This window comes from Clytia hemisphaerica, unplaced genomic scaffold (assembly GCF_902728285.1).
Source record: "Clytia hemisphaerica strain Z4C2 unplaced genomic scaffold, Clytia hemisphaerica genome assembly, whole genome shotgun sequence".
Taxonomy (NCBI): Eukaryota; Metazoa; Cnidaria; class Hydrozoa; order Leptothecata; family Clytiidae; genus Clytia; species Clytia hemisphaerica.
In genome coordinates, this window is record NW_027104185.1 from 57,831 (window position 1) to 189,561 (window position 131,731).

General features: G+C 35.0%; 11 protein-coding genes and 1 long non-coding RNA gene across 12 annotated transcripts; 6 read left to right on the plus strand and 6 right to left on the minus strand.

Annotated features, from left to right (window-relative positions):
- The first annotated feature begins 10,689 nt into the window (after nucleotides 1-10,689).
- LOC136814840 (mitochondrial import inner membrane translocase subunit Tim13-like) lies at nucleotides 10,690-15,142 on the plus strand. The gene is made up of 3 exons (XM_067071268.1): nucleotides 10,690-10,888; nucleotides 11,459-11,527; nucleotides 14,664-15,142. The coding sequence occupies exons 1-3, from the start codon at nucleotides 10,718-10,720 to the stop codon at nucleotides 14,796-14,798; spliced, it is 375 nt and encodes a 124-aa protein (XP_066927369.1). The 5' UTR covers nucleotides 10,690-10,717; the 3' UTR covers nucleotides 14,799-15,142.
- Nucleotides 15,143-16,487: 1,345 nt separating this feature from the next.
- Nucleotides 16,488-23,720, plus strand: LOC136814841 (uncharacterized). The gene is made up of 3 exons (XM_067071269.1): nucleotides 16,488-16,798; nucleotides 21,930-22,646; nucleotides 22,883-23,720. The coding sequence occupies exons 1-3, from the start codon at nucleotides 16,498-16,500 to the stop codon at nucleotides 23,341-23,343; spliced, it is 1,479 nt and encodes a 492-aa protein (XP_066927370.1). The 5' UTR covers nucleotides 16,488-16,497; the 3' UTR covers nucleotides 23,344-23,720.
- An 8,755-nt stretch (nucleotides 23,721-32,475) lies between these two features.
- Nucleotides 32,476-49,809, minus strand: LOC136814869 (uncharacterized). The gene is made up of 9 exons (XM_067071294.1): nucleotides 49,660-49,809; nucleotides 48,344-48,935; nucleotides 47,429-47,622; nucleotides 46,981-47,085; nucleotides 37,092-37,241; nucleotides 35,686-36,445; nucleotides 35,198-35,439; nucleotides 34,423-34,610; nucleotides 32,476-33,935 (listed from the first exon to the last, which is right to left on the minus strand). Exons 2-9 carry the CDS (start codon nucleotides 48,915-48,917, stop codon nucleotides 32,696-32,698), a joined length of 3,453 nt encoding a protein of 1,150 aa, XP_066927395.1. The 5' UTR covers nucleotides 48,918-48,935; nucleotides 49,660-49,809; the 3' UTR covers nucleotides 32,476-32,695.
- On the minus strand, nucleotides 38,048-38,865 carry LOC136814832 (uncharacterized). Its single transcript, XM_067071260.1, has 2 exons — nucleotides 38,768-38,865; nucleotides 38,048-38,631 (listed from the first exon to the last, which is right to left on the minus strand). Exons 1-2 carry the CDS (start codon nucleotides 38,799-38,801, stop codon nucleotides 38,126-38,128), a joined length of 540 nt encoding a protein of 179 aa, XP_066927361.1. The 5' UTR covers nucleotides 38,802-38,865; the 3' UTR covers nucleotides 38,048-38,125.
- On the minus strand, nucleotides 42,562-43,559 carry LOC136814833 (uncharacterized). The gene is made up of 2 exons (XM_067071261.1): nucleotides 43,463-43,559; nucleotides 42,562-43,318 (listed from the first exon to the last, which is right to left on the minus strand). Exons 1-2 carry the CDS (start codon nucleotides 43,494-43,496, stop codon nucleotides 42,813-42,815), a joined length of 540 nt encoding a protein of 179 aa, XP_066927362.1. The 5' UTR covers nucleotides 43,497-43,559; the 3' UTR covers nucleotides 42,562-42,812.
- LOC136814870 (uncharacterized) lies at nucleotides 45,208-46,018 on the plus strand. Its single transcript, XM_067071295.1, has 2 exons — nucleotides 45,208-45,291; nucleotides 45,421-46,018. Exons 1-2 carry the CDS (start codon nucleotides 45,258-45,260, stop codon nucleotides 45,924-45,926), a joined length of 540 nt encoding a protein of 179 aa, XP_066927396.1. The 5' UTR covers nucleotides 45,208-45,257; the 3' UTR covers nucleotides 45,927-46,018.
- A 131-nt stretch (nucleotides 49,810-49,940) lies between the features above and the next one.
- Nucleotides 49,941-57,301, minus strand: LOC136814842 (uncharacterized). Its single transcript, XM_067071270.1, has 8 exons — nucleotides 56,746-57,301; nucleotides 56,278-56,465; nucleotides 55,782-55,886; nucleotides 55,483-55,632; nucleotides 54,553-55,291; nucleotides 53,877-54,118; nucleotides 53,233-53,411; nucleotides 49,941-52,614 (listed from the first exon to the last, which is right to left on the minus strand). Exons 1-8 carry the CDS (start codon nucleotides 57,248-57,250, stop codon nucleotides 50,376-50,378), a joined length of 4,347 nt encoding a protein of 1,448 aa, XP_066927371.1. The 5' UTR covers nucleotides 57,251-57,301; the 3' UTR covers nucleotides 49,941-50,375.
- Nucleotides 57,302-57,482: 181 nt separating this feature from the next.
- LOC136814843 (cytochrome c oxidase assembly protein ctaG-like) lies at nucleotides 57,483-58,413 on the minus strand. The gene has a single exon (XM_067071271.1). The coding sequence runs from the start codon at nucleotides 58,365-58,367 to the stop codon at nucleotides 57,561-57,563; it is 807 nt and encodes a 268-aa protein (XP_066927372.1). The 5' UTR covers nucleotides 58,368-58,413; the 3' UTR covers nucleotides 57,483-57,560.
- Nucleotides 58,414-84,910: 26,497 nt separating this feature from the next.
- On the plus strand, nucleotides 84,911-92,799 carry LOC136814847 (uncharacterized). The gene is made up of 9 exons (XM_067071276.1): nucleotides 84,911-85,257; nucleotides 85,729-85,904; nucleotides 86,271-86,330; nucleotides 86,634-86,813; nucleotides 86,975-87,377; nucleotides 87,869-88,465; nucleotides 88,974-89,197; nucleotides 89,823-90,001; nucleotides 90,306-92,799. Exons 1-9 carry the CDS (start codon nucleotides 84,999-85,001, stop codon nucleotides 92,728-92,730), a joined length of 4,503 nt encoding a protein of 1,500 aa, XP_066927377.1. The 5' UTR covers nucleotides 84,911-84,998; the 3' UTR covers nucleotides 92,731-92,799.
- A 4,842-nt stretch (nucleotides 92,800-97,641) lies between these two features.
- On the plus strand, nucleotides 97,642-121,719 carry LOC136814849 (uncharacterized). Its single transcript, XR_010847650.1, has 3 exons — nucleotides 97,642-97,808; nucleotides 108,752-108,824; nucleotides 121,653-121,719. It is a non-coding gene; the product is annotated as an uncharacterized lncRNA (long non-coding RNA).
- On the plus strand, nucleotides 106,340-108,026 carry LOC136814848 (putative transporter svop-1). The gene has a single exon (XM_067071277.1). It carries the CDS (start codon nucleotides 106,491-106,493, stop codon nucleotides 107,850-107,852), a length of 1,362 nt encoding a protein of 453 aa, XP_066927378.1. The 5' UTR covers nucleotides 106,340-106,490; the 3' UTR covers nucleotides 107,853-108,026.
- Nucleotides 109,886-113,834, minus strand: LOC136814844 (histamine H2 receptor-like). Its single transcript, XM_067071272.1, has 2 exons — nucleotides 113,263-113,834; nucleotides 109,886-110,958 (listed from the first exon to the last, which is right to left on the minus strand). The coding sequence occupies exons 1-2, from the start codon at nucleotides 113,594-113,596 to the stop codon at nucleotides 110,027-110,029; spliced, it is 1,266 nt and encodes a 421-aa protein (XP_066927373.1). The 5' UTR covers nucleotides 113,597-113,834; the 3' UTR covers nucleotides 109,886-110,026.
- Nucleotides 121,720-131,731: the final 10,012 nt, after the last annotated feature.

Below are 131,731 nucleotides of genomic sequence, written 5' to 3' on the forward strand. Positions count from 1 at the left end.
AATTACAATATTACTTGTGCAAATCAAAACAAACAAAATGGCAGACTGGTTATGATGATGAGCAATTCTTTGACTGGAAAAAGTGTTTTGTATGTCAAATTTTGTTTCTTGTCTTTGAAACTGAATACTAACTACTGTAATTTGTCAGAAGTTCATTTCAGCAATGATTTCAATTCTTTTTCCGAAATCTTTAAAGAAATTTGCTCAAGTTTTCAAATGTACATTAAATCCAAAAGTGGTTGAATGAATGTTGAATGTCAATCAATACAATGTAAACAAACTTTCTCTTTTGGTCTTCAAAATAGATTTACCTCACTTAGAGTTTTTTCACTTTTTTTTCAGTGTGGTAAATCTATTTCAAAAACCTGCAAAAATTTTGTTTACATTCGTTTAACTTTACATGCGCACATTCAACTTTTTCATGCAGTTGCGATAGCCTAAATAACTTACGCTCCAGTGGTTTGGTGAACTAGCTCCAATTCTGGCTTTCCCAAGTTAGGATGGACCTTCCCGAAGGCATTTAACGGTGGTTAGACTAGGTACACAGACAGTCATACAGAAACACCATAAAGTGAAGCTATATAGCTATAAACTCAAAAAGTCTAGCTTCCTGAAGGCACGTCTCTTCATTGTCTGCGCGATCATCCTAATGGCTTCAATCCATTCAGCTTGGCAGCTTGGTGAAAAGATTGCATCATGAAAAAGTACTATGCACTTGAAAAAAAATTTAGGCGCATTTCAACTTTTCTCTACTGTACGTCTGAATGGACCACAATGGCATTCCTTTATTTTTCTTTTGACCAATAAGATAGAAGATTTTGTTTGAGAAGTGCAATCACAGTGGAGGCCGGGCCTTAACTAGGATTGGTTTCTATTTCACCCTATTGAAGATGGCGAAGAACTTTTTGATAAATTTCATACGCAGTATCCTCTTGACTATTGTTTATTAGGCAAAGTTGCAATAGAGAATTGTTGAAATATAGCAGCCAATGAAAAAAACAAGCTATTTCTGATTGGTTACCTTGTTGATTTATTCACCACTATATATTTTGCCTACAATCTAATATGTCTGCGGCATCTTAGAAAAGGTCTATTTAGACGATAATAATCACGATATATATTGTTGTAAGAAAGAAACTAGGAGAAAAAAAACAAACAGGAGATGTGAAAACCTGTAAGCTAATGATACCATAATTTTTGAAATATATTTTTGAGAAGCTTTTCCAGCTTTTTCTTAAATTTTATCAAATTATCAAGCTGCGAATTCTTCAAGTATTTTGTTAATGGAATATAATTTTTTTTCAAGCAAATGCCTCAATCAATCAATAATTAAATCAATCAATTATTCCTAATTATTTTTTAATGTTTTAATTTTTAATGCATTAAAGCTTTATAAGTGCTTGACATGATCTTTATGTGGGGGCATTTAGTGAAAGCTATGACTAGTTTTAATCCCTACTGGCTAAAAAAATACTACCGGGCCTGTGAGAAGAGGTGTTCTGAGAACTCACGAAAGGTATGAGTATAAATAGTGCTACAGCCGCAAGTGTATCAAAAAGTTGTGCAAGTGACTCAAGGATACGAAATGGGATTTTGTAAGTAAAGTTATGTCGTTTTTTATATTTTTGGTAGCTATCCGATTATCCGGCTCGGGATCAACCCAACAAACTGAATTTAACAAAAAGTCGAAGCTTTTGAATTCTAATTAGCTTTTGATTACTACAAAATGACAAAATAAATAAAGGTTTGCAGAAATACCGTATTGTTTCGATTAAACGCACCGGGCGGTTATCAAATATTTTGGTTTTTAGGAGGCGCGTTTATTCCAAAGAGCATTTAAAAGAATGGGTATTTATCAAATAATTTGGTGACAGGAAACTTGACCCCCGTGACAATTGCCACCGGGGTAATCACCCCCCGGACAATTTCCTGGGGGTAATTATCTGGGGGTAGTTGTCCTGATGGCAATTGTCCATGGGTAATTATCACTGGGGTAATTGTCCTAGAATCAATAATTTTAGGCAGGGTCATTGGCTGCGGTTGTTTTGCTTAATAGAGGATGATTACTGAGACAGACAGGGATGCTTCCATTGTTAATAGAAAAATAAACAATTGTATGATAAAAAAGTAGTGTCCATGGTGTAATACTCACGTTACAAGTTGAGTTATCTTTGCATAATCCATTCATTTTTCCTTCAACTGTTTAAACGAAAAGAGAGAGAAAAGTGAGCCCTGGATAGATACCTACCCTAGGATAGGGAAATTACCACGCTTACCAGACACTGCTAACCCTGCGCTCGTGACGCGACAGAGTTATTGGTATAGACGACGATACTCGAATTACGCGGGAGGAGATATATCTTCGCAAGTGTTGAACCTATGAGTATCGTCACCATACCACGTGTAGCGCCTGACATAGTCCCCACATACTCTTTTATCAGAGTGATGGAACCCAGTTCCCCTGACAAAGCATGGAGTCGACCTAGGCGAAGGTACATTCACTTGCCAAGTGAATCATAGCACCGAGTGGAAATCGAACCCTAATCTCCCAGACGGGAATCAAGGTTGATAACCACTACACTACTACGGCTGTTGCTTAAAAGAAAAAGAGAGAAAAATGCGATTAGATTTAGTACTTTGTCGCCCTAAAGTCGGGGACCATATACCAAAAAAAGGTTGCTTCGATATGTTAGGTACCAGCGCTGTAAACTCGAACCCATAATTTTTGCAATGAATAGAAAGGGCATGCAACCATCTAAACTAAAGTGCTTAAATTTTTGTCACTTATAAAACCAACATTTAAAAAGTTGCAGTGGTTGCNCGCCGTGGATTATGTGGTGTGTTTAGGGCATTAAGGCTCTTACGACCCTGTCTCTATGCGGCTTTATTGGTCAGCCTAAGCTGAGCATTCAAATCCGTAAAATTCATTTCTTCCATCATCATCATCATAAGACGGCAAAAAAAAAATCCGATTTCCCGATCTCACTTTGATTTTTAAACTTTCTTCCGATCGGGTTAACTTTTTGGGTACTTTTAGCGTGCGTTGTTTTTACAGATCATAATGTGGTGTTTCAAGATGGCGGCTCAAGCGATAAGTCAGATGTGATAAGTCAGTGTTGTACCAAAGTATTTCCAGTGTAAATCTGTTGCAAGCTTCAATTTCTGTCATTTATTTTTTTAACTCGGCAAATCAAACACATGATTTTCATCAAGGGGATTCTTTTTCTACACCTTTTGAAGGTTTAAAGCCGTTTGCTCAAGTTTTTGTTTATGTTGAATTTTCTGACAGTCTGATACTTTTTATTGCTGCTTTTTATTAGTTTTTGCAATAAAAACATATTTTTCTTGTTTGCCTCTAGCTCTAGGTGGGATTGATGGTGTTATAATGTTATTGGAATTTGATAAAGTTTACAAAAGTACAGCTACTGTCTAAATTTGATAGAGACTGGATGCAATCGTGCTTTTTTGGACTTGGTTTGCTTGGACGTGTTTGATAAGGCGAATCGCAAAAAATTGTTTGGTTCCCGTCATTTCTACTTTAAAAAGTGGGGGTCAGTTTGTCGAAAATATTTTTCTTTCAAGAAGCAGCTATATACATCTTGTTGAAAGGGAATCTGTACCCGTGTGTGGACTGATCTGAATTAAGAAATTGAGAAACCGTGGATAAACCTGTGCAGAGGTCGACAGTGGAAATCCAGCAAAGCAGCGGAAAAGCTTTCCGACTCTCCAACTCTACCTGCTGACCGTAAATCAGGGGCGGTCAGATGACGGGAACCAAATGATGACATCACATCTCCTATTATTGGACTTGCAAAATTATGACAAATGGTCTTTGGAATTTGATCAATTATATTAATATTAATATATACAGTTCTTGTTGAAATTGATCAAACTATTTTTCACGCAGTTCCGGACGCAGATAGTGTTTTTCTAACCTTTTCTAACCTTGGCGCACGTTTTGACTGAATGATGGAATGGAATGAATGGCGATAACAGTTTATACATATCTCTTATCAGACTTGCAGAAAGCGGACTGCAGATGGTTTCTAGAATTTAATGAATTATACCGTCAAGTTACACAACATGCACACTCTCGTCACAACTTGCACAGTCATAACAAACAGATCCATCTGGTCTTCATTTAACATTGTTTTAAAGTTTAAAAACCACTACCAGTGCTTGGCACAGAAGAGAGGAATCCCAGTTGAAATTAATTGCTACTCCGCTGCCCTGTTGAATTTATTTATTACCTTAAAGGAAGAAATTTTGGCGGGAATTTAATTTGGCGGACGGCCAAAAAAGTTTTTTCAGAGGAAATTTAATTTGGCGGATGGACGATAAAACTAAATTTGGTGGGAATTTAATTTGGCGGTCGCTTAAAAATTTAACCTTAAGATGGCGTCAAAACAGCGAAAAAATAGCAAAAACACCTTGAAAGAGATCATATTTTCAAAATGTTTAATTTGGCGGGAATTTAATTTGGCGGATGGCGGAAAAAAGAAATTTTGGCGGGAACTTAATTTGGCGGATTTCAGTCAAATCCGCCAAATTTTCTTTCCGCCAGTGTTTATTCCGCCAAGGTGGTAAAGCGATCGCCCAAATTCATAGACCATTCAAAAGGGAGTTTAAGGCAAAATAGGTGGAAAATGAGCTTCCCTGCATAGTTATGAATTTTAAGTTTTGCTTTCGATTATCATTTGCGACCAGCAAAGTCTTCAAGATGGTTGTGTGCATGTTGTGTAACTTGACGGTACTAAACTACAAAGTTTATTTACGAAGACTGGATGTAAATTATGTTTTTCTGACCTTGCCAAATTTTGGCTTTCACTGAATAGCAGTCAGTTTTTACGTACCTCATTGGCCTTGCAGACAACTGACAAATGGTTTCTGTAATTTGACCAAGTCTACCAAAATACAGTTCCTGTTGAAATGTTATAAAAATGAACTACGTTTTGCAAAGATTTTGATGCAAATTGTGTTTTTCTGGAGTTTGCGCTTTGTGACTTAAAGTTTGTAGCTTGTTAGTTTAAAGTGTTATTGGAGTTTTATCAAGTAAAACAAAAAGTACAGTTTCTATGTATATTTGATGGATATCTTTATTTTGGTTCTGACGTTTTGGCAATTTTCTTATTTACTAGATAACACTTTGTATCTGACATATGGATATTGTCTCCATACTTTGATCTTCTCGTGGGGGGGGGGGGCTTGGAGGAGCTCTCAGGCTTGTTTTGAATAATTTTAAATCAAGTTATCAAATGTTTCACATTTTGTACATTATTCAACATTTTTAGTCTAATCTGTTTCAGTACATCTCTTACATCTGTTAACCCACTTATTAAAGCTATCTAGCTAAGCTCTATTGGCTGACCTTCCAGCCTCGGCTGGTTTATTATAATATTAATTAGAGGGATTTTTAGAGTGTCTCGTATTTTGCTAGCAACTTGCGAATTGAGGTGGAGTCTGGATCGCTTCGCAACCCTTATACAATACGGCTAGTATCGATTTTCAGCTAATTAGCTTATATAAAATAGTCTAAATAGCCTTTGATAGGCTAATCAGCCTATGATAGCCTAATTTGAAGGTGTTCTTGACTGTCTAACGGCAACATTAAAGCGGTAATTCCGCAATATTTTCTTGATTTGCTTGTCCGGAAATCAATAATGGTAGGCAAAGTGGCGTTAAAATAAAAAAATTCACGTGCACACTGCACTGCACACGCAAGACTTTTTTGTTGACCATTACTAATGAAATTTCATCTAACTGGTAACTGGTAGATCGATAGGTAGTATCTGTCTATTAAAGACTTTGACATGTTAGTTATTCAAATGTACATCAATGGACTCTTCCTTTAGGGATGAAAGAAAATAGAAGCCCGAAGGAAGAGGGCTACAAAACAAGAGTAGTCTAGAAGATAGAATGAACAAAGACAGGAGACTCGTCCTGCATTTTTATAATTTGATATACAGGACAGGTTTGAGCTGTGAGGCAGATTTATGTCTCAAACTAGCCGTATTGTATAAGGGTTGCGAAGCGATCCAGACTTCACCTCAATACACCGTTTAGGAGTCTCGTTATCTTCACTGCAGAGGCCCGGTAAAAATGGTAGGTAAAAATGCGCACTTTAGTACTGTGAAAGGTTAGAGGAATGTAAACATTGTGAATTTTTTTCTCTCCTTTAAAGAGAATGATTTAGATATTTGAACATGATATCAATGATAATTTTATAAGTCTCTCCTCCTGAAAATTTCACCAAAATTCATCAAGAGGAAAAGAAGTTATGATTAAAAGGAGTTCTTTACCTACCGTTTTTCTGCTATGTTTCCTTATGAGAACCAGATGTTTACCTACCATTTTTTTACGGAGGAGAGTGAATTTTCCGTGGTCGCTAAAATCAAGTCTGAGCCTTGATTTTCCAAGGAGTTCTTGTTCATTTTCAAAATTTTCCAAGGGGGTTATTAGAGGCTTCCAGGGGGTTCTCTCCTCCTAAACTGACATCAATAGTCATTTTCCAGGCCCTTTTTCACAAAAGGGGTGTCAACCCCTAATTTCTAGGGGATAGTTTGTTATCCAAAATTTCCAGGGGGGTTAGTGAAAAGAGTTTGTCGATACCTCTGTACAATTTTTTTTTGGAATAGCCCATTTAGTTTTCACATGATTAGCACAGCGAGCGCTATTGTAATTATATCTCAGATATCTTCTCCGGAACATTCCTGATATTTCTGGTGTTCCACAGCGGAGCGCCGGGGGAGATTCCTAAGGCAAGTTGGGGCAAAGTTTAAAATGGTACCAAGATTTAGCTCATGAAAGCCACTATTGGTAAATTTCTGTGACGTGGTATATACAAGCAGTTAGTCACACTAGGAAATCAAGCTTTCAGAAAAAATAACATCAGTCATCTACAGGATGTATTTGCAACAACAAGAATGAGAGTTGTACCTGAATTAAGTTCAAGATCCCAAGACAATCAATTAAAACTTGAAAACTTAAAATGAGACAAAATGACAGATTGCGAACGTGCAGCAGCCAAATATCAACCAACCAAATTTTTTCATTCAATTCCTGAGAAAGCACTTTAATTTTTAAGGCCTTGTTTAGGTATACACTAAAGTAAAAATAATTCCGCACATGTAAATGGATCATTGTTTGAGGTCCGGCAAAATTATCGGGAGACAGCCTATCCGGTGGTGCGCGGATCTAGGTGGGTTCCGCCTCCCCAGTAGATCTTTGTCTTTGGAAGTTGATCTTAAAATTAGTTTTCAAGGTTGGCTTGGCTCAAATATTTTCAGCTATGGCTCAAATTTTAGGCAATTTCTCAAAGTTTTTGAAAATGTTAATTTCATTAAAAAGCGCCGGGTTATTTTTTCATGAATCCCTTTAGAAGTTTTGCGGCGCATTTTTTTGCTTGAGAGTCAAGTAAACAATATACCGTAAGTTGGTCTAATCTCGAAATACGTCTTCCAATCTTGACATAGCTGTAGGCTGGTCTTCGAAATAAAAAATCAAACATAAACAAATACATACCAAAGTTATCAATCGATCACTAAATTGTACTCTCCCTATCACGTCACAGATTGTTAATATAATATGAAAAATGTGAACTGTTATTACTTATATTTGAAAAAAACACTTTAAACGATTTAGTAATCGCTAAAAAACTAATTAGCATGCTTTCAACGAAGATGCCCAAATCACAACAACATTTTGCACGCGAGGAATTTTTTAGTAAGGCCTTTTTACCGTGAACCAAAAAAAATTAAAAGAACCCGGTTTCTTTATGAATTTGAAAAGGGACCGGGTGTGCTAGGTGCTGCGCCTAGAAGTTTAACGCGGCCTCCTAGCGCCTAGAGCGTGTGCTTGCAATAAATAATAAGGAAATGGAAACCAGGTCGACTAAGCGCGTGAATTATTTTTATCACGTGACTTGAAGCGTAATAAAGTTGTAAAATTTTAATGATGGACATGAGAAAGTTACGAGGAAGTTTGCATGCGTTTCGTGTGTTGTGTAAAACTGCTTATAATTTGGCTGTTTTTTTAATTGAAAGGATTGCAATGTTTACTAAACTTCTAGTTTGATGGATGAACTTGTTCGATAAGAATGATACCTTGAATTTCATTCAAGGTTTGTTTTGATTATTTTACAGATCCGGTGTCGAGATTGGAAGACGTATGTCAAGATTAGACCAACTTACGGTAGCGCTTTCGCAGCATTAATTTTTGATACGCATTTTGACGGGACGCTAGTGTGACTTACTGACAAGTCTAGGCAATGCCAATAAAGAAGAATCAAACGCCAAATCAATTGAACACAATTGAATAATTGCAATTCACGCAATCGAATATTACCCAGGATTTGTTCCAATTACGTTCGATTGCATTCGATTATCTTGGATTACTTCGATTGGTTTGGATTTTATTTGCTTTTGTACGATACTTAAGCGCTCGGCTGCTCACACTTAAAAGATCTAGCGGAGTGATCCAATTTAATTTAATCGCAATCAAACTCACAGAAAACATAATCGTAATCTAACGAAATCGAAGATCAATCAAATGTAATTGACAATCAATCGAACCAATGGAACATACCGTCAACTGCTCTAACTTGGGACGATTGGTCGAAACATGGGACTGTTGCATATCTGGTCTGTATTTTCACTTTGTGTAAAATCGAAAGAGAAATCATGTATTTTTTAATACGCCGTTCCTTAACTCAAATTAAATGACTTTGGAAGTTCAGTGAAATGGTGGTCAAATTGCCGTCCCATGTTTTGTCAGATAGTCCCAAGTTAGAGCAGTTGACGGTAGTCAACTAATTAATGGAATCAATCTAACCTTTACTCGAACGCAAACGGACACAATCGAATATTACCCAGGAATCAGCCGTTCGATCGCGTTCAATTAAGTGCGATTGGTTCGATTGCAATTTTTTTTCGAAGTTGTTTGATTGACACTGTCTGGACAAGTATTTGCCAGAACCGTATCGGCGCTCCGGAAACTCGATTAATGCAATGAAAAATTAAACTTTTCTATGTTTCACTTTTTTGCACCTATTCTTCAAAATGAAAATATTTTTTAAGTTCTTCTTTTATTCAATGATTTCTTACATAAGAAATCATTTTGAATAATGATTGAATAATGGCACTTTGTTGACAATCTAACTCTTGCATCAAATTCCCGCTTTCTTCAGTAAATTTAAGATGAGAAAAAACCTAAGTCACGGATCACAGATTAAACAAATATATGAAGGGTGGGATTTTACAGCCGCCCGCCGTGCAAGGCACTGAGAGGCCACCGGTGCCAAAAAGAAGGGTTGTTTGAAATGCGACAACCTCATTGGTAGAAATTTGATAAACAGCTGCAAATGAGCGCTGAGAAGCGATCAGTAGAAGAGACCACTTTCGTTTTTTTCGTTTCAAAATAATGATAGAACAAACCTATTCAAACAAAATTAACAAGGTCAAAATAGTAAATAAAGGCACAACATTTTTATATAAAATTAGCTTCGAACTGCAACACATTTTACATTGAATAACCCTTACTTATTTGTGGAACAAAACTTTTAAAAGTGTCGAGGGTCTAGGGTCGAAAGCCCTGGGCTACCAAAAATTTCATGAATCATTGGGGGATCTTAAATCTCAGGGGGACCTTATTTTTGCCTGGGACCTAAACCCAGGCTAACACTATGTCTACTTCACTGGACTCAAAATCATCAAGAAGTAGAGTATAGTCTACATTAATCGTAGAAATTTTAGCGAGACTAATTTTAGGGTATATTAGTGAGTCAGGAAAATCTTGATTTTTTTTGGATTTATTTTAGCGACTCACGATTTCCAAAAATTTTGCGTGGATAAATTTTAGCGAATACTCGTATTACATTATTAATTGAATTTGTTTTCTAGCATTTCTTTGCACTGAAACCCTTCCTATTGATAAAAATGTATCAAGGCAATATAACCAGAAATTTTGTGCGGATAAATTTTAGCGATCAGCGATTCGGCGTGTTTTAGCGAGATTTATTTTAGCGAAATAGGGAAAACTTGCTAAAACGCTAAAATTAGTGTCGCTAAATTTTTACAACACCCAACTTAAGGCTAATCTGAGCCAAATTTCATTTTTGTGCTAACAGACCACACTACTCAAGTTTCTTTAAGTTTGACCTGGAATTTTTATATTTTCATGAGAAAGAAACAGTTGGGTCCTAATTTTTCAGGTGGTTTTTTGGTAAATATTTAAACCAATCATCATCAATTATGCTATTTATTTTACGTGAAGCTCGTATCGGTTGGTAAAATACAAGGGCGTCGTCTACTCTGTGCTTAATTGTAGGGTGTTGGTACTCTGGGAGAAAATCCATAAAATGTGGGGGGGGGTTAACTAATTGATCTAGGGGTGATTTCCTTAAAAACCCCTTGGAAAATGAAAGTTTTGGCACTTTTTTAAGAATATTTCATCGTATTTCATAAAATGAAAGGGGGGGGGGGGGTCATCATATAATGCTATTGGGCGATTTTTTCCTAAAAGTTGCAAAGTTAATCCCCCTACAATTAAGCACAGAAGAGTATTAAAATGGTCCCTATACGGCCAGTGTTTCATGCATGACTACATTACATCAGATTTATAATATGGTAGCTCCATCAATCAGCATTCATCTTGTTTATCAATCATCGTTTCTAATCTGTTCTAATCCAGGTAAAAAAAATAAAATAAAAAAATTGAAAACATGTCTGATTACAGCAGTTTCGGTTCATCCTCATTGGATTCGCTATCTTCTTCATCGGGTTTTGAATCATCATCAAGGTATGGATCAAGTGGTGGTCAACCCTCTTCCTCACAAATGATGGAAGCAGTCAAACAACAAATAGCTGTTGCTAATGCTCAAGAACTTCTATCTGTAAGTATTGCACCCAGTTAAATGTTTTTTTTTCACAAGGGTTGAGATATGCTTTGGAGGGGTGTTACTTTGCTCTTATGGATATTCTCTTGGCTTGAATCCAGGGGAGTCATCCTTATAATTACCTCCCTTCTGTCCTTTTCTTTTTTCTTTCATTTTTGCAACTTTTTCGGTGTGGTATTTATTACGAGTCTCCTCAAAAGCTGACCAGGTCACTAAGGCTCGATAGGTGTATTCTTTTACACGCTTTTTAATAAGAATGATTTTATAAGAACACGAGGCTGATATTTGACCAAACCTAAGAACAAATAAAGAACAATCTGACACTCAGATTTCAGAAATTACTAAAACAGTACTGAACTTAACAGATTTCAAACCTATTTTGAGTTTTTAGGTAAAGAAGCTGAGCGTATTAAAAACATTAGGAGAACATTTAAGCCAGAAAAATTAAAAACAGCCCAGTCTGATTAAAAATTGGCTGGTTCGTTTCACAATGATCAAAATTTTCTCACAATGTTTTCATTTTACAAACTATCTTCTTATTATTTATTGTTATCATTTTATTTTTAGAAAATGTCTGACAAGTGTTTCAAAAAGTGCATCACAAAACCTGGAGCCAACTTGGATAATTCAGAACAGGTAAAGTGAATTTAACATAATTTTCATTGATCACTGTAACGTGCTAAAGCATTGGGCTCAACTTAAGTATAGGTGTTAAAGTGGAAGGTCCAATTGTAAACACTTTTTTATAAACAGGGACACTTGAGAATAGAGAAGGCTCAATTGTTAATTTAGGATGATGGGTACTCAGAATAAAGGAGGGCCTTTGATTGTAAAGTTAGAACTATGAGTCATAGGGTACTCCGGATTAAGCTCAATTATAAAGCCCACGTGATGGGAGCTTGGGTTGTGTTGTTAACTTAGAGAATTTGTAAACCCAGGGAGATGAGGAAGAGAAGGCTCAGTTGTAAACCTAAGGTGATAGTGAAGTATTTGGTATTAGTGACTGAGTACAATGGTGGGTACACGGATTTTGAAAAGCCTAACTATAAACCCTTGTTGTTGGGCATTTGGGATTAGAGAAGAAACAATTGTAAACTCAATATTATTGTAAACTTGGAACTAAGAGAACGGGATTTTGAAAATCAATAAAAAACGATGTAATACTAAAAATGTCTTAAGTTTTAACTTAAGGAAGGTTGTGTGCCAAATTTCAGCTCCGTTAACCAATTATTCCGCTCTCTACGCTTGAGTCCCAGGTAGGATCGCAAAAACACCAAAATAGAAAAATCAGTCCATCGTAGGGTGTGTTGTGCGCAGATTTGTAATACTTGCGCAGATTTGTAATACCTGCGCAGATGTGTAATACTTTCTGCGCAGATTTGTAATACCTGCGCAGATTTGTAATAAACTTTGCGCAAATTTGTAATACTTGAGCTGCGCAGAAATGTAATACTTCTCTGCGCAGATTTGTAATTTGGAATTTAGATTTTTACTTTGAGGGCATATGTTTCCCACGAAGAAAAGTTTCGAAAAAAAGACTTAGAAAATAATCAGAAAATCACACAAAGGTTTGTATATCTTTAGTATGAACATTAACTTTATAAGAAACGAATCAATATATTTTAATGTAATGAAAATTGGCTTTTGGCAGTTGGTTCTTTCAATACAAACATGGGATTTTGAACAATTTCAATATTTTCATTTTTCTTATAAGCATCAACTTTATGAGAAACGAATCAATATATTTTAATCTAATGAAAATTGGCTTTTGACAGTTGGTTCTTTCAATACAAACATGGGATTGGGAATAATTTTAAGAATTTTCATTTTTCTTATAAGCATCAACTTTATAAGAAACGAATCAATATCTTTCAATCTAATGGAAATTGGCTTTTGGCAGTTGGTTCTTTCAATACAAACATGGATTGGGAATAATTTTAAGCATATTCATTTTTCTTATAAGCATCAACTTTATAAGAAACGCATCAATATATTTTAATGTAATGAAAATTGGCTTTTGGCAGTTGGTTCTTTCAATACAAACATGGGATTTTGAATACAATTTCAATATTTTCATTTTTCCTATAAACATCAACTTTATAAGAAACGAATCAATATATTTTAATCTAATGGAAATTGTTCCAATCATTTATTTTCATCTTTATGTATTTTTTCTATCTAACAACAATAAAAAACATACCGAAGCTTCAACCATCAAACTCTTTTTGAAAGAAAGTTAACTCAAAATAATTTCACTTGAGATATCATGCTGGAATGTAATGCAGGTGCTATGAAAGGTTATAAAAGAAATCCAGTCAGAGGGGACAGGTTTCCTAGCTAGGTAGAAGGTGGTTTTAGAGCAAATCAATATTTTCTTATCATATCATTTTACAAATTGTTCATCAATTTTGGTACTACCTCTTGAAATGATAAAATGTTGACAAAAATATTTTTATATCATTAATTGTTTTTTAATAACAAATTGCTTATAAAAATAAATATGTTCATGTTATTCTTCGTACCTTGTTTACTTCGAAATAAACAATTACCGACAAGAAATAATTTTTAATTTTACGAGTTATTGATTAGTTTCTTATAGAAGCAGTTCTTATAAAAAATGTACATGTTCATGTTATTCTTCGCACCTTGTTTACTTTGAAATAAACAGTTACCGACAAGAAATAATTTTTATTTTACGAGTTATTGGTTAGTTTCTCATAAAAGCAGTGCTTATAAAAAATAAATTTGTTCATGTTATTCTTTGTACCTTGTTCACTTCGAAATAAACAATTACCGACAAGAAATAATTTTTATTTTACGAGTTATTGGTTAGTTTCTTATAAAAGCAGTGGTTATAAAAAATAAATTTGTTCATGTTATTCTTTGTACCTTGTTCACTTCGAAATAAACAATTACCGACAAGAAATAATTTTTATTTTACGAGTTATTGATTAGTTTCTTATAAAAGCAGCTCTTATAAAAAAATATGTCCGCGCTATTCTCATAAAAATTTTTTATATTACCAGATAAGTTTCTCATAAAAGCACTGCTTAGAAAAGAAATATTAATTGATTATTTATTCGATGTGCTCAATAATCACAACTTTATTTGGGTATTATTTTCTAAGTCTTTTTTAATGCATTTTGTTCGCAGAATAGAATTTGGTTACCAATGAAAATATCAATTCCAAATTACAAATCTGTGCAGAGAAGTATTACAATTCTGCGCAGCTCAAGTATTACAAATTTGCGCAAAATTTATTACAAATCTGCGCAGAAAATATTACAAATCTGCGCAGGTATTACAAATCTGCGCAAGTATTACAAATCTGCGCACAACAGGGTGCCTTTTTTGGAAAATCTGGGGAAAATTTTGAAATTTCAGTCCCATTCAGGGTCACTTTTTTCGTAAATTTCGGCAGAATCTTTGGAAAACGAGTTCCTAGGGTCCATTTTTCGAACCTCAGTGGAGCAACCCCGTCGGTCGGCAAGGGTAGTCCCCCCCCGGAGTTACTCTAACTGCTTCACTTTGCGATCGTTCTTTAAAAAAATCTATTATCTAACCTAGTAACATATTCTTTGAACAAATAAGCAATGTTTACTTTGCTGAACGGGTGACGGCATGCCTTCCATCTTGTGACTGCAAATTTATTCATCGTTTTAAATACTTTGATTTTTTTCCTTTGTTGAAACGAAAATTATGTAACAAAATATCTAATTTCATATGCATATGATACACATGACAACAAAATATTTTTAAATCATTTTTATAGAAATGTCTTGCGATGTGTATGGACCGCTACATGGAAGCATGGAACCTGGTATCACAGACATACACCAATAGACTGAATAAAGAACACAGCATGCAAGGTGGTAGTGGTAGTGGTGTACCTAGTGGCCTCATGTAAACAAAAGAGAACGAATAGTTTAAATTACTGAACTCTTAAATAAAGACTGGAATAGCAGACATCTCATATGCTGTTAAAAATAAAAGTTAATCTTTGTCTCAAGTAGTACCCAAATGCATTGTACAGAATGTACCTTGTCTCAGAACAATAGCCAAGAGCTATGAAAATGCATTCTTTGCGCAAAACTATGGAGATAGATATGAATAATACATCCATTCTAATTCTAGTCCTTCTTTTCGAGCTAGGTAGCAATATGACTTTTTTTAGAAATAGAGATTAGAATTTATTTTCCTATTTTTGAGCAATAACGTGACTTGAAAATAAAGACCTAAACTAGACTACGATTTGCTGAGATAAACTAGACTTTTCTTTTTTGTACATTCCTTATATGAAGACTTGATTTTTAAGAGCGCATCCCTTTTTGGATTATGTTTGCCTTACCAAGAAATAATTACGTTTCCAAAAAAAATCGAAATTTTCTAATCGAATTATATAGTATAAATGTGACCGACCACTTATTAGAACTTCCAATTTTCATTTTCTATAAAATGTTTGTATAATCTCGTAAGTCTTATAAGATTTCTTTATCTTATCATAAGAAGGCTTTGTAAATTTTAGTAGTTAAATTTTCATAAAACATACTATATAATTTTTGCTAAAATTAAGCCGCCACCAGTTTTTATTTTTTTCATTAGGAATTATGAAATTAAGCGAATGCCATATAGAATGATTCTTTTGTTGCTTTTTACACCTGCATCTAAGATCGGAGGTCTCTAGTTAGTTTTACATGTTGGTAGAATTTTAATTCTAAATTAATTTTTTTAAACTCTTACGCTCCGTGATTACAGTATCTTTACACTTACAATCTTTAGTTTGTTCATTTGAAATCTTCCCGAGGTTACGAGGTTACGCGTCTTAGAGTGTTAAGAAACTAAGGAGCTAGTTTTCAAGACTATATTTTCCAATTATAATATACGACCAAATTTTTTCTCTGTTTTCAGTGTAAGCATGAACATATAAACGACTGGACATCCATCTCCTTTGTATTTTTTAAGATAACACAGCTAGCTTCGTTGCCGCCTCGTTAAAAACATAAAATGAAACAATAAATTTTGATAATATACCTCTTGGGAATACCTTGCTAACAACGTCAAAATTTCGACAAAAGTCTCTGTTGTTCAACTCTTTTCAAGTCTCTTATCTATATCATAAGAAATATAACAGAGGCAAAATCATCGTCAGCTTGTCAAAACTCCGACTAATATTTCTAAATTTTGACTTAAAAGTGTCGAATAATTTTAGAGAGTGTCACATTCAAATTTGATATTCTTATGACAGAGGCTCTCAACTTTGGCAAGCTATTTTTTTCAAGTCATCAAAAAAATTATTGGAGTGACAAAAGTGATTCAAAAGTATACACGCAGTTGAAATTCTGCATTTCAGAGGTGAAAGTGTTGATAAGATATATTGCAAACTTGTGAAAAAATCCGAGAATAATTTTTTTTGTGAATTGGGACTAATGTTCAAGCTCTATTAATCCTTTTACCTAAATAATTCAAAGAAATATAAAATTATGACGGAATATTGTCGGATTTTTCATATCAATTTTGAAATACAGGCGGCAACGAAGCTCGCTTCAAAGAGACAATAACAGATAGATGTCCAGTCGTTTATATGTTCATGGTGTAAGAGAAGTAAAATGGCTAATAAAAGAAAACAGAAGACATCAGCTGAGATGAAATCTATTGCAAGCAAAATTATTAAAATCGACGAGAGAAAAGAAAAATTAGTGCCATTTGATTTTGATGACAATGATTGCGATTTGATAATTATAACAAAGGAAAATGAGGTCTATCTGCCATCTGGTTTTGTTAAGATGTTATCGAATGGTGAAGATATTCAATTAAGGGATGGTAAAATGAATATTGACGTTTCTACTGAATGTTTGGTTCGTTGCTTATCGTTTTATGACTTGCGATTTTGGGATGAGACGCAAGTATGTAAGTCTTACATTTTTCGAATATTTAGTTTGCTACATTTTTATGAATCGAATGTGTGCAGTCACACCCTGTCTGGAGAGAGGTGTACTACCCTGCTGACAAGATGGATTAGCGCATCAAGTAGTCTTGATTTCCCAGATAATATAAAATGTTAATATTCATGAGAATGTACATTGAAGAGGAGGCTACGATCATGGAAATTGCAAAAACTTATTTATCACGTTGAAATAGCCGAAAATATCCCAAATCAAGCATCACGCCAAATAGGACAACACAAGAATGTCAATATGAACAATTATCAATGTCTTCAATAATTGATCCTAATATCATTTACTCGATACATTTGAAACCTCACTGGCTATGACGTAATAGACGATATCGGCTAAACGTGAAAACTCAGATTTGACCTCCGATAATTCCCCACAATGCTTTGTGCGGAAAAATTTCACCTTGAACTTTTTTCCGCGCAAAGCATTGTGGACAATTCTCGGAGGTCAAATCTGAGTTTTCACGTTACTCTTAGGTGCCAAATAAACGGGGGGGGGGGTTGGAAGATTTTCGAAATTTTAATAAACGGGAGGGACCTAATAGCCGGGGGGAGGTTGGAAATTGTACTTTTGAAAACCCAAAAATAAGGTAAAAATAGGCTAAAGTCAGACTTTTTGGATCAAAACGGGGGGGGGGCGTTTATTTGGCACCTAAGAGTAAGCCGATATCGTCTATTGTTTATCATTTTGTTTTATTCTTACTTACAGTTACAGTTCTATTATATTTGGCCCAGCGCTAGCGAAGGGGCCTTTCAAGAGGAACTTTCCGTGTGTCTGTCCTGTCCTGTCTGTCCGCAGTCCGTGCCGTGTTCTGTTTTTATGTCCTCTCTCACTCCTGTCCGTGCCATGGTTGCTCTTTTGGTGCGATTCAATCGGGGGCATTCGCATAAAATTTAATCGATTTGCTCGGGTCGTCTTAGGCTGCGTGCTGTAAACAATATCGATTCTACTGCGGCCGTGGGTTTATTTCCTCCGAACGGAATCCAAGATGGCGCTTGAGAATCGGCAGGTACAAAATGCATAAAACATAATGCATATTGCATAATGCATAATAGTATTGTGTAATTTACAGAACGATTTTATATTTTCTAAAACTCTCCTTTGTAGAGGCTAAAACCGCGAAAACCTTTTTAGGATAGAGTTTCTTAAGTAAATATTCCAGGGATTTCCCCAGACATGATATTTACTTTTCCAATCCGAACGAAAGTAAGAGAAAACATTCGAATCATAACAACAAAGGGTTTCCCCCTTCTTCTTTCTCAAAAAACACTGTAAACATTCGAATGTAAAAAGATTCGGAGTCTATTTTCTTTGATCTAGCTTTCGAATGAAGCTCTTTAATTTATATTGGCGGGATATTATGGCTTATCTAACAAAAAGCATTCACATGGTTAATGCTTTGTAAGATGGAAACCCCGTTGAAATTTATTAGCAATTGTTCGAAAAGATCTCTGAGAAAACCCAGAATAAAGATCTTGCTATAAATTTACGTTTTCGAGTTAGAAAAGTAATATACGGAGGAGATACTTTCGTGTTTTTTCTACACTATACTACCTTAAAGGAAGAAATTTTGGCGGAAAGAAAATTTGGCGGATTTGGCGGATTTGACTGAAATCCGCCAAATTAAGTTCCCGCCAAAATTTCTTTTTTCCGCCATCCGCCAAATTAAATTCCCGCCAAATTAAACATTTTGAAAATATGATCTCTTTTTCGGTGTTTTTGCTATTTTGACGCCATCTTAAGGTTAAATTTTTAAGCGACCGCCAAATTAAATTCCCGCCAAATTTAGTTTTTTCGTCCATCCGCCAAATTAAATTCCCTCTGAAAAAACTTTTTTGGCCGTCCGCCAAATTAAATTCCCGCCAAAATTTCTTCCTTTAAGGTACGTTCTGTAAAATACAACTATGAAAATCAAAATGGCGACAAGCATTTTCAGTGGATTATTGATTTTCTTCATCAACCAAAATTCAAATTTACAGCTTTCTACCCTTTATTTTCTGGTAGAAAACGGTATATTTGTTTTGTTGAAAGTATTTTCTTTCTAATTCTCCTTATTATAGCCTCTAAAATTGACATTTTTCAAATATTATGCATTATGCATTATGTAATATGCATTATGTTTTATGCATTTTGAACCCGCCGGCTTGAGAATCACGTTTTGGTTGTCGGTCAATGTTTTTATGGATCTTGAGACTTATAAAGGAAAGTTTACTGTTTCAAATGTTTTTCAATTAGTTAAGTGTAGCTCTGACTTGCACCCACAGAAGTGGATGCTCATACTTATTGACCTAAAAGCTTTAAAAGACTATTTTGAAAGTTGCATTTTTTACACTGATTTTGCTTGAGGGTTTTCATCGGTGTTTTCTCATTATTGGCTGCGTTTAGACCAGCCTGGCATTTGTAATTGCTTGAAGTATTCTTTTGAATTCTATTGTTCCGCGAAATTGTTCGGTTTGTCAAATGCCTAATGATGCCAGCGTGTTGGCATTTCGTTGGCATTTGAAATGCCATTTTGAGCAAAGGAATCCCCTTTTCTGGCATTTCAAATCAAACAAAGGAGCCAAAACAAAGAGAAAAAATGACATTTTTGATTTTTTAAAGTATTTGCACGTTTTTTATTCAGTTCTTTCTATAGATTGTAAAATTTGCAAGATTTGCCATAGCCTAGCCCTACGGCAAAAAGTTTCAGTCTTAATCTTAATGACTGCAGTTTTTGAGAAATTCCATGCTTTTCATTGTTTGATCTGTCAAAGTTGAACTTGAGGGAATCACCTTTTCAGTAATGACTCTAAAAAGACGATTTCTTAAATGCCATGACATACAATGAAAATACAATAATGGAAAAGCTATTAAAATCGAATCCCTCATGAGCAAATGCCAAATTACAAATGCCAGTTGGTCTAAACGCAGCCATTGTTCAAAATGAAGGTTCAAACACCAACCAGATTATTACAGGTATGTTCTCTTATGTAATGTTTATTACTCTCTTGCTATCTCCTTGATGATTAATAGGAATAAGACATTTTATCACAATAATATAATTATAACTTATAACGTGTGCGAAAAAAAAATTTGTGTTCAGGCTTTTATCTTCGACAAGAAAATTTATTCAAACAGCAAGATGTTGACTAGACTAGCCTCTATAGACCTTTTTTCAAAGAGGCCACCCTGTTGAATAATTATGTAGTCCAGCAGAAAAACAATGATAAAACCAAACATAATTATTACAATATGCATGATACAGTAATTATGCATGGCTCTATCATTGTTTTTATGGCTGGACTACATAATTATTCAACAGGACGTCCTCTTTGAAAAAAGGTCTATTTGTATTGTTGGACATTTTGATACTTTTTCTGCATAAAATTATGGTGAAATTTTATATTTGAAATGAGCTTTTCTAAAGGAGTCTCGATCATGCTCAGTTATTTTAGTTTCAGTATATACCAGACAGACGAAATAATTAATCAAAATTTTCAAAGGTTGCTGCACTAAAATTGTGAGTATTCGATTAAGTTCCACTTAAACTTTGACAACAAGAATGTTTGACAAATTCGACCAAAACTCTGTTCAACAAAGTTTGACAACAAGAAATGTTTGACAAATTCGACAAAAATTCCGTTCAACAAAGTTGAAAACAAAACAAATTCTTTCAACGGTCACACTCTTTGTGAGAAAACGCAAGTTCCAAAATAGGGTTTTTATTTTAGTAAGTGAGGACAGCGATAAATTCAAATTTCCCACTGTAAATTTTTTGTACAATATATATACCGTGAAGTCGGGTAACTTGCATCAGTGGAGGCTAACATGCATAGCACTCAAATGAATGACCGGTCAGGTCCTTAAAATACAAATTGAAATCAAAACAAAAAGTTGTCGCAAGGCATTTTGAGCATTCTCCATGTTGCAACTTGTATCGCGGTTTTGTCTGATTTTGCAAGTTTTTTTGCCTGTTTCTCCTGTTAAAATTGAACTAAAAAGCTCAAATTTTGTACACAATTTCAGCATATAATGATTTAGTAGGGGGAAATTTGTAAAATCCTTTATTAATCCTTAAAAACAGTGTTTTTCAGTGTTTTTCAGCCAGAAACAGCTGTTTTGTCCAGTTTTTGCGCTTTTGGAAGCTCAATATCTCGAGTTAGGTACTGAAATCACCTATACTCGCAATATATCACTGATCTTAATTTTTTGAGAGCTTTCCAAAAATATATAACAGCTCTCCGTTTTCTCAAGATGAAATTTTCATTAATTTTTCACCCTATGATTTTTGCCCGAGACCGTCGTATTTGTCCGAAAATCACAAACCGAAACAAAATTGGCACCCAAGTTATTTTGATTCCCCTACCCCTTAGCTTTCCAAAAATGTATAACAAGTGCTTTGACTAAAAAAATCGAGCGACCTCAAAAAAACGAACAAATTTCCCCCTACTAATTAAAGAAATAGACAATAAGGACATTTTAGATACATTTATCTATGAAAATTAAGCCATTTCAGTCCAAAACAGTCAAAAGGGCTTATCGGCGCCACCCTGTCAGACACCATCTTGAAATAGCCTCATTTTGGGAAAAAAACTTACTGAATTATGATCTGCATCTGAAAGTGAGTCACTGTACAAAATTTCAGCCAATAACTCCTAATTGTTCAGTTTTTATGGACATTTTTATATAAAATTTTTGCATTTTTGAGTGCTGCTGAGGCTGCAGCCGCTGTGGTTGCAGGAAAATTTTTTCAATGCTGGTTTCTTTTTAATTTTACTTTTTCAATTTGTTTTTGCTCCCTTTAGAGCTTTAACACAATCATGTTTGTTAAAGATTTTTCAAAAGTTTTATTTTTACATAAATAAGTGTTGCCGTTTCATGTCAGACACATGTTTCATATCAGTTTGTTATATCGTGCTAATATAAGCAAAAAAATGTTTTTCTCTTCCTCTTTCTGACCAATCTTGCTCCACATTCGTGCCAATTCAATATAAAAAAGCTTGTAAATTAAAATTGATGAGTAAGCAAACTTTATCACTCTTATTTAGAAACAAAACTTTTAATGCTGGGCCTTCATGCCCTTGGGCTTCTTGTTTCTTTTTTAGTTGAAAACCTGAGAGATGTTCTATCGGTCACCAAGATGTTAAAAATGAAGGGCCTGCGTGATCATATTGAAAATGAAGAGTTTCTGCCACTCATCCGTGCACCATCGGTCTCAATACATCTTACTGACTCCTTGCTTGCGCATTTGGGAATCGCTCATGAATTTGGATTGCATTGTTTTGTACAAAAAATTATGGTCCGAAATGTACCCCTTCGCAATTTCAATCTTATCAAGTCACCCAGCTTTAACAGGTTACATCGAGATTTGAGATTCGAGATTTTGAAAAACACTATAAATGATCAATTCTCCGATTCTTCTCATTTCAACCATGAACTGTTGGAAATACAAATCATCTTCAACTTTTTCGATTTTATAGTTTTTGAGAATCGATCTTTGAATGTAGCACCCAAGAAAAGTTACGTTGTCTCTCCAGCTATAAACACATCGTGGAATTCTTTTGAAGAGACTGCTGCGAGAAGATTTATCCCTTACGACAAGGACTTGACAGATTCCGTCACTTTGATCGTGGAGAACAAAGAAATCTACGTCAATTCGTACCTCTTAACAACAAATTCGCCCGTTTTTAAAGCAATGTTGAACTCTGTGTCTTTCAAAGAGGGCCAAAGTAAAAGAGTTGAGCTTCCTGGAAAGAAACATTCTGAAATCTTATTCTTCCTGCATCATTTACAGACACCTCAAGATATTGGAAATATTATAGGTAAGAATATGCTATTACCTTCAGAATGACTTTTTTTAAATAGCACCTTGCTTTTTCATAGTATAAACCTTTATCCTGCCTATCTCTATAGTCCTTTGGTGCTAGAAACCTCATTTTGGGATAATATTGTGATTGGAGATTGTTGACCGTTCTTAGCCCCCAGCCCCTTGTAGCCCCCCTCTTGTAACCTAGTTTATGAAAACTGTCCCTAGACTACCTCATTTTTCATCTTTCAGATTTTCCTGATATTACCATTCTGGCACCCTTATGTCGTGAATACCAAGTCGATTGGCTGACCAAGAAAATCAAGGATTTTATAAGAGTCAGAGCAGCACGACTGAACAAAAAGGGAAGCAAAATTGTTGCTCTTAATTATCTTTTATTCTCTGAAGAAATGGGTTTCGATGAAAGTAATGATACGCTGTTGGTTAATTCCTTGTCTTGTGGTTTCCATAGCCTCCAAACATGCTTAGAGTTTTCAGTGTTGAGTCGCCATAAACAAGTATTGATCGCTAGAAAAAGATTATGGCTTTTATTACGACACTTTTTTGACAAGTATCGAGATCTGATCCTTAATGAAGAAGGCTTTGGATTTCTTTCGCTTTTTGAGGAACAAACGGTTTTTGATTTTCAGTACAATAAAACTGAATGTGCTTACGTTAAAGAGTTTCAAGAAAAACATGGCAAAGGCGAGTGAAATATTTTAAGTCTTCTTACAGCTTATTCACAATCCTGCATCATATCTTTTCAAAATTAGTACTTTTTTCAAATCGAAAAGATGAGAGAATAGTATAAACTGTTAGTTGGAAAAACAAAACTGTCAGGAAAATATTGACACCTTACAAAGCCCGTCACTCCACCACCTGATCTGTTACTTTTGTTACCAATGTGAAAATGTACTTTACCTACACGTCTTTTTATAAGAACATCCAACATTTTTTAAGCCTTCAGATGTTCTTAATCCTTTATATCTAAAAATGTTTTTAATGTCTTATTTTCACCGTTTTGTAAGTATTTTGTGCGTTTCCGTTAGAAATTTGGTGTTTTAGAAATTGCGAAGTCTTAAAATGTGTTCAACTTATTCTTAATATTTTGGCCGATCGAAGGTTTTTATGAGTAATTAACCTTTTTTTAATCGAAATTTTTTCAAACTGTCCGCAAAGAATTGTTTTAAATTTTTCGGGAAATTTTTTTAAATTGATGCATCAAAAGTAATAGATGTTTTTCTATGAACAATTGGGATGCAAAATTGGTCAAAAAGCACTTTTTTGAGACAAGTAAAGCTTTTAGAAAGATTTTCCGAAAATATATTTTTAGTTCGGTAAAAGATACACCATCTACCACAACAGTTTTTTCAAAATATTTCTTCTTTGCCATAAATAATCTCTGCAAAGTTGAAATACTCCTTGTCGCAAAACTCTTCATTATTTCTTCTTCGTCAAATTTTTTCATTGCGATTCTTAAATTTTCAGACTCAAGGATAGTTGGTCTAACAGAAAATGTATGTCAAAGTTTTGTTAGCTGCATCAGGCAGAAATTTATATTTTGTACATAAAAATATCAAAATTCACTATGGTCAGAGCCCTTAATCAGTTTTTGATTTTCTCACATTTTGTCTAAAATATTATTTTTATACTCAAAAATGTGTGTTTGCCGGAGCAAACCGATCCAACATTTCATCTAACATGCCTTTTTTCTGATGTTGGATGAACTGTATGGCGTCATATATTGGACAAAATCGAATGGGCGAATTGGAAATGCAGAGCACCAGCTTGAAATGCAGTTTTCGTTTTGGAATGGCGCATTTCAAGCCGAATTCTGATATATCAAGGTAATTCATGTGTCTATGGACTAACTGACAGTCATACAGAAACACCATAAAGTGAAAGTATATATAGCTATAAACTCAAAAAGTCTAGCTTCCTGAAGGCACGTCTCTTCATTGTATGGGCTGCTTGGAGAAAAGATTGCATCATGAAAATACTGTGCACTTGAAAAAAAATTTAGGCGCATTTCAACTTTTCTCGACTGTACGTCTGAATGGACCACAATGGCATTCCTTTATTTTTCTTTTGACCAATAAAATAGAAGATTTTGTTTGAGAAGTGCAATCACAGCATACACAAGTGGAGGCCGGGCCTTAACTAGGATTGGTTTCTATTTCACCCTATTTAAGATGGCGCAGAACTTTTTGATAAATTTCATACGCAGCAACCTCTTGACTATTGTTTATTAGGCAAAGTTGCAATAAATCATTGTTGAAATATAGCAGCCAATGAAAAAAACAAGCTATTTCTGATTGGTTACTTTGTTGATTTATTCACCACTATATATTTTACCTACAATCTAAGATGTCTGTGGCATTATGAGAAAAGGTCTACTTAGTCAATAATAATCACGATATATATTGTTGTAAGAAAGAAACTAGGAGAAAAAAACAAACAGGAGATGTGAAAACCTGTACTCTTAGGTGCCAAATAAACGGGGGGTTGGAAAAATTTTTCAAGTTAAATAAACGGGGGGACCTAATTACCGGGGGGGTTGGAAAATGGACCTTAAAAAACCCTAAAAAGGGTCAAAATAGACTAGATTTAGGCTTTTTAGAGTAAATCAAGGAACTTTCCTTTTGGTAGCTGGGAATTTTTTTCAAAAATTAATAAACGGGGGGGGGGGGGGGGTCCTAATAAGGTCCGGGGGGGTCCTAATAAGGTCCGGGGGGGGGGGGGGGTTGGAAAAAAATCGAACAAGCGGGGGGGGGAGGCGTTTATTTGGCACCTAAGAGTAAGCTAATAATACCATAATCTTTAAAATATATTTTTGAGAAGCTTTTCCAGCTTTTCCTTAAATTTTATTAAAATTATCAAGCTGCGAATTCTTCAAGTATTTTGTTAATGGAATATAATTTTTTTTCAAGCAAATGCCTCAATCAATCAATCAATCAATCAATCAATCAACCAATCAATCCTGATTATTTTTTAATGTTTTAATCTTTAAAGCATTAAAGCTTTATAAGTGCATGACATGATCTTTATGTGGGGGCATTTAGTGAAAGCTATGACTAGTTTAAAACAGTAGCGTAGACAGTAGACTAGTAAACTAGTCGTTGAAAACAGACCCATATACAAAAAATTCAAGCTCCAAATAAAAAGAATCGAAGTGGTGAGGTTGCGTGCCTTTTCTGAATTTCAACGACTAGAAGCTTCTTCCCTAAAGAAGAATATCACCATCATGGAATTTAGCAACTGATACTAAGAATGCCTTTTTTAATGCATTTTAACCTGTAGATTGCCAATTTCAATCTTAACCTAAGAATACACTCATTTTGTTTTATAAGCATACGGTAAATTTCGGCTGAAGCTCACTATGCTTAAGTAAAGCTCAATTTTGAGCCTCGACTATGCTTAACCCTATGCTTGGTAAAAAAATTATGAAGGGGGGGGGGGGTAAAAATTTCGCGCAGTTTCCCCTATCTTTAATCTTGAGAGAAATGAAGACATTCTATTGTTTTCCCGGGGGGGGGGGGGGGCACTCAAGGTAAATGACCTACCAGACGTTCGGCCCTTAAGGGTAGGTTTTTCATAGTTCAGCTAGTGCACTGTAAGGGTAGGAAATTACAAAACTGCACTGAACTGCACTGTAAGGGTACTCTTAGGTGCCAATAAACGGGGGGGTTCGAATAAATGGGGGGGGGGGGTTGGAAAAAATTTTCAAATTAAATAAACGGGGGGACCTAATTACCGGGGGGGTTGGAAAATGGACCTTTAAAAACCCTAAAAAGGGTCAAAATAGACTAAATTTAGGCTTTTTAGAGTAAAACGAGGAATTTTCCTTTTTGTAGCTGGGTATTTTTTCAAAAATTAATAAACGGGGGGGTCCTAATAAGGTCCGGGGGGGTTGGAAAAAAATCGAAAAATTAACAAGCGGGGGGGCCCGTTTATTTGGCACCTAAGAGTAGGAAATTGTGATAAAAGGCCAACTTTTTGGTAAAATTGGCACAAAATTGGTCAATTTTGGAGGAAAAATTCCACATTTTCTTGGAAAATTGCAAAAGTTTTCGCCCTTACGGGCGAGAAATGTTGAAAAAGTGCACTGTAAGGGTATCATTTTTCATGGAAATTCACTGCACTGTAAGGGTCCGGTTGTAGAAGCCAAATTTTGGGCCGAACGTATGGTCGTTTTCAGATCGAGTGCCCCCCCGGGTTGTTTTCGAATGTTTACCATATGATTTCGAATCTTTATAGTGTTGTGTTCATGTTTCAAAAACAGACTGCTACACTTTCTCTGTTGACTTGGTGCTTTTTGATATTATATAGTATATAGGGATTAATTTGGATTCTGTATAATACAGTACTACCAGTTTTGATATGCATTATACATGTTTCTATATATTTTTCTTTGGCTGAGCCTCAAGGTATGCTTAGCATATGCTTAATTTTTCTGGAAATTTGAGCTTCAGTATGCTTATAAACGTTATGCTTATAAAACAAAATGAGTGTACCATAAGAATATTTTCGGATGATTTTCGCCAAAAAGTTAAGAATATCCTTGATAAAATGAAAAACACTATTCTTATAAAAAAAAGCGTGTATGCCTCACCTTACGATTTTAGGCGAAGAAAAAACTACAGTAATTCTTATTAGGGTGTTTTAAAATATTTTATTACACGATTAATATTTTAATTATAATGTTTATAAGGTTATTTCTCCATTGTGACCATTGTGTTGCGTTAAAGAGAGAAACTAGACATCTACACTCACAAAAATTTCTACTTGTAATGTTCTAAAACAGGACTTTCTTACAAGACACCCTGTATTCTAAGCGAATTCTTCTACGCGCTTAAAATTGGATAAAGGTCTGGAGGAAATGATCAAAATGCATATTATTTCCCCCGCCAAGGTTTGATTGGTTTGAAAGGATTTTGAAAGGATGGAATGAAATGAAAATCAAAACAAAACTGCGAAACTCAACAAATATGAAAAATAGTTTGAAAAATATGAAAAATAGTTTCAAAAAATATGAAAAATATTTTCAAAAATCTAAAAAACGGTAACTAAATTCAAAAAAGGGTAAAAAATGTTGTACACTAAGAAATCCTCAAAAATATCTAAACGTTAAAAAAGGGAAAGATAAAAAATATTCAAAGGTTTCTTATGCTTTTCAAAATATCCTCTTTAGATGGAATGAATGTGATCATCGATCTCGCCGTATCTTTGTTCACCTTTTCCATACATGAAAAATCAATATCGAAATACGGGCTAGCCCTGTAAATAGGGCTCAAAGAGTCATAATCCAGTGAATATTTCTTCAAGACGCGGAAAATGTGTTTACAGGGTATAGAATACGTTTTCCATACTGCGCATGTGCAAGATGGGAATTCTCTCTGGTTACCAAGGTGGATTGTGAACATCTCCTCACCATCAACAACTTCATAAGTCCGATGGCTAATATTTTCAACAGTTGTGCGTGTTGATGTGTTTTTATATTTACTCAGAATTGCTGCACAGTTCGATATCATAAAGAGAGGCAGACCAAATTTACGGATTGACTTCCGCGTGAACGAGTTTTGTACATTGATGTATAATTCCCTGTTTTTGAGACAGTATCTAAAAAACGAAGATGATTTAGATAAAAGGTGGTTTTCTCCTGGAATTGAATTAAGAAATGAACAAAAATTCTTGAAATTCGTTCAACCATAATATCATGACATCAGTATTATTTTCTTGTATTAGTTTGTGACCTTGCGATACACTTTATTTAAGCAGTTACAGAAAGGTCATTCTTCAAGTCCAGGCGACGTCATACTTTCTTACGAAAACAGCCGGATTTTGACAACCATGTTTTAGAAGTCAAATCAATAAATTTATAAAGCCCGAAGGACTAGATGTCGTACTTCTACTGAAAAGTGTGCCGTGGTTAGGTAGGAAATCCTACCCCTAGGTCACGTGACATTACAATAGAAATTCAATCTGACCAATCAGAGGCTTCGCGGGTTTTCGAAAACAATAGCAACAATATTTTTCCCAATATTCATTTTTTTTGCCTACGATGGCTTTAAACCCGACATCTAGCCCTTCGGGCTTTATAAATCTTACTCAAATCCCGGCTTTTTTCGGGCGTTTCCGTTAGAAAAATGACTTACGCATATCAAGAATTAGTAACATACTGGTACTCCGACAATTCAAGAAGAATCAATACCTTTGGAATCTGTACGTTGGGATTATGTCAGTAATATGGAGCAGTAGATCAAAGATGTCCAATTCGTTCGAGTGTTCCTCCAGTGTCCTCTCGTAAAGTTTTTTGCATTCAACAATCCAATCTTCTCTGAGGAGACTTTTTAAGTTCTTTGGCATAAAGAAATCTACCCATTTCTGAAAGTAAAGATAAAGTCATCATAAGTATCACATATAAATTTTCCATGACTACTTTTTGCCCTTTTCACACCTCCCTTGATTGGCTGAAGGATTTTTACAGAAAAAATAGCCTCATTTTTATGGCTTTTACTGTTGGTTTGAAAAGGAAATAAATGCTATTTACGCTCAGAAAAAGTTGTTTTCTTCCCCGATGATCGGCAAAGTCCTCCCTCTAAATTCACCACTTTCTTTGCCTTTTATACGTTAGAATTGCCAGTTTTCAACAAAAAAGATAAAATTTACCCAAATATCTATTCGTTTGCGTATTTTTTACAAAGATATATTTTAAAATATTAAGATTGACTTTTGAAATTTTCTTCCCCAGTTTGCTCAAATTTTGGTCGACCCATCACGTTACTGTTTACTAACCCACTAGTGAGATTCTCTTTCCTCCCATTGGCTCTCCGCTAGAAATAAATTATCATTGGAGCCCTCTCTCTCTCTCTTGGGTTGATCCGTACGCCATCAAAATGCTTCAAATACAGCGCTGTATACAACCCACTAGTGTTCGTGTAAAAGACCATCCAGGAAATGGCTTCAAATCAAGGAGATTCTGTTCTAGCTTTTCGGGGTTATACTTCATAGAAAGGCTTCATGTCAGGGTCGCAAAATACCAAAAGGTGCAAAAATTGCATTAGAAATCTTGGGAAACGCTATAAGTGAATTGACTTGAAAATAAATCTCAGTTTGGATGAGCTTACCTTGGAGTTGAAGAACCATTCTTCAACAAAACTTCTGTCATTATAGATATGTTTATCCCTCATTTCTTGAACCAGATCATGATATTGACCTTTCTTTGAACACATTTGAAGTGCTTTCAAGTCATGAAGTAACTGCTCTGAATGCTCTCTTAGACCGTTCAATGGATTTGAGAGATGCTTTTCCCAATTGTAAACACACATTTCGGGATCAAAGAACAGTTCTGAGTCTGAAAATCAAAGTAATTACAAAATAAATTGGCGACGAATATCGGTCCAAAATATGAAGACAACAGATGCTTAAAAGACGTTACCCATTAATGTTCTCCAATTCCTATTTGTATTTCCCTAGATTTTCGGATTTTTGGCATATGACAAGTTTTGAGTTAAGAGGTATTTTAGTACACAACAAAGAAAATGTTTTAGATATTTTTTGACAACGTGAAAAAAAATAGACTAGGATTGCAAGGGTTGCAAAAAAGAACCCGTCTTCAATATTGTAATTTTGAGGTCTGCTTGCCTGTTGTCAGAATGGTCTTCCGAAAGAGTTACGCAAACATATATGTTTTTTTTTTATAAGCATACAAAAATCCGAAAACAGGCTCAGAGATGCTTAGGTCGAAAGCTTAATAAGGCTGAAAAATGCTTGAGGGGATGCTTAAATCTAAAGCATAAATTTAGGGAAATACTGAAAATCCGTAAAATTTCAGCCAAAAAAAGCCAAAATCAGGAAAAAAAATTTTTTTCGTAGGCTCAACTAATGCTTGCCATATGCTTAATCTTTCCCCATATGTGAGCCTAGATATGCTTATAAGTGCAATGCTTATAAAAAAACAACATGTATTCATTATGAAATGGAATAATAACCATTCTTGTACCCGGAAATACTTCCTCAGCAGTGTTAAGGATGACTCGGTTTGGATCAACCACTAGATATTTGGGTGTCCAAAAACTGTTGATCTTTTTGAATTCGGTCAATGCTTCTTTCAAAACATTTGCTTGATTGTTGTTGTTATTGCAGAGTATTGTCCCAACTATTTGGCAATCAACATTCGTTCGAACGTACAGTAGAAATAATGAGAATATGCAATCTATGGCTTGAATCTGCGAAATGAATAATATTGTTGGGTATTTATTTATGAGATATTGTTGTGATTGTTTTTGCGTTAGGGCGTATAATTCTGTGATTAAACGAATATTCGGTTGTGATGATGTTTCTTCGAAAAACATTATTTCATCCAATTCATGTGGATTTTCATGGATTTTTTGAATGCCACAAGTTTTGTAATAAAATCTCGAGTTTGATTTCAAAACAATCCGAAAAGAAATTTCATCTCCTCCTTTTTCTAAATATGTAAAATGTTTTTTAATCCTGGATATGGTTCGGTTCGATAGTAAATTTTCATCGTTTTCGTCCTCAACGAAACTTTCCATATTTTCTTCGTTTTTATCGACACAAATTGAATTATCACTACCATTATCAACAGTCTTGTCCTTTTCATTACGCAGACAATCATTTAACTCTACACGACATTCGTTTGCTAAAACAAATGTGTCCACATCAATGAAAGCTCTCAAATCATCATCATCATCAATTTCAGCCTCATTGGAAATGTCCCCATTTTCAGTAACTCCATCAGTTTTATCACAATTATTGATTTTGCAATTTTTACCAGGTGTTTTAGGCTCTGTATGCATACAATCATCTTCACTTTCATTAACAGATTCGTCTTCATGAATTACTGTATGGACAGTATCAATTTCAGCAGAAGTGTGATGAGTGTTTTTATGAACAAGATTATTCAAATCAATGCCATTGTTATTCTCATCTACCACGCTTTCTCGGTTTTCCGGTACAAAACTTTCTGAATTCATTTCAACATTAATTAGAGCGATGTGATTAGTATCATGTTGATTAGTTTCCATTTTTATTGTCAAAACCGCTTCAAGTGGTAATAAAAGCTCAACATTTTCTAGTTTTACTGTCGTTGAAGAGGGTGTGACCGACATTTGAGGGTCTTCGTCTATTATTTCTAATTTGACGTCCTCGTTTTCACTAGATAGTAATCCACAGTCATCAATCGACAAACCATTGTGTATACTCAAATTTGAGAAGTTTGATTGACTGTGTAGGTCCTCTGGATCCGATTGAACTTCCACATCAAGTTCTGATTTCATTTCTACATCTTGTGGGACCGCATCACCATCTCTACAATCATCTATTACAACATAGCAGTCAGGAAACATTAAGCCAGCCCTCATTCCATGGGCGTTGACAACAATCCGCTCATCTTCATAGTAAAGTCCTTTTGGTTTGCTTGTATTATTGTTATTCGCCATTTTTACTTTCGCTTTCCTCACCTTTTCTTACATTCTATTTCATACATATTAATTTACTTCATCTAGAAGAGATTAAAAGAATTTAGAGATACAGTAATATTTTTCAGTGCTTCAGTGTAATAATTCATGGATGAAATTCGATAAAAAGTATACGAGTCTTAATGCTTAACACGGAGATCAACACATCAATCTCTCTAGCGAAGTCTTTCATATGCGTCAGTGTTATGCTAACCTATAAAAATTTTAAAACTATTATTATAAAAGTGATATTAACTCGTCTGGAGGGTGCTTAATGGTGATCGTCGACTAGTTACAAAATTGTTCGCACATTGAAGGTGTGCCAAGAAGGATTTAATTTCAATGTTGAAAAAGACATGCAAGTAATTTTGATCACAATTAATCATAATTTCAATATAATTATCGTCAAAAGAATGATAAAAAACAGTCAAAAAATCTATATGAAATTTCAAAACCATGAAAATTGACGTAAAATGGATACGAATAAATACTAACTAATAATATGCTAAAATGTACAAATCGAGAAAGATAAATTTCAAGCTTTGGGTTAAAATCGAAAAAGGAAAAGAAAAAGTGTTAAGAGTCAAGATTCACTGTCCTTGTTATCCGGGTATTCAATTTCTATATGTTCGGGCGGAACATCTTTTACAGCTTTTTTCAAGACTTTGACAATTTTCTTTGTTTCTGTATTATCATCTTTTTTGTCATCAGAAATCGCAAGCTTGATTGACTTTGCCGGAACTACAGGTGCCGAAGTTAATGTTTGTTTCGTCGGTTTGGTGTTCGGGCGTTTACTGGCTTTTGTTTTTGCGTTTGATGTCTGTCTTGAAACTACTGCTGAAATAGAGATTGGTTTTGTAGTTTGTTGCGTACTCGGTGAAGGTGTAGTCTTCTTTGCAGATGTGGAGCTGGAAACCTTTGCAGGCGTCGAAATGTTAGCAGCATCTCCCGGTTTTTTAAACGAAGCCATAGAGACGTATTCAATGGGTGTTTGACGTAGACTATTCTCCTTGTTATCAACTGTCGCTTTGGTCTTCTCCGCTGCTGTTGTTTTCGTATTACTAGTGTTCTTATTATTCGTTTTTTTCTTTGCGAGTAACGGTCCAAATGCATCGTCCTGATCTGGTTGGTCAAGTTTTTCGAGCTGATTGATCAAAACTAGGAGATCTGCTTGCAGGTGTTTTTGATATGACGCATCAGTAAACGCATGGCGTACAGCGAACAATTGAGTTTTCAGTTCTTTCAATTTCCCAAGATAGCTTTCAGGAATCTTACTGGACTCTTTGAAAACTGACTTGTTTTGATTTTTCAATAAAACCGCAAGTGGCTCATCCTCTTCCTCTTCTTCTTCATCGGTGGGTTTAGACTCAGGGAACAGGTGGTGCACGTGAATCGTTTTACCATTATTCTTCGAGAAACTATCTGCATCGATACACGAATAATCGAAATCCAATAGAGGATTGATGCGATATAAAGCGCTTAACGAATCGTATTTCCACATGGTCTGCGATCGAAAAACAGCATACATGTGAACGCATGGCAGATTGGCTTGATGCCATAATGCACAAGTGCATGATGGGAAAGTGACGTTTCCACCAAAACTAACCAACTCTTCCAATAACAAATCTTCTGATTTTTCAACTACTTTGAAAACACCCGTTTGTTGTTCTTCGATTTGCGAGAAATCGCTTTCATCGTACAAGATCTTCAATTTGCGGAACGTCGGCATCAGTCGAAGAGGTATGCCAATTATTTCTTCAATTTGCATTGCCGATTCTAGGTGACGACATTCGGTATGAAGCGCCTTGTTCAAGTAAAAGTACCTGGAAATTCAAAAGCTTTGTTTAGTGATTCGAAATGTTTTCGTTCAATACTATCAGATAACACTGAAAATCATAAGGAAATCATATTAGCCTTCTTATATATCTAAATTTCTTGCATTCTTTAAAACAACCTAGCATTACATTTTTTATAATTGAGTCTCCAAACAGGGACCACCGGTCGACACTAGAATGTGCATCATAAAATTACCAAATTTTAGAGTGGTTTTAAAGAATTTAAGAAATTTCGAACGTTTACAAAAACATAAGTTGACGCTCTCTAAATCGATTTTCAAAGGGAATAAGATTTTCATCGAATAAGGAAGCGTATCGAATAGTAGAACGTCGTTATGAGTCTTTCTTATTGATAGTGGCTTTCAATATTATCGAATAAAGGAGCGTATCGAATAGTAGAACGTCGAATTAGAGAGTCAACTGTAATTGACAAAAAACACATATAATCATTTATCGGAAAAAAAGTCGTTGTTACCTATCCGTTTGTTTCTTTGTTGTCTCGGGGCTAGCGATACGTTCCAATAACGCAAAGAATCCTAGTTGCATTTGTGGCAACGTACTGTTAGAGATACGTTCAGAATACGTTCTCACGATGTCATCAAAAGTATCTTGTCCGTGTTCCAATACAATAATGTCTTCCGGTCGGTACGTGCTAACCCATCGCTGAAAAAAATGATAAATTACAGAGAGTGATTATCGTTGATTGATACTTCCGGTTTGTGTGTTTCCCATTTGGATTTTCCGATTTGGAAATAATCAATCATATAGTTGATGCATAAAACATACATAAAACATTTCCGTATTTACACGTTTGTTTTATTTTTATATGAAAGGTTGAAAGACAATGATTACCGATTGCATTTTCTGTCTACTTTTTTTTTTTTTACATACTTCAGTGACAGACTTTATAAAGAACGAGATTCTGCATCTTGCTTTGACAGGGTCTACTGACGTTAAGCGAAATTACTTCGAAGAATATAATTCTAAGTCTTTATTTTAGAAACATGCCGTTCTCTGGTAGGTTCGAGATATCCTTTTTAGGCTAGAAATATCTTGCTGACGAAGCAGAATGAACAATAGAATTTCTTAACATTTGTGTTTGTGAAACGCGGAAGGCAGAAAAAGTTGTTCTTTCTTCATTTTTATAATGCTGTGTAAGAAGAGTAAATAGGAGATGCGTTAAAGGTTGTCACGTAAAAGTATAAAACACTCAAAACATCTCTATTGTAACAAAACAATAAAACTCATACCTTGGCAAGCGGTAGCCATACTGTTTGAAACCATTCTCTGAGAACAGCCGATTCTTTCCATACCTCACTAGCCTCCACCACAGTCGCACAAGCAGTCAAAATATCTTTGGTATAAGATTTCTGCATTTGATCCAAATACGTCAAGATTTCTTCCGAATGATCCTTCAACTCGTTGCTCGGTGTTTCGAGGAAAGAAATCCATTTGTCACGACATTGTGCCGGTCCCAGAAAATATTCAGCATCTAAAGCCAAAAATTAGACGGTTAAAAACGTTTTTGTTAATCAAGTTTCACTTCAAATACGCAGGTAAAATTCGATCGTGTAACCGCAAGTTAATGAAATTCAAACATCGTAGGTTATTTGAAAACACTGAAGAAAGCTCCTTTTAAAACTAATGAAGGATAATAAGCTTGGCTCGATTATAAGGAACGTAAGTGTTAGTACCTGGAACAAAACTTCTGATCAACAAATGGAGGAAATACTCTTACCTGGGAAAGCGGTTTCGATGGATGAGAAGATAGGTTCACTGACATCAACAAAGAAATACTTTGGTACCCATTGAAGACTGAAACTCTTGAAGCGCTCCAAACATTCACTAAGAGACGTCCCTCCTTTAATCTTACTATGCATGATTACACCAACCACTTGGAAATCTACGTTCGTCTGCACCATGAGTAAATACGTCTTGAAGGTCAAAGCACGCACGGCACTTTTGTTATGTTTGACTTCGGTGATGAATACAATACGCCCATACCGATGTAACATGCGTTGTTGCCACGTGTTTTGATAGACGAAATTGAAAGTGTGGAACTGATGATGGTTCATCTTTTTATCATTCTTCAATTTCTTGTTTGGTGTTTCTTCAGTATCTTCAAGATTCAGATCCTCAGCATCTAAGTAAATATCATCTTCGTCGTCTTGTTGCCGGACGTGCTTCACCTCCATCCAGATGTTATCCGTCGGGTTGTCGGCTTTTAGCTTCTCTATTATTTCGTCTAGCCTCAACAGTTCTTCGTCACTGAAAAAACACATTTTGAAAAGGCGTTCGCGGGTGGACCTGATCACGCCACCACGTGGGAAATATTTTGTACTATCACTGGAGGGCGGTGTTTGACCGTAGAACCAGTTGTTGATAACATGGTTATTGATCTTCTCTTGAATGTGTTTGATGCGAAAATTACTAAAACTCATCTCTTGTGCCATGATACGTAACTCTTTGTGTAAGAGTTCTCTCGATCTTTCTTTTCCCTGAAAATTGTAGATGAAAAATTCCATGATAAGACCCTTTGCAGCAAACTGGTTTTTGAAAAAATCGTTTTTCTTCAAACTTGAACCATGATCCCATTTAAAATTTCAAATGTTTTGGTCTATGGCTTTGGTTGAGGATTGAAAAGAATCCTATTCTGGCCATGCAACTAAACTGTAATCTGTTGTAAACGAATCTACCTTATGGGAACTAATTTTCGCGGTGCGAGGGTACTCAATTGGCGCATTTTGCATAATTTGCATAATTTTCGCGGTTGACACCCACTTTTTGCCGAAATATTTTCATACTCCAAAGGGTTTTTGAGAATCTTCAGTAAAAATGGCATTTCACCAGTCCCCTTAAAGGTAACGGAAATTCTTAGCAAAACAGTAGCCAAATTTGTCGCTTCATCAGTCTGTTCAAAAGTGTATCATCATACCTGAGAATGTGACCAAAATATAGTGGGTTATTAAATTTACCGAGCAATTTCAGAGCAGCTTTGACAGAATTTTCAACAAGTGACCAAAATTCGCTCCAAAAAATTTACGACTAATATTCCGCCGATGAGATGGAGTATTGTGTTTAGACAAACTTTAACATATCAAGCTTATCTTCAGAAGGCATTCTCATACCAAGAAAGCTACATACCTTGAGCATTTCATGATTGCGATGTCTTGATACACCAGGTAGCCTTCCGATATAATAAAATTCTGCTTCCACTGACTCCAAATTTTCTTTCAACGCAAGTTTGATTTTACGCACCATTTCTCTTCGCTTGTATTCCGTGTCTTTCTTCATCTGAAACAAGTCAAGAAGGAGAAGTATTGAGAAAAACTAATTTTAGTAGAGTTGACTCTCTAATTCGATTTTCAAGGACGAAAATTTTGTTCGAATTAGAGAAAGATTCAAGTTACTCAAACCACTATTAAGCTGAGGGGATCAATATTTTAATTCGAATTTCAGAAATTCAGAGATTCGAATAATGGAGATTCGAACTAGAGAGAGTTGACTGAAGTAGCCAAAAAAGTATTCAGATGGGAAAGAAAACATAATATATAAGGCACAGACAGATCAATGGGCCATTCCTCGGACAAGAAGTTTGCAATATTCACGTTTTTATGGTATCAATTTCGAAAGCAATCACGCTTGTCGACCGAAAAATATGTGTGTGCCACTGAGGTTCAAAAGTTTCCAGAAATTTTCCTAAAAAAGGCATACATGAATATACATATGAATATTTACTTTGAAATTGAGTTGTGTCCTAGGCTACTGAATACCAATACGATAAGTTCGGTTTTTCAAGTTCTTTTTTCGTAAATCATAGTGAATTAGTTTAGCCAAATATGAAACTTTAAAGGCTAAGTTAGTTTTAATAAACCCAAAGCTAGAAATAACAATTCTTCCTGGCATTTGATCGGCTGATTTTCCTTTATAGTCAAATGAAATTTCTTGAGTTTCATCCCACGATCAATTTGTAACTTTGTGCTATATAGGAAATTTCGAAGGGTCGAAGTTATTTTTAAATCATAGTAAAACAATATATACCCAAAACGGAGCAGGATAGAGTGAATTCAAAATATTTTTTACAATGATTGATTTTCTTCATTTTCAACATTTCGATAAAAAATTGAAATTACTTTCACTTTTACAATTAAAAAATTTAAAAAGACGCAACTGATAATTTATTGTCTGTAGTGTGGTTCGTAGGGATTTTTGCCTTCTGGTTCGGTCTTGTATTTTCCTTCATACAAACAAGCGTTCCATTTCTCGTTGAATTGTAATCCTTTTGGGCAAGCGATACATCCGACAGTTTGTCCGTGGAAGCAAGCGACGTATTGGTGTGGGTTGTGATCGTCTTCAATGTTTCCACTGAAGTGTGGTCCACGGGCTGGGCATTTGTCTGGGCATTCGAAGGTGGTGGCTGGTTCCCATGGTTTTGTGGTGACACAGTCGTCGTATTTGTTGTACAAGCATTGGTTGCATCCTTCACTGAATTCCAAAGACAATGGCCAGCAGGCTTGACAGTAAGCTAATCCGTTGGAACATTGGACAAAGTAGTTACGTCTGTATTGACCATAGTAGTAGTATTCGAAGTTTCCGTCAGGTTTGCCTTTGCACAAGGAGTCGGGACATGGGACAGCTGGTGGTGTTGTTCCAGTCACTTTGGTGACTTCCAAAGCATAGGATACTATAAATGTAAGAGTGTTCGTTTGATGAAAGAAACATATGGTTTCTCAACAAAAAAGGCTATGTAGAGACTCTATAAATTTAAAGTTTGAAGTTGAAGTAAGTTTAAGAAAAAAGTTTTGAACAAGGAAACTTACCAGCGACGAGAGCGAGGAGAATGAAAACCTTCATGTTGATGAATTGAGGGATCAGAATATCTTTGAAGAAATTGATGATAAATCTCTGTCGAAGATGAGCTTTTATACTGTTCTTATCGTTTGGAAGATTTCCTGTTTTCAAAGGAACATGTTACATAATTGGTGAGCCCCTGTTGTTGAATTGTTTGACAAATCTGATAATTAGGATAACCTGTTGGATGTATGTAAGCCTCCGTTATGATTTTTCTTATAATCCGAGAATTATCCAGCTTTTTACTTTCAATTGATAATGTTTCTATTTCAGAAAAGAATCGGTTATTCAATTTACAAGTTTTTGGTCAGAATAATACTTTCAATGGATTATCAGAATCTTTTTATGATCCAGCATTCTTTTTAACGAATATTTCAACAGTGCCTACGTTATAGTGCTGTAAGGGGAATGATATGCCTTTCTTCGAATCGGAAAAAATTACCAAACTCCCATAGGTAATCATAATTTTCATCTTTGGAAACTATTGAGTTTGTCAAAATGCTCACGAGTGAAAACCACACTTAAGTTACCTCAGAAATAGTAGATAGATTGAAAATAGGGAAATTCTCCCTTTTGATTTGAAAGTTTAGAAATATGGAGAAGTAAACATTCCTGCAACTAGAAATGTAAGATTCGTCCACCCCTTTCAAAGGTCTCCATCATTTTGTTACAGTGGCCCCTTTTTCGAGGAAGATTTCCATTTTTTTATCAGTAGGTATATAATCAGTGTTTGTTGATAGGTCAACACAAATCGGGATACCTTAGGATCTTTATTGAAGTTTTGAATATGGACGACCATTGGACGGGTTTTGGAAAAGTTGATTTAAACTACAGTTGGCGCTCTCTAATTCGATCTTTAAGGGATATTGGATTTTCATCGAATAAAGGAGCATCGTTCATGATAGTTTCTTGTTGACGGGGACTTAAAATTTCATCGAATAATGGAGCCTATCGAATAGTAAAACGTCGAATACACCTTTCCCGAATTGTTATTTAGGCTTTTTGACTTTTTTGTTTTAATGTTTGAATGTTTCTATTTAGTTTCATAAAATTGTATGTCGCAAAACTAAACAAATAAAAAAAGAATTATGAAAAAAGCACTTCCGGTTCTTGAGTTATTTTGATTTGAAATTTCTTTATAAACAATAGAATTACATGGAAACGAGGCCGGGCTGTATGTTTTAGTTTTTATAAGGGATTTCACCTTGAACAAAAACAGTCATAAAAATTGATAGAAAAAAGAGTTCAAATTTTCAGCATGCACTTGTCTTTATAGGAGGAATACAAATATATAGTTTTCAATATGGTTTGAAGACCTTCGAAAAAAACCAAACAATTCGGGAAAGGTGTATTAAAGAGCATCAACTGTATTTCCTGATTTAAAAAAGATTTGAATCATTATTGTTAAGTAATTTTTCTAAATACTGCTAGGATAATGAAGGTTTCACTTTCAGGTAAATTTCATAACAGGAGGGGGATGTTTATCATTAAATGGTATTGGGGTAACTCTTCACGAAAAATTGCACAGTGATTCTCCCATTACAGTTAAACACAAAATAAAGAGGCTCCTTCCAAAAAAGCTTGGTTTGAAGGAAAAACCCCTCATTTTCAAAACTTAAAAATTTGATGATACAAGCACCCGAATGTTGGACATACAACTACATACATTCAATGTAGTAGCCAAAAAAGTAGTCAGAGGGAAAAAAATTCAGACACAGACAATTGAGCAGGGCATTCCAGGGTCTTGAAGGATAATTTTGCGATATTTTAAGTTTTTATGGTTTAAATCTCGGAAATCAATCACGCTTGTCGACCGACGTAAAAATATGTGTTCCACTGAGGTTCAAAATTTTTCTAAAAAAGGCCAAATTATGAATATTTAATTTAAGGAGTCGTTTCCACAGGGGCAAGTAAGTTCGGTTTTCAGCTGGTATGTGCAAATTATTAAAAAGCCTCGTGAATTAGTTTAGCCAAATATGGTAGGAATTTAGTTTTAATGAAGCCGGAAATAGTGTCAAGGAAAGGTCTTCATAGCGTTTGATTAGTCAATTTCCATCGAATAAAAATTCAATGAAATTTTTATTCCGAAACTCGAAAAACACGGAGAACTCAAATATGTTAGAGTCGAGGATATCTTGAGTCGGGGAGACGATTCATAAGGCATTGTTAACTTAAAGGACAAGAAAAAACCTTTCAAAATAAGTAGACATTCAAGTAACAGAGGTTCGAGTTCTGGAGACTCCAGTGCATATGAATTCCACCCTATTAATTTTTAACTCATGTGAGCTTCGTCAGAAGGAAAATTATGGGTGGTGGTGGTCATAACATAGGATTTTTTAAGTGTAATCTTTAAATTCACAGTAAACAATTTTCACCCAAAACGTAGCAGGATAGAGTAAATTCAAAATATTTTTTACAGTGATTGAGTTTCTTTTTCATTTTGCAACTTTTCTTTAAAAATTGAAATTACTTTCACTTTTACAATTAAACAAGTGATACTTTTATGGACCTACCTGGTTATGCATTTAACATATATATAATTGATATCTACGTGAGCATGACCGTCAAACAATCATTCAGAACACAAATAGTGACGATCTATTAAAATTAGTCGTTTGTTTATCTTATAAAAAAACGTTTAGAAACCAAAATTTCATGCTCTTAAAATAATCTTTCATATTCAAGACTTTGTGAGCAAAAAAACCATCTATCTCATCAAAAAATTGAGTAATTTGGCTAAGAACATTGATGTATGCTTATTATTAGTGATTCTTATAAATAGAGATGCGTTTTTGAGCTGAAAAATTCTTTTTTTACCAAAATCTGCTTGAGCCATCTTTTACCTACTTTCATGCAAAAAATCAGAAAAAAACAATGATCCAATATTTCACAAAGTCCAAAAAACCCTTCTTTTGGCCAAATTTGCCCAAAAAATTTTTTTTTTCGAAAATCGGGCTCCGTCACATTTGAGGGTTTAAAGTTATGCATCTTTGTGTAAAAAATCATAAAGAATGAAAGAGCCAATCTCGAGAAAAGCTAATACCTAAGTAATTGATAATGTTCTTATAAAAAACATCGAATTTGGCCAGTTTTTCTATAAAAACCCGCCAAGCAACCAAAATTTCATATCTAAACACACATACTCTCTAAAAGTAAGCCCTCATGAGCAAAAAGAAACATCTATCTCATAAAAAAATTGAGTAATTTGACTAAGAACATTGATGTATTCTTATTAATAGTGATTCTTATAGATTAACATGCGTTTTTTGAGCCAACAAAATTTTTTTGCAAAAATCTGCTTGAGCCATCTTTTACCTATGATAGTAGTACCCTACTTTCATACAAAAAAATCATTTTTTAGCCGTTTTTTGGCCAAAATTTGCCCAAAATTTTTTTTTTCGAAAATCGGGCTCCGTCATATTTTGGCCACCACCATTGCACCTTTGTACCAAAAATCAAAAGATTCCTATGATTCAATCCTGAGAAGAGTTGGTAACAGACGGACGAACGAACGAACAACGAACGAACACAGGTTAATTTATAGGACCTCCACCGGGGTAGGTCCAAAAATTTGAAATGCGCTACTGTTTAGTTTCTATAGTGTGGTTTGTTTTGTCGACTAAAATTTACATCCCTGTCTCATTGACCAAGCATTGCTTCCGTTTAATTATCACAGAGGACACTTTTTAGCATCGGTTCACTTAAATTTAAATTTTGGGAGAGTATTAAAATAATGACACATTCATGTTATTATATATTGTTGAGTTCCTTTTGTTCCGTTAGAAATTGAAATTCAAAATTTACAAATCTTGGAAACAGAAAATAATTTGAAGTGAGCAAAGTGATCTTAAAAATAGAGTAAGAAAGAAGAAACAAAGAAAAGTTTCAGAAGGTTGAAAGAGTTCCAATTAAAAAGGCTGAAAGAGAAAGTTTAGCAAAGAAGATTTTTAAAATACGTTAAAAATATTGTCGGTTTTGAGTTGAAAAATCCATTAAAAATGCGCTACTGTTAATTTAGTTTTTGTAGTGTGGATCGTAGGGGTTTTTGCCTTCTGGTTCGGTCTTGTATTTTCCTTCATACAAACAAGCGTTCCATTTCTCGTTGAATTGTAATCCTTTTGGACAAGCGATGCATCCGACAGTTTGTCCGTGGAAGCAAGCGACGTATTGGTGTGGGTTGTGATCGTCTTCAATGTTTCCACTGAAGTGTGGTCCACGGGCTGGGCATTTGTCTGGGCATTCGAAGGTGGTGGCTGGTTCCCATGGTTTTGTGGTGACACAGTCGTCGTTTTTGTTGTACAAGCATTGGTTGCATCCTTCGCTGAATTCCAAAGACAATGGCCAGCAGGCTTGGCAGTAAGCCAATCCGTTGGAGCATTGGACAAAGTAGTTACGTCTGTATTGGCCATAGTAGTAGTATTCGAAGTTTCCGTCAGGTTTGCCTTTGCACAAAGAGTCTGGACATGGGACAGCTGGTGGTGTTGTTCCAGTTACTTTGGTGACTTCCAAAGCATAGGATGCTGGAAATGTAAGGGTGTTCGTTTAATGAAAGAAAATCGTGTCGTCTTGAGAAAAGGCGGCTACGAGAGACTCTATAAATTTAAAGTTTGAAGTTGAAGTAAGTTTAAGAAAAAAGAAATATTTTGCTGAACATAGAAACTTACCAGCGACGAGAGCGAGGAGAATGAAAACCTTCATGTTGATGAATTGAGAGATCAGAATATCTTTGAAGAAATTGATGATAAATCTCTGTCGAAGATAACTTTTTATACTGTTCTGGTCGTTTGGAAGATTTCCTGTTTTCAAAGGAACATGTTACATAATTGGTGAACCCCTGTTGTTGAATTGTTCGACAAATCTGATAATTAGGATAACCTGTTGGATGCATGCAAGCCTCCGTTATGATGTTTTCTTTTAATCCAAGAATTATTCAGCTTTTACTTTCAATTGAAAATGTTTATATTTCAGAAAAGAATTGCTTATTCGATTTAAAAGTAGGATCATAAGGTGATAATATGCCTTTATTCACAATACAACTAGGTATTCGAACTTTTCAACTTTGAAAAATACTGATTATTATTTTTATCATTATTGTTATGAAAGTTTGGAAATAGGAGATGTATACATTCCTGCAACTAGAAAAGGATAGATTCATCCTCTCCTTTCAAAAGTCTCAATCATTTTGTTACCATGCTCCCTTTTTTGAGGTAATTTCCAGTTTTTTTGTTACTTTAATAGGATAAAATTTCGCAGTTGGGCCTATACACGAAATTTGAAAATTTGGCGGGGACTTAATTATTTCGCGGATGAGAAGTTCCCTGATTTTACGCGTAATTTTGCGGATCATGATTCTGATCTAATCTTTCTAAAGTGATTCCAAATTTTGCAAACAGAACTTCTCTCAAAATTTTGAAAATTCGAAAAATAACGAAGAGATTTTTTTCAAAGCGGGGTTTGAGTAGTCTGATTCGCAGACCTTTAGTGGCTAATTATAAGATTATTCTTTTCATTAGAGTATGAGAAGAAACCTAGCAAAAATGACAAATCAAAACTCGTAATAGCATGCATAGAAATTTAAAATTTTCGCGGATCGAAGAAAGATTTCAAATTTTTTGCGGGTACTTAATTTCGCGGATGAGGCCCTTCCAAATTTCCATTAGGACTTAATTTGGCGGATTTTCGCGGATGACACCCAAATCCACGAAATTTAATATCTGCGAAAGTTTATCCCATTAAAGTATTGCAAAGTACCAAATTGAAGTTTTGAATATCGACCCTTGGACGGGTTTCAAAAACCTGTAAAAAGATTCAAATTATTATCATCAAGTGATTGTGTGGGGAAATTTTCTTGATTACGATTTGACACTTTTTCAGGAAAATTTTTTTAAATGCTATTGAGGTAACTCTTTTGCAAAGTGATCCTCCCCATACAATTAAGCACTAAATATTAATAAAAAGGCTCCTTGTCTAGTTCTAACGAGAAAAAAACACCTTACTTTCAAAACTAAGGAATTCAGGAACCACGAATATTGGACATACAAAAAAATCCAAACAATATAATATGGCGGTAAATAAAGCAGACGTTTTAACAAAACATGGTAATTAATTACCACACAATTATCTTGTAAAAATAGAGGTAGATTCTTAATTGAGGGAGGATGTTATATCATTACCTTCATGTCTCCGTTGATTCTGTTTCCTAAAAATACTTTCAGCGGTATAATTTCTGCTCGGTCCCAATATAATACTATTATCCTTTACTAAGGAATGTTGTTTTGAAGGGAAATCTCAATTAAAAGATTTGTCAAACAATTCGACAACAGGGGTTCACCAATTATGTAACATGTTCCTTTGAAAACAGGAAATCTTCCAAACGACCAGAACAGTATAAAAGCTCATCTTCACCAGAGATTTATCATCAATTTCTTCAAAGATAATCTGATCTCTCAATTCAACAACATGAAGGTTTTCATTCTCCTCGCTCTCGTCGCTGGTAAGTTTCTCTACAAAAAAAACATTTCTTTTTTCTGTGAAAAACATTCTTAAACTTCAAATTATTATTGTAGAGTCTCTGTATAGTCTTTTTTAAGAAACAGTTCTCAACAGTTTTCATCTCTTCTAGCATCCTATGCTTTGGAAGTCACCAAAGTAACTGGAACAACACCACCAGCTGTCCCATGCCCAGACTCCTTGTGCAAAGGCAAACCTGACGGAAACTTCGAATACTACTACTATGGCCAATACAGACGTAACTACTTTGTCCAATGCTCCAACGGATTAGCTTACTGTCAAGCCTGCTGGCCATTGTCTTTGGAATTCAGCGAAGGATGCAACCAATGCTTGTACAACAAATACGACGACTGTGTCACCACAAAACCATGGGAACCAGCCACCACCTTCGAATGCCCAGACAAATGCCCAGCCCGTGGACCACACTTCAGTGGAAACATTGAAGACGATCACAACCCACACCAATACGTCGCTTGCTTCCACGGACAAACTGTCGGATGCATCGCTTGTCCAAAAGGATTACAATTCAACGAGAAATGGAACGCTTGTTTGTATGAAGGAAAATATAAGACCGAACCAGAAGGCAAAAACCCCTACGATCCACACTACAAAAACTAAATTATCAGTAGCGCATTTTTAATGGATTTTTAACTCAAAAACGACAATATTTGTAATGTATTTTAAAAATCTTCTTTGCTAAACTTTCTCTTTCAGCCTTTTTAATTGGAACTCTTTCAGCCTTCTGAAACTTTTCTTTGTTTCTTCTTTCTTACTCACTTTTTATGATCACTTTGATCACTTCAAATTATTTTCTGTTTCCAAGATTTGTAAATTTTGAATTTCAATTTCTAACGGAACAAAAGGAACTCAACAATATAATAACATGAATGTGTCATTATTTTAATACTCTCCCAAAATTTAAATCTAAGTGAACCGATGCTAAAAAGTGTCCTCTGTGATAATTAAACGGAAGCAATGCTTGGTCAATGAGACAGGAATGTAGATGTGAGCTGACAAAATGCCACTGCATATTCATGATATGCAACACAGGAGAGCCTTCCAAGAGCTTTTAAAAATTTCCACCCGATACGTCACTTAAACAATAGAAAAAGTGACGTATTGGGTGGAAAAAGTTCTCAGAAGACTCTCAGTGGTGCATATCATGAATTGCCAACCTCTCACCATTGTTATTAGTATTTAATCACCCTATCACTTACTGAGTACTCGTGTCATATCATATCATAGCCTCCAAAAAAAACGTTTTACTTTGAGGTTTAATGATGTTGGTTCTTGGGAAATAGAATCCAAGCCAAGATTTCAGAATATTTTGAAAATATTACATGTTATAAAAGTTGATTGATTTTTAATTACGCGTGTTATCAAAGTAACAGAGACTTAACAGGTGATACTTATATATTGACCTACCTGGTTAATCAACAGAAAAATAAACAAGACACCAGAAAGAACTAAGGATAGAATTTGAGATAATCCAGGAAACGAACCAATCGTCACATTGGAGGGTTTATGATGACACATCTTTGTGCAAAAAGTCAGAAAAATTGAACAGTCAATCACAAGCAAAATTGGTAACTTACTAACGAACGAACGTACACGGGTTAATTTATAGACCTCCAGGTAGGTCCAAAAAAGCGAAATAAATTTTCAAACTTACGAAGAATTGGGGGAACTTGATGACCTGTCGAACCCAAATACCAGCTGGACATCCACATTTCTTAGAGGGCGTTTTATGTGAGCGCCTTTTGACGTCTTTCGCCAACTGCGTAGAGAAAATGAAGATAACTATTATAATTTCAAACTAACGATCTTAGTTACGCTAAATAACCGAATTTTAAATTTCAAATATGGTGCTCGTCTGAAAGAATTCAGACTTGGTATCAAATGACCGATGTAGAATTAAAAACCCTATATCGTAATTTTCCGATACTTCTTTCGCCCAGATATTCACTGTAACACATTTTTAGGCTGTTTGTCTTGTATGTCCGGAATTATGATCATCCAAAAAACCATGAAACTCAAGAAGACCATGAAAGTAATAAAAACCCCTTGTTTTCAAAGGCCAAAGTTTAAAAGGGGAAGGTTAAAACAAGTAGAATACACACCCTTTTAGCTGTTCTTTTTAGATAGACTTGTTCACTTTCGCCGTGTCCGAATTGACAATTCATCGCCATGTTGGCAATACTCATGAAAGGGACACCATTAAAGTTGAAGAACTCATGACGAATTTTTGCATTTCGCATTTTGACAGGATCGTTCCATCGAATATCATGACCTTTCAGTTGAACCTCTGTTAATTCTGCCAAGGAAAAAATAATAATAATATTTAGTTTCTTTTCCTTATAGGCGAGACCAATTTTTTCTCGGTACTTTACCAACCCTGATAAATGAAAAATTTATTCTTATTTTGCCGACCGACCGACCCATATTTTTCTAACGATCTGTCCGTAGAACAACAAATTAAATTGTGTGATTGGTTGCTTTACGGGCCCGACCGACAAGCATAAAAAATTTCAAAATTTTGGTAGTTTTTCCAATGCTTTGAGAATTTTATGTTCAATTTTTCATTTTATACATTCATTCTACCTTTTTGTGTCTTTTTATTTTCTATTTTGCTTTTTTGTCAAGATGTAGTAGTTTTTGCTGCCTTTTTAGGAGATTTTATAGGTTAAATTCTACTTCTTATTCTAATTTTTTTGCCGACCGATTCTCTTTTTTGGGTAGCTTGGCCCATGAAACAACAAATTAAATTGGCATAGTCTTATCATACAACCATATATAATAGATAGTCAGCATACCGGAAGAGTGGGATGGGGGAACCTGGGAACCTAAGTGGGAATCGTAAGTGGAAAACCATTACCAAGGTGATTAAATCCTTCGAGTGTTAATTTTATAAGTCAATTACCAGAGCAATATTTTGAAAACAAGGTAAGCGTTGGTCATGGTGAAATCCATGAAAACGTCTTTAGATATACGATGAAATTATAACAACGTTAAGAGCATACAAGAATATAGCTTACTTTCATTTCCGAAGCCCTTCGTACGTTTAGACATACAAAATTGAGCTCCCGTAGCCTCAGCGTGCAGACGGATAGCTTCACGTAACTCGCTGTGCGTCCGCGCAACAACATACGTACAATCCGTATCATCAAAGGTGTCTTCGGCAGCCGTTGCCTTATCATTAACGACGTTCTGCTGTAACGTTGTCACGTCTCCGTTAGCAGTGGAGGATTCATTTACACCACCGTGGACCATAGCAACGGCTATTTCAATCTCATCAGACTGTGGAACGTTTGTTTGAGAATTTTGCTCCGAACTTGACCCATCTTGTGTAGTTTGTGATTCCTCTGGAGCAATTCCTGATAAATCAATAGTTGTTGTTACCAAGCTAGCAGTTACTTCTTCAGAGGATTGCTGGTTAGCTTCAGTTTCCACTAAAAATTGTATCTGGGTTTCTTCCTCCTTTGACGCTTCAGATACTAGGGTTTCCTCCGATGGTGGGGTTTCCTTTGATGGAGGGGTTATCTCTGATGGAGAGGTTTCCTCTGGAGTGATTGGTGTTTCTGAGGAGGCATTTGAATCATTGACCTCCATAGTCTATGCAGTTCGTTTCTGAAAAAAAGGAAAAGTAGGTGCTCAAACCTTTGAAGGAGCGATGGCCAAGTGGTGTAAGGCGTCAGCGCTACAAACCAGGGATTCACGGTTCGAATGTCCGCTCCTTCCAATGTTCCGTCCAGTTCACGGATCTTCGAGCCAGCTAAGCTTGCTGGACATGGACCCGTGAGAACAATAAAAACTATCTAAAAGTCCTAGATTTCTGCACTATCCAAGTAAATCGACTCTGTGAACACTCACAGCCCATTCACACTATAGTTCATAGGATATTTCCGTGATCTATCCGAGTTACTGAGGTTTAAGTCATAGGAGATGTTGAAAGATTAAATCGAAAGATTAAATTGTTATCGTGTGTATTGATCACTTTCACCTTACTGGCAACTGGGATTATATATTTCAAGTGTTCGCTTTTACTATTGAAAAATTTCGATGTCAGATTAGTGTCGTTGGCATTTTTGGGAGCAGTTGTTTGTATGAACAAACCTGGTTTCTATCAGTTATACTTCTGATGAATAGGGCTGGTCTTATATCATTGGATGGTTTGTATATATTTGTGCACTGGTAGTCGCTCTTATGGCATTCTTTATGAAATCTGATGATCGCATAATATGTCTTAGTAAAAATTTGATTTGTAAATTCCATTTTACACTAATACACCTGTCCTGCTAACCGCTCACAGCGTGATCGACATGTGAGAATACTGGTAAGGAAAAAGACATACCTTGTTGTGAGATGCAGCTTCAAATCCAACTGTTTATGCAGTGTTCCCAACTAAAGATACATATCATTCATTCCAATAAAGATAGCCACCAAGTTTTCAGATATTTGTACATTTATCTTTTTAATATATTTTTGTATTAGTTAACACTGAAAAAATAGAAGAAATATAATGAGCATTTTTAGACACAATGTATTGAAACATCTCTATCTTCAAGAAAAAATAAAGTGTATAATTAGGACTTCTGCAAATTTGGGGAGCGTCAAACTAGACAATAGAGACTTAAAGTAATTAAAATATCAATTGTCAGGTCTGTACTTACAGTGTGTGAAACAAAAAATGAAGAACTAGAAATATATTTGAAAAGTTGAACACAATAACAAAGCTGTACAAATGTGATAATAAAAAATGTTTGAAATATTTCTCAAAGTTATTATGAAAATATCCCGTGACTAGAAACCAAAGCTTATAGAATCTAGTCTAGATCTAGTCTACAGTCAGGCATACAGTATAAATCCTAAAAACTTAGTCAGAAAAATACGAGCTAATTAACCCTTTTCTCGATATTGCTTCTGTACAGAGCTTTCAAATTGTATTAGAAATTAAAAATGTGTTAGCATAACAGCGTAATATGTATGAATAGATGGAGCGGCTATCCATTCAAGGCTCTTTATTTAGAAAACCAATGAACTAAAACTATATAAATTCAAGCTCTCAGTTCAAATTTCGGTTTTAATTACAACATTTTTAACTATAATTTCTGATGCCTTCGAATTTGATTGGTTGCCAGTTTTATTGGGATTGATTTTGATTGATGGAGCTTTTGGTCCAGTAACTGAGTGAGCTTTCAAAAGTGATAAAACTGATGTTTGGTCGGTGATTATGGGTTCTGAAGATTGTGAAATAGCTATCTGACATTGCGGATCAGCTAGCTGTGTATTATCTGAATTCGTTAATGGTGCAACTTCTTGCGATGCGAGTTGTTCAAGTTTACCATTTGCAATGTCCTCTGGTGTAACACATTTCTTTTTCAGCAGAGGTAAATATTCTAATATGGAGACTTTATTATTGAGTGACTGGTCGTCCATCTTGTCATTTTCTGTTTGTGTTAAAATCTGGGAAGTGTCACGTTTGATACCGGGGTGTATCAGAGGTTGTAAGTTTATTATTGAATCGATAGTGGTGGGCGTTTCGGAGATGGAGATTGAAGTATCATTAGTGTCAGTGGAAATGGGACTTGCTGATTTGTCCGGCGACTGTCTGGTGATGACAAGCTTTGATTGAGTCTCATCATTTATATTGGTAAGGCTTTCAGAGGGCGAACTTTCCTGAAAAGTTTCTTGAATATCACTGTTATTGACAATAATAGCGTTGGCTTCATTAGCCTTGATGATTTCATCTTCAGAAACAAGTTGCGAAACAGCCGCTAAAAGCCGATTAATCTCTTCGATATTGACCGCATTTCCTTGTGTCAAGTTCAAGGACGTTGCCCTGGGTGCGACTTTCACTTTCACTTTCTTAGGGTCAATATTTTGAGCTCTTTGTATCGAACCTGCGTTCTTTAAAGTTGTGAGAACACTGTTATTGTGGGTTGGTCCGTTTGGTGGTTTTGAGGGATTATCATTAGTCAGGGTCACGTGAGAGGCTTTAAAGAGGTCAGTAAGTTGATTACGTAATCGCTTGTACGTCACGATATCTTTAAATAAAAATGAAGATTTGTTCAGATGAAACAGTAAGTCGGATACTTGTCTATGAAGTTGACCAGTCATCTGAAGAGAACTGATTGGTTGAAAAATATCTCGATTCTGTGGTGTTTGTACAGTGCAGGGTAACTCTTCGCTTGTTTGGACTGCTTTATTGAGCAAATGTGAGATTTTGGATTTTTGATGAGTTTCAATGCATGAATGATCGAAATGAAGTTTATTGTTCATTCGGTATACAGGACTCAACATATCGAATCCCCATCCCGGCACTGCTTGGAAAACATGAAACATATGATGACATGGTAGTTTATGTTGTTGCCAGTGGGAACAAGTGCAGAATGGGTAGGAGGTGGAGTCACCAAAAGAGACAGTGTATTCGTTCATGTTATTCACTGCTTCGTCAATTTGTTGATCTTCTCTTTCTGATAATCCCTTACTCTCCTCTTCTTTGTTTGGTTCCTCTACCGAATTCTCATCGTCAATCTGTTCCAACGAGGCCAGCTCTATATCATTAGGCAGTGCTTTCTCTGCTGGTTTAGGGGTAGATGTACCCAGCTTTTTAGCATCCTGTACAATCGTTTCTTGCTTTCCTACATGAGGAGGATGGAGACTATTGACCATCTCCTCTTGTTCTGACAAAGTGGTTTCTTCAGGCATCTGTTGTGCAAAAACCACTTGTTGTACCGAAGTCTCTTTTACCTCAACATTAGATTCTAAAGTAATCTCATTCGATGCAATGAATTCTGATGGGTCAGAATCAACCACTTCTGTTTCTGCGATCATGCTTGGGTTCTCCGTTGACGAGCTATTAGGAAGGACCTCCATATTGGGTATTTCCATGGTTTGTAGTAAACAATTCTCAAGAACGTTTGACAAAATGTTAGATTCTTCAGTTGTGATTCCGTTTTCTGTTTGTGGTTGGAGTTGTTCTGAATCTGCAGTCATTACTTGGTCTTGTTCTAAGATAATTTCATTCTCTGGTTTAGGAGCTACTACGTTCTCCAATGGTTCGGATTCAGCGTTGGTTTCTTCAGCAGCATTGTCAACCTCTGGTTCAGAAGCATCAGTATTGATATGAAACACACCAACCTGTGTACCTTCTACCACTTCAAATTGTTGTTCAGAAGCTTCCTTGCAAGTTGAATACAAATGGTTCGCAATGAATGATGGGATGCCAATCATGCCGTCGGTGAGATGTTCTTCTACCCTTAGTTTGTTGCCAAGATCATTTTGTTCTCGGTTACGTATGATGTATCTGAGATTACAAACATTTGGAAAAGCGCAATAGATTAATTAAGTCCATTCACAATAAACGTACACACTTTTTGGCTATCATGCCAAAACCGATCTCAAGGGAATTTTTTTCTCATTTCATTGACATGGTTTTCATGAAAGCTAAATTCTTGATATTCATGACGTATTCTTTTATACAGAAACACACGAAAAACATCGGGCGTTTGCCAACAGTTTCATTGTTCAAATTCAAAACTAGTGGCAAACGCCCGTTGTTTTTCGGGTGTTTCCGTATAAAAAATTACGTCATGAATATCAAAAATAAGACTGCACACTTATGGTGACAGATCATGAACAGACTTTAATATGATAAGTTCTTTAAAAAGAGAAATTTTGCTCACTTTTTGATCATGAGATTAAATCTTAAACCAATCCCAAGAAGAGTACTTGGAAACATAGGAAAAAGCTTACAAAAAGTTTATAAAACAATGAGCTTCCAGACCAGGGTTTTTATACGGACAATGATAAATCTTTACAAAAGGAATTGAATTCAAACTCGTTCATGGTCAACAAGATGAATCAAATTAGAGTTTAAAGCCAAAAAATAGAGAAACTCAAGTCAAACTTATTATGAAAATACTTTGCATATTCCTCGTTGACGGTGATGCGATGGAGACTTTCCACCATACCAACAAAACCAGAACATCCTTTGGTGGAATCACTCAGCAAGTCCACAAACACTTGAAGGCAAGACGTTAAATCGTATTTGAGATGATCGAAAACGAAGAGATCTTCTGGCCTATATCCACCAACCCATTTCTGTTTGGAGATGAAAAATTGTAAAGACTGTTGTTATAGCACAAATTAAAGTAGAAAAATTACTAGTCAATCTCTATAGATTATCACCAAGTTCGAAATATTAAGCCTGAGGAAAAAAAACAATATCAAAGTTTGATGAACCGAAATTGGGCCTGTCCATTTTGTATCCAAACAAGGAGGGGGGGGGGTAGACGAACATTTCCATGTGGTTATTAGAGAGGAAGTCTAAAAGAGTGTTTTTTTTCATTTTACCAGGGGGTAAAAGACTAATTTTAGTTCACTTTAAGGTATGAAAACAAATTTTCCAAGAGTTTTTTTTTCAAATTTGCCATTTTCCAGGAGGTATCCACACATTTCCAAGAATGTTTTATGACACTTGTATGGATTGAATCAGCACAAAATGTAAAGAAAGAAGATTTTATAACTGTTTTCATACAATCGAAGAAATAACTTCTAAAACATAACCTTTGCAATTGGTAGCCATTCTGATTGAAACCATGTCCTCAAATTGATGGATTTTAGCCAAACACTACTTTCCTCAAGAGAAGAAGCAGCCAACGAAAGAGAATTCTCGGAGAAGGAGGAAGCCATGTTCCTTAAAAACACCATGATGTCATCATCAAAGACACTCAACTCGTTGGAGGGTGTTAACAAATAATCCAACCATTGACTTTCACATGAATGGATGTTCAGGAAATAGGGCACGTCTAAAGGTTAATCATCTATTTTTAATTTATATTTTCTTGTTAAGTCAAACAGAATGATTGCAGCAAAAAAACTTAAATCTTGGCCTTGCCTTGCATTCCAGAAAGTTCCTAAAAACCTTCCAGTTCTCGTAAGGCTGAGCTCAAACATCAAATTATTATATTATATGTGAAAGAGTGAAATATTTATTTCTTCAATCTGCAAAACCATTTGTTTTAGTTGGGATTCGATATTTTTTCGAAGTTTTTTTTCATTTAACCCATTTAAGTGCCACTGGAATAATATAATATCCCATAATTTTTTTTTCAGTTCTGTACTTATATGTCTGAACCTAGGAGCGCCCATGCCGCCCTGTTTCTAAGCCTACCCGAATAAAAAAACTATGGAATAATGATACTTAGAATGGGTTAACGCAACAACAACAACAAGCACTGACCTGGAAAGACCTTAGTTGAGGCGTTGATCATTTCATCAGTGGAATCAATAAACAGGTATTTAGGCGCCCATGATGAATTCCAATTTTTCAAGGTAGAAAAGCCATCTTTCAAACCATCATTGCGACGTTTACTGAACACGATAAACCCGACAGGTTGAAAGTCAACATTAGTTTGTACAAAGACGACGAAGAATTTAAAAGTTAACGCTCTTTTGACTGTCAGACTAGGGTTAACTTCTGTTAGGAATGCAGTAGCTCCATATCGTTTCAAAAGTCTTTGATGTTCTTGTGTTTGATAACAAAATAGAAAAGATAATATGTGATGATTGTTCTTGTTAAGACTGGGAGATAAACATTCCAATTGATTTGGGTGTGTATTCTCATCTTCCGAAGAAGTGTCCTGCAAGTCAAGAATGTTTTCTTGTTCTGAGTTAAACAGTACTTTAGTATTGTTCTCCTCCTTATGAATAGATGAGATGAGAGAGTCCATCCTTATGATATCTTCCTTATTGAAGCGTTCTAACTGTCTTATTTTGCCAATATAGTTTCTCAAATCTTTCGTAGTTGGGTTATACTTTCTTCGGCTTTTATCAGGTGGCTCTTGTTTGTAAAATAATTCGTTGACAACGTAGCTTTGTAGTTCAGCTGCAATGTCTGTTATCGATCGGTTCAAAAAATACAATTCCTGTGCTTTTATAATGAGATCTCGATGAACGTTTTCTTTTGCAAATTCTCTTCCCTACAATAAAATTAAGAAATATAATCAATGCTGGCCTGGTAAATGAATGCAGGATTACTGTTGAAACTCAATTTTTAAATAGCTAGTCTGTGATCAAGAGATGAAACACTCTGAAACTTGTTTTGTAGAGAAAACTTTGGCCGATCAAGATGGCTTCATCTTTTAAGTGAATATAGATAGAATATTAAGACCTCAAGTAACTCATGGAATTTGTGCTCTTCCATCACAGGTAGACGACCCATAAAGAACATTTCAGTAGTTATTTTCGATTTATCCCTTTGATACTGTTCTTTGAGGAGTCCAGCACAACTTCGTTTTCGTCTCTCTGTCTTCTTGTTAACCTTGAATAAAAGTTGCAGAAAATGGATTTAGAAAATAACAATGGTTTATGGGAAATTTTTTTAAATATCCAGCAGTACATTCCATTATCTATATCATCAAAAGTGATTAAGTTGAAATCTCATGATTAACAAAAAACTGTTTGAAGTACCTTAAATTCTGGAAACTTGATAACTTGTTTGATATTTATTTTAGCAGGACATCCACACTTTTTAGTAGGATTCTTTACGTTTCTAGTTTTCTTTGCGTCTTTTTCCTGAAATCAAAAGTACGAGTGTATTATGGTGATGGCTTTCCATCACAACCCTTGTTGAAAACTATAACCAATTCCAAGAGCGCTTTTTATTCAATGTATTGGATGGTAAAAAGAAAAGATTTCTAATTCATTTATAGTCGATTTATCTCCAACAAGTATATGAGAGTCCCAAAGTAGTTAATGATAACCCAGATAAACCATAACCAGTTACTTTTTTTTCATTCATTAGATATTTTTTTCATTATAAGGATTTTTGTTACTTTCATTATTATATAAGGACAAAATACATGCTGCTCTGCCACCAAAATCTCCTGAGTAAATAGTTAGACAGAAATTCTTGATTTCTTCACATAGGGAGCCTTAATTTCCTATAGCAAAAAAGTATTCTTACCCTTAGAAGTTTTTTCTTTTCCTTCTGTAGAGCGTTATGATCAGAACCGAACTGGCAATGCATGACATAGTGCCCAACAGTGATATGCGGTACACCATCAAATGGAAGAAAACTATATTCAGACTGGTTACTTTGAGTCTTGGTATCCTCCCATTGTATGCGATGCTTCATCAGATCAAAATTCTCATCTATATAGAAATACAATTTAAATGAAATTGAATATTGTTTTGATCAATTAAAAGAAAACATATAATATGAAAATGTTACTATCATCAAGCAGGTGCTCCCCTTATGCTGATAAAAGCAAAAATGCTCACATATTATTGCGGGGAAGGTAGAGAAAGTTGTTAAAAAGATCCATTGTAAGTATCATTTAACAGGTTCAAGAAACCTAAAGTTTAACCAAAGACATAACTTAAAAATAACAAATTCATTTTGAGTTCATTTTGAACTCAATAACTTCCTCACCTTTCAATCCAAAGTCTTTGGTCCGTTTCTGAACAACAAATTTTGTTGCAGTTCTATCAAAATAATCTTGTAAAATTTGTAACATTTCATCAAAAGTTGTTGTCACAAAATATTCACCAGGGGTCACCATAACTGACATATCCTTTGCTGATTCTTCCGAAAGAACCATTGAATCTTCCAATGATTCAGTCTTGGAGTCATTATCAAGATCATCAAAAACAGTTGATTCATTCTCCATATTTGCTGCGGAAATGTCATAACACTGATTCCCTGCAATATTATTAATATCTTTTAACAATGGTACATATTCTGCAACAGTAGCAAGTGCACTCAAATCTCCAATATCAGTTTGTGTGGAAGATATTGTTTCTTGAGAGGCATCTTCCTCGTTCACTTGAATCACTGTTATGATATCCTGATTTCCATCAATACTATCAGTAATTATTTCTTGTTGAATGACTCCTTCAGCTTCATTACAAATGTCTTCGATGGATATGGTATTCATTTTTCATTTCGTTTTTTTTTTTGATCTACTTAAAATAATTTAAATGATCGCAATTTTATAATGTGACCCTCATAATAATGTTTCAGACTGTATAGTAAAAAGTTGTAAAGGACTTTAAAATTCAAATGGGACACAGGAATTTAATTTTTTTACAAATTATTATTCTCCATTAAAATTATTATAAATGCTTTTAATGCTTATTTACAAAAAAATCATGCAAGATAAAAGCAACATTAATTTAAATAAACTTTTTCCACTTCAGTTTTTATTTTTACTTTAAAAAAAAACAAACATCCTTTTCACTTTTGCTTCAACTACTAGGTCGAGGTGGGGGCGGTGGTTGCCGTGCAACATGCGGTGACGATCCAGGTGCATTAGCTTCATTAGACTGGAAAAAAGTATATGATAAAATTAATTCATCATATTTAGCCAGTTTAGGATCTTCCATAAAGTCAGGGTCAATATAGAAAAACACAGGCATATCAACTTCTTCTCCAGGATTCAACTGTTGTTCTTCAAAACAAAAACATTGAATTTTATTGAAATACTGTCCGGCTTCAAAAGGAATGACATTATACGTTGCAATTCCAATGATAGGGTCATCTGTCAAGTTGACGGCTGTATAAAAAGCTAATGCAGTCTCTCCAGGAGCTAAATTGACTTCCTTCTGTTGGGGTTTGAATTTCCATCGCAAAGTTTTACTTGTTCCAGCTTCAAACCTTACAGTTAATATTCTGTCTTCTACACGTTCCATACTTTCAATTTTACTTCCAAAATCAATTTCTTGTTGAGCTGATCCATATCCAGATGCCTGACAATAGAGCCGGTATAAAGGTACGGCAGCATAAGATAAACCACAGGCCAAAACAGCTGCTGAACTCAAATAAAGTAGAACAGTTTTATGCCTCTCTTGCAGTGCTGTAGTAATACTTCTTGATTTTGAAATGATGGGGTTTATTCTGTACAAAAATTGTCTTTGTGATGTTGAAGTACGAGGATTACTGCAACCAGTAAGGAACCCTCGCTTTTGCAGAATTCCTCTCCAGTATTGAAAAGATGTCTGAAAATTTTTGATTCTAAACTTTTGGGACCTGACCATAGAATGTATTGTGTTCATCTTAATATTTTAAGTTTGGTACTAAAATAAATTATCAATATTACAAACAATACAAACAGATCACCATTATACAACCTGGGTTATCAAAATAAGCTTTCCTTAGATCCTTTTAGAACTTAAGATTGATACCATCAGATAAAACAAGCTAGCAAACTCTCTTATAAATAATGTTATATAAGACGGACGGGGTTTTTCTGATATTGCCTGACCATTTCTGCTCTACAGTATATTAGATATAAATGTATAAACCCTTTGTATAGAAGTAAAGCAATTTTTCCCTTAATTTAATTTTTAGATGATAGCGTAGGTTTATAAAGCCTGAAGGGCTAGATGGTATACTTTTTCTGAAAAGTGTGCTGTAGTTAGGTTGGAAATCCTACCTAGGTCATGTGACATTACAATAGAATTTCAGGGCTTGACCAATCAGAAGCTTTGCAGGTTTTCGAAAACAATAGCAACAATATGTTTTCTGATATTCACTTTTTTATGCCTGCCATGACTTAAAGCACGAAATCTAGCCCTTTGGGCTTTATAAATCTGTGGCCCCCTAAAGATTCATGAAATTTTTGGTAGCTCCAGGGCTTTCGACCCTCAACACTTTTAAAAGTGTAAATGTAAATTGTGTTGCAATTTGAAGGGTAAGATAAAATATTATGCTCATTTTGTACAAAATATTGCGCTGCAGGCAAAAAATTTTCAGCTTCACGAGCTTTAATTTGAGTAATTGAGGCCAACCATTGAGATGAAGTATTCAGCCCCCACGTTAAATGACGAGATTTCAGCTTCCCTCCAAGTACATTTAATGCCCCCAAATATTTGAAACATCATTAGCCCCCACCTATTTTTGGCTTCTTTTTCTTAAAATGTTAAATTAGGTCTACTAAAGGGCTCTAAAGGATAATTTACGTGTCAAAATATTGGTTGGTCTTCCCTAGCCAACTAATCATTGGAATTAAGGAAACAACTGCAGAAAATTTCAGCTGATTTCCATCAACAGATGACATTTTACGATGATTTCTTCATTTTGTGCAAAAAATAATGAGACAGCGCATCTGGCCTTTCCTACCATTCCAGGGCCTATATTATCAGAAAGAGCCTCAAACTTTCATAATTTGGTGATGACTCTTCTCAAATATAAGTAGCTTACTTCAACTAAATTGCTTTTAACAGTACTTAAATGCTATTCAAAAAATTTTAAGACCCTTTTGGAAATCTTATTAAATATTTCCTTTCCAGAAGGAAATATTTGTTAAAACGGCAATTTTTCTCCTTCTCCTTCTCCTTCTTCAAGTCTAACGCCGGTTTTGGTCAATTTCGTGAGTTTGTACATGAGTCTCTTTTTAAATCAAGCTCCGGTGGTAAAAACAGTAGGATGTTCTTTTTTCGAGGCGGAAGACGTCATTTTTTCAAGACACGTCGTAGGAAATATGCGTACGGTGGTCTATTCTCCTTGCCGATCGGAAAACGTCGCCCGGTTCGAAAGCGTATTGTTGATCGGACCATACTGCTTTTTAACAGTCATAGCAAAGGAGGCAAAAAATAGACAACAAAATGTTGCTCTTTCGCTATTTTTCTTTGGTTTTTATGATTTCATGAGTTGAATTGGATCATGTTTTTTGTACGATTGGCTGGATTTGATGTTTCGTTTACATACTCTTGGTGTGAGAGATACAATCTCTTATCTTGATGGTCTTGGAAAAACAGGAAATTTTGTCAACTTTCATGTTTCACAACAAGCTAACTTCATGCCTGTATATTTACCTAAAGTGATATTGTGGATAAATCAGACCATGTTATACCTGAGAAAAAATACTTGCGACATCAAAAAAGTTTGAACTCACTTTTATGGTATGCACCACCCAGTGCGCAATGGTCAGATGGCCATATGGTTGGTGATGAACTATGATTTAGCTAGCTTTGAGCTAAAAATTTAAACATCGGAGCAAAATTGACTGGTTAATGATTGAATTTCCCTTGGTGTTTTTATCTACAACAATGAATTAACTGGTTAGTGACAGTTGGTGAAAACTCTTTTTGTGGTGAAAATTCTGTTGCGGTTCACAGAACTGTAATTTCAAACTTTTTAAGTTGGTATAACCGGAACACCTTGGTCAATATGAAGAATGTTAACTCTTAAAATTTTGATTGTATTGAATATGGAATTAAACAATTGAATCATTGTCTTGAACTTGGTACTTGGAGATTTTCTTCCCCATGCATTTATAATGTGGAAAACTTTGGTTGTGGAGATTTTTTCCCCGTGCATTTAATATGTGGAAAACTTTGGTTGTGAATTTGTAGATTGTTTTCCACGTGCGTTTTAAAGGCAAAAGGTTGAAACTTTTGTTATAAATTTGGAGATTTCTTACATGTGCATTTAAACAATGGAAAAGTTTTGCTATGAATTTATTTTCTTCAATACGCGTTGAAAACGTGGAAAACTTTATAAATTTGGAGATTTCTTACACGTACATTTAAAAGATGGAAAACATTTGTTATGAATATATATTTTCTTCAATGTGCGTTTAAAACTTGACATTTTCTTCCACATATGAATTTAAAAAATGAAGAAAACTTTGTTCTCAATTGACAATTTTTTCAAGTGATTTCCTGGCCTGGTATGACAACTTTTTTCCTTTTTGTCATTCTTTCATTTCAGATATTTCCCCTTTTTGGCTAATATTTCTGGCAATACGCGCTTAAATAAAATAATATAATTATGCACTATCCCAAGGCCTTTTGATGTGGTCAATAACACAACACTCTACTCAGCAGGTGCGACGCCGGGTGACGGCTAGTATAATACTACAATCCAACTTAAGTCCACCTACTCTCGGGTGCCTAGTAGCCGGGGGGATTGGAATAAGGGGGGGGGTTGGAAAAATCTCAAAACTTAATAAGCGGGGGGGGGGGGGTTGAATAAAAATGTCCTGGGTGGCAAATTTTTAAAAGGAGGCTAATAAACCTTTTTTCAAAGAGGCCACCCTGTTGAATAATTATGTAGTCCAGCAGAAAAACAAATGATAAAACCATGCATAATGTATACAATATACATGATACAGTAATTATGCATGGCTCTATCATTGTTTTTATGGCTGGAATACAAAATTATTCAACAGGACGTCCTCTTTGAAAAAAGTCTATACAGCAGAATTGGGACAAAAAAGGGAACTTTCAAAAACATTTTCCCAAAAATTGATAAGCGGGGGGGGGGTTGGAATAAGAATGTTCAGAGTGGTAAATCTTCAAAAAATAAATTAGCGGGGGAGGGGGGGGGGGCGGCTATTAGTTACCCGAGAGTAACAAAAATTAAAGGTTGTCTAGCCAATTTGGTTACTGCATTGTTACATTTTCAGTCGAGTTCAGCTTGGATATACTCCGTAATCCGTAGGTTTGAACCTTCGTCATCTTAGGAATAATCCTGCAAATACTAGCAATTACATAAACGAATTTAGAAATTCTTGGGGACTTGTGTTGCTTGATGTTATCTGAGATAAAGCACTTTGAAATCTTTTGAGGAGATCAATAATTATTTTATCATTTGTAAAGGAAATATTTATCCGCATCTTTGCGGCTCTTGTTTTTATAATAATTTGGGTTTTTCTACGAAAATTCTAAGTCAAAGCAGGTCAAAGTGTTGTGATTAGCTTTAGACTGTCCAATATTTCTTGTCAGGAAGATTTAAAATGCATTATTGTTTGCTCTATCTCATAAAATATCAACGTAATTACTATATTCACAACTGATTTTCAGAAAGAATGTTTCCCTGATTTTCAAGTTTTTTCTCATTTCCAGACGGTGTCAATCGAACCAATCAAACAATCACAATTGCAATCGAACCAATCAAACAAGATAGAATAATTGCGATTCGATTGTCGAACGCAATCAAATCTCAATCGAACAGCCGATTCTTGGGTAACATTCGATTGTGTTTGATTGCGTTCGAGTAGCGTTCGAGTAACGTTTGAGTAACGTTCGAGTAACGTTTGAGTAACGTTCGAGTAACGTTCCATTGATTCGATTGATTGTAAATTACCTTTGATTGATCTTCGATATGTTTGATTACGATTATGTTCAATAAGTTTGATTGCAATTAAATTAAAATTGATCATTCCTTTAGAGCTTTTTTAGCGTGGATGGCAGAGGGTGAATAAAATCGAATACAATTGAATCAATCGTATGTAATCGAACATAATCGTTACAATCGAACGGCAAATCCTGGGTAATATTCTATTGCGATTTGATTGTGTTCGACAATCAAATTGTAATTATTCGATTGTGTTCGATTGCATTCAATTGATTCAGCGTTTGATTTATTCGATCGACGCCGTCTGGTCATTTTACAATCTTGGATTTTGCTTTGTGAAATTTTTATCTCACACAAAATGAACATTTCAAGCTGGCAAGTCTGAAGCTGACCCTTCTTGGCTGCCATAATTTTGAGATCTGAAACTGAGAATAGACAAAATCTTTTTTCTAAAAAACAACAACACTAGTTCTATACTACCGTAACTTGGTCTAATGTAGACATCCCTCCTCTAATTTCGACACCCGTTTTATCAGCTGAAATTGATAGAAAAGTTGAAACTGTTTTTCTTTGCTTTAATGGTCGGAGAGGAATTATTCTTTTTCAATCAGTGATTCAAGCTTTCATATTATTATTGTCTCTAAAAAAGGGTGTCGGAATTAGACGAGGGATGTTGATATTAGACCAAGTTACGGTATCTATAATCCTGACCTTTAAATCCTGTTAAATCCAAAGTTGGACCAAGTTCGGCTAATATTACTCGCAGACTCGCACTTACTTAAATTATTTTGAAAAATTAATTGTGAGGAGTTTGAGTAATATGGGTTCTGGTATAATTATAAGTCAGAAGAGAGATGGGCGGCCACTACACTAGCCTAAATGTTATACCGTGAAGTCAGTTTACTTGCATCAGTGGAGGGAAACTTGCATAGCCATCAAATGACTACCGTCAACTGCTCTAACTTGGGACGATGGGACGATTGGTCGAAACATGGGACTGGTTGATCTGGTTATTTTCACTAACTGTTAAATCTTTTTGACAACTAACTTGTTTTCGTGTATTTTTTAATATGCCGTTCATTAAGTCAAATCAAATGACTTTGGTGGTTCGGTGAAATGGTGGCCAAATTGCCATCCCATATTTTGTCAGATAGTCCCAAGTTAGAGAGTAGTTGAGGGTAGTAATCAAAGCAGCAAAATTTCAAAACAAATGAACTACTGTGAAATCAGGTAACTTGCATCAATGATGGAGGGAAACTTGCATAGCCCTCAAATGAATGACCTGGCTGGTCATTAAAATACAAAGGTTAAATCAAAACAAAAATGGTAGAGTAGAGCTGCGAGCGGAGCTGAATATAGTTTATTTTGATGACAAGCCAAGTCATTTATTTTAGGGCTATGCATGTTAGCCTCCACCAGTCAGGTGTTTAAAGATAAAAACTGCAATTATTGCTCTTTTCGGAACTTATTGCCAAAAACAGCAATTTTTTTAACGATGAAATGCTGAATCAGCAGAAAAATGAAAAAGTAAATAAATGAAAATTGATTGCTGTTTTCGGCAATTATTGCCATTTTTGCAAATAAAAGTTGATTTTATTATTGAACACGTGGTATTTGACACCCTCCCGATAAGTAGGCCCACTGTGCCTCGTTTAGTTTTGTTTTCAACTGGTTTTTGTTGGAAATGCAGATAGCAAAATCGAGTCATATGTAAACAAATTTACAACGAGGGTTTTGTTATCTCTTTCTGGCTGTGTTTCGGTATCGATGCAGGATCTTTTAACATATTACTTTAGAACTTTTCATGTTATTGAGCAACGAAAAATTGAAAAAATCACTTTTAAAAATCCAAAAAACCTTTTTCTCAATGCAATTTTACTATTTTCAAACACCTCTGACATCTTAGCCTGGATATCCAAGCTCAAAATTTTAGAAAAAACAAAATTTACCTCAACATAGAAAGTTCTAAAATTATAGAGCTTGGTCTCCCTAGAGAATGAAAGTGCAAACCCATGTTTCCAAAACTTTCCTAGCCAACCCAGGGCAGCAAAACAGAACTTAATAAAAGCAGCCTTACAAGATTTAACATCCAAAGATTACACCAGAGTCCATGAACAAGTTTGCATGCATTATCATGACCAACCATCAGACCTTGTTTTCTTGGAAAATAAACTTGCCTCTGTTTTCTTCTTTTTCATGTTTTCGTGTAACAGAAAGCTCTATCTTCACTAGCAAGTGGAGGACTATCCTATTTTTTCTTGAGAATTGCTCTGCGCTGTGTAGATTGATCCTTACGGCTTTAGCGAAGTGAGCGCAAGCAAGCGGACTGCATTCTCATATGGAGAATGCAAATCGCTCTAGGGAGACCAGGCTGTAAACCAGAACATAAAATATCAAAAACTAGACTGTGAAATAGTTTACAGCCTGGATATCCAAGCTACTGACATCTTTGCCCTTAAAAGGACAACACATTTTGCTGATATGATTCAGCATTTTATCGTTAAAAAAATTGCCGTTTTCGGAACTAATCGAACTTAATCGAACCCTATCGAACAATAGCTGTTCGATTACCGAACAGTATTGGCGCATTCTCGCGGGCCATCCTATATCTATCCCATCGGATGGGACAAGCCGGAGCTTTTACAAGCTCTTTGGTCGTTTAAATTGTAAAAAGAAAGATTTTAATCTTTATTACTTTCTTTTAAAGAAAGAAGCATTCTGTGCCTGTGTTCATAGTGTCCTCCAGGGTTAGTTCCCCCCCCCACCAAATTCTTGATTTTTTTAAATCTCCCCCTCTTTTTTTCCCCCTTTGACTTTTCAGTTTTTTAGTTTCCCCCCTCTTTTTTGCTTTCCCCCCAGAAAATTCTGAAAATATCAGTTCCCCCCATATACCCATATAAATTTCTCAAATTTCAACCTGGCACAAACGTAAAATTTTGCTGCAAAAGGAAAACCAGACAAAATAGAACAAAAATGGGTTAATGTAAACAAACATGCTTAGAAAAGCAGACTTAGAACAACAATGAATTGAAAAATTAAAATCCTAAATAAAATCAAAACCACCAAATTTGCCAACTATCGATATTTTCCCCCCTCTTTTTTTCCCCCTTTACTATTCAAATTTTCATTTCCCCCCCTCACCCATCCAAAATTGGAAAATTGGTTCCCCCCTTTATAAAGGGGCCCCACACTATGTGTGTTTTGATTAAACAACCTCGTAATTTTCTGAAAGATAAGGCAGCAATCACAAATATCTTCATTTTGCGTCCTCGTTGGGTCTAAAAAGTGATCAGTCGGTCGGTCGTAAAAAATTTCGGGTTTTCTTACCTCCATCATCCATTTTTGGAGTGTATTCTTGAAGGAAACTACCAGCCTGCCAGCAGCCATAACAACCACGTGTGTTATCGGTGGTCTCAAATTATGACCTTTGAACACTGTGACCTCCAACCAAAATAGCGCATGTAATGATAAACAAAGTCAAAATGCTGTGAATGCGCTAGAAATCACTCGCAAAAAATTGGCAATAATAAAATTTTTGAAAGAAGGAAAGAAAAAGTCCGACAAATTTACCGACTCACTGACTCAATTCTACTCAATTTTCGAGAGTCGGTCGGGCGACGCGAAACGAAGATATTTGTGATTGCCGCCTAAAGAAAAGTAGAATCAATCGAACTTCATCGAACAAAGAAAACTCATCGAACTAAATCCAACTTATCAAGAAATTTTTGTAAAGTTCGATAGCTGTTTGATCGGGTTCGGTAATCCACTTACCCACTCTCACGGTATGCAGCTACACTCGCACCTCTACTTCTACTATTTTTGTTTTGATTTAAATTTGTATTTTAATGACCAGCCAGGTGATTCATTTGAGGGCTATGCAAGTTTCCCTCCATTGATGCAAGTTACCTGATCCTCATTTCACAGTAAAAGTAAGTGTTGCATAACCCAAACTTTACTGGTACAAAACAAGTCATTTACTGACATCTAAAACACTAAACTATACATGATTGATGTAGAAACAAAGCTTAGGCATGAAGGTTCGTGTTTAAAAGAATCAATCTCAAAATAGTCTTACCAATAAAGCATGAAACTTTGGCAGAAATTCCATGAAATGTATAAAGTCCACCTGACAAGGAGATTTGATCTATTCTATCCACCAAACTGGTTGAGCGCCAAAGGACTCTGACAATCATGATAGTTCGAATACGTTAAACCTAGTTCCAGGCCACTAAATCAATGCCCTGTCTACATCTAAGCTCTTCTATTATCTATAATCTTGGGCAGATCTTCAGAGTTCAATGTAAGCAGGGTTTTATACTGAGCTAAACAGTATTCTTTCATAAACTTTACAGACCAGAATTATATTTGCTCGATTGCTCAAAAAGTCTACCTCTTCTTGATGCTTGCGGATCTAAATGAGCGAAGCAAATATAAACTTACGAGATAGACAAGATGGCGCGAAAGTTGTGGCGGGAAACACTTCAACCTGTCAACCGTGTGCATATTGTTTGCATGTTCTTCTTGTGTCTTGGGAATTCCTTGTTGATTACTTTCACGATCACTTCTAAATCTTTATCATGAATGAAGAAGAAACCATTAATGGCCATGTTCATCATATCAAAACTCTTCTCCAAGCCAGGTAATTTAGTCAGAATTTTTTTTCTCAAAAAATCGCTTTACCTTTATACACCATACCATGGCATATGGTTCCAGTGCGGAAACAATGCAAAGTCCACGTCAAATTGTTAGTTGTTTAATCGTTTGTCTATGCCAAAAAAAGTGCTGCTTGCGTTAGGGGTTCAGGGGGCGAAGCCCCCGTAAAAGCCTTATCTGCTTATCCATCCAGCTCAGACAGTTATAGGGTGCGCACTCGTCGGGATTTTTTGCGAGGAAAAAGTCGAAAATCAAAATTAGAACATTCTATCCATCATAACTTATCCTTAACAACTCCAAACTTATTCATTCTTTTTTTTTAAATACTCAGAATTTATCAGAGAAAACAAAGAAAAAAACCCCATCCCATTACCTACCTTCAATAAAAAGATATACCATTTATTAGACATCAAGGTGAAAAAATGGCGACTCAGAATTCGTGGCACCACCGTCTACCTTGACCACCATTTTTCAAATGGCTATCGCTAATGAGCTGGATTAGTTATAGAGTCGCGGTTTTTTTTATAAAACGCGGGAAAGATAGTACTTTAGTTTGTCACGTGGTAGCCTTTTCGATAATCTACGGGCCGTCTTTAAATCGAGAAAAAAGAAGAAATTTCGATTTTTCGGCACTTTCCTGAAATTTTTATCAGGGCTACCATATATGGTTGGAAAGCTAAGGGTTTCAGCTTTTCATTGGTAAAATTTGTTTTTAGCTATCATTTCCAGCTCATTAGCGATAGGCTAAAGTTTAACAGTCATCGGGCCGATTTTCAGACCGCGCCAGCAAAACTCCTCACGCCCCGCCACACGGAAGACTAGATTTCATCCGCCATTTTTGGCGCGATTTTGGTGCTTCCGAAAATTATTTCTTGCTGGCGTGGTGTAAGGAGGCGATTCTTTGAAAGGTGTGGTTTTTTTGTGGTTTGAAAATGGAATAACTTTGGAACTACTTAACCAATTTTAACAAATGACCCCTCATTTTTCTCACAAAGGTAAGGACTTTCAAATAAAATTAGTTTGGTTTTCAAAATTTGAGGGGAAAATTTTGGCCTGACCACCCTAACAGTTACATCAAAATACCTCGAAAATGTCAATATGAAAATTGCGTAATCAGAGAACGTATGTCTCGCTCATTATAAAAAGGCCGAGACAAACTTTCAATAATTGGATTGTAACATCGAGTTAAGTCTCTTTTGTTAAGTCACCAGGGGGTAAATAAAACAGACCTTGATACATTTATCGCTCGTTTCAACTTGACGATTCATTTAAAACTCAGCCTCCTAAATATTTGGGGTAGGTAAAACATGTACAAAGAAATTCATACTTTTCCAACCCGGCGAATCTTTAAAAAAGAAGCGAACAATAAAATATAATTACCCTTTCCAAATAAACTTCTTCGGTGGCGAGCGTAGTCTACTCTGACGTAATTGTAAAATTTATGTGATGGGAGTTTGACATAAGTGATGTAATGTTGTTTGGGGAATTATGAAGTTCTCTGGAATTTCGATTGCATTTATTCAGGTTGATTTTTTATGACTTCTAATGGTACTTTTTCTAACGAGTTTGATTACTCTGTTCTCACACTTATGTCTTTTTTTTCGCGTTCTTTTTCCGTGATTACTTTTATTTATAATTTTAAAGACAGGTAAGAAGGCATATTGATGTAACTGTCAGATGTTTTACTAATCAATAAAATCGATAATCAATTAAAAACGACCCACAGCATGGCCCGAACATGTTGGGCCTGTTCGGACCATGCTCGGGCCACAAAAAAGTATTATTGAATCGACCCAAAGATTTTGTTCGGACCATGTTCGGGCCATGTATTTACAATTGATACGGATTTATTTACCTTTCCTGGTTTACCATCATCCATTGTTAAATATTTTCACTAGACAAATTCAAAGTTCCAAATACCAGTTTGATTCACAAAGTTGTATAACAATACAAAAAACAATCCAGAAAAATTCTGCTTCGAATAGGAGAAGACCACGAGAAAAGGGAACGGGATAAAGAATAAAAAGAAGACCATATTATGTAAGATTCAAATCATTCTTTTTAATAATTTTCCTAACTTAATTGGAAAATAGATGATTAACTTTTATATTTGAACAATATATATTTGAATAAAGATGAAGATTTTTAAATTTGTTTGCTAAAATAAGGAATTTAAAATATAAATATTGAGTCCTGAAATTACACGCGCGATCGTAGCAAGTTTTCGAGAATCTGGCCCGAACATGGTCCGAAACTGCGCGGGCTATGCGCAAGCCATTTTTAAAAAGTATTAATCAAAAGGCCCGAACATGTTCGGGCCATGCCGTGGTGGGTCGTAATTAAAATCGATAGCTTATCGATAATTAATCAATTGATTAAATATCGATTAAAAATGATAGTTGATAGCTAATCGATACTCGCAATTCTATTGCACTCAATTAAATTATCACCCAGTTACATCAATATTCCAAAAACATTTTGTTCAACCACCTTCACTTCAAGATAAATAGGCCACCATAGAATGAACATCCTTTTATAGGATGAACCATATTAATGTGGCTTTCAGCCTTGCACTCCATCACAGAGGCTAATAAATTTTAATGACTTTTTTGACTAATGAGAATGACCAAGTTAAAATTTTTTAATTTTTTTATATTTTTGAGTATATATTAAGAAGGCATGCATTCAAATAATAAACTGGTAAAATTAGCAAATTTAGCTATATTATTGTAATTCTCTCAATTTTTTGGATGACTTTTCTGAAAAAATCTGAAAATTTTTACAATTTGAAAAAATTTTCTGGTGGAAAATTGTTTGTTGCAAACAAAAAATCCTCAAAATTTTTTGTCAATATAAAAAAGACTTTGATTCTAAGGGCAAAACATTAATTTTTGCATTAAGTGACAAATGTGTCACAGAAGTAATCATTTTTTAGCTTTTTTTGTAAAATCAGTCCTAAAAGCAACCAAAAAGTAGGTGGTCTCCATGACAAATTGTCCCAAAAACTTTTACTACCAGGGTAGTAAAATACCTCTTCCAAGAGTCTGGGTGGTGGTATGTAAAGATTCGTAAAAATCCTTTTACTACTCATATATGTCTGAGATTTTACTACCGACCCCCCCCCCCCTGGGCTAGTTAGTAAAATATCTCAAATAGGCTCTGTGATGGAGTGCAAGGCTGAAAGCCACATGAATATGGTTCATCCTACAAAGGAAGTTCATTCTATGGTGGCCTATCTTGAAGTGAAGGTGGTTGAACAAAATGTTTTTGGCATATTGATGTAACTGTCACCATAGATTTTTAATCGATGATATTGATTACAGTGTTAATAATTGATGAATATCTTTTAATCCAGGCCCGATCAATCGAACTTGTCGAACCAATCGAACAATCAAACTCCATCAAACTCCAATCGAACGAATAAAGTTTGATTAAAAAAATTAATCGAAACTAATCGAACACTCACAATTTTTTAAGCAATAGCAGTTCGATTAGTTCGGTCAGTAAAAAGTTTGATTAGTTTGATGATATTAAATCCTCATATCTTCTCTTGCTTGCAAAAAGTTTGTCCTGGCACGCTTTTGCCATTTTAACAGTTCCCGGACTTAGCAGACAGCTTGACGTTTATTGTACCTAGATATTTGTCTATCTGGAATAAAGTCTATAGCCCCTCTGTTACTATTTCGCGTGCAGCCGAGTGGCGGAATACTACCGCCTCTGGCGCTAAAAGGATGCAGGAAAAGTGTGCAATCCGTTTAAGCAAGGGTAGAACCAGGGATGCCAGACATTCAGGACGAATTTATCAAATGTCAATTAACTCTCTTTGACAATGTTTTGAAGTTAATCATTTCAGTGTTGTGTCAAATTCGATTGATCGATATTCTTTGACTACTATTGGAAGTGTCTATCCTTTTGGAACTATGGGTTGAAACTTTACAATAAGGGATAGAAGACAAGTTTGAGTGGCTGGTAACATGTTTTGTGACTAAAATGCTAAACAGGTTTTTGAAAATACTTGATAAGTCAAATTATTTTATCAAATTGATTGATCCTCCTGAATGATTTCAATAAAGATTTCAAACACAGAAGCGACTTTACTTTATTTTCATAAAATCAAAAAGACTTTTTTCGTGTCATCCGACCACCATCATCAGTTTAAAAATATTTAAATGAAAATTATTTTAGCTAATAGGAGTTGACAGAGTAAAAAGGGCTTCCCAAATGACTTAGTGATCCAGTATCTTAAAAATGGAATCACAACCTAACTGTATTGGTATGGAGTACTTTTAATTTTAATGCAGCTGTCCTTTTGAGACAGATTCTTTCTACTCTTCAAGAGGAATAATAAATGATGAAATGCTTGTAGAATTTGTATTGAATGCGTGTGGCTCCTGAGTAGCTCAACAATGATTTGTTGTCTTCTACTTGATAAGTCAATGGCTGGACAATGATAGTAATGAATTTGAATAGAATTTTCTAGCATGGATACTTTGAATAATCAAAGGAACGAGTTGAAGTCATTTTTATGAAAATATCCTAATATATGTTTTTCAATCGTTCGTAATCTCCAAGTTTAGTTTGCAGCGTACATTCACTACAAACCAAATCTTAATTAGGATGTCTTATTTCTGTTTCATGTCACATCTCTGCAAGAGACTTAAATCACATTGTCCAAATCTCGAATCAAAGCTTAAATTCAGATCGTTTAAAGCTGTCTTTAAACTCCAATTTAGTTCTTCAATTTTTGTATACATGATTGTATTTAGTTTCCTAGCTGATTTTCTCAATGCTGATGCTTTTTGAATCTTTTCTCTTTTCTTTCTATTTTTTGCCGTCAAATTTTTTTTTTTCCTTTAAAAAGTTTAGACTACATTTTCTGAGACACACTTCTTCGTAGAAGAGAAAAATGTTTCCTTTTAGAAAGAAAGTCCATACCCTGCTCAAGCCCCTTCCTCTCAAACATTGTTTAAAATACCCAAAGTTTTTGCATCGGTGGAGCCTCCGCTGCCCTCTCCGCACGCCTGTCTGACTCAATGATACACATCATCGGTAGACGGTTTAGTGATTGCTATCTTAGGTATCTCAAAACCTCTGACCAAAGACACTTCTAAGTTCAATTCTAACTTGGCCAAGGCAAAATTTTGCTTCGCCCACCTAGGACCCAGATAATTGATGATTCATTTATATTATAAACTTTACCTCTATTATACATTACTATTTGTAACCTATCTAATGTCATTACGTGTCTATAATTTCCTCAGATTAATTTCTTAATCCTCTCTTTAATCTTTATTCTACTCCTTTCATTCCCTCCTGACCTTCTTCAAGTAAAGAAACTTGGATTTTGGTGACGTTGGGGTGTAGGGTTACTTCGTAACCTTGGCAAGTCAGTAGTCAGTTACTTAGATTCAAGGATCCAGTTAGGTCTGGATTAGGTTCGCACACTGTAGTCCCAACGGTGTTAAGGTTCGCCAGGGCAACCTCCCTGTTTATCAACCTCTGTCATCAAAACGGGGCTAGGGGGCGACACCTGTCATCAAAACAGGCTAGGTTACGCAGGACACCCGTCGTCAAAACAGGTTAGGCTCTCAGTTATATATCTTGATGCATCCCCAATGTCATCCCAAGTTCTATTATACATTTTCGGCATTTTTGTTTACGTTTCGAAATATACTGTTTCCATTACTGCACACTTATGTCTCCACTCAATTTCCTCTGTTGCTCATATCCTTTGGTACCTAGATCAGTGTATTTCGACCACTTTCAAAAACTTCTCATCTTGCCTACTTAGTCTGCCTTCTTTGTGTTTTGATTCCTCCTAGGGCCTCATACTTTAATCGCATCTGAGACGTGGGAATTAAAGTGTATATACTAAGTTATTTCTATTGCTTTCATGCTAGTTGATGATAGGAAAGTCATTTTTAGTGATATTTTCTACAAAAAATACCTCAAGGGGCATCTGCCTTAGGTGCCTCTGCTTTACGTGGTTTACCGAGGTTTTCTAAAAATTAATTCTGCCTTTTCTAGTAAAGGTATAATTATTGTGGTTTTTTGGCTAGCAGTTGTAGTTATATAGGTGGAAACAATAAGCCAGAAAATTATGGTATCGCAAATATTCTCCTCGCTTTTTTCTGCCCTTTCTGGAAAATTTTTTGAAAATAAATGCAATGTTAAAAAAAAAAATAGTACTCACTCATAATAATTATACATTAATGTGTCATTATTTCAATGCTGGATTTAGAAAATATCCACTATGAAATCAGGTCTAAAATAGTTTATTCAATAGTCACTTGGGAGAATGCAACAATCTTTGGACTCAGGCTTGCATATTATACCCATTCAGGCCAAGAATGATCTGCTCTGTATTACCAAAAAAAAACAATAATACCATACTTACCTATAACAATTCAAGCAATCCCTTAACAATCAAAAGTGCAAAAATATCTATATTTTTGTGGTTTTGACACTTGTTTAATACCAAGCTTTAAGATTGTTATAGATAAGTACAATACTTTTTGGCATGTTGCGCGGGAAGTTTTGCAGCCTTCTCATATGCTAATTCAGGAGAATATTAGTGTGCCAATTTGAACAAAACTTATTTATAAGTAATTATCTAATTTCCCCTGGTTTTACTTGCAACTAATGAAATTTGTTATGCAATAGAAAGTAAAACAAGGGGGGATTAGATATTACCTATGAATGAGTTATGGTTATGTTCAAATAGCTGCGCTAACATTCTTTCAAATTAGCATGCAATAACGCTGGGAATCTACCCTTGCGACATGCTATAAAGTATTATTTCGACCGTAGGATAATAAGTTTTCTCTTTTAAAAGATGTGTTGAAAGAATTTGGGTATTATTTCTTTTTTATCGACATATTTCTTACTTTGGTCCGTTCTCAAGGGAATCTTTTTTTAAAGATGTACATTTTAGTGTGTAATGTAAATATCAGGTGTATAAAATCAATTGTTGGGATTTTGCTCCTGAAAAGGGAAGGGGGAGAAAAATTTCAACATTTCTGGGAAGGAAAAACGGGAAAGTGTTTGAAAAAGGATTTTTTCATTTTTAGGAGAGATTTGACAACCAGACAGTCCAAAGCTTCTGGGGGGGCTGATTAATGAGGAAAATGTGGTATGTTCCAGGCTGAACAAAGTAAGCCTGCAAAATTTCACCACAATATCCTTCTTAAAGAGAGCTTATATAATTTCCCCGAAGTCTAAAGACAGAGTGACAATATTTGTTCTGTAGGGCCCAGAAGATGTCGTAAAATATCATAGATATAAGCCTACAATTAATTATGATCTATTTTCATAGGCGGTTTTATTTTAGACCATGTCGAACTTATCAGACGGAGAGATTTATAATTTTAATTTCATTGTCTTTTAGCGAGCGTTGCACTCCTTCGCATGTTTCCGACGTACGTGCTCTATCGTCTTAAATCTGCCAGTGATTCTAAAACCATGCAGGTAATAGATAGATGGAGAGAAAAAGTCTCAACTTGAGTGGTCGTTGGATGGCGGTCTTCAATTTCTGACAAACTGATTGACTTAAGGATACCAAATTGCATCATGTAATTCTTTTTTAAATTCATTGATAGTTTTATGAGCAGCCAACCCTAGAGTTTTAGGGTACTGTGCTTATCGTAGCAAATTTTTCTCAATTTCTCATGACAAGGCTTATTATCTTTCAATATACTTGTTAATAAAATGCAATAACTCTTCATTCAGATTATATCATCTTAAATATTCCCACGAGTACACACAAAATTAATCATCTTATTCCCAAAGCAACCAAACAGCTGTTTGCTTTCAATGATAAGTCATAACAGAATGAAAAGTATTGACACTCCAACTATTTTTAGTGCCTTCATGCAATTCTGAACTTTTTGTTTAAATCTTCATTAGCGAGTAAAATGTTTACTTAAAAGACTTAGTATATAATAAAGGTTTTTTTGTCCTTCTTCAATTTTCATCTTCATTTTCTTTTCTTTTTAGAAAATTCTAAAAAGAGACAAAGAGACCCCCCCCCAACAAAAAAAACTGAATTTGAATTATTTTTTTTTTGCCCATATGAATTGTCATCTTTGGTGAAAATTTCGTTATCATTGATGACGTCATTATCACGTGATGATGTCAGGGTCTTTTGAAAATGCCGACAATAGGACCCCCTCTAACTTTTTTTCCCTTCAACTTTTTTTGCCTAAATTTTTTGAGACAAAACCACGTGAAATGTGAGGGTTAATTTTTGCCACATGTTGGTATCTTGTATTTTACAGACCAAAAATTTGCCCAAAATTGTCCTTTTTTGCCTAAACAGCCGTAGGGTACTGTATCTTGTTATTAGAAAATCCTATTGACTTTAAATTTTGACAAGTACACTGTTGCAGTCAAAATTTCTGCAAAATCGGATGAGTGGTTATGCTGAAAGTGAGCATTTTCTGTCATTTTAGGTAAAAAATGGACCGGTCTGTAAAATATCAACCGCATGAATAAATTGACATTTTGCACACTGTCTTAGATTGTCAATATCTATCACTGGTGAAAATTTCAAGTTATAATCTTCATTAAGTTCCTTAGTTTCGGCAGGTGGTTAATGTGTATTTTACAGACCGGTCTGCAGAGTACCAAATACTCACAGGAACGAATTTTTCCTGTTACTTTTCTCTTTTATTTGACAAATCAGCCTTCACGAATAAATTGCAGTCAAATCGAACGAGTCAATCAATCAATACATGATTCTGGTCAAGTTTACATTCTGGTCTGTAAAATACCAATTAGACAGGTTGTAAATCATCTTCACTTATCCATATTTACTACTGGTCAAAATTTGAAGTCCATATCACTTGTCAATCTTTAGATTTTAAGGGGGGCCTCGAGACCCCCCCCCCCAAAAAAAAAGATGTTTCCCATAGTAAAAAAATTAGGAAGATGCTCGAAGAGTTTTATTCTTTTTGCTTGTTTCTCTTACTCTGGGGTACCTAATAGCCGGGGGTTGGGCTTGGAATAAGAATGTCCTGGGTGGAAAATTTTTAAAAAATAGGCTAATAGAGTTAAGACAAAAGAGGGAACTTTCAAAAACATTTTCCCAAAAATTAATAAGCGGGGGTTGGGGGAGGTTTTCCTGGGTGGACAATTTTTGAAAGATTAATTAGCGAGAGGGGCGGCTATCAGGTCCCCGAGAGTATGCCTGTATGTCTATTTTTGAGAAAAAGCTAGCAATTCTTGCAGAAGCAAAATTTTTACCTCATATTTAATTTCGCCTTAGCGAAAGTATTACGATAGGCATTTATGACGGGGATATCGTAAAAAAACAACAAAAGTACACTATACGGTGGGCGAACCACAATTAATTAATTTGCACTTTACACGCTCGTATAACCACGGAAGATTTTCGCGCGTTTTCTTCGGATTACGTCTTATATCTTTGTGTCGTGAGCTTCACAGTTTGGATTTTTTTCTTATATTCTTATAATCATCTACTTTATAAGAATAAAAACAATAAATAGAGGATAATAATATACCCTTCGGCTATTAGCTCTTACAAAGTAAACAAGGGATGGTACACAATAACAGCATATTTATTTTTCTTATAAGCATCCGCTTTATAAAAATCAAATCAATAACGCTTGATAGACGATAATTTACTCTTCTAATCCTAACCCAGCCCCTTTGTTTGCGTTTTAATCAATCTGATAAAACACGAGTGTTGGATATTTCTTTCCTCATTGATGCAACCTTACGAGAAAATTCTACAAAAAGTTGGTAAATGAGTCTTAGATAGGACCCTGACTCGAGTCACTCCCATGAAAATCTTATTGAATTTGTATATAGATTGCATTTCTTGAATGGCTGTGTTGACCAATACATCCCGTACTTAATTACACCCCCTTCTCACAGACCAGGTAGGATTTTTTCAGCCAGTGGGGGTAAAAACGAACTGAAACTCGATGGCGATTGATATTCCCATATTTGTTATGGCTAGGGATTTAACTTCTTTTGTTTTCAAGTCAGAAAATCCACTCGGGATGGGAAAAATAGCACAATATTTTGCATGAGGATTGGTTTCTTGATTATTTTCAATAGGGACAAATATCGGAGGATATTTTTGGACCGATTTTTCCAGTGGAATGGGTTCCCAGTGGGTCTGTGAGAAGGGGGTGTTTAATTTATGACCAAAAACTCGCAAACTTTTCCTTGTAGTAGTAGATCTTGAATTAGCTTTCATCTCACCTACTTGTTTTTCCCATTTCCATTAAATTTTAGGCGAAATTTTCGACTAAAGTTGTCTTGTTTTTCTTAAGTTTTAAAGTTTTTCACTTATCAGTGGCAAGAAAGCTCTTTATGCTATTAATTGCATATTATACTAAAAAGACAATAATACTTTAATTTCATCTATATGATTAAATTCTAGCACAATAGACGAAATTGTCGACTTTTGAATACTTTTTCATTTGAACAAGATATATTAAAGGCCGTAATAAATGATAGTGGAAAGGTATTTTATTATTAAATATTTCGAAAATAATGTATTATCAAAACATTTCTTTTCGTAGCGAAAAGTGAAAAATCTGACTTATAAAAGCAAAACTCTATTGTTTATTACAAAATGATTATATGCTTATAAGAACAATTTTGTAAGAACACAAGGCTCGTTTTTAGCAAAAGCCTTTAAAGGCCTTAAAAGCCCCCATTTCATAAATGTCTAGAAAATCACTGAAGTAATTGATTGAATAAAAGAATCACAAAGATTATTTTAAGACCATCTTAAGCCTAGAAATTCCATAACAATATCAACAAACAGTCGAGCCTCGGCCAAAATTTACTTGTTCTTACAGGGGTACTGGTTCTATTAAAAAAAGCTTATAATTGCTTCACACTTATATATTCGAAGCAAATTGGACCGGATAGGACGATATTTAATTTTACTTTTAAAAATTAGTTTTAATTAGTATATAACAACGATTCGATGTTTATTAAGAAGGGGTTTTCATAATATTTTACCCTAGTGTATCAAAAGTGTTTTCTAGAGACCGGTCTATATTTCACTAGTTTACTGCATTTTCATTGGGAGAGATTATTGAGATAACTTTAGCGCTTTACCTACATACCGTGCAAAACGTCACACCTTAAATATAAGTGAGTTTATGTATTTGCACTTTTGAGGACGGTAAATTGACTGAAACGATTTGGAAAAACCCGCAGTTCTGACCCGCAAAATCGAGGACGGTAAAAGTGCTGATTTAACGTCGTCCTCAGGATCTAGTCAAATTAGAACCTTACCGTCTCCATCGCTGTAAAACAAACATACATAAACTCGGTATAATTTAATCAAGAAGGGAGAATCTGAGTAATTGAACCGAAAAATTAATATGATAACTATCCTGATTTCAAACTATACAGTATGCGTGCTTAGTTTGATTTACACGGTTCTACATACTTACATAATTGTCAAAATTTTATCAAGCAAACAACTACGAAATCTCAAATCGCAACAGATTTTGATAACCTTATCCATGTCATATTTTATAAGTGGTTCAGTCAATTCTCTGCAAGTGTTCATACCGGTTATAAAGCACGTGGCTTATTCTGCATTTACATGGTCTAATATTGCGTTATTATCGCTTGCTATCGACCGTGGAGTTGCCATTCGATTTCCTTTTGCCTATGCTGGGTTAACCCGATTTGTACATTTCGGATTAATCGGGATTGGACCGGTTTACTTTTTGTATGATGTTATAAGGGTGCATTTGACTGTCGAAGTCGCTGCTAATCAGAAAGTCGTAGCTATTGGACTGTTGTGCCTTATGCTGATCATGTTATCAATAAATATAATTGTCTACTTGATAACATTGAAACAGAAAGCTAAAATACGAAGTCAAAACAGACCAGCCCAAATGCAAGATAATGAGAGTGAAATTGGAGTCAAGAAAAGTGATTTATCAACTTTCTATGCTTGTTTTGGATGTACATTGACTTTTATTGTCCTTTGGTTTCCAACTGTTGTTACATTATTTCTAACCGAAGATCCTGAGCACCCTTTTAATTATATCTCCTATATTTTTGGGAATATCAATCCAATATCTGATGCTATCTTTATTGTGAGATTTAATAAGACTCTCCGCACACAAACTTTATTTCTCTTGAGAAAGTTTTTTAAACGTGGCGGAAATGTTGATGATGTTACTTACACTAATAGTTCAAATCTTCAAAGTCGACAAACTACTTCTTCAAATTAAGTAATGACATTTTGATCACAAACGATGAATGACCGATCGAGTTGTAGACAGATTCTACTGTAATTCATGAACATGAACATCATCATTTTATTATTTAAAAACTTGGTAATAGACTCATTTAATGTAATTAATTTTGAAGAAAAAAAAACAAATCAGAAGAACCTTATCAATCTTTAATAAAAAGTATTAATAAATAAAATGTACTTTTAAACTAACTCGCCATCATTATGCTGAAGTTGTTTTTTGGACCTACCCCGGTGGAGGTCCTATAAATTAACCCATGTTAGTGATTTTTTGCACAAAGATGTGTAACTATAAACCCTCGAATGTAACGGAGCCCGATTTTCGAAAAACAATTTTTTGGGCAAATTTGGGCCAAAAAACGTCTAAAAAACGGGTTTTTTGGACTTTGTGAAAAATTGGATCAATAACTTTTTCTGATTTTTTGCATGAAAGTAGGGTACTATCATAGGTAAAAGATGGCTTAAGCAGATTTTTTCAAAAAAAATTTGTTAGCTCAAAAAACGCATGTTTATCTATAAGAATCACGATTAATAAGCATACATCAATGTTCTTAGTTAAATTACTCAATTTTTTTATGAGATAGATGTTTTTTTGCTCATGAGGGCTTACTTTTGAAGAATGTGTGTGTTTAGACAAGAAATTTTGGTTGTTTGGCGTGTTTTTATAGAAAAACTGGCAAATTCGATATTTTTTTATAAGCACATTAACAATTACTTAGGTATTAGCTTTTATCGAGATTGGCTCTTCTATTCTTTATGATTTTTTGCACAAAGATGCATAACTATAAACCCTCGAATGTGACGGAGCCCGACTTTCAAAAAAAAAATTTTTTGGGCAAATTTGGACCAAAAACGGCTAAAAAACGGGTTTTTTGGACTTTGTGAAAAATTGGATCATTAATTTTTTCTGATTTTTTGCATGAATGTAGGGTACCATCATAAGTAAAACATGGCTCAAGTAGATTTTTTCAAAACAATTTTGTTGGCTCAAAAAACGCATGTTTATCTATAAGAATCACTATTAATAAGCATACATCAATGTTCTTAGCCAAATTACTCAATTTTTTGATGAGATGTATGTTTTTTGCTCACAAAGTCTTGAATATGAAAAAGTCTTTCAAGAGCATGAAATTTTGGTTTCTAAACGTTTTTTTTATAAGAAACAAACGACTAATTTTAATAGATCGTCACTATATGTGTTCTGAATGATTGTTTAATGGTCACGCTCACTTAGATATCAATTATATATGTGTTAAATGCATAACCAGGTAGGTCCATAAAAGTATCGCTTGTTAATAAATATTGACGATATTTAATAACCTTCTACAAGGTAACATTTGTAATATCTATCTATTTTTATGTCTTTTTTGGATCAAAATCCTTCAAAGAGGACCCATTTTGCCCACTTTTTGCCATTTTTAGCCTTCTTTGGATGGCTCTGTAACTTTCGCTTTAAAAGAAATTTTTGAAATCAGCGCAGTTTAAAGTTTAAACAAGAAGCCCGTTGGGTGTGAAGGCCCAGCGAAAAGTAACGTGTTGAAAACGAGCGTGCAAAACAGCAAATGTATGACCATGTTGATCAAAGACAGGAAAAATATTTTCAAAGTCACCGCGGTACTTCTCTTGAATGGTCTCCATTCCAACCGGGTCTACAGGCGCAGGTTCACGGTTGAATACTCTCGGGTACCTAATAGCGGGGGGTTTGGAATAAGCGGGGGGGGGGAGGTTGGAAAAAATCTCAAAACTTAATAAGCGGCGGGGGGTTGGAATAAAAATGTCCTAGGTGGAAAATTTCCATAAATAGACCTTTTTTCAAAGAGGACGTTCTGTTGAATAATTATGTAGTCCAGCCATAAAAACAATGACAGAGCCATTCATAATTACTGTATCATGCATATTGTAATAATTATGCATGGGCGCTTTTTAACCAATTAGGTGCACTCACATATGCAGGGAGAATTATCCATGCAGGCATGTTAGTTGGACCAGACTGTAAACCAGAAAAATAATCTTTAAAAACTAGACGGTGAAATAGTTTACAGTCTGCATATCCAGGCCAATAAAATTCATGTGGTTAATGTGAGTTAACAGTTTAATGTGACAGATCCAGAAATGATCATTTTCACTGTTCATGCGTGCGTTGCAACCATGAAAAATGTTTCAATATAGTTCAAATTTACCCATGAGCTGCATTTTCGTGTCCATTAACAAATTCCAGAATCAGTTTATACTTTTTAAACAATAAATAATTATGTGAGTCGAGTTTGAAAAATCAAGCCACCAATCGTTTAATGCGACAGATCCAGAATAGAAATGGCCATTTTATTTCATCATCATCATCATCGCTCGACCGCAGTTGAGACCATTTTTGGAAAAGACCATTTTATTTAATATACGTAGAATCATGAAAAAAGTCCCAATCTTGTTCAAATTTACACATTGAGCTGCATTTTAGTCTCTAATAACTTAATTCCATAATCAGCTTACTTGAAATAATTCTGTGTCGAGTTTGAAAAATCAAGCCACCAATCGTCAAACGAGACAGAACCAGAAATAACCATTTTCACGCGTAACATCATGGAAAAAGTTCCAATCTTGTTCGAATTTACACACGAGCTCCATTTTAGTGTCCATTACCAAATTCCAGAATCAGTTAACTTGTAATAATTATGTGTTGAGTTTGAAAATCATACCACGCACATGTCCCACCACTGACTGTTACTGTTTGTTGTTTTGCTTTGGTAAAACAGCGACATATCCAGAAGTGACTGTTTTCTTGTGTCGCATCAAGAAAAAAGTTCCAATCTTATTCAATTTTACACATCAGCTGCATTTCAGTTTATTTATTTCTATATCGGAAGCCATTATTTCCTAAAAATAAAATCTTTTTGAAAACAAGAAGCTAACAAATGAAGGTGATTTTTAGGTAGAATTTTCACTCATAAAACTTTATTAAAACTTGAGCAAAGACTGTAAGATATGACAGAATGTTGAAAAAGGTTTATAAAGAAAAATCATTACAAAATTTCTTTGGTTTGAAGTCTCTTGACCACTAAAGCAAAGAAAATGTTCAAGAAAGTATGAATCAACCTCCTCGCTTCGACCGCCATCTTGTTTTGTTTTGAAAATTGTTTTGAAGGAGCGCGAAATCAGAAAATATATCTTTTATAGCCAGTATCCGACTTTAGCAAGCTTTTCCCTCTCCAGACGGCAAAATTAAAAAGTGTGTTACTGGTTTTAAGCGCCGTTTCTACCAAAACGGACGGACAGACAGCGGAAGGGACGACGAGGACGGAAAGTTGCAAATGAAAGGCCCTATCGCTAGCGCTGGGCCAATGAATTTTTGGTGGAGTAGAAAAAAATCTTAAATTTTTTGAAAGATTTTGAAGTCTCTAAAATTTTTTTTTTCTTCGAGAGAAATGTATCAAAATTTTAGTTGTGTCTTCCTGCGTGAAATCGCATGAGATCGCCGGAATTAAATCCACGTGAGATTTAAAAAATCAAATCTTCGTTGTAAAATACAGTGTAAAATTGACGTTATCAATGAAATTTTCAACTCATTTTTGTTTGATTCTTCCAACTAAATCCAATTTAATCTTCAAAACGCTTTGTGTATAAAGCCAAAAGAATTCATTTTCGCGAAATTTAATATCGCGAAAATTAACCTGATTAAAGTGTTTAGATTCTTGGTCGTTGTAATGGTGATTTAAAATCTAGGGACATCATATTTTTCTGCTTCTCATTTTTAGAAAAGGGAAGGCCCGGGGGTGCTGACCTTTACGGCCGACGGGGAGGTACCGCTGGAGTTTAAAAAATGGACCCTGTCAGGTAGGAATATTTGGTAAATTTTGGACCCTGTCAGAAAGAAAAATCGAACGTTTTTCCTAATTCCACCCTGAAAAGTGGCCAAGATGAATAAAAGTATAGACGAAAAATGGGAAATCTTTCTAATTTCCACCCTGAAAATGGTCAAAAATTACCAAAAGCCGACCCTGTCAAAAACACATCTTGAAAATTAGTAAATTTTAGACCCTTTCAGATACACGCATTTTTTTATATGTAAACCCATTTCATCATGGATATTCTTAACTTTTTTGGGCAAATCATCTTAAAATATTCTTACAGCATTCTTAGGTCAGGATCCTAATTCAGACCAGATGTAACATTTAGTACATACGTCTCAAGAATAAAATGGCATTTTTGTGGAGGAGTGAGCCTTACTTGGGGGTAATTGACATTTATACTTGACAATGCTCTAAAAATTCTTAGTTTCAGTAGCCAAATTCCATGATGGTGATATTTTTAGCATTATTCTTAATTTTTTGGCCATTTTCATTATGGACATTCTTATAAAGTGTATTCTTATAAAAAAGTGTGTATCTTCAGAGCCTTAAAAAAGGGACCCTAGCCGGCGGCACGTCCCCGTACCCAGTTTTGCCTAAGTGCCCCAGCCCCCGAGGGAAGACTTCAAAATAACTTCCAAATATGATTTTTACTAATTTTTGATGTCAATCAGTAATGCCACGCTAATCTCTGATATAGATTAGGGCCTACTTCCAATTTGTAAAGTCTTATGTCTTATGTATTATCTTGTCTAGTTGTCCTATGTATATACCGGGTGCGCCACAAAAAAGTTTCTCTCTTTAAAGTGATTTTCTCGAAATCTAAAAATGTTTAAAGAACCATTCCTATTTCATTGGAAAGAAGAAAGATAAACTTAAATTTTGATGGGTTATTTATTAAATTCGAGTCATTAGATCAAAAGTTATGCTCAATTGAATAAAAAAGTTACTTTCGGAAAGTGCTCAAAAACGTTAAAAATCGACCTATCAAATTAAACAGATGCATAATTACATGATACATTATATCAGTATTTTCGTTTCCAGTCATTAAAAATGATAATTAGCCGTCTAAATGACCTTATGTAAATGACGTAATATAAAGGAAGGTTCAATTTCAATGAAAGGAAGAAAATTCGTCGAAAAAGGCCAAAAAGTCTGGTAAAATTCATTAAAATACATGAATTATGGGTTTCGTGGTAGATCCAGCCTTACATAGACTTTATCCAGTCTTGAACCAAAAATCTGAGGAAAATTTCGCTAAAAGGAAATCAAATTGATTTTTATGAAGATTTTAAACCCTTTCGACCCTTCAGTTTTATAACTTGTTTTAAAATGTGTTTAGTTACTGGAAAATGCTCTTAATCATGTAAAGGCTATTGCGATTGCCAAATTTGAAATAAAAATTTGATAGGTCAATTTTTCACGTTTTCGAGCACTGTCTGAAAGTAACTTTTTTTATTCAATTGAGCATAACTTTTGATCTAATGAATCGAATTTAATAAATGACCCATCAAAATCTAAGTCTATCTTTCTTCTTTCCAATGAAATAAGAATGGATCTTTTAAAACTTTTAGATTCTGAGAAAATTAGTTTCAAAGAGAGAAACTTATTTGTGGCGCACCCGGTATAACTATAAATCAAATATAGAAAGCCAAAAAGATCGAAACATCGTTGTAAGAAAATGTGTTTTTATGTTTTAATATATATTAACCATATATCTCTCACGCAGGTATAATGTCTTGTTATTTTCTTTTTAAAGATAGATAAATTAAAGAGTATGAAACGAAAAAGCAAACATGTAATTTTAAACAAAGACCCCTTTGTGGGTATCTAACATCATCATTGAAACAATGAATGAAATTCAACTTCTTCTACAACAACTTGTCGACAAAGTTGTCCGAAATGAGGAAAAATCTCGTCCGAAAATTGAAGATCTTTGCAAGTTGAAAATCAGACATGTTACCACGGAAACAATATATCAGAATGAGGATCCATCAGAGATAGCTGTGTCCGAATCCTTTGATGACGCCCTTAAGATTATCGGACAGTTTTGTATTAATGCAGGTGTAAAGAGATGTTCACCATATCGTAAAGGAATTATAGTTAAAGGTACTTCACTATATTTTTTAATGAAAATCATCGTCACTTCTATGTATTTTGAAGTTAACGGGTTACAAGCGGCAATACACTATTTATAAAAGTAACACTTGAAGGTTTTAAGTATATAATGCCCTTGGTAATGGTTTCAAAACAAGGCAGTCGTTGCACTCAAAATAAATCATGAAAATCTGGATATCATTATAGAAAATCAGAAACTAAAGCTAACAAAATTTCGAAAACCAGTCGTTTTACCCTTTTTTAAACGCTGGTATCATAGCACTCTGATATTCAGAAAAATAATGTAGGGAAAGAAAGGTGCATGGAAATTGTTAGAATTGCTATGACTTTACTGCCCTCTGTACATAACCACCTTACATCTACCGTCTTACAAATAACAAATTTTGAAAATACTAATAGTCTACTAGAGTTAGAAGATGCCAGCAGCCTCTACCCTTAAACTATTTGTACTATTTTATTTAGTCGGGAAGATAAATCACAGAGAGATTATCCACTGGTATCGACGGAGCGAGCGATATATTTTTCAAAACAAAACAAAAACATGTTCCGATGATACACATCTTGAAGGGATCCCATTTATCTCGTTTGGTGGAAACATCTATTCTTGTCAATTTAATGAAACAAATGAAATGACGGGGGTTAGTTACTAATATTTGCAACCTCTTTCCGTGTGCATTATCAGCTTTTTTATGTTTACTGATAGTGTTCATTAGTAGCGTAAATAAAACCTGGGATACATGCAATTTCAAATCTGATGATTCTAGGCTAAGCAGATACCACTTCTAGCATTTTGATAAAACACTAATCTTGCCTTACTCGAAGTTTGCAATTTTTAATCTGGCTTTCGTCATTTGGTAGTGTGTTCTGGCTTTCGTCATTTGGTAGTGTGTTCTTAAAGTCCTTAAGATTTATTTGTAATGTGTTATCTTTTTACAGGAATTGTCATTTGGTAGTGTGTTCTTAAAGTCCTTAAGATTTATTGGTAATGTGTTATCTCTTTACAGGAATTGAAACTTGGAGAGTCCGTCGTGTTAAGAAAGATCGCGACCTTCCCTACGTTTAAGGTAAACAGATATACTTATTGTTCAATCAATTTTGAAATCAGATTCTTGAGATTGGTGGGCCCCAGGATTTTCTTGAGACTTTGAGGTAAAGTTTTATTAACCCAAGGTGACGTAATATTGTATATGGTTTTATTTTGGTCTTTGCGCAAAATAGGATCATTAATTGTTCTCATAAACACAACACGAATTACTTATTTACCAGTTTTAACTCGTGATTTTTAATTCAATCATCGTAACTGATCTGAATTTAATGTTTGTGTTGAACCAGGTAGGTCCATATGAGTCACTTATTCTTCCATATAGGTGAAATCGAATACGGAATCAGAAATGAATGACAAAGAAGCTCTTTTACGTGAGCAACTGAAAAACAATTCAAAAAGTGTGGACCGAAAATTAGCCTACCTCATATCTTTCCCAAGAGACATTCGACGGAAAAGTCTGCATATTGACGGCGATGTTTCTTCCCTCATCACTCTGTTAAAGGTAAAATATTTATTTCTAAAATTTCACTGATTAACGGAATTTGACAAGCCCGAATTTTGTATGTTCTGATGCTCATTTGTTTATCTGAACCTCCAGGCCCAGTTTTTCTACCAACTTTATCTGTTTGATAATATGGCTCCTATAAACTTTCACTCTTTCAGCTCAAAAGTGCTGTTCTGTTTCCATCGATTCTAACGAAAGTTGAAGATTTAATTCTTCAAGATCTGTCATATCACCAAATCGATCAATACATACGCAACGAAATGTTTGATCAAAAAACACCACCTGCTAAAACAGACCAACGTTATTACCCTGATTTTAGTAGGCTGACAGATATCAGGAGAGTTATGTTAAGCGCCAACACCTTGAAAATGGAGGATATCGACCATTTGGACAAATCATTTCAAGAGTTAAAAGAAAAGAAGAACGCGGAGATTTATTTCAAGGTTTATCAACATCAACCGCCGTCACCAAATTTGAATGGATATAAACGACCTCAAAATGATTCATCTTTTAATCAGGAAAACTCAGTTGACTTATCGGTTAACATTCCTCCATTACCTGGTAAGCAAAAGCTCTAAAACAGTCGAGTCTATTTAACTCGAATCTCTATAACTTGAATGTCGCCTTCAGATTCCTTATCAACCTTACTCCATGATTCGAAATTTCCTTGACTCGAAGATTTATGTTCTCTGTTCATGTTATGCAGAGTCTATTGTATTAATTTGACTCTTTCGGTCGAAGGTGGTTTTAATTGTAGCTAATACTCTACCTACTTAAACTAGATTAATTGTCACTAGTTTTTCTCTTTTTGAGAGTTTTGCTTTTTTTATGGCGTCAGATTCATCAGAAGTCTTTGAGTACTTTACAATAACCACCGTAATTCTTCTATTTGTGACTGGTCTCTAGATCATTCACGAATTCTTTTAGAAAACTTTTTCGCGAGAAATCCAGACGAACTATTTGTTTCACGAAAACTGATTTAGGTATCGCAGCTTTTAGTTCTACAAGGAACGCTGCTCCTTTTCCTCATTTGTCAACTCTTGGTTCTTCAGGTACAAGCCGCTGCAACAAATCCACTGTTCCAAACAGCGTCTGTGCAGAAAATGAGGGCAAAAAGAGGAGAAAAAAACCTAACCCAAAGTATCAAATACCTGCTTACCCGAACTATCAATTACAAGCTAACCGAAAGTATCAAAGAGAAAGTCGGAAAAGAACGAAAATAAACACTTTGCTTTTACAAAGTGATCGTATTCCTTTGCTAAAAAATGCGCCCTACAAACACAAACGCCCTCCTCTTAAACCACCCATTTGGGACTCGCCCATTCAGAGATTTCTTTTATTTCACCAGTCACAATCTCAGCAGTATTTACTAAACAGATATGGCTCCTTTGTTTATATTACTGAAGTTCAACCTAAAAGTATTGGTTATAAAGCAGCAAATGGCGTTGCAACATTTTTGATTTATGTTCGAACAAATGTTGATTGTCAAGTTGTGGGGACAATACTTTGTAATAAATATAATGATCACGCCCAAGTCCTTAAAGAAGCATTGACAGAGTTCAAAGAGATCAACGAATTTTGGAGACCAAAATATCTCATGATCGATCCCTCGGATGCAATGGTAAATTCTGTTGGAGAAGTTTTTCCAGGTATTTTGTTTTGTAAGATTGGGCTATTCCAGAAAAAAATTGTAACCCCTACGTTGAGGAGATCTTTTTTTTTGAAAAGGTAACCCCCTGGATTTTTTTCCAATTTTTCAGGACCCTCTTGGATTTTTTCCCCATTTCTTTGGACCACCCTGGATTTTTGATCTCGTTATACTAACCACCCTGGATTTTTTTATTTTCCAGACCACCCAGGGGGTACAGACTATTTCTGGAAAAGCCCATTATATGTAGTTTTAGACAGTTTGTTTAAAAAATTGATGTCGGGATTGTAGTCTGAATCGCAGACCTCTACAAAACTCAGGTAGTGTCTAAGGAGCACGAATCCGTTATGCCAGCAGCCTACGGGGACTCTATTTAATTACAGAAGTCAACCTTCAAAAACTGAGGAATACTATTCGAATTGAAATCTTCTTTGTTTTGAAACTAAAAAGTTGATTTCTACTACTAGAATCTAACGAAAGTAATGATATATCTGGTATCTCATTTTAAGGTGTGGACTATTATTTCAACTCAAATTCTTGTATCCAAGAATGGGAAAAGAAGCTGAAAGATTCTCCAAGTGATGTAACTGAGCAATTTGAAACCATTATCGAAATGATGAAAGATCTTCAAACCTCGCCTTTAGAAGAAATAGGTATTTTACTGACCAGAACAGTAAGGATGGTCAAATCAGTTAACTTCCCAAGATATCACTTTTGGATTTCTCAACGCAAGGTTTCTATTTCGTATTATATTCTTTTGTTTTCGAACAGTATCTCACATATTTGCATCATTTAACAGATTCATTCAAATTTTCAAGGAATGGAGTATTTCACCGTCATGATACTCCGTTGTTACTCTGCATGATCAACCTGGAGGAATAATTGGGTAAAAAGGGGTACGAGTATGTGCCGCTGGTCAAGGTACCATTTTCACCTCCATGAGTCCCACGTAGGGTCGTAAAAGCGCAGAAATAGAAAAATCAGTCTCTCGTAAGGTACTTTTTTGGGGGAAATTTGGTAAAAAATAAGGGAAAAATAGAGGATAATTTAGGAATTTCAGTCCCATTCAGCGTCACTTTTTCATAAATTTTGGCAAAAAAATGAGTCCCAAGTAAGATCTATTTTTCAAACCTCAGCGGCACACCCCCGTCGCTTGCCAAAGGTAGCACCCCTACCTGGGATTGTCAAGCTATAGTGTAAAGTTAGAACATTCGGCTACCGTGCAAACACAAGGCTTCGCCTGGGAGATAAACCAGTTAATGCTGTACTTTGGTATTAGGGTAGCACTGGTGATGTCTCAATTATTACCTGGTAGAAGTTGAGTTTTATCTCTCTTTTTAACTTTCATATATTTTTAGAAATGGGCGAGTTGTTATTTTCCCATGGATTTATCTTTCTTTCTACGCGATGATTGGCTGTGTAAAACCACAGAAAAATATGAATTACAACTTCGGAACTACTCGCGTAAGAATTCATCAGGGCTCGTGAGGTTGATGGAAAATATAATTACCCAAATGGCTGACTCACAATATAAAAGGTAATGATATTAAAGTCATCTTTTTCACACCCCTGTCTCGGCAGTTAGTGGATTGTGTAATTTAAGGTCCGCCGTTTTAGGCCAGTTTTAGTTTATTTTCTACTTGGAATGAAATTTTGTAAAATTTCTGTGATAAAATCGCTATGTAGTACATTCCTTTTGAAGTTACACTAAAACTTTATTGTCATTTAAGCAAGTTCTGTACGAGATAACTGTCTCTTTTTTAATCCGAATACGCCGAATACTGTTTAGTTTAACCAGGTTTAACCGTTTAATTAAATTTTTATTTTTTTACCCCATTTAGATATGTCCTTATAAATCAAGAACTGAATGATTCTGGACTCAAAATCGTGAAAGAAAATCCTTCACTCAACGATCAATATGGTCTGCCTCTCCACATGATGACCCATTGTGCACCGATTGTGAAGCGACTGAATAGTGGTCATTCTAGTAAAAGTGAGCATTTTGTTTCCTTTGGTAACCAAAAGTCTTACCCGTCATGCACTTGTGACGAATGGAAAAATAATAGATTACTTTGTCGACATTTCTTGCTTGTGTTTAAACGAACGAAAAACGACTTTACTTCATTGAGTCCACTATACTTGGCAAATCCATGCTTTCGTATCGACTCCTTAGCTATAAAGAAAGCAGTGAAAGATGAAAAACCAAAAACAAGAACTATTGGGACTCAATCTAGACAAGAATCAAATGAAAAACCAAAATTGAGATCTTTTGGGACTCAATCTAGATTGGAAAAGAAATGTTCAAAATTAGTTCAAACTGATCAACTGCTACCAACGTACTATCAAACCGGATTGGGTCATGTATATAAAATTAATGAAATTGGAAATTCTGAAACTGAAAACCTTGCTGAGGCAACGGCACCAGAGTTACACACAAATGATGCAGTCCTTTCTGAGCCGTTAGCAAAGCATCATACGTTAGACGCATTCACTGATGAAGTTGACATTGCTACGGGAGGAAAACGCAATCTAATTCAGGATCAATCTCCAATCAATACTTGCCAGGCCGGCTCATTGATTGGAAAGGAACACTTTGCTACAACGCCTAATACATCATCATCTTTGGAAGATCAAAATAAGCTAAATATATTCGAAAAAGCAGTTACACGTGGAAAAAATAGCGGTATCGTTTCTACATTTAAGGATTCTACGCAATCAAGAGCTTATCTAGAGAACTCGTCTTCGTCCACACACGTTCTATCAAATTCAAACTTTCTTGGAAGTATGTTTCCAACCACCATTACCAATTCCAAAGCAAAGAACTCATTTACGAATCAATCCAACATCAATCAAGGAAATGCCTCTACAATTAATGAACAAGAGAACTTACCTTCCTCCCTCCATCTTCCACCAAGTACAAAACTTCTACCAAACATGTCTCCAAGTACAATCACCAACTCTAAACCAAAGACCTCTCTAACCGACCCATCAAACATTAATGATAGCTTTTTAAAAGCATCTTTGATTGTTAAAGATAAAAAAGTACTACAAAAAGAGGTTAACCTTTCTCAAAGAAAACAAACTGCGAGAATTGCTCCACCTCCGAAATTGATCATTAAAGACCAGAAACCCTTACCAAAACAAATGGATAGTATACTTTCTCGTTTAACCAATAAGAATCTAGATAACTTAAATTCAACACTTAATAAGAATCAAACTGGCGCAGATTCGACACCAGCTAAGCGTTTGACCAATAAGAATCCAGCTATCTTAAATTCGACATCAGATAAGAATCTAATTGGCGCTGATTCGACATCATGTAGATTACAATCGAATATTCACAAGAAAGCTGTGAACGAAATGAAACAAAAAGAACATTCTCAATCGCCAACCCTCGTTCAGCCTGAATCAAATAGAAAGTCTTTAAATTTGTCGATCGATCCGAGTCCCTGTGATGTACCATATCAATTGATGATGGAGTCAAAACCAAGCTCTGTAGTGCAAAGCTGCCAACCACCTAATAAATCATCAGAAACATATCAGCAACAAAAGACTGGAATTGACAGAAAACCAAGAAGAAAGAATTCAAAGACCGGAAAAGAAGCACTCAAATCAACTAAAACACTTATTGATGGTAACCGAATAATAACTCGGTACTGTGAAGTCTGTCTAACGGACCTCAGCAGCAATTATGAATTGAATAAGTGTTGCCAGATATCCAAGATTCAATCAAGGTACGTAATAAAGCAAACTTCGAATAACATTGAAATTGTAGGAGGATGCAATTCTCAAGACCACCCATCGTCAAAAACAAAAGTTTTAAATCTAAATAATACTGCAATCAAACGGAAATTGTCTTCTACCGAAATGGTAGACTTCACGAGTTCACCAAAACAACTTTTGAAAAAGAAGATATTATCAAAATCGATCGAACTTTTGAAACCTAGTAAAACAGAAAATGAACTACAAAAATTACCAAGTGAACCAATAAAATCAGGCAGCGAACCTTCGAATAAATTCAGTACCGGAAAACAATCACATGGTACCACGACTCATACACCAAATAAACAAGAGAAACATCAAACGAATTTTAGTAAACAGGCACCTGTCAGAATATACCAATACGCTTCCTATGTTGAGCCAATGTCCAATGAATTGAAAGTTCCTCATCACCAGGACAATGACCAAGGATTGATTCCTGGTAATAAAATTAAAATTGAGACAGATGTTTTTGAATCTGATATTCCAATGACAGCACCCGAATGATGATTTTTGTTGGTTGAAGATTCTTGTTAAATAGATAGTATTCTTCTCTTCTATTAAAAGGATAATCAGATGTTTGAGATATTTAGATTACAGAAACCCTCTGTGGTCCTTAATAAACCTCAAAGTATTTTTGTGTAACAATTTTCCAAAATGGAGAAACTTTTGAAAATGGGTTCTTATAGGGTTCTAACGTTGAAATTCTATTGTTTTCATCCTAAAAGCCAAAAACTTGTAACTTAAATATCTCGACTTTGGACATTAGTTAGGCAAAAGTATTTTGAGATTTTGCCCAGAACAACAGAAGGATCCCATATGCCAAATATTACAAACCATCTGATTATCCATTTAAGGTTGAATTTATTACTACAGTTGACGCTCTGTTATTCGATTTTCAAGGGGAATCGGATTTTCATCGAAGAGTAGAACATCGAATTAGAGATCGCAAACTGTATTTCTTCAAAGTTAACACAATTTTTGCGTGCTATCGCAGTTCTGTTTAAAGTCAAATTTTCAATTTTTATTTTACAAGAAAAGAAAATGTGCAGGTCTTTATCTATTTATTCTTATAGTCTTGGTTAGGAGCACTGAAGGTACATCCCTGTGTCACAGACCCGCTGGAACCCTAGCCCCACCGGAAAATTTAGCGAAAATTTCGTCTCCTGAGGGAAAATACCCTTGAATTTCATCCCCACTGGAAAATTGACTTTGATTTCATCCCCACTCGAAATTCAATGTTCATTAATTGCACTCCAAAACCATCCCACTAGATTTTTTGAAACTATAGAATTTCTATCCCCATTGGTATTTCAATAGGAATTTTTATCACCATCAAGAAAAAGAGTTCGGCCGGGGCTGTGAGACAGGGGTGTGAAGATAATTGATTGAAGGATGGATGGTTAAGGGTTATGGTTAAGTTTTCAAGCTCTCGAAAGTGTTTTATGAGGTCCAATATTTACAATAAAGCTAAAAAGTTGAGAAACTTTTACCCTAGAATGTCATAAAGGCACTGTAAGGGTCGTCATTTTGGTCAAATTCGACCAAATCTTCTACGGACTGTGAAAGGGTCCAATTGTGCAAATATTGGAATCACGTTTAAAAAAATGTATCTATATATTTGCGTTTGTGTAAATCTTTTCAATGATGTAATATAATTTTATTTTCCCCTGTTTGTTTAGTTAGTATTTTTTATTGTCTATTGTTCCATATTGTACATAAACTTGAATTTTAAAACTAAGATAATATTATGTTTTATAAAGTCAATTAAAAGTTAAAGATGTGGCCAGGGCTGTACGAATGTTCTTACTTGGAACTTTGAAGCGAGTTGAGTGTACTAAAGAAACTAAACACTGATCAGTATTTTCAAATCTTGAAAAGCACGAAAACCTCATCGGTGACCATTTTAAATTGATTTTATGCTCTCATACTTTAGGTGTACAAACTTTCGCGAGCAGAAACTTTCGCGATTTTCGCCAATCTTGGCTTTTTTCGCGAAAGTAAATGTCTTTGAAAATTCTTAACAGGGCAATTCGCTCGCGAAAAATTCCCAAAAGAATTGGAAATCTATAAAACCTCGAAATCGTAATAAATATCAAATTTTGGGCATATTTTTATCCTTAGTCAAAGTCAAAGTTTCTGCTCGCGAAAGTTTGTACGCTTAAAGTATTGTTAAATGTTTTACCTTTGTTACCGGTGGCTTAACATGTGTCTGTAAACATACCCAATATCTATTTTCAAAATTCATTGTTGTACTACGCTATGTTATACGAAAAATACACTCCGGGTGTAGAGTAGATGCCCGTAGGGTGGCTAAACTTTCACGTTCCCGGCTGCAATTGTTTTCCGTTAGCGATCAAAGACCTCCAATAGCGATCAAAGATCTCCAATAGCGATCAAAGACCTCCAATAGCGATCAAAGACCTAAAACTTTTTTAACGCAAAATCTAGCTATCCAAGACCTGATTTAGCTATCCAAGGCCTACTTGCTCTGCTGTGCGGAAGCATTTAGCCATCCAAGACCTGATTTAACGATCAAAGACCTGTAAGACTTAGAAATCGAACAATTTTTAGCTATCCAAGACCTTCAACTCAATTTGCATTGAAAATTCTCTCCAAAATGGTCGTAATACTCACAGTGGCGTTGTGGGAAAATTTTTCTGGAGGGGCCAAAGTCAATTTTTTTAAATGGCGTTCCCCCCCCCCCATTTTCCAAAGTGGTGTCCCCACCGACTAAAAAATTTTTGAAAATCGACTGCCAAGATACCCTAAATCACTAAATAGAAGTAGTAGACAAATTTGACACTTGCTAGAGTGAAAAGAAAGTTAAAGAAAGGTGTAATGCGAGCGAAGCGAGCGAAAAATTGATGTTATATGATTTCAATATTGTTGTCAGCATGTTGGTTTTGGGGCGCAGTTAGATTTTCATTTAATTATGCTATATTGTACAAAAAACCTTTTCAATTAGCTAGATTGCATAGAAATTACCAATTAACTGTATTGCGAGCGAAGCGAGCGAAAAAAAAATCCAAGTATTTTAAAATTATCTCAGTAAAATTGGTCCTGGGCGCAATTGAAGGCGCATAAAGTATGATTTTTAAGATTGGGGCGTTTAAAAAAGTTCTCTTTTGGCGCCCCTTGCTCTTCGGCGCCCCTTCAAAAAAGCTCCGCTGGGGGGGCCATGGCCCCCCGGCCCCCCCTGCCACAACACCACTGAATACTCATAGCAAAGTAAAGTAGGTGTTTGTACACAAAACACGTGCGAGTGGGTAAAAATCTCCGAAAAAAAAAACACGAAAGAAACCTTAATTAGGAAAGAAATAAAGATGTCAAGATTGATGGAGCGAATTTTTATCTGAATATTTTCTTGAGAATTTAGTATTCCTTACGATGTAGGTTTCGTGAAGGTTAACCTCACGAACATTCGTAATGATGATCAAAGTTTTTTCTCGTGGTCAACCCATTCCTTCGCCAATAACTCGGGCTCTGCCGCTCTCTCTCTGCAACGAGATTTTGGTAGTTGAAAGTAAGAGAACTTGTTTGCTAATTATTTAAGGACATCTTCAAATCGTTCGATTAAGGAACGCGGGATCCAATTTCGACCAAGGATCAAACAAAAGATCTGACATTAAAATCTTTGAGCCATCAATTAATTTTATTGATTTCCAATCTTTACCATTTTGGCAAAAGACAGTAAACTTTTCGATGATTGATGGATCTACTTTAAAATCTTGATTGGGAACTTTGAAGGTTTCAGGTTTCTTAGCCATTGGTCTTCATCAACTTACGTTCTCTTTCATTTATTCAATGTTATAAACATAAGTCTCGTTGATAAGGACCATTTAAATGTGCCACTCTCAAGAGTATTTTTAAGTTGAAGCCATCACTTTGCGAAAGAAGGATATACACGATTTTTTTTTTACTTGATGATAATATTTATGGTGAAATCGCATTAATAAAATAATTCATAGCTGCAAATGTGTCAATGAGACGCGTGTGTGTCTCTATCCTGTAATGACTTGACAGCCAAATTCGAAGAGAATTTTCGACGCTAATTGAGTTGAAGGTCTTGGATAGCTAAAAATGATCGATAAATCAGGTCTTGGATAGCTAGATTTTGCGTTAAAAAAGTTTTGGAGGTCTTTGATCGCTATTGAAGAATCGATTACGGAAAAAAATTTGCTTCCGGCTAAATATTACAGTTTCCAACACTTTGGGTAAGTACAAAATTAACTTGAACTTGTTTCGCGGTTAGTCCCATTGTCACTGGGCCATTCTATTTTATATTCATAGGGGGGGGGGATGGACGAACATTACCAGAGGGTATTCGGAGAGAAATCTCCAGGGGGTGTATTTTTTCAATTTTCCAGGGGGTAAAAAGTTATTCCAAAATTTCCAGGGGGTAAAAGGCTGATTCTAGTTCGAATACTTTCACTTTAAGGTATGAAAATAATTTTCCAAGGGTACTTTTGGAAAATTTGCCATTTTCCAGGGGGTATTCACACATTTTCAATTATTTCTTTTTGACTTGAATAGGTTTGTCCACCCAAAAAACAACGAAGAGACCCCAGAAATGCGTCAGGAATGTTCTTCTGGGAATGAAAAAGTTTAGCTATCACGCGGTATCTAATTAAGATTTCACTGGGAATAGTGGGGTGGGTTGGGAAGTTTTCTTGTAAGCTTCAAATGTACCTTAAGGGAAGAAATTTTGGTGAATTTCTAAAAATTTCGCCAAATTCGCCAAAATTTCTTTCCGCTAAATTTGAATTTATAGGTCATTCGCCAAAGTAAATTCTCGCCAAATTCAATTTTCTTTCAATTTAGTCTCTATTTCTCCTGAAAACCCTTCTTTTCCTCTTTTTTTTTCAGCTCACTTTATTGAACAAAAATGGGTTGTTCGCCAAAATTAATTCTCGCCAAATTTAGAAATTTCATTAAATCGCCAAAATAAATTCCGCCAAATTGTACAAAGTTTCTTTTTGCCAAAATTTCTTCTCTTTGAAGATAGTTTATAACTTTCCAATGCATTTTCTAAATAAATGCATTTGAGTGCTCCATAACGAGTTAAGGGAAATTTCGAGTTACAGAGTGAAGTTTGAAAGGCATTGTTAACTGAAGGGACCATAACACTTCAAAAGGATAAATTTTTGCGAGTAGATATTTTCGTCAGACAACTTTTTCCAAAAATGATTTAATTTTCGCGAATTGGTCCCTTTTTTAACTAATTTCTTTCATTTTCCCAGAGGTTTTGGCAAATAACCTGCGAGCATTAAATTTCGCGATCTTTTGGAAAAATTGATCCACTTGAGGTACTTGTTTTGATTAAGGAAACATTCGAGTTGTAGAGGTTCGAGTTAAAAAGGCTCCTCTTTTTTCTTCAGCGCTAAAGAACTTTTCTCCCAATTTTTCTTTAGAGATTAACATACTGAATAAAATAAAAATAACAGCAATACTGATTGGTATTCCAGATGTTGGTTTGATTCTATGAAGACCGGATTCTGGAACAGTTCACTTGCCATACAACTTAAGAAGTACAATGAAGAATATATCCTTTCACAGAAGAAGTAACATCCAAAAGTATTCCAGTAAGCTTTCAACGTCATTTCTATTTTATTAATGTCATTTACTCATTTTTTCATAACCGCCGTTATGGTTAATGTTATAATAAGGCCTCCAGCGGTTTACGTGATGGCCTGATCTATGAGGTCAAAAAGCTTTCGTAATATTTATATGCAAATTTTGTAGTATGATATTGTTTAGCCAAATTTGATATATGATATGAATACATATATCAACTCTTAGTGCCACAGTCGACTTTTTAGGGAACTATGGTAATTAATTTACAAGGAAAATTTTTTTCGTTTTCGGTGCACGGTTTTTTTAAGACTGCCTCTAAAACAAACCCAGAAAACTCCCGCAAAACTTCATACCATATGAGAGACATTTCCCTTTGCGCTTAGCCTGTACCAAATTCTTCTTCGCTGGCTGAAAAGATAACGCGAAGTTCAGTTTGTTACGGTTAGGCAACATTCCGTGTTTCATATTTTTTTTCCACATATCTCTGAATGTCTCTGCGGTGGAGCATACTCAGGTAATTTAATGCATGTCCTAATTTTCGGTAATTTTTCGGAAGCTTTTTTGAGATTTAGGCTAAAAACCTGTTCTTCAGGCCATTTGTGATGACGTCACAAAACAAAAAAATTGACTCAAGAACTAGCTAATTAAACTTCATGAAATTTTCACCAATGATAGACATTACCACAAGGAGTATTCTGATAGCTAAATCGATTTATTGCAATTTCTTTCTCCAGATTGGCTCATTCAATTTTTTCGATATTTTTCACAAATAATTAAAATGGTAAACCCTTGAATGTGACGCAGCCCGATTTTCAAAAAAAAATTTTGGTGTCAATTTGGGCCAATATATGCCAAAAATGAGGTTCTTTGAGATTTCCTCGAGTTCGAATCATTAAATACTTCTGATTTTTTGCATAAAGACAGAGCACCATCATAGAGAAGAAATTATCGAAACAGATTTTTCGACTCAGAGAATGAATTTCTAGCTATAAGAATCACTATTTTATAAGTATAGATCAAATGTTCTTACTAAAAAATTTTTGGGCAAATTTCAGCTAAAAAAGGCTAATAAAAGGGTTTTTAAGACTACGTGAAAAAAGATTTTTTGCATGATGACAGTATTGTTAACCCTCCTTCCACCATTAAAGTGATTGTTCATTGCATTTTAATTGCGTTTATCATCAAAATACACTTATCCAATTCCCAAATGAGACTTTAAGTTCTCCTCTGAGATTCAAACTCTTCCAGTTAATTGCTAATTATAGGTCGTTATGACGTTTTAAATTGCGAGAAAGAAGCGAAGACATGCTATGTATAAGAAATTGAATATTGACACCAGAAATTTTTAAACTTCAACCTCAAATAATCCACCGTGTCACCACGTGCCAGCAAAAGATTTTCATACCACAGTGGAGCTGTGAGACTCATGTCTATTATATGTCAATCTCAGCTCTTCTCGGAGAAATATAAGAAAAATTTTCCCAATTGAAAATTTCGTGTCATTATAAGCATTTTGTTTGATTTTACTTGTCTGGTGATGTTTTTCTCACACCAGATTTCATAAATGTATCCGCTTGGTATACTAGCATTTATTTACAAACTTTTCGCCAGCAAAAGTACAAATAGATAAAATAGATAAGTTAGAGAACATTTAAGAAATAAGAGTATTAATCATTTTTCAAAATCAGAGCTGCCATGAGAGTTGTCCTTTGCAGACAAAGCTTGTACTTCGATTGTTTTCTGAAACAATGGAAATACAATACTTCGCTCTCCACCGTTTCATTCGATGTTTATCCAGAGTCTCTATAATAAATCCATGCAATGGTTTGAGTTTTCTAGAAAGACTTATTATTTTTTTGGCTGAAAAACGAATATAAGAATCACTATATATAAGCATAGTTCAATATTATTTTTAGACCTACCTCCGGGTACCCCGGTGGAGGTCCTTTAAATTCACCCATGCATGGCCCCCGTCACCGGGGGGGGGGGGGGGCAGGGGGGCCATATTTTGCAAAGTAAGTTTTTTACTTTAAAAAGCTTATATATACCGTTTAGAGGGGTGAAATAAGGGTGAAAAGTCGAACATTTTCTTCGTCGCCCAACCACATATTTTTTTGGCCCCCTCAATTCGAATAGCACGCCGGGGGCCATGCCATGTCCGTTCGTCCGTTCGTTCGTCCGTTCGTTTTTCTGTTACCAGCTTTTCTCGGGATTGGCTCATTAGTTTTTTCTGATTTTTTGCACAATGATGCAAAATGGCAATTCCCAAACTGTGACGGGGCCCGATTTTCTGGCCGAAAATGCCGGAAAAACTTTTTTTGGAACTTTCTCGAGATTTTATCATTGATTTTTTGCTCAAAGATGCGTATTAACAATGCCCAAAACATTGCCGAGTCCGATTTGTGAAAAAAAAAATTTTCCGGCCGAAAATGCCGGAAATATACCGGAAATTGCCGTTTTTGCAGATTTTCATTTGACTTTTTCCTTATAATTGGTTGTTTTTTCATTCAAAAACATTATTATTAGCAATGGCCACCATCAAGCATGTTTCAATTTTCAATAAAATTGATTTTTGAAGCCGGAACTATTCAAAAATCGCCGGAACAACCTATTTTCGCCGGAAAGACAGTATTTCTTGAATTTCTCGAGCTGTACTTTATATTTTTTTATGAAATTTTGAACACTGATGCAAACTGACAATACCTAAAATGTGACGGAGCCCGATTTTCGAAAAACCATTTTTTTCCGGCCGAAAATGCTGAATATGCCGGAAAAACCGGTTTTTTTGACATTTTCTCGAATTTTCATCATTATTTTTCTCTGATTTTTTGCTCAAAACATGTCCGAGTTCGATTTTTGAGAAAATGTTTTTTCCGGCCAAAAAAGCCGGAAATTTCCTTTTTTGCAGATTTTCATTGGATTTTTTCGTTTCATGTCTTTGTTTTTTTCAAACATAAACATCATTTATAAGAATGTCCACAATTAAGCATGGTTCAATTTTCAATGAAACTGATTTTGGTATAGATACTTTCTAAAAATCGCTAGAACAGCCGAGAATCGCCGGATTCCATGAATTTCTCGAGTTGTTCTCTTATTATTCTGCATTTTCATACTATTGTTCTCATTTTTCAATTTTCTTATTACATCAACCTTCAGGTAGGTCCATTCAGCATGTAGCTTGTTATTATTATTTTTTTCTAAAAGAAGAAAATGTCACAGTGAAGAGCGCAATGGTTTGAGTTTTCTAGAAACCTTATTTATTAAGCTGTGCATTCTTCTGATAGTGGATTGTTTAAAAGCGTTTAATAGCCTTTCAAATGAAGATAAAATCCATCGCTAGATTTGAATGATATGTCGCGCGAAAACAAGGACAGGGCTATATTCAATCTTTCATTCTAAATTCGGTGCAAATCTTAAAGCTTGACTTTTTTTTTGCTCGAGAAAGGTTGAAGGTTCCTCTCTAGCCCCTTATATAAACTCGGTGTGGTAGCAGGACGACTTGACATATTGTAGTGGTGTTTGGGTGGCGCACTGTGGCCATATGTTCGATACTGGTCGCGACCAGAGATAACATTGATGTGTGGTGCCAAACTCGATGTTCGATAGGTGTCTAGTCTAACTCCAGCTTGAATTTGCAACCAGAAGCTGCAGACGCCTAACTTGTAAGGTTTTTCAAAATAAAATGAACAACAAGGGCGTTAACAGAGGGTAGTCAAATTATGGATTATTAATTACTTAAATTAATTATTAAATAATTAGTAATTACTGCCATTAAATGAATCAGAACAAGAAAACTATCTGTTATTTTGAACCGTTAATTATTTCAGGGTAAATTTTAAACAAAAGTTAAACAAGTTCAGCGTTAAGTGTGGCCCTAATCGGCGTAATGAACAAGGATTTATCATACACTGGATATATACAAATACAAGTGCCTGACTTTTGCTGATTTCTCATGTTCTAGCTATGTCCGCAGTAATAATATTATTGTTCACTCTCCTTCCCTCATTAAATGGCTTTTCGAAACATTTTAATTGCGTTTTTTATCGAAAATCACTCGTCCAATTCCCAAAAGAGACTTAAAGTTTTTCTGTGAGAGTCAAATTCTTCTATTTAATTGCCAATTATAAGTCGTTATGACGTTTCAAGTTGTGAGAAAGATGCAAAAGATATGTTGTGTTAGCCTGGATATCCAGGCTGTAAACTATTTCACAGTCTAGTTTTTTATATTTTTATGTTCTGGTTTACAGACTGGTCTCCCTAGAGCGATTTGCAATCTCTTTAAGGGAATGCAGTCCGCTTGCTTGCGCTCACTTCGCTAAAGCCGTAAGGGCCAATCTACACAGCGCGGAGCAATTCTAAAGCAAAAATAGGATAGTCCTCCAGTTGCTAGTGAAGATAGGGCTTTCTGTTACATGAAAACATGAAAAAGAAGAAAACAGATTTCAGAGGCAAGTTCATTTTCCAAGAAAACATGGTTGGTCATGATAATGCATGCAAACTTGTTCATGGACTTTGGTGTAATCTTTGGATGTTTTTGCCCCCGCAGGAGCGTAGCGACGAGGAGGCACTCATAGTTTCACGCATAGATATTGGACTGGAATCTCGAAATTTTGTTGCGTTTGTATTGTCGCCCAAGCATCCCCGTAGTTAGTCTCTTCCGTAAATGCTCGGTTTTTTTCCGGGATGGTAGTATACATATTTTCATATTCATATTACGTTATATGCTATTACCATTATTACATATATTACAATTTTAGTTTTGATTTAGCTTTGAAAAGCTGAAGCGAGTGTTATAAATGCAAATCATAACAGTGTATGATATAACCAGATATAATACGAATTACAATATTACTTGTGCAAATCAAAACAAACAAAATGGCAGACTGGTTATGATGATGATGATGATGATGAGCTGATTCATTGACTGGAAAAAGTGTTTTGTATGTCAAATTTTGTTTCTTGTCTTTGAAACTGAATACTAACTACTGTAATTTAGTCAGAAGTTCACTTCAGCAATGATTTCAATTCTTTTTCCGGAATCTTTAAAGAAATTTGCTTAAGTTTTCAACATATTTTTGTTCAAACTCTAATTTATCTTTGTCTTTTATTTTATTAATAACTACCTTTATTGTTTATAGAGCTTCTCGAGCTTTAAATGTCATCATATGGTCGTAACTTGAGAAAGTCCTTCTTAACTTAGTAAAACAAGATACCGGCAAAGTACAAAAAAGTTGAATGTATGCATATATGTAAAGTTGAATCCAAAAGTGGTTGAATGAATGTTGTGAATGTCAATCGATGTAAACAAACTTTTTCTTTTGGTCTTCAAAATAGATTTACCTCACTTGCACTACATGCGCACATTCAACTTTTTCATGCAGTTGTGATAGCCTAAATAACTTACGCTCCAGTGGTTTGGTGAAATAGCTCCAATTCTGGCTTTCCAAGTTAGGATTGACCTTCCCGAAGGCATTTAACACTGGTTAGATTAGGTACACAGACAGTCATACAGAAACACCATAAAGTGAAAGTATATATAGCTATAAACTCAAAAAGTCTAGCTTCCTGAAGGCACGTCTCTTCATTGTCTGCGCTGCTTGGAGAAAAGATTGCATCATGAAAAAGTACTATGCACTTGAAAAAAAATTTAGACGCATTTCAACTTTTCTTGACTGTACGTCTGAATGGACCACAATGGCATTCCTTTATTTTTCTTTTGACCAATAAAATAGAAGATTTTGTTTGAGAATAAGTGCAATCACAGCGTACCCAAGTGGAGGCCGGGCCTTAACTAGGATTGGTTTCTATTTCACCCTATTTAAGATGGCGTAGAACTTTTTGATAAATTTCATACACAGTATCCTCTTGACTATTGTTTATTAGGCAAAGTTGCAATAGAGAATTGTTGAAATATAGCAGCCAATGAAAAAAACAAGCTATTTCTGATTGGTTACCTTGTTGATTTATTCACCACTATATATTTTGCCTACAATCTAAGATGTCTGCGGCATTATCAGAAAAAGGTCTATTTAGTGAATAATAATCACGACATATATATTGTTGTAAGAAAGAAACTAAGGAGAAAAAAACAAACAGGAGATGTGAAAACCTGTAGGCTAATGATACCATAATTTTTGAAATATATTTTTGAGAAGCTTTTTTAAATTATCAAGTTGCGAATTCTTCAAGTATTTTGTTAATGGAATATAATTTTTTTTCAAGCAAATGCCTCAATCAATCAACCAATCAATCAATAAATAAATAAATCAATTATTCCTGGCTATATTTTAATGTTTTAATCTTTAAAGCATTAAAAAGATTTATAAGTGCATGACATGATCTTTATGTGGGGGCATTTAGTGAAAGCTATGACTAGTAAATAGTTTTAGGTCTTGTAAGACTGCTTTTTATTAATTTCTGTTTTGCTGCCCTGGGTTGACTAGGAAACATGGGTTTGCACTTTCTTTCTCTAGGGAGACCAAGCTCTATAATTTTAGAACTTTGTATGTTGAGGTAATTTTTGTTTTTTCAAAAAATTTGAGCTTGGATATCCAGGCTAATGTTGTGTATGACACCGGAAATTTTCAAACTTCAACCACAAAAAAACCAACTTGCCACAACGTGCAAGATTTTCATACCACAGTGACACCAAGACACTCAAGTCTAATGCTTGTTACTTTAGCTCTTGTGTTAACAGTTTTGAAAAGATATTCCCAATTGAAAATTTCATGTTACTATAAGTATTTTGTTTGATTTTTCTTGTCTAATGATGTTTTTCTCACATTAGATTTCACCATAGTCCGTATAAAAAACCCTGGTCTGGAAGCCTTTTGTTTCTTTCCATTGTTTCTTACTCAAACTTGTGTTGAGAAATTAGTTTGTTTTGCTCACTTTTTGATCATGTGATTAAATCTTAAACGAATCCCAAGAGGAGTACTTGGTAACGTGATCAAAAACTGAGCAAGTCGAATTTTATCTTTTGATATTAAGAAAGGAAAAGCTAACAAAAAGTTAAAACGATAAGCTTCCAGACCAGTGTTTTTATAAGGACTATGATTTCACAAATGTGTCTGGCATGGTATTCTAGCCTTACTTTCAAAGTTTTTTTCCCTGCAAAGGTACGAAAAGAAAACGCTAGAGAACTTTTTTAAAATGAGATTAATAAACATTTTTAGAAATCATATATATTCGAGCCGCCATGACAGTAGACTAGAGTCTACTTGTGGCTGAACTTTGCCTTTTGATAATTTTTGATGACGCTGAGTCCAGTGAAGTAGACTAGGAGCGTTTGGCGAGGTCGCCATTTTGAAAAAGAATGTTTTAAAATCCAAATACCAAAAAAACTACTTGTTGAAAGATATAATGGCCTATAATCAAAAATGAGAAACAATCGTCAATAACAGATTTGCAATCCCGAGGGGTTTATCTAAAGAATCCTGCATTACTAAAAATAGACAAAAAGAACGACAAATTTAATAAAAAACGACATATTTTTAAAAGCAACGACTAAAACGAAAAAAGAATAGACCTTTTCATAAATTACATCACGAACATCACTTGCCTCGTTTTGAAATTATTGCCATGGTGATTAACTCCCAGCGGATTTTATTACAACTACTTTCTATTAAATGATCACCATGGCAATTGTTTGAATACGAGGTAAACAATAGACCTTTTCGCCTTTCCATCCGCCATATTGAATTGTATGCAAAAATTGTGGTTGCCGAATTGCCGTGGTGAAATTCCCTTAGAAAGTATGCAAAACATATGCAAAAAGAAAGTATTAAATAAAAACTTACATGCATAATTGGCATTATATTAAAGTGTAATCTTGTAGAAGAAAGATTAAATTTGCTTCTCTTGAAAACTAAAAACAATTATATTCACTCATCTCTTAGAACAAGCATTTCAAAAGACCATAACATTAGACATAAACTCAAACTGAAAAATCACCCGCGAAGGTAAAAAACAATCCTTATTCGGCTGACGGCAAATTATTCTCCTGGGAATAGAGCCGCCAAATGATCAAATCAAAACATTGATAAAGTGTGACGTCATAATTACTGCTTTCAGTTTGCGTGTTTTGAAAGTTTGATGTGTGTACTCCGTCTTTGTGGAATCTTTTAATGGCATGAAAACAGAATATGCAATGTCTTTAAGAACAAATTCCTAAAAGGCTTTTGTTGTTCTGTAAATATTTCCTTTTGGATTAAGAAATTCCATCTTTTATTGTTCTAATGATTATAATATTTATTTATAAGATGCTTTGTTGTCTTTTTAATCTTTGTGTAAACTTGCATATGTTTTGCATACATTCCAACTAAATCCAACCACGGCATTTTCGTTCCTGTATTTTTGCATACAATTCAAGAAGGCGGACGGAAAGGCGAAAAGCTCTATGTGTTGTGTAAATCCTATCAACTTGTTCTTACAAAAAAAATCAAAAGAGATGCAAGACATTTATAATTGCTTTTCCGACTTTTCTGAAATTATGGGTTTTCATGCCAACGTGTCTTAATAAGAAAAGTGCATTTACATTAATTTATTTTCTCTTTGCGCTGTGTTATTTAAGATAAGAGATTTGCAGCTTATATATGATTTTTTTTATTGAGATATGAAGTTTTTGGACAAAATATAGAAAGATCGAGAATAATATTGAGTTGTGAGGTTTGGTGGTTGTAAAGGAAATCATGAGAAGTTTCATAGAGGACTTGTCATCGAACAATTGGTTTTCAATAAAGATTGTGTTCTTGGCCACCTTAACAGCTATCTCCTCTGGAACTGTTCTATTTATAAACGCATTGGTTGCTCCGGACTTGCAATGTGAATGGGGTTTAACGACATTTGAAGTGACATCTATTTCAATTGCTTTTTATGCTGGCGAAGCCTTTGGTTCGTGGTATTGGGGCCGAATTGCTGACATTTATGGACGTAAAAACACGTTAATTGCGTCCACAGGCTCGATGTTATATTTTGTCCTTATATCAGCGGCTAGTCAATCTTTTCATATTTATCTTTTATTGCGATTCTTTGTTGGTGCTGGATTCGCTGGGTCCTTCCTCTTAACCGTGATATATAACACGGAGTTCACGAAAAGCACGGATCACGGTAAAGCTGTGTTTTGGTACAATTTCGTCTACACCTTTGGTAGTTTATTTTCGATTGGTTTCTCTTATTGGACTTTGAACAATTATGGATGGAGAATCTACACTCTAGCAGTGATATCACCAACCATAATTTTACTTTATTTCATGATTGCTTATCTTCCTGAGTCGATACGATTTTTACAAGCTCAAGGGCGCACTTCAGAAGCTCTTGAAGTGATAAAAGATGCCTGTAAAACTACCAAAACTGCTTTAACAAAAGACATGGATTTATTAAATATGAACTCTAATGCACCTGGCAAAACACAGGATTCGGGCTATATCCAAGTCCTATCAAAACACTGGATTAAGATTTTCGGGCTTTCGTTTTTCGGTGTACCCATGTTTTTAAGTTTTTACGGTTTACCGTTTTTCATTGAATATAAACTTCAGCATGCAAGTTCGTGTACGTTGATGGTAAACAAGACAATTTCCCCAAAATGTGTTCCTCTTACTAATGGGGAGATCTTACGTTCATTTTTCATTAACCTTGGTTATCTGCCTGGCGCATTTATCGGTTATTTTATGGCAGAGAAAATTGGGCGTAAAATATTACTAAACACTACAACTGGCTTATTAGCTGTTTGCTATATCAGTCAGTTAATATGCTTACCTAACGCTATCAATTACTTCTTGTTGTTTCTATCATCTGGTATGTCACTTTCAGCTACTTGTTTTATAGTGTTGTACGCGGCGGAATTATTCCCAACGAATGTTCGAATGACTTCTACAGGTATAGCTGCCTCAGTATGGAAAATCTGCAGCATATTGTCACCTGTATTGTTTCAACATTTAATTTACACAAATACGACTTTTGTTATTGTTTTAATGAGTGCCTGGAGCATCGTTGGAGCCTTTGGACTATGTCCTTTGCCAGAAACTCTTGGACATGGCTTGAAGGAATTTTGACATTAATATTACGGCTATTGACATTACAATCAAGTCAGTTATGTTTTAAATTTGTTAACTCGCGTCAAAACTGATTTGACGCGGAAATGTTATTATTTATTTTTTATATATATTTAGAATTTTCCTCTAGTTAGTTCTACAATAAATTGAATAAACTTTTTACGTCCCGAACAATGTTTATCTCTTTTTCAAAATTTTGCTGTGGTAATTAATGCCTAGGTGACTGAGATTTTGTTAGAATTATAGATGTTCAAATCACTGAGAGTTTTAAGTACATTGAATATTATCCCGCCATTGTTGTGAAGATTCGAAACTTGAAAATATAAAAGCAAAAACCAATGAAGTAGAAGCCGAAGGCTATAAGTCGATCTCTTTGGTAGGATTTGAAGCCAACAAATCCTACCAAAGTTACGCGGCCTTGAGCGGCTCGCCTGGTTTTTACACAAATGACAGATTGAAACTAAAATTTACCGCTAAATTTAGAAAAAAATATATCAATCGTAAACAAAGGAATTGCTAGATTCAATCTGTCGTCAAAAATACGGCGCATTTTTTAAGGCTTCCCTTTTTCTTGCCTGAGAAAGGTTAAAGATTCTCTCTAGCCCTTCGGGCTTTAAACTCAATGGCAACAACCTTCTTCTTTCGTTGTCAAGAAACTGGATAATGAATAGGCTGTTCGATTTGGAAACAAAAGAACATTCAACAGCAGCTTTAAGATAATTTCTGTCTCAAAATTCCTAGCCCTTATCAAACAGTAGCTATGAGAAATTTCTTGCGAATCTTAATTAAGAGGTACAGAGAAGGTCGAGCTGACTTTAAAATGTTCGGTCCGAGTATGTACTTAGAGAATATTTTCAAAAGTCAAATCTAAAACTTTTTATTTCAATTCTATGTTACAGAAAGATTGGTATTATTGATACGTGAATAAGGAAGGAAGGAGTAATGGAACCCACACCACCATCGATAATGAAAGTAAGTGAAATTTTTGACAAACTCAAACTCAGTTCCTTACCTCTCTTTATCATGACGTCGATGGCGCTCACCAAAGGGATTATATCACGCCAATCAGAACAATCCAAAAGTGGCTTTTGGTACGAGATTGAAATTTATTTTATACATCTCTTACAACGGAGGAAGAGTTAATTCAGTCGACTTCACGCTCTTTTATTTATAAGAACGCAAGCCTCAAATGTAGGACCTCAAAACAATAGTTTCATTGTTTAGACAATAGAAATTTCAGGCTCAGCCAAAATTTAATTGCTCTTGTAAAAACGAGCTTTATTCATTCTTTTGGCCAATGATTCGATCTTTCGAACGATGAAATAAGATTGTTATCTTTCCATTGTTGCTCATCGAATTCTAAAATAATTTTTGTGATGTACAGTACGTATACACCTGTATACACCCAAACAAGAAAGAGGATTCTTTCGATCAACTTCAAGGGTCTCTAAAAAGGGACATGGGTCATATTGCTTGGCTCCCCCTTAAGTCAATGTTATAATCTAAGTCTTTTCAAAAAAGGTCTTATTTGGTTGAGCGAGAATCCCAGGTGCGGTCTGTTTATTCACTGTTTATGGTTAAGACCGCCAAACGAGGTGTATCCCTGGATCTTTTTTTCGTTTTCAATTTTTTTGTGTTTTAGAACGAATTTAAACGCTAGAAGAAGGCTAGAAACTTAGCTTAGTGAAAGAATTTACTCATTGAATTTAAAGTCTTAAAGGGGCAAGAGATGAAACACTTGAAAGGGAAAGGAAGTGACTTATTTTTCATCCCTTGGTTTTCACTCAAACTCAGGATTGATAGTAAAATCTTTCACCAGAAATCAAAAATAAATATGTCCAAATGAAAACGAAAAAGAAAACGCTTGATTCAATCCCTCATTTGAAATGCAGCGCAAGATTTAAGACTTAGTTTTGCTCGAGATTCCACTCGAAGCCAAAGATTACGTAATCCTTTTTCTCGGACAAAAATACCCTAAAATTGCCACTTTAAACTTGTAGTTGATATTCTGGTATTAAGATTACAGTCAAGAATCGAGTGAATTTATGACAATTGTTATCTTTAAATTTCCCTATCGATTGATATTTAACTGTTAAAAAACTGTAAAAATGTATATTCAAATTTGTTCTCTTTTTAAAAAAATGTCCCAAAATCGCCCAAAAAATGTCCCGTTGTCATGGATACGGATATGTATAAGAAGAATCATGTAAATCTGTTAACATGGTGTCGCTGTTTGCGCTGGATGAGAGTCCTGTAGAATCTGTCGATGCTGATTTTCCGTTCGCCTTAGGAACCATTAAAAATGATTTCTCATTGGCTTCTAGTGCTGGTTTTTCTTCATTTCGTCCATGGTTGTTCATACTTGGCGATTTTTCCATATCTGCGCATGACTCTGCGTTATTATTGTTACGTTTCAACAGAATAGAAGCTCCTCTTAAACGAGTCAAACCTGATACCGTTCGAATTTTATGTCGTAGATTGTCTGTAGTGCATTCGAAAGATAACAGAACTTTGAAAGTTCGTTTGAATTCAGGACTACGAACGGCGTATACGAAAAAATTCATCATGGAGTTACTATAATGCATAACTTTTGCGATACTCACTAACAAAACAAAATCTTGAATACTCAAACATCGCATACAAACTATAAACAGTAGATTCATTCCAAAGAAAGGTGCCCAACATAAAACGAACAGCCCAACAATAATCGATATCGTCTTTGCTATTTGCATATCACGGTGTATACTTTGAGCCCTCGTTTGATTATCAGCTCGTTGTAAACTATACGCACTCTTGAACAAAACGATATACGAGAACACGATAATCGCTAACGGTAAAGCGAACGAAACTATGAAAATACTAATTGTATATTCTTCCATTCTTGTTAACCCGATCCAGATCTTGATTCCGAAAAGAATGAACCCAATAAACCAGGTCAAGAAGATTGCAGCGAATACAGGACGACTTGACATATTGTAGTGATGTGTTGGGTGGCGCACTGCGGCCATACGTTCGATACTGATCGCGACCAGAGATAATATTGATGCGGTGCCGAATAGTACGTCCAATGAAATAAAGTAATGTGATATTTCGGGACCGACCACCTCTGAAAAAGATGAAAAGTATTTGTATGTTAAACACAACTGTCTGGGTATCTCTAGGCTGCATACATCCCTGAAATAGTTTTTGTTATAAGGATTACGTATCAGGCTCGCCTTTCCTTAGCAAAAGAACTTCAAAATTGGATTAACAAGCTTGCTTAACAAAGCTCGCTAAGGGCGAGTGATTTGCATCCCTTATAAAAAAACATATCATAAGGGATGCTAGGAGCCATCTAGATCCCTAAGGATCGTTGGACAGTCATATCCCACCAACATTTTGGCTGGAAAGCACAGATATAAAAAAAAAAAACCCAGGACTTCAGACAGTTTTTAGCCGCAAGAAGTTTGGAATTCAGGCTGATTTCAAATTTACTTGGTATACAAGGAAGATGTCAGTGCAAAAGGCCATGAAAACTCTCTTACAGAATCTCATTATCACTACAAATATTTGAGTGATTTTACCAACAAATCGTTTGTTGTTATTTAAAACATTCATGATGTTACGATTTCATAGGCTCATAGCGTTCTAAATATGGACCATGAAATTATCCTATCATTTCCAATCAATTAGGAGATGTTAAAAATAGTTTTCCAAAACCACAAAACGTTGTAAGATAGGGTCAAATTTGAAACTAACGAACTCTAAAACAGTCAATTCGTTAGGAAATTGTACAAAAATAAGAACATTTTTCAGGTTTAAAACTCGAAAAGTTATAAGAATATCCAAAGGCTTCAAGAATTTAATTGTCGCAAAAGAGTACATTATTCGACAGGGTTACCTAGTTCTAGCTAGTTCAAAAGTTTTAATTTTTAGTCAATTTTGTACTCAAGTTCTATACGTGTACGATGCAACAGGTACGGCAGGTAAAAAACCCGATATTTTTTCTCTTCGTCGGTAAAATCGCTATAAATTCGCTTAAGTATAAAAGATATGAAAAGCTTCCATCGTGCCTGCTATACGTGATGAGTACGGTTATTTAAATGGATTAATTCAGTTATATATAACAACTATAATCCACGAATCTGTTTACTGACAATCATATGAGAATCTATAAAATCAGCAGACAACAGTCTGAACAGAAATATTTGAAAAACAAGCCTCCTTTTCTACTGTACTGCTTTATAAAAGTACATCATTGATAAATGATATCTTTGTCAAAACAGAGTACGTCAACTTGAAATATTTCCGGTTTCAATGGGGGCTTATGTAAATTATGCAGAAGTTGAATTTCACATTTTGAAGTAATAAAGGGGGCAATTAATTACCCCTTTGTCCAGTGCCTAGGTTTTTAAGCCTCAGTGTTACACCTATAATGCTCTACAAGGAATCATTTAGATAACAAAAACATTTAATCTTCACATTGAATACGGAGCTTTACGTTAAGATCATTCTGCACTGAAAAGAAGTTTTCTGGTACAAGGGGACACGTATTGAATCTTCTCCTCATATGATACGCGCCTTTTTTTATAAGAATGGTGTTTTTTCATTTCATCATGGATATTCTTAACTTTTTGGCGAAAATCATCCAAAAATATTATTACGGTATTCTTAGGTTAAGATCGAAATTGGCAATCTACTAGTTAAAATGCATTAAAAATGGCATTCTTAGGTTCAGTTGCTAAATTCCATGATGGTGATATTCTTACCATATTCTTAATTTTTTGGCCATTTTCATCATGGACATTATAAAGTGTATTCTTTTTAAAAAATGTAGTGTTTCGATGATTGATCGAACTTTTTCAAGAGCCGGTAAATTTTCGATGAGGCTCGACTGTTCTTGATCTTTGGCACTTTGAGACTTTGAGCCTAAAATCATTCTTATCATGTTCTTATTTCGAAGGCCAATTGAGATATTTTAGGTTCAATACCCTAATTTTAATAATTGACCCCTAGTTTGCTTAAAATTCTGCCATTCCTGACTCAGCCTGTTCTTACTATCTTTTAGCCTTATTGTTCTTAAAAAAAAAAGAGTGTAATGATAAAACTAAAACACCCGCTTCTCACAGACCCGGTAGAATTTTCCAGTGGGAATACAAATAACGAACTGAAACTCGATGGGGATTGATATTCCCATATCTTTTATGACTGGGGATTTCAATTTTTTTGTTTTCAAGTCAAAATTCAGTGGATATGGGAGGAATACCAAATATTTTGTGCAATAAGGTTTGGTTTATTTGATTATCTTCAGTGGGGACAAAAATTACCGGATGATTTTCCACCGGGACAATATTTTGGCCAATTTTTCCAGTGGGAAGGGGTCCCAGTGGTTCTGTGAGAAAGGGGGTGTACTAAACAATAAACTACTTACGTAATCTAACGCACATCCAATAAGGTACTGACAAACATCCCACCATAAAATCACAGATCGCCAAATTGACAACGAAATAATTGGTATATGTTCTTATGCTTCTCGGTCCTTTAATGAACGCTAATATTACCAGAGCATTGCCAAGAAGTATCAAAACACATAAGACAGCAAGAACAACAAGTTCTGTGATATTTCCTGGTGTTGGATCAAAGGGTTTTGGTCCTCGTTTTTGAAAAGTATTGTTTTTAGAGTGGTTGGCGAATGCAGTGATGGCTGTAGTGTTGATTGTATTTATTAAGTGTGTGATGTTGGTGCTACTACCAAGGCGTTCCATCTCATTGTAGATATAATTACTGTTGTCGACCAAAAAGTCAGCTAAATAATAATCCAATAAATCAAAAAGACAATCGACCGAATCAGTTTCAGTGAAATGTAACCAACTCAAACTTTTAAATATTGCTAAATGTTCTTAGTTTTTCCTTTCTTGGATAAGCCGATGAAAGAATTTTTAAACCTGTGGATGCAGGCAATGAATTTCTTTGGCAAGATTTTTTTTTATTCTTTCTCTAAAATGAATTAAAAATAAATCAGACATTACTTGGATGCAATACAACCTCATATTATTTTTTGATAACATATCAGGTCGGTGTTTCTTTTTACTTCTTGGAGGAAGTGATATATGGATAGATAAAATTTTCTCAAGTTTCTTTTCTTCTTCTTCTTCTTCTTTTTTCATTTTATTTTGGTTTCAGCTTTTCACTTCATACTTCTTTAAATATACTTTTTACAACTTTCCCTTCTCAATTTTCCTCTATGTATATCTTTTACAGGTTGAAAAATATTCTTTACTTTATCAATCTAGTACAAACTTCTCTAAAAGCGACATTTATTTAGAACTATATATCAACTATATATCTTTTATACCTTTATAACTGTTTCACTTACTATATATACAACCTTAAAAAACTTTTGGAAACTACCTTTAAAACTATAAAAAGGTCTCTTTGTTTAACGTTTGCCTGTTAAAAGTAAATACAGCACGTCCTGAAAATACGAGTTAATACTCTTATCATTTCTGCTACTAGAATCTGTTTCTTTTCAAAACAAAGCCAAAGCCTACCAATTCCGATTCTGAGTAGTTTTTCCTTAGATATTTTACTTAAACTTCTAAGTAAGCTAGTTTCATAAAGCCTTTATCTCACATGCGGCCGTAGCTCAGTGGTAGAGCATCTGCTACGGTGCACAAGGAGGTGTCACCTAGCCTCCAACTACTGCAGTCGCAGGTATTACTATCTCGCATGGTCTCTCTCCTGCACTCTCATCTCGTATACGTAACAAGTGTCTTCCCAACTGGCACACAACGTTGTTTTAACGTTCAAATAACGTTATTTGGACGTTTTGAATGTCACATGGACGTTGTCTTGACGTTGTTTGCCGTCTGGGTTTTTTATTCTAACTGCTTTAAGTCCACCACCCAACGTCAACAGTCTTTGGCAATATCCTTTACATTCGAAAACCCAGTGTATCACCCAAAGATTTCTGTAAAGCCCAAAGGGCTAGATGTCGTGCTTTAATCTCTTCCAAGCAAAAAAATATTGCTGATATTGTTTTCGAAAATTGCGAAGTCTCTTATTCGTCAAGTGCATAATGTTACTTGAACTAGGCAGGATTTCCTACCTAACCTCGGCACACTTTTCAGCTAAAGCACGACATCTCAATCCAATTAGTGTTCAACCACTACTGCTTCACAACCTTTTAACGTAAATATCAGGAGGCATACGGGTTTATGCTGTTACAGAAATAGCGGTAGGTGTTATAGACTGGAGTCGTTTATAATGCATGTAATACTAATAATACCAATACTAATAATAATAATACGGGATTTAGTTTGTATAAACTAAAACTATAGACTAAAATTGTTCCATTCATTATTACTTTTTGCTTTATTTCTACTATGATGTATAAATTAGTCGTCTAGCTTGCTAGACTATCGGTGTTACGATGTTAAACTTGCCATGTGGAGACAAGTAGGGACTTTTTGCTGTCGGTGTTGACGGTAATATTAGAAAAAAGTGACGGTATTTCGATGTTGACGACCTCCGCCAGGAACGCCCCCATCACTATAGGGTGCACACCATATCTCACGCTCTTGTATCAAAAACTGTATAGATAGCTTCCAAATATTATCGCAGTATCTCAAAAAATAGCCTTCTCAAACCAAATCAATATAACTATTACACGTTTGTTGATAAAATGTAGGTGAGATAAAGTTATGATATGAAAAAATTGTACAGTGATTTACCCTTCAATTTTAATAGGATGTTCAGCTTAGTAAAATTCTTGTAACAACAAGACTATTGGTTATGTAAACAATATGACGGGGGAGACAGACATCAATAGTGTATGAAAAAACACAGTTTTTGACCTGGATTCAATTATTGGTTGAATTAAAGGGCATTTAAAGACGTCATTTAAACACAGCCTACACAGCATTTTACCTGGGGGATACTAGACCACCCTTGCCGATCGATTGTGGTGTAAATGGACCCTACGTGGGACTCGTCTTGAAAAATGTTGCAGAAATTTGCGAAAAAAAGTGACCCTGAATTGGACGGATAAATTCCAAGATATTCTAAACGTTTTCCACTTCCACCCCCCCCCCCTCATTTTAAAACAAAATTGACTTTCTCGACGCCTCCTGCGCATCACCATCACCGGACAAGCACAAATTTAAAAAAATATTTTCTTTAATTCTTCTTCGTCAGCATAAGTTGTTAAGCCTGCTTTACATGATCAAAAACAATATTCGTAACCACCTCATCGACAAAAACCCTGTCAATCTAAGAATTGTGATCAAATGGGTTTTCCGAATGCATTTGATAATGCCAAGTGGTTGTACAATGAAAATGATCTATCGCGTTTCTCAATTGGTTTTGTATGCATCTGCTGGGATTGAAAAAGAAAATATTTTTAAATTTACAAGATAAAGAGGAAAAAATTGAGAAAGGAAGTTGGATTCGTTCCAATTTTCCCACTGCTGAGGCTAAAAGAGAAGATATGATCTACTGCATGTATAGGCCCCTGTGTATACCGCATGTATAGTACAAATTGTGTGTAAATAAAACAGACTTATATTTGGTGACATCTTTCTAACTATTTGCAAGGAGTAAATCCCCCTCTAGTCTGTTTAAATAAGATAAGATCTTTACACACAGACGGAAGAGGAAGTTTTAAAATTGTTTTGACTTTGATTTTTACGAACTAAAAATACAGTATTCAATATTTTACAGCTTATTTCCCGTTTTCATTGTTTTAAAGTTTCCCAGAAATTGATTAACATTCAGAAGGCGATACATTCGAAATGTTTCAAGTTCGTTAATTAGTGTAGAGTAAGACTCCTACAGGCCTCGCCTTGAATTTAACACATTACCAAAGTTTTAGAACTTTTTATCAGTACAGTACACGCTGTTTTCATAAGAATGGTGTAAATCCATTTCATCATGGATATTCTTAACTTTTTGATCGATATCGTCATATTATATTCTTAAGATATTCTTAAGGTTAATTTTTAGATTTTACCATTTATAGTCTCAAAATAATCGAAAAGTATATGTAAAAATTTTCATAATGACAATATTCTTACGATACTCTAAATTTTTTGGCTATTTTCATCATGGACATTCTTATAAAGTGTATTCTTATCAAAGAAAAAGCGTGTAAGATATTCTATTCAAATTCTTATATTAACGAGCCTCCTCAATTTCAGCGCAAAATACCTGAATTTTACTAAGAAAATACACTTAAGCGAGGAATATAATAATTACAGACAAAATTAGATTGAAAACATTAGAGCTTTCATCAATTCTGGTACAAATTTTTCATAGCTGACTGACTGTTTGCAAAAGTTGAAATATATCAGCTGGTAACTATTTCCAATGGTAAATTATTAATTGAAATTGAGAGGTATTCGCCTAGTCTAGCAAGCTAGACGACTAATTCAGATATAGTAGAAATAAAACAAAAAGTAATGGAGGGAACAAATTTTAGTCAAATTTTATACAAACTAATATTATCCCGTAACCATTATCGTATTATCATATAACGCCTATACTACTGTATTACACGTATTATAAACGATTCCAGTCTAGTATTCGCCATATTCGCCATATTCGCCATTGCAATGTCTACTGACATTACATCACGGACCCAACAGCTGATTTGTTGTAAGTGACGTAAAATCAGTCAATACGTCACTTTCAACCAATCAGACCATGTTCAGACGTTATAGTTTCAAATCGTTTCAAAATGAAACTGTTCCAAAACAAGTGTGAACGTCAAAATTCCAAACGTCAAAAAAGGAGAAGTTACAAAGTGTTTCGATCCACTATTTTCATCGGAACGGAACTGCTCCGTTTTCTTGCTCCGAAACGTTCCGGAACCAACAGGAACACTTTCGATCCGTAACGCAAACCATACCGGAACGATACGAAAACGTAACGTCTGAACCATTGAGTTTCAAGCCCGAAGGGCTAGAGGTCAATCTCTTTGGTAGGATTTGAAGCCAACAAATCCTACCAAAGTTGCGCGGCCTTGAGCGACCCGCCTGGTTTTTACACAAATGACAGATTGAAACTAAAATTTACCGCTTAATTTCGAAAAATATATCACTCGAAAACAAAGGAATTGCTAGATTCAATCCGTCATCAAAAATACGGCGCATATTTTAAGGCTTCAATTTTTCTTGCCTGAGAAAGGTTAGAGATTGACCTCTAGCCCTTCGGGCTTGAAACTCAATGGTCTGAACATGGTCTGCCTATCATGAATTTCTTAAGAAATGATAAGCAAAACAATCATATTAAATCATAGTAAAGTTATTGTGGTGAATTTCCAGGACTACATTTACTCACATGACTTACCATATCACCTGAATCAACTAAAACTGAAATAAATAACACAAAAAGTCGTTTCATTCACCACAAGACTTGGAACAGTCATCAACCAATACAATAAAAAATATTCAAAAGATTCTCCTTCAAATGAGTGCAGAACAATTAATTATAATGGTCCAATAATCGTTAACTTAATGACCATGAATTTATTGATTGAGGAAAATTACGAACCTTGCACTCATTAATCAATTCAAAATACCCATCAAACTGTCTTAAATTCAGCAAAACATCATATAATACCTTAGAAATCAGATCCCTTATTGAAAGTTCAAATCCTTAAAACTTTAGCGGTTCAACTGTATTGCTTCTTAGTCTTAGCCGGTCGGTTAAAAAGGTTTTTTAAAAGAATCCAAGATTAATACCATCATTAAGAAAATGCAGTTTAATTGATTGCTCTATAAAGGATACCAACCGTTAATTAAAATTAAATCATTCATTAAAGGAATTACACGTTTCTTATAAAAACAAACTATATAAGAACACAAGGCCTCGATAGCCGAAATATTAAGATTAAGCTCAGAACATTTTAAGGCTTAGCGGACTTTAAGACACAAGATTTCTTTGGAAAACGGACAGAAATACTCACAAAATGGTTAAAATAAGAACATTTTAAGAGAATTTTAGAGCTTAAAACTCAGAAAGTTAAGAACATCCGAAAGCTTCAAAAATTAATGATACTCTTATGATAAAAAGCGTGTAAAGCATGATCTACTTTTCGTTTAATAGCTTTATAAATCAAGCCGTTAACCACACTGCACTAGCTGTTAAAGAAAATACGTAGATTCTTGATTCTTTAAGTCTCTGCCAAATTTCTCTTCCCGACTAACCTGCTGTTGTTAATATGGGAAACCTTTAATGTAAGAAAAAATCATTAATTCGAGACTTCTGGATGGGAAATGAAGCCACTTATTTCCCATCCAGAACGCCCGCCATTCGTTACACAAACGCCGGATTTATAATTTAACATAAATCGATTCCAATTTCGCAATTCGCAATGCTTGAATCGATAACAACTAGCATTTGATGCTCGATTTTTCTACGTCTGATGATTGCCAAAAGGCACGAAGCTCGAAGTAATATAAGAATTTTAACTTGGAAATTTCGAAGTTATAACTTTTTCTTAGTTATATAATTTGATGTTGTGGACGCAAATTTTCGACAGCCTTTCTGGTTGAAGGTTAAAAACATATCGTCATCAGTGACCAGCAGATAGCATTTTCTAGGTAATGACGTCATCGGTGAACAGCAGGTTCAATTTAGGTTTTTCTAGGCAATAACTTTATAATGAATATTTTACCCATCTGCTGTTTCGTTTTGTTATTTTCATGAGACAGGTACGGTGGCCGAGGAGGGACAAACAAAATAAAAAAAGAAAAACAAAATTAAAAAAGGAGAAAGCTAAATAAAAATAAAAAAGGAGAAAATAAAATAAAAAAAGAAAAAGAAAATAAAAAGAGAAAACAAAATAAAAAAATAAAAAATAATAAAAAAGGAGAAAAGAAAATAAAGAAAGAAAAAACAAACAAAATAAAAAAGACAAAGCAAAAATTAAAAAGTTATTTTACGCATGCGCGCCTACGTGTTCCTCGAAGAAGCCGAAAGTGGCGATCTAGTGTTTATGTTTATTCTAGAAACAAGATGGCAACAAGATTGCCTTGCATGTATGGCCATTGTTAACGTATCTCGTTATGAGAGATTGCTCATCTTTTTCTCCCTCTTCGTCTCTATTCCTTGGGCGAATTTGATTCCTTTTTTTGTTTTATTTTTCTTGTTTTTCTTTTTTTATTTTGTTTTTATTTTTTTATTTTCTTTTTTTATTTTTTTTATCGTTTTTCTTATTTTATTTTGTTTTTTTGATTTTTTTTGATTTCGTTTTTATTTTTTTATTTTGTTTGTCACTCCTCGGCCACCGTAGACAGGGTACGAACTGTCGGGATATTTTTGAAGAACAGCAGATCATATGAACAAGCCCATGATGAACAGCAGATCAATTTATTGAGACAGGAGACAGTGATACAGGGGCATAAACCTAAGAACAGCAGATCAATTTTTTGAGACAGTGAGACAGGGAACAGACCCAAGAACAGCAGATCAAATTTTCTAGGTTGAATATACGTGAACAGCAGATATTCAAAAAAAGGTCGTCGCTGGATGCTTGTGGAATTTTTGACCATATTTACCCATTTTCCTAAGAAATCGAGTGTCCATAAAGCCTTTAAATGTTCTCAACTTGTCCTTAACAATTTGGCCGTCGCAACCTTATGTTTTTATATAGTTTGTTCTCTTTGGTATGAAATTTTAGGCTGATAATTTCAAAAAATGTCTCATCCATTTCCTTTAGAATAAACCTTTTAACTGTCGAATATTTTCAATCAAAAATTCACATTTTTAGCTTAAAGTATAAGTAATATGTTTAATGTTATTTCCAGATTAAAAGTTTTTGTGTATATTTTTTAAATATGTAATGGAATATCCAATTCTTTTTTGAATAGAGAAATATTCAAAAAATATTTCCTTGAAATTAGATTCCCTTTTCAAATTGAAGATAGGAGAAGGAGACGGGCTGAAAGAACAAACTTTATATTTTGGCCCTAAATAGTTTTCCCTTAGTTTGAGTTAACTATAAAATACCGTATTATCTCGAATAAACCTCTTAAATGTTGAAAAACTAATGCCCTGGGTGTTTATTCGAAGTTATACGGTATTTAACTACTGCCACCACGTTTTTCACATAATGAATATTTTTAGCCGTATTGTTCATACGATCCGCCCAAACGAATATGACAATCTAAAATTCGTGTACCTTATCGGTCAAAACTTAGTCGGCCCTAAGTGACTAAATTTTGACTTGGTGACTAAAATTAGGACCGACTAAAAATTTGGGCCAAATTAAAAGTTCACAATTAAGCTTTCCTTATTTTCCATCTGCTTGTAAATTTAGAAATTGGCCCAAATTTTTAGTCGGTCTTAATTATTAGTCGGCCCTTTATGGTGACCAAATTTTGACGAGGTGACTAAAATTAAGGCCGCCTAATAAAGGCCGACTAAAATTAAGGCCAAGTAAGTTTTGGCCGATAAGGTATTTACGGATGTCATTCCACCTCATTTCACCTCTTCAATGCAGTAAAGACTAAGAGCTTTCCAACTGATCTGACTAATTGGGGTTTATCCTATTAAATTTCAGTAAGCTATCCGTCTTTCCAGGGGAGGGGGTAAGTATTGAAATTTCAGATACATTGAAAGCTAATAGGATTTAAGGAAATTTTTCTGCGTGGCCGCCATAATTTTGAGAAGCGGTGTTTTGGCGCCTATACTGCACGTACTAAAATAATTTGGAAATATTATGAAAAAATCTTTTTTTCCGAATGCCATCTTTCCGTTATCTACCTGGGTTCTATGACAAAACAAAAAGTTATCTTGTAAATTTTTTTTTCTTATTAGTATACTCACAAAAGGAGATGTCAACCCATGAGCCACTCTATTCCGGTCTCTTGCTCCAAGGAATATGTAAGTCAGTTTTTGGACCTACCTGAGGTAGTCCTTTAAATTAACCCTCGTCCGTTCGTTCGTTCGTTCGTCCGTTCGTTCGTCTGTTGCCAGCTTTTCTCGAGATCAGCTCATTAGTTTTTTCTAATTTTTTGCACAATGATGCGAAATGGCAATGCCCAAAATGTGACGGAGCCCGATTTTCGAAAAAAAAAATTTTCCGGCCGAGAATGGCGGAAATATGCCGGAAAAACTGGTTTTTCAGCATTTTCTCGAGATTTCATTATTAGTTTTTTCTGATTTTTTGCTCAAAGATGTGTATTAACAATGCCCAAAACATGGCATAGTCCGATTTTTAAGAAAATTTTTTTTCCGGCCGAAAATGCCGGAAATATGCCGGAAATCGCCGTTTTTCTGGATTTTCATTGGACTTTTTCCATATAATTGGTTGTTTTTTCATTCAAAAACATTATTAATAGCAATGCCCACCATCAAGCATGTTTCAATTTCCAATAAAATTGATTTTTGAAGCCGGAACTTTCTAAAAATCGCCGGAACAGCCTATTTTCGCCGGAAAAACTGTATTTCTCGAATTTCTTGAGCTGTACTTTATATTTTTTCATGAAATTTTGCACACTGATGCAAAATGTCAATACCTATATTGTGACGGAGCCCGATTTTTGAAAAAAAATAATTTCCGGCCGAAAATGCCGGAAATATGCCGGAAAAGCTGGTTTTTCGGCATTTTCTCGAGATTTTATCATTCGATTTTTCTGATTTTTTGCTTAAAGATGCGTATTAACGATGCTCAAAACATGGCCGAGTCCGATTTTTGAGAAAAAATTTTTCCGGCGGAAAATGCCTGAAATGTGCTGGAAATCGCCGTTGTTCTAGATTTTCATTGGACTTTTTCCTTATAATTGGTTGTTTTTTCATTCAAAAACATTATTAATAGCAACGCCAACCATCAAGTATGTTACAACTTTCAATAAAATTGATTTTACTCTCCTTCCCTCTTCCCCCATCAACAATCAATGATAAAATTTAATGTTTTATGCATTTTCGCAAAACGGTATATCGTCTGACTGATTGTTTTAATTTTTCTCCTTATTGCCTTATTATCTAGCTTTCATCATCAGGTAGGTCCATTCAGCATTGTTGCTTGTTACCACTTAAATCTTGCTTGCTCAAACAAATTTTTACTGATTGCACGCTACCTTCTTCTTGGCCCTAATGGGCTAATTTTTTTTCACTCACAAAAAGCTTTTTGTGGCTTTATGGTCCCAGTGAGAGATGGGTGTGTAGCCCTCGAAAACGATAAACATCTGCGTTGGAAAATAAAAGTGCAAGTAAAATAAAAAAATCTGCAGATATTCCATATTCCAGATATTCCAAAATGATATGTATCCAGTCATGTCCAAACACATTGTTGATGCAGAAAAGTTGTATAACAATGAAAAGCTAAATATCGAAAATAAAATGTAATGCAGAGCTTCCAAAAATGAAAGATCCCGGGGTGGGTGTACTAGGGCAAGATGGGTTACGGGGATGTTCCGCTGGTCAGGGTACCTTTTTTAACATCCACGAGTCCCAGGTAGGGTCGCAAAAACACCAAAATTTGGAGAAAAAGTAGAAAATTTGAGAACATTTTGGAATTTCAGTCCCATTCAGGGTCACATTTTTCGCAAATTTCGAGTCCCACGTAGGGTCCATTTTTCGAACCTCAGCGGAGCACCCCCGTCGGTCGACAAGGGTAGTACCCCCCCCCCCGGGTGAAAGATATGTATGTCCAGCCATTTCCAATCACATCTTTGATGTAAAAAAGTTGAATTTAAACTTAAAGTTGCAACCCACATTTTTTTTGACAAATTTAAGATTTTCATTTCCATACAGGGTAACTTTTTCAAACGTTTCACAAAATCCCACGTATGGCCCACTTGTTGAATGTTAGCACAACCCTGACGCTCGGTAAAATCATAAACCGGCCTTTTAGGCTATTTTCTTTTCACTTCCAAAAGCTTTTTATCTCCAGTTAGTCAGAGGTTTGTTCCCTAAAAATCCAAAGTAACTGCTTAGGATTTTGAGAGCATAATAACAATGAAAAGAAAAATTGAGAATAAAATGTGATACAGAGTTTCCAAAAATGAAAGATATATATGTCCAACCAATTCCAATCACATCTTTGATGTACGTAAAGTTGAATTCAAACTTAAAGTTGCAACCCACGTTTCAGTCTCCACTCACACTAAGATATTATGTAAAACAATCTTCACACTTCATGGCCAACCAATAGAAATTGTTCAAATATTTCCAAATTTTGATGCACCCTACTATGAAAAGGTATTCAGAGACAGTTGAATCAAAAATACTTTTAGGCTTAACCGATTATGAAAAGTTTAAAGGAAAGAACAAAACCAATTATAGAAAAATTGATGAATTATTGAACTTCACAGACCATTCAAAGAATCAAACATTTATCATGTGTCCGTTTTTGAATACTGATAGACAACTAAAGAAAGCCGATACTTTTGAACCGTTTTTAACCATTTCCACTGATTGCTTTCAAAATTTATGGTTTAAGAAGAAAAAAAAGCAAAATTTGAGATTAGACTGAGAAAGAGAAATTCAACGAAATAGCCATACAGTGATTAGCTGTGCGAGCTCATATCAATTTCACGGCATGAACCAATAAGCCTTAGAACGGGCACAATTAGTTCTCAATTACATTTGTAAATGATATAACCCAATATATTCACCCCCGGGGGGGGGGCACTGGGTTTGCGGACTGACGGTATGTGCGGGCCAAAAATTGGCTTTTAAAATTGCACCCTTACAGTGCAGCAAAAATCAGTGAAAATCATACCCTTAGAGTGCATTTTCCCCAAAATTTTCGATCCCTTTCGTGCAAAAAATGGTCAAAATTCTAGCATTTTTGGTCAAAATATCTAGATTTTTCAAGAATTTTCTGAAATTTCTACCCTTACAGTGCATCTCTAGTTTTTCCGATCCTTACAGTGCATTTTAAACATATTGGAAAAGGTACCCTTAGGACCCGCACATAGTCAGTCCTTTTGCCCAGCTGCCCCCCGGGTATTCACCCTAGTAATATCTCGTAAATGGATAATTTGTTATAAAATGTTTGCAATAACTCAAACTTCTCTAATTCGAATCTCGACAGATAATTCGAACAGGCTTCTCCCCAATGGGCACAAACGTCTTAAAGCCGTCCATTGAATGTCCATAAGACGTTGTGTGCCCATAGGGTCTGGTGCTTCCAATTCAATATTTATCCACATCCACAATCTAACAATATTTCCAATAAGCATACACGTTTTTTTTATAAGAATGGTGTATATTCAATTCATCATGGATATTCTTAACTTTTTGGTCGAAAGCATTCTGAAACTGTCTGAAATATTCTTACAGAATTCTTACAGTATTCTTAGATTAAGATGAGAACCTAACCTAAATTTAGCATGTAATATATACCATGAAACTTCTTAGCATTGATTTGGAGTAAATAGCAATATACAGGTAAAATGTATACCGAGTTTATCGTTCTACATCTGTAATTTGAGCTTTACTAAGCTCATTTGACGTCAATCGATACTTCGATTATCAGCCGGATTGAGAGAGAATGACATGTGAGTGAAGGTAGAGAGTCTATCACCATATCAAATTGCAGATGTAGAACGATAAACTCGGTATACATTCACACACCATCTGGATAAGGCTATCGCTGTATCTCACTAACATTCTGCCGATTGGTAGTGTGAAGGTTTTGATTACAGACTTGCACCGTAATGGACTGTGTTCGAATCCCAAGCTTTTCCAGGCAGGGTGTTAGGGAAATATGGTGATAGACTTTCTACCTTCACTCACATACAGGTAAAAGGCTCTAAAAATGACATTCTTAGCTTCAGTTGTCTAATTCCATGGTGGCAAGATTCTTATGATATTCTTAATTTTCTGGCCATTTTCATCATGGACATTCTTTATAAAGTGTATTCTTATAAACAAAGCGTGTAATCGCTGCAACAAGAAATCTGTAAATTTAAACCAAAAGTGTTACTTTTTTTTTCCGTAAGAAAAACAATGAGGCTCAAAAACGTCAAAAAGATGAGAACATAAGAACAAAGCTGGACCCAGAATGGCTAAATCTTAAACAAACCAAAGCTCAAATTAAAAAATATTAGTTCGGGAAAGCCTAAAATATACCCCTATTTTTCAACTTTTATAAGAAGAGGATAGGAACAGTTTTAGGCTCAAAGCGCCCAAATTATTACTATACTGGTCCTCATAAAAGTAAAAGGTTTTTGCCATCAGAAAATGCCGCGATATATACAGAAGTTGAACCATTCATTTTTTCAATAAAATGACCCATCAATGAATTATGATAAGATAATATGGAATTTTTTTTTAATGAAATAGTATCAAGCTGGCTACATGTGCTTCAAAGGAACGTCCAAGAGATTTATAGAACTTCGCTATTTCCTTTGTAAAACGTATAGCTTAGGCTATTCCGGACCCACGCAGCGCCCTTAATTACTTGACCGCTAAAAAATAAGTTCGTTCGTTCGAGATAAAAATCGATTTATTCCTTCTCATAGTACACCCCTGTCTCACAGCCCCGGGATAGAAATTCCATTGTTCCCAGATCCAGCCGTGTGGATGGATGGTTTTAGAGTGAAATCTTTTCAATTTTTCAGTGGGTAGTGGTTCCCACTGGATCTCTGACACAAGGGTGACACAGGGGTGTCATTGTCGTGTTTAATTGTAACAAAAATTTTAAGCAGCCGGGTAACGTGTTCCGAGTCAATGAGTTTGCCAGAAAATAACCGTTTCTTTTCTTGAATCGAATTCCCTGGAGAGAATCCTTTTTGTTTTTACTTCTGTAAAAATTACTCACTGCCAACTCGTGTAAACATCTGGTGAATGGGTAATACGAGAGACAGGACTGTCACTTAGTAAAGAACCTGCTGGTTATGTTACTAAGACATCGTCGTTTAGCATAAGTTATGGGAAAAAATAAGATCTAGCTGAAACTTTTTCCAGACTTTCTCTATAAGATGGTTATGCCTCAGGAAAAAACCCTAAGGGCCAAATTTTCTGAAAATTTCAAACTCATTTTCAGACATTATCAAGTATACCATTCCAAAGCTCTCGAAAAACTATATAGAAGACTTTAAACCGGTACAGCCGATTTCATTACCTAACTCAAGATAATTCACGCAGAAGATGCTATTTATGGTCGATTTTAGACCAAAATGTGGCGAAAAGTGGAAATTGCGCAAATATCTGGAGTTAGGTAAGGCTATAACTAGTCTCAGCTAGATCTTATTTTTGGACCTACCTGGAGGTCCTATAAATTAACCTGTGTTCGTCCGTCCGTCCGTCCGTCCGTCTGTTACCAACTTTTCTCGGGATTGAATCATAAGAATTTTTTGATTTTTGGTACAAAGGTACAAAATGGTGGTTGGCAAAATGTGACGGAGCCCGATTTTCGAAAAAAAAAATTGGGGGGCCAATTTGGGCCAAAAAACGACTAAAAAACGGGTTTTTTGGACTTTGTGAAAAATTGGATCATTAATTTTTTCTGATTTTTTGCATGAAAGTAGGGTACCATCATAGGTAAAAGATGGATCAAGCAGATTTTTGCAAAAAAATTTTGTTGGCTCAAAAAACGCATGTTTATCTATAAGAATCACTATTAATAAGCATACATCAATGTTCTTAGTCAAATTACTCAGTTTTTTTATGAGATAGATGTTTTTTTTTTGCTCATGAGGGCTTGCTATTGAAGAATATGTGTGTTTAGACAGGAAATTTTGGTTACTTGGTGTGTTTTCATTATAAAACTGGGGAAATTCGATATTTTTTTATAAGCACATTATCAATTACTTAGTTATTAGCTTTTCTCGAGATTGGCTCTTTCATTGTTTATGATTTTTTACACAAAGATGCATAACTATAAACCCTCGAATGTAACGGAGCCCAATTTTCGAAAGAAAATGTTTTTGGGCCAATTTGGGCTAAAAAAAAGGGTTTTTTGGACTACCATCATAGGTAAAAGATGGATCAAGCAGATTTTTGCAAAAAAATTTTGTTGGCTCAAAAAACGCATGTTTATCTATAAGAATCACTATTAATAAGCATACATCAATGTTCTTAGCCAAATTACTCTATTTTTTGATGAGATAGATGTTTGTTTTTGCTCACGAAGTCTTGAATATGAAAGAATATTTCAAGAGCATGAAATTTTGGTTTCTAAACGTTTTTTTATAAGAAACAAACGACTAATTTTAATAGATCGTCACTATTTGTGTTCTGAATGATTGTTTAATGGTCACGTCACGTAGATATCAATTATAAATGTGTTAAATGCATAACCAGGTAGGTCCATAAAAGTATCACTTGTTTTCCTAAAAACAGCCTGTATTTCTGTAACACGACCACACTAGAGATGCTTTAGTGAGAAACTGTCACAAAGTCGAGAACAATGAAGTTATGTAACAAACCTTTAACATGGTAGACTGTGGTGATACACGTCTTTTTTATAAGAACATCCAAAATTTTTGAAGCCTTCGGATGTTTTTAGCTTTCTGAGTTTTAAGCCTAATGTTCTCAACATATTCTTATTTTCCCCCATTTAGTATATTTGCCCATTTTGTTAAGTAATCGGGTGTTTTTGGGTCCCCAAAGTCTTAAAATAAATGTTCTTAACTTGTTCTTAACATTTTGGCCATCGAAGCCTTGTGTTCTTATCTAGTTTGTTCTTATAAAAATAATTTATTTGAACCCCCTGTGCACCCTTTATCAGCGCAATGTTCATAATACACATAATAAATCCAAAGCGATATATAACCAGTACATTACAATATAAAATTATTTCTCATTCCTCAGAAGAAAATTGTCATCTAAAGAAACTACTCAGAAAGATTGTTTCGAAGAAAAACATAATATTCTTTACATAAGACAAAGTTGAATATTAAAAAGTACTTTCAACGTAATACTGTTACACTTTCTTCCAATATCAATTTTTTTTCTCTGTAAAATAAAAATGTCTTATTTGACCGTTCAATTAATGATTTTGACGACGGTCCCTAAAGGGAACCAACACTGTTGTTTGTCTCCATGGTAACTAATTAGTTGATAATTAACAAAAGTAAGTTTTCTTTCTGTCTGTCCAGTTCTTCTAATAGTTTGTATCATTAATAATCCTTTAAGAGATAGGAAGAATAGTGTATTAAAAAAGGGTTTATTCTGGAACATTTTCTTGGAAAATCCATTTGATTTGAGGGAATTGTTACTTTTTAATGTCTAACGAAAGGTTCCGTGTAGATGTTTTGATTTTAATTTTTAAACAGCGAGGCTGTGCAATCGTGTTATCTCAAGGAACTTTAATAAAGCAATATCTTTTTTTAAGTTTCTTGCTTATTATTGGCACACTATGTAGAAATTCTTTTTCCGAAAGGCTATATATCTGAAGTTCGAAAAAATTTTCAACATCCGGAAGGTTTTGATTACGGAGTTTCTATAGACCGCGTCAAGGAGTTTTGCACAGAGGTTGTCGAGTTCAACCAAAATATTTTCAGGCTTACGCGCAACGGCCGTCGGGCCCGACTGGGGATGCAAGGACGACTATCATTGCTTTCATGGCTCTCTTATGGGAAATTGGTCTGCTCATTTAGAGCTTTAGCATGGGCGGCCGCCAATCCGCCATTGAGAGAGAAAGACAAAACCTGCCCAAAAAGGCATCGTACTTAAAATATGAGAATCACAGCGCACAAATTGAATTCTAATACTAAAGAAAATACTAAACTACTAAATAATTATTAGTGGAAAATACTAGTCGAAAATGATACCATTAATGTAATCAATCAATCAAGGTTTAATTTTCACAAAGTAAATCAACTTTCTCCATTCCAATTTATTCATAGCTAAAACATACCAAACATTAGGATCAATTTCAGATTTTTTCATACATCTATATTCAAAGATCGATTCAAAGGTGTACTTCGGGGCACCATGAGGACGTTCCGCACGAACCGAACACGACAATATTCTCCTTTGAAGACGATTCCAGGGCATTCGTATATTCATTGCCGTAGAGGGTCTGTTGTCATTGTTTTTTCTCATTTGAGATTTTTTCAAACCAACCGCTACGATGGAGTGTTAGTGAGAGAGGGGAGACGATGAGAGAAGTGTCGCAGAGGTCTCCCTCTACGGGAATTTTTTTATCAAACAGACAATGCGCACAGAGTGTACTACGAAGCGATAAACGTGAGATACATTCTGGTACAGAGTTTTTTGGTCAAACACCAACATTCAACACCATTTAACAAGATGGGCAAGATGAACGTTTGATAAACTTTTGCTCTAACTTGTACATTTATTTTGGAAGATAGAGAACAAAGAGTTTCTGATCATGCCGAACGCATCGTTGGCCTTTTGTATTTTGCGATCGACATCAAGGTTATCTGAAGAATCACTACTGATAACAATTCCAAGATATGTGAATTCCTGTACGATGGGAATGAATTCTTAGTCACCGAATTCTATGTTTGATAGGTCGACTTGATCAAAGGTACATGAGATTTCATACAAGCAAGGCAAGGTTTGGAGCAGAAGAGAAAACAGACTTTGAGTCGGTGGGTCCGGAATGGACTTCCATCCCAAATCTTTGGAAGTGTGTTATGCAGAGTTGTATCACTTGACTGACGTCTTCTCTTGTATCAAATATATAAGAGCTGAGTCATCAGCGTACTCTGAATCGTTAACTTCATACTCCTCCCTGTATGCACGATAGCTGCGATCAGTCATCTTGGCATCTTGGTTTGATCGAAAAAAGTGGTAGGTTGATTGTAAAAAAATAACAAAAGTGAGCAAAAGTGAACAAAATGGGACCGAGAATGTCCCCTTGCTTTACCCTGATGGTACAGGTCATGGTATATGTATCATCATCTACAGTAAATTTTACCTCGAATTTCTCATGAAGTGATTTAAGAAAAGCTGATCGGTATCGCTGGTACTCCGAATTTCTGTAAAATTAACCAAAGTAGTTCCCTCGGTACGCGATCGAATGCTTTAACTAAAAAAAAAATACCCATGACCGCCGCTTTCGGAGGGCCATTTTGACTGTAAAAATTACGCCGATACAGGTCTAAAACCACATTGCGAACCACGATAAAAACCTTCTTCTATTTGTGGAAAAACGTGAGTGTAGAATGATAGCGATTATCTTAATTCTTTGGTAACCTGAGCTCGCCTTTCTTTGGGAGAATTGTAAGTCTTCCAATGTTCCAGTCGTCTGACACTTTTTCAGTTTGCCAGATTGAACAAATGAGATTGGTGAGCATTTGTTGGGTTGATGGGTTGTCGATTAGACATTTTCGAATCTGTGGTTGGATACCGGGAGTCGCCATAGGCGAGGTGTTGTTTAGCTTCTGAATGGCTTTCTTTATTTCGTCATCGGTAGGCTCATGGTCACATCCATGGACAATATCATGGTGGGGAATTGCGTCAAGGACTGATTGGTCGAAATTTGTCTTCCTATTGTAGAGATGATTAAAGTGTTCGTAGAAGACTGATCTATTTTCTTGTGGTGTTGCACATAAGGTACCCCCTGGATTTTGGACCTACCCCGGTGGAGGTCCTATAAATTAACCCATGTTCGTTCGTGCGTCCTTTCGTTTTAGTTTTTTTCTGTTTTTTTTTTTTGCATGAAAATAGGTAAAAGATGGCTTAAGCAGATTTTCGTTAAAAAAATTTTTCGACTCAAAAAACGCAATTTAATCTACAAGAATCACTATTAATCGTTTGGGCATGAAGTCTTGGTTTCTATAAACGTTTTTTATAAGAAACAAACGACGAATTTTAATAGATCGTCACTATATGTGTTCCGAATGATTGTTTAATGGTCACGCTCACGTTATCAAAAATATGTGTTAAATGCATAACCAGGTAGGTCCATAAAAGTATCGCTTTTTTTGCAAGGATAAACTTAAAATAAAATTGGAGAATATTAACCCTAT

Excerpts from the sequence above, each read along its gene's own strand:
- LOC136814847 (XM_067071276.1), top strand. The coding sequence starts at position 84,999 with ATGAATGAAATTCAACTTCTTCTACAACAACTTGTCGACAAAGTTGTC. Across the intron at positions 86,814-86,974 it reads CCCTCATCACTCTGTTAAAG|CTCAAAAGTGCTGTTCTGTT; the intron begins GTAAAATATTTA and ends TCACTCTTTCAG. Across the intron at positions 87,378-87,868 it reads TAACATTCCTCCATTACCTG|GTACAAGCCGCTGCAACAAA; the intron begins GTAAGCAAAAGC and ends TTGGTTCTTCAG.
- LOC136814869 (XM_067071294.1), bottom strand. The coding sequence starts at position 48,917 with ATGGAGGTCAATGATTCAAATGCCTCCTCAGAAACACCAATCACTCCA. Across the intron at positions 37,242-46,980 it reads TCAAGTTCCCCCAATTCTTC|ATGAAGAAAGACACGGAATA; the intron begins GTAAGTTTGAAA and ends GACTTGTTTCAG. Across the intron at positions 35,440-35,685 it reads CATCGAAACCGCTTTCCCAG|ATGCTGAATATTTTCTGGGA; the intron begins GTAAGAGTATTT and ends TTTTGGCTTTAG.
- LOC136814832 (XM_067071260.1), bottom strand. The coding sequence starts at position 38,801 with ATGAAGGTTTTCATTCTCCTCGCTCTCGTCGCTG. Across the intron at positions 38,632-38,767 it reads TCTCCTCGCTCTCGTCGCTG|TATCCTATGCTTTGGAAGTC; the intron begins GTAAGTTTCCTT and ends TTACATTTATAG.
- LOC136814842 (XM_067071270.1), bottom strand. The coding sequence starts at position 57,250 with ATGAATACCATATCCATCGAAGACATTTGTAATGAAGCTGAAGGAGTC. Across the intron at positions 55,633-55,781 it reads TCAAGTTTCCAGAATTTAAG|GTTAACAAGAAGACAGAGAG; the intron begins GTACTTCAAACA and ends CTTTTATTCAAG. Across the intron at positions 53,412-53,876 it reads AATGGCTACCAATTGCAAAG|AAATGGGTTGGTGGATATAG; the intron begins GTTATGTTTTAG and ends ATCTCCAAACAG.
- LOC136814870 (XM_067071295.1), top strand. The coding sequence starts at position 45,258 with ATGAAGGTTTTCATTCTCCTCGCTCTCGTCGCTG. Across the intron at positions 45,292-45,420 it reads TCTCCTCGCTCTCGTCGCTG|CATCCTATGCTTTGGAAGTC; the intron begins GTAAGTTTCTCT and ends CATCTCTTCTAG.
- LOC136814848 (XM_067071277.1), top strand. The coding sequence starts at position 106,491 with ATGAGAAGTTTCATAGAGGACTTGTCATCGAACAATTGGTTTTCAATA.
- LOC136814840 (XM_067071268.1), top strand. The coding sequence starts at position 10,718 with ATGTCTGATTACAGCAGTTTCGGTTCATCCTCATTGGATTCGCTATCT. Across the intron at positions 10,889-11,458 it reads ATGCTCAAGAACTTCTATCT|AAAATGTCTGACAAGTGTTT; the intron begins GTAAGTATTGCA and ends TTTTATTTTTAG. Across the intron at positions 11,528-14,663 it reads ACTTGGATAATTCAGAACAG|AAATGTCTTGCGATGTGTAT; the intron begins GTAAAGTGAATT and ends TCATTTTTATAG.
- LOC136814844 (XM_067071272.1), bottom strand. The coding sequence starts at position 113,596 with ATGGAACGCCTTGGTAGTAGCACCAACATCACACACTTAATAAATACA. Across the intron at positions 110,959-113,262 it reads TTGGATGTGCGTTAGATTAC|AGGTGGTCGGTCCCGAAATA; the intron begins GTAAGTAGTTTA and ends CATCTTTTTCAG.
- LOC136814843 (XM_067071271.1), bottom strand. The coding sequence starts at position 58,367 with ATGAACACAATACATTCTATGGTCAGGTCCCAAAAGTTTAGAATCAAA.
- LOC136814833 (XM_067071261.1), bottom strand. The coding sequence starts at position 43,496 with ATGAAGGTTTTCATTCTCCTCGCTCTCGTCGCTG. Across the intron at positions 43,319-43,462 it reads TCTCCTCGCTCTCGTCGCTG|CATCCTATGCTTTGGAAGTC; the intron begins GTAAGTTTCTAT and ends TTACATTTCCAG.
- LOC136814841 (XM_067071269.1), top strand. The coding sequence starts at position 16,498 with ATGGCTAATAAAAGAAAACAGAAGACATCAGCTGAGATGAAATCTATT. Across the intron at positions 16,799-21,929 it reads TTGGGATGAGACGCAAGTAT|TTGAAAACCTGAGAGATGTT; the intron begins GTAAGTCTTACA and ends TTTCTTTTTTAG. Across the intron at positions 22,647-22,882 it reads AGATATTGGAAATATTATAG|ATTTTCCTGATATTACCATT; the intron begins GTAAGAATATGC and ends TTCATCTTTCAG.